Source organism: Elaeis guineensis, chromosome 9, assembly GCF_000442705.2.
Source record: "Elaeis guineensis isolate ETL-2024a chromosome 9, EG11, whole genome shotgun sequence".
NCBI classification, from domain to species: domain Eukaryota; kingdom Viridiplantae; phylum Streptophyta; class Magnoliopsida; order Arecales; family Arecaceae; genus Elaeis; species Elaeis guineensis.
Genome location: NC_026001.2, coordinates 89,272,339 through 89,416,517, shown reverse-complemented (window position 1 = coordinate 89,416,517; position 144,179 = coordinate 89,272,339). Strand labels below are relative to the sequence as shown.

Sequence of the window (144,179 nt, the reverse complement as noted above, 5' to 3'; positions counted from 1 at the left end):
TTCCTTGGAATATATGATGTTGGTGAAAGTCTCCCTCAGAAATCCCTTGGTAATTACCAAGGGATCGAAAAATTTCAGCGAGAGAATTTTTCTTAGTGAAATTGAAAGCCATTTGCCAAAAATCGATCATTTTTCAAGGGATTCACTAACCAAAATGCACTTAGAAATTTTTTGGTAATTGATAAGGGATTTATCGAGAGAATATCCCTTGCTAAAATTAACCAGCTGGATGATTTGTGAGAAACTTATTCCTTGCAGATCCCTTAGTGATAACTCTCGATAATCCCTTGATGATGGTTTAAAGTTTGTTAAAATGTCCATTGGTAATCCTTAGTAAAGTTTTCATTTAGCATTCTATTTTCTTTGCAAATCCCTTAGTAAACCTTTTTCTTGGAAGACTATTTTACAAATATATTAGTAGATCTGTATATATCCTAATTCTCAATATATCAACCATAACCCAATATTTTATAACACAAAATAACACATCAATACATTTAAGCAAACATATTTTTATAAAGCTTCCACAAAATATAAATTTAGTATCCATTAAGGTTTCAATCTATAAACAAACATAATATATCAAAATATTAAACAATTCAACTTGAATTAGTTTTCAGCATTAAATATAAGACTATATTTAATAAATTCATATTCAAGAATCCATCACATGGAGGATCGGTTGGAGGGATATCTAACTGGTTCTTTCTTGTGAAGATGACACTACTCAGATGATATAAAATTAAGACTAGAAATAAGAGATCGCAGCATCTCTATGTTGAGGGTTTATTAAAGCTGCTACAATATGCTCCTGTGTCATCTCCATAGCTTCTGGAGCAGCAGAATAGGCAGTAGATACACTCCCGGAAGGACCATCTGGTTGAGAAGTAGAGCATGATGTAGGAGTCCTTGCGAGTACGTTGGATGAATGTGCATTCGATCGAAATCCATACATCTTGTTCTTAGAAACATCTCTCGTAGCTTCTACTTATGCAATAGCATCAAATGAAGGCTGTAAATCAATCTCTGAGCCTTAATTTTCTGTAAGAGCAACCTTATATATCTCCTGCAACGATACATTATAAATATTTAGGTCTTTAAAAAAATTGAAAAAGCAAATATCTCTATTTTATGAATGATATACATAAAAATAAGACAAACAGAATAATAATAATTTATCTCTTAATGTAACATCATAACTCTACCAATTTAAATATCTAAAATCTATTAGATATTTCTTAAAAGTTCGACAGAGTTTATTTTAAAACCATGACTTTCAAAAATAACAAAACATAATCTGTTAATAATGCAAACCAACCATTCAATTTAATGCCCAATCATTCAATACTTATAGATATACTCATAGATATATATATGTCAATATATATTAATATATAGATATATTTAGATAAAAAATTGAGAACCTATGCTAATTTTTTTGGATTTTGCATCCACAAACTCTCCTGTCCTTTTTTCTTTGTGGGTGCGATAAAAAAGCATTACAACAGTAGGTTCTACACCATTCTCTTGCATCTGTAATAAGTTATTATATCACAAACATATGACTAAATATAAACATCAATAATAATAGAGAAATACTTAATAAAATACCATCTTCTCTTGTGCATCACAAAAAGAACGGAACCCCTGAATGCTTGCTAATCGATCTCTTCTTTTGGTTCATTCGATTTTTCTACCAGCTTTAGACTTTTGCAACTTATCTTAAGCCAATACCTCTGACACAACTCATCTATATCTCTTGCTTCATCCAACTTGGATGAACTTTGTCAATCGTATCTACAAGTGTGGCTCGTAGATTTGTCTCTTTTAACTTATCAACATATCTCTTTCGTGCCTCATTCATCATGCCAGTAAGTAGAAATCTATTGATACTCATCTAATATTTTCTAATATTATAATCTTTTGCTAGAGACCATCTGTATCTTGCCTACAAAATACATCAAAGATTTACATAGTGTTATTATAATAACTTACATGATGAACTAAGTAAAAATCTAATACAATACCTCAAATCTGCACAATAACTCATCCTTGGTTGTTTGCTCCACCATTCTCCATAAAGGCCAAGCTTCTTTAAAGCACTGCTTCAGCCAAACACTCATCTGACGTGATACCTCAGGCTCGACAAATCTACACATAAGCATCAACCAAGTTAATCGTACAATATAATAATAAAAATAAATATCAAATAAAAATATATAATTACAAAACTTACTTATTCATTTTCACTGTGATGGAAACTTTATCTGCTTCGATGGTTGGCTCAGGGGTCGGCTGGTTCGGACTTCTTGTACACATAAAATCAACCGAACCCACACTGTCAAGCACATAAGGTGAAGGATTGACAGAAGGCTCCTCTACGAGCAATGAGCCATGCCTTTCAAGAGGCAGAGGTGTGTCAAATAGCCTACGAATAGATCATTGTGGGTGTCTCCCACTATCTCCATCATGTTCATCTTGAAGCTGCTGTGGGAGGCATCTCTTTCTCCACCACCCCTTCGATCAAGTCTAGATGCTCCACTACATCACTACAAAAAAATAATCTTTTTGTGACAGAATTATTTACGATAAAATATTTTCATCGTCAATAATACTATTATGATGAAAAAAATATTCGTTGTAAATAATTTACTATTTACAATGAAAATAATTTTTCATCATAAATAATCACATATCAGCGATGAAAAAAAATTTATCTTAAATATTTATTATTTATGATGAATATTTTTATCATAAATAATGTATCATTTTTTTAATTTTAAAATTTTAAATATTAATAATAAAAATATTTTTATCATAAATAATTTAAGTATTTACGATGAAAATTTTTTTTCATCACCAATAAGTTTATTTGAAACACAAATATTATCATCACCAATATTTAAAAAAAATAAAAAAATTTAAAAATTATTGATTATTTACGATAAAAATTTTTCATCATAAATAATTAAATTTCATCATAAATACTATTTATTTATGATGAAACTATTTTCATCATCAATATTTAAAAAAATCAAAAATTTAAAAAAATTAAAAATTACTTATTATTTATGATAAAAAAATTTTATCATAAATAATTAAGTATTTTGATGAAAAAAATTTTCATCATCAATACCTAATTATTTATGACAAAAAAATTTTCGTCACAAATTTTAAAAAATTAAAAATTTAAAAAAATTAAAAGTTGTTTATTATTTGTGATGAAAATTTTTCATCATAAATAATTAAGTATTTATGATAAAAAAGTTTAATTGTAAATACTTAAGTCTTTTGAATGAAATGATCTATAAATTTATTTGTGACGTAAAATTTGCTGTTCATCGCTGTCACTGTTACTAGTGATATCAATGAATCTTTTTGATAGTATATCTGTCTTAAGCTGTATGAAAGGAGCCTCATTTCATGAAAAAACCATATAATTAAGTAGTGCATTCTAACATAGCTTCCACGATCTCGAAAGGTACCATAATTTTCGTATCGATTGACGCTCAAATGTATCTCTGTGGAGTTTCAATCATGAGAAAATAAACAATACGAGCACTCATCTTCCTAACAATGCAAAGCATAAATATGAGCTTGTACTTTATAACAAAGTTGCACTACTTACAGATATACTTTGATTCTGATTAATTATTTTTTTGATGCTCACATAATTTCTCTTGAATTTCTCAAGCTCAATCTTAATATATAATATACGAGCTTCTAGATCTCTAACTTTCTGTCCTATATCTTTAAATCTTAATCTTGATGAATTTCTCTTACGATCTCAGAATTATTGTGATATTTCATACTCCGACTTTCAGAATGAGAACTCCAAAAAGAAGATGAGCTCCTTGGGATCGAAGACCTCAAAACTATCGATCTCCTATAGTACCCATTCTATTGTGGAAGTCGAAGAGCTGTTTTTATAACAATTATTAGCGACGTAAATTAAATTTTTCATCATAATCATATTTTTTATATAATTTTTTTGAAAAAATTATTTTAAAAAAAATTATAAATTAATTAACTATTTATATAAATTTTTTTGATTAATAAAAAATAATTTTTTTGATAAAATTATTTTGAAAAATTTTTTTAGACCAAAAATCTTTTAGATTAAAGAAAATTAATTTTATTTTTCATGAATATTTTTTTAATATCATTTTTTTGTTAAATTTTTTGGATGAAAATTTTTTTGATGGAAAAAATCTAAAATTAATTTTTTTTATGAAATTATTATTGAAAAAAATTTTAGAATAAAAAATTTGAATTTTTTTTAATTATCAGTGATGTAAATCAAATTTTCATCACACAAAGTCTTTAATTTTTTTAAATTTTTTTAAGAAAATTTATTTGTGACATAAATTTATTTTTTATCGGCAACCATGTTTTAAAAATATTATTTTAATCAATTTTTATAAATAAAAAATTTGTTAGTCAAAAAAAAATTATTAATGATGAAAAAAATTTTCATCCATAAAATTATTTTAAAAATAATTTTTTTATTTTTTTGAAAAAAAATTATCAGAGAGAAAAATTCTTTTTGGGCAGTATTTATTAGCTACAAAAATCATATTTCTGTCGTTAATATCTTTATTAATGACGTATATTTTTATTTCCATCATCAATAATTTATTTCATGAATTTTTTGGACAAAATTTTTTTACAGAAAAAATTTTTTTAGTGAAAAATTTTTGGCGGGCCTTATTGATGACAAAAATTATTTTTTCATTGTGAATAAGCGTATTATCAATGAAAATTTTATCATTAATAGTTGTTCATTTATTACATGTCAAGTCGACGTCGCTTCCCTTCTCATGAAACCCTCCTCTCTCTCTCCCTCTCTGAGCTCTCCCACCTCTCTTCCCATCGGCGACCTGAGCTTCCACCGACTAGCTTCGCCATCGCTTTTGGGCTCCACCGTCGCTTCCACCGACCATAACGGATGACTCTTCCCCTTCAAGTACGATCTGCCATCGCTTTTCGCCCACCATCAGTCTTTTTTTTTGGTTGATCGGGCCACCGACGAGCGACATCCAATGCCTCCACCGGCACATGCTGGTGGCCGCCATAGTATGGAGCCGCTGGTGGGGGGAGGGGGGAGGGGGTGGGGAGGGGGTCCGTCGTGGGGATGGAGGGCCGTGGGGTGCAAAGGAGTGATGCTGATGGGGGTGGGGGGGAGCCGTGGGGTTCGTCGGGGCAGGGAGCAGTGAGGGGGGGGTGGTCACAGGGGTCCATCAGTGATGTTGGGTGAGAGCGCAAGAGCCGTGGGTTAGGGGGACGATGGCATCTCGGAGGAGGTTCGGGTGCTCTGGGGTTGGGGGGATGATGGCACGGAGGGTCGAGTGCCTGGAGGGTGAAGGGGGTTGCAGGGGGCTAGGGGGCCAGAGGGTGGAGGGGGTTTCGTGGGGTGGGGGTGGGTGGGGCGACATGAGGCCGAGGGTCGAGGTGAGGGGTGGCACAATGGAGGGCGAGGTCATGGGTGGCATGCTGGAGGGGGGTGGGTGTGGGTCAGCTGTCGATGGAGGAAGGTCGGCCGAGGTAGGGAGGGAGGAAGGAAAGGGAGAAACGAGGGGAAAAAAATGAAAAAAAATAATAAAATATTAATAAAATATTTTATTATTTGATTAATAATAAAATAATTTTTTTTGTTATAATTTAATGCATATTTTTTTTGCTTATTATAATTTAATGCATATTTTTTTTAATTTAATGTATATAAAATATTGTGATTATGATTTAATGTCTTAGCTAGGATTAGCTGAATCCTTTAGTGAATTTTTAATGCAAATGAACTATCCGATCCGGGATCTGGATCACGATCCGAATTGGATCGAGGTCAGAATTTGGGTCGAGATCCCGATTCGAGTTGGAATCTAGATCGAGATCTGATCAGGATTCGAGTTGGGATCCAAATCAGATCCGACTACATTTCTCTATTTTCATAAGAGATGCATGATAGTGATTTAATGTATACATTGATGTAACCTTAGACTTTCATTTAAGAGTTGATACAGGATCTCTAAAACAAACTTTGTGAATGGCTCTTTATTGCTACTTGAATTGATTTTGATGATTACAAATATTTGAGGGGGTTACTAATGATTTTGGCTTGAAAAAAGATTTATTATTTTTCAGAGACAAAATCATAATTTCATCAAGTCCTAACTCGAAAGGCTCAAGAGCAAGAACAGAAGATTTGTGATCTATTGAGGTAATTTCAAAATTTTTGGATGTGTATTTTGAAAAAAATTATGTTTATAAAATTGAGTCGAACCCATGAGTCGACTCATGTCAAAAGGGGCTAAACGGCATGCTGATTTTTGGCTGACACATCCAATTGAGTCGACCTCTATTGCTGTGTACACCAAAATTATAAAACAGTCATTTTCTGTTCTGTGCCACAGAAGTCGACCCCATGAGTCGACTCATGTGCATGAGTCGACCCTATGAGTCAACCCCTGTGACGGAAAAACTCCACAACGGCTAATTTTCAGCTCATTTTGGCTGTATTTAATACTCATTTAATGATTTTCAACAGTTCTAAATCTATCCAGATTACTCTCCACCATCATTTGAAGTTATAAAAGACACTTAAAGGAGGGAATAAAGAAGATTTTTCAAGCATTCATTTCAGCCCTAAGCAAAGAGCCCTCTTGAAGTTAAAGAAGCTTTCATTTCAAGTTCACCAACCCCTCAAGAGCTCATTCAAGTCTTCAACCACCTTGAGAGAAATCAGTAAAAGCTTTCTTCTTATTGTGTAAAGTACATTTAAAGTTTTATTTGCTCATTAAAGGAGCTAAATTTGTATTTTTGTGTGATTAACTTACATACTTGTTTTGTCTTGATCTTTAGTTTTGGAATGATTCTAAAACTTGAAAAGATTAGTCCGAACCTTGAATCGAATTATTTTGGATTGGCTTGTATCCAAAAATAAGTATTCTAGCTTGGGATAGCTAGAGTCGGAGGTACCGACGTTGTATTCTTGTTGAATATGGTTTAGTAGATTTGAATTCTCAAGTAGGAGCTTGGAGAGTGGATGTAGGTGCAAGGTTGGCATCAAACCACTATAAATCTTGTTTGTTTGTGTTGTGCTTACTTGCTCTCTTTCTAAATTTTTTATCTACTTACATTCTTGCATCTAATTTTTACACCTTGCTTAAATGACTCTCTACATATATCCTGCTCATTGTTATTTAATCCTCATAGTTCTAAATTAATGTTAAATTTTTTAAAAATTCAATTCACCCCTCCTTCTTGGGTTGCATAGCTGGGCAACAAGTGGTATCAGAGCTCGATGCTCTAGCCCTACTTTGATTTAACCATCAAAGAGCTAAAGATCTATGGTAACTCAAGTACACCCACTAAGATAATTGATGGTGTAGAATCAACCAAATTCGAAAGAGAATGGGATGAGGTTGACAAAAAAATGGCTCAACTTAATACTAAAGTCATAAATATTTTATATTGTGCTTTAGATGCTAATGAGTTTAATCGCATTTCAACATGCATGTCAGCTAAAGAAATATGGGATAGATTAGAAGTAACACATGAAGGCACTAATCAAGTTAAGGAATCAAAAATTAACATGCTTGTGCATAAATATGAACTCTTTAAAATGGAGCATGATGAATCAATAACTAAAATATTTACTCATTTTATGAATATTATTAATGATCTAAAATATCTTGGTAAGTCTTACTTTAACAGTGATCTTGTGAGAAAGATTCTTAGGTCTTTACTAAGGACGTGGGAGGCCAAAGTAATCGCAATCTAAGAAACTAAAGATCTAAATATTTTACCCTTGGAGGAGTTTTTAGGATCGTTAATGACACACGAGCTAAGCATGAAATAACATCAAGAAGAAGATGTCAAGAAGAAGAGGATAATTGCCCTCAAGTTCACTACTCAACTCGATGAGGAATCCGAAGAAATTGAAAATGAAGAGCAAGATGAAGAAATGACTTTCATTACTAGAAAGTTTAAAAAATTTTTGAAGAAAAGAAGACAAGGGATGAGGAAGAGGCCACCTATAAAAGAAGAACATAGCAAAGAGAAGGATAAGGAGCAGTCCTTTATTTATTACGAATGGAAGAAGTCAGGGTACTTCAGATCTGAATGTCCACAACTTAAGAAGGGCCCCAAGAAGTACAAGAAAAAGGCTATAATGGCTACTTGGAGTGATAGTGATGAGTCAAGCTCCAAAGAAGAAGATTCACATGAGCAAGCCAACTTGTACCTTATGGCACATGAAAATGAGATAAACGCTGAAACTCCTGATGACTTTACTTTCGAAGAATTTCAAGAAGCATTTTATAATCTAGTTGATGATCTAAAGAAGTTAGGGGTAAAGAACAAAGAATTAAAATCAAAGAATCAATCTTTAGTAAAAGAAAATGAAATAATTTTAAATAAAAAATTGGTCTTGACATAAGAAAATCTAAACTTGAAAAATAAAATTGCTAAGTTAAAACCTATGGTAGAAAAGTTCACTCTTAGTTCAACTAAACTTCAAATGATACTTGATAGTCAAAAGGCCATTTATGATAAAGCCGGTCTTGGCTACAACCCTTTAAAGAAACAAAAATTCTTAAAAAATATCTATGCGAACTCATTAAGTAACAAGTTTTCAAATACTACTTACTTTAAATGTAGTATAGTATGACACAAATCCTATACTTGTTTCTCTAACAAATCTAAAAATTCTAATGTGAAGAAAATATGGGTTTCAAAAGGAACCACTATAACAACCAAAAAGGACACAAAAAAGTTTGGGTACCTAAAGTGAAAACTTGATTTTTGCATGCAGGTGTATCTTGTATCCCAAGGAACAAATCAAAAATGGTATCTTGATAGTAGGTACTCAAGACACATGATCGGTGATGAATTCTAATTCATCACACTTGATGTAAAAGATGGAGGGATGGTCACCTTTGGAGACAATAGTCAAAAAAAAATCATCGGTATAGGTAATATTGGTATCACTCCCTCCAAGTATATTAAAAATATTTTGTTAGTAGATGGTTTGAAACATAATCTATTGAGCATTAGACAATTCTGTGACAAAGGGTACAAAGTTATTTTTGAATCTTCATTATGCATAGTAACTAGTTCCAATGAAGAAGGCATTAAATTTGTTAGGCATAGACATGGTAATATTTATATGGTAGATTTGAATGATCTTTTCAAAATAAACATGCAATGCCTAGTAGCCTTGAATGTCAAAATTAATGAGATTAGTTGGCTTTGGCACCGTAGGCTTGCACATATTAGCATGCATTCACTTTCAAAACTTATTAAAAGGAATTGGTTACTGGTTTACCTAAATTGAATTTTGAAAAGGATAGAATTTGTGATGCATGTTAACTAGGTAAACAAACAAAAGTATCATTCAAATCTAAAAACATTGTTTCAACTTCTAAGCCATTAGAATTATTGTACATGAATTTATTTGGACCCACTAGAACTACTAGTCTGGATGAAAAATGATATGATTTTATAATTATTGATGATTTTTCTCATTTTACATGGATTTTTTTTTGGCACATAAGGATAAAATTTTTCATGTATTCTCAAAATTTTATCGAAAAGTTACTAATGAAAAAGATTTTTCAATTCAACATATTCGAAGTGATCATGGAATTGAATTTAAAAATTAAGATTTTGAAAAATTTTATGATGAAAAAGGTATTGACCATAACTTTTTAGCACCTAGGACACCCCAACAAAATGGGATAGTAGAAAAAAAAATAGGATCCTTGAAGAAATGGCTCGTACCATGCTATGTGAAAGCAACCTTCCAAGGTACTTTTGGATAGAAGCAATTAACACGGCATGTTACATATTAAATCATACTTTAATTATACCAATACTAAAGAAAATACCTTATGAGCTTTGGAAAGGAAAAAAACTAAATATTGCATATTTACACGTTTTTGGTTGTCGATATTTTGTTTTGAACAACGGTAAAGAAAGATTAGAAAAATTTGATGCAAAATCCGATGAAGCTATTTTTCTTGGTTATTCTTCTTCTAGCAAAGTTTTTAGAATTTTTAACAAAAGAACTTTAGTAGTAGAGGAGTCAATACATATTATTTTTGATGAGACTAATGATCTTTCCTCAAAGAAAAATAAAAGTATTGATGATGCAGATTCTCTTATAGAAGGGATGAAGGAGCTCACCCTAAAAGACTCAACAATTCAAAATGATGAAGAACATGAAAATAAACAGGATGATGAAGGTGAAGAACAACAAGAACAATCTCAAGGTATAAATGATCTACCCAAAGAATGGAGGTATGATCATAATCACCCCAAAGAACTAATTATTGATGATCCTACACATGGAATAAGAACTCGTTCTTCACTTAGAGATGCATACAATCATTTTGCATTTGTTTCTCATCTTGAATCTAAAATCATAGATGAAGCTGAAAAAGATTATAATTGGATAAATGCAATGCAAAAAAAACTTAATCAATTTGAAAAAATAATGTATGGACTTTAGTATCAAGACTTAAAAATTATCCAGTAATTGGCACAAAATGGGTATATAGAAATAAACTAGATGAACATAGAAATATAATTAGGAATAAAGTAAGATTGGTTGCAAAGGATTATAATCAAGAAGAGAAAATTGATTTTGATGAGATCTTTGCACCTGTTGCTAGATTAGAAGCAATTAGGCTTTTACTTGTATATGCATGCTTTATAAATTTTAAATTATTCCAAATGGATGTCAAAAGTATTTTTCTAAATGGTTATATTGCTGAAGAAATTTTTGTAGAATAATCTTTCGATTTTGAAAATCATGCTTTTCTTAATCATATTTTTAAATTAAATAAAGCTCTATATGGTCTAAAGCAAGCACCTAGGACTTGGTATGAAAGGCTAAGTAAATTCTTGCTTGAAAATAATTTTTCAAGAGAAAATGTAGATACAACTCTTTTCATTAAAAAAAATCATGATGATATCTTAGTTATACAAATATACGTTAATGATATTATTTTTGGATCTACTAATGAAACTATTTGTCAAGATTTTGCCAAGCTCATGCAAGGAGAGTTCGAGATGAGCATAATGAGAAACTTACATTCTTCCTCGGACTTCAAATCAAACAAACAAAGAAAGATATCTCCATCATCCAAAGTAAGTATACAAGAGAACTACTCAAAAGATTTGAAATGGAGAGCTCCAAATCAATTGGTGCACCCATGAGCCCATCATGTAAGCTTAACAAAGATGAAGGAAGTAAAAATATAGACTCAAAATTTATAGAGGGATGATTGATTCTTTATTGTATTTAACTGCTAATAGACCAGATATTATGTTTAGTGTTTGTTTATGTATTCGCTTTCAATCAAATCCAAAATAATCATACTTAAATACAGTTAAAAAAATTCTTAAATATTTAAAAGGTACACAAACTCTAGGATTATGGTATTCTAAAGACTCATCAATTGACTTAATAGGATATTCAGATGCTGATTTTGCTGGATGTAAATTAGATAGAAAATGTACTAGTGAAACTTGCTAATTTCTTGAAGTTAATATCTTAGTTTAGCAAAAAGCAAAATTCGGTAGCACTATCTACGGTCGAGGTCGAATACATTACAGTTGGAAGTTGTTGTACTCAGATCTTGTAGATTAAGCAACAACTTGAGAACTTTGGCATCAAACTCAATAAAACTTCCATAAGATGTGATAACACTAGTGCTATTAATCTAACTAAAAATCTAATTCAGCACTCTAGATCAAAACATATTGAAATTAGATATCATTTCATAAGAGAACATGTCTAAAATAATAATATAATTCTTGATTATGTATGTACTGAAAAATAATTGGCTGACATCTTTATCAAGACCTTAAGTAAAGATAGATTTTGTGAAATTAAGAGAAAACTAAGAATCTTTGATCCATCAGCTTAAGTATCTCTCTGATTCTAAGTTTTTAATGTCAAAAATTTATTAAACCAAATTTGTTGAGCTCAATTCTCATCTCTCTTTTTTTTAAGAGCTCAAAAGCTCAAAACTATCCTTTACATGATCAATCTCTGGGTAAACACCCTTTTCTCAAAGTTTTAAATTTTTTCAAAATTTTTTCATCATTCTTTTGAATTTTTCTTTGTCATGAGTTGACCCTCAGGGTCGATCCTAGGATAAACTTATAATTTTTGATAAAATCCTTCGGGCGCTCTCTTTTTATTGGAAAATTTTTTGTTGAGCCGACTCTTATCCTTCTTCTTCTTTCTCCCACCGAACGAAAGCTCTCTCTCTCTTCTCTCTCAAACCGAAGGTTTCTCTCAAAATTCCTCTTCCCACCAATCTTCACCCTTCTAATCACCCATTAAGGAACCAACTTCCTCTCTTCTTTCTTTCTTATTTGGGCGATTCGAGCTTGTCCTAGATTCAACCCCTCTTCTCCAAACCGGTGATTTACCTCCCCAAAATCCTTACTTTTTTTTTTAAAATTCTTTCTTCTCTACCTCTCATTTAGTCTCCTAAGCTCCTTGCAAGTCTCTTTTATCCAAATGGCTCCCAAAATGAAGCTACCACAAAGAAGAAAATCTATTTGCAGGTTGGAAGAGAGTGTGCGCAGAAAAAAATAACAGCCGAGCCCTCTCCTACTCCAATTCCAGCTCTAGGTCCTGCTTCAGCTTCTACACAGTCTTCAATCAGTCCAAGCAAGGTACCTCTCTCTGATCGAAGAGTGGAACCTGAGAAGAATATAGATTTTAAGTTTTTTGAAAAAAAAAGGTTCTTTATTGGATCAAAGATTAAAAATCAAGGATGGAAGTTTTACTGTCTATTGAAAAAAAATATTATGTTGATTTGGTCAGAGAATTTTATTTGAACTTAAGTTATTTTAATGGAATAGTAAAGTCTACAGTGAAAGGTGTTGATATTATTCTTGACCCATTACATTTGGGATAAATCCTGCACTTGTCTTGTGAAGGCTATACTAATATGGAGCTCCCAATCAAAGAAGAAGGAATTAATATTATCTTAGGAAGAACTTTTACTGAAAGTTTAAATAGATTAGAAGCCAAGATATTTTCAGTGGAAATAAGGCTTTTGCATCACATGGTGACCAAGCTCTTTGTCCCTAGGAGTGGTAGACATGACCTCTTATCTGGTAGGGATATATGCATCATGTACCATGGGATCACCAAGACCCCTTGAACCTTCCTATTTTGATGATTGAGACCATGAGAGAGATCCTAAATAGGTCTAAGGCTCACTTGTCTTTTGGTATGGCACTCACCATGATCTTTAGGAGGTTCGGAGTCAGTTTTGAGGGGGAGACAGTTGTCAGATTATCTCATTCTGACACCATCAACCGCCACACACTACACCGCATGGATTTTGCAAAGACTGATGGCGGTTGGTCAAAGGGTGTTGAGGAGAGAGCAAAGGAGGAGAGACTGTCTTCACCTCCTCGTGATCACAGAGCATCTCCTGATATTCAGTTCGTATTTGATCATGAGGTTGGTCTCTCAGTGTCAGTGAGGAGGCATGCTTAGTTCTACAGTCAGAGGGCAGGGTACATCTTCGAAGTTTAGACTTGTAGATGATCAGATTGAGCTGATGTCCAGCGTGTTGCCTCATTTTATCTCAGCAGTTTGCCACCTCAGTCTTTGCTCAGAGGTGACATCTCAGGATGACTCAGACCAGACTTTGATCCTTCATATCTCTATTATTTTTTAGATGCTCACAGCTCAGTCGTATGACTTGAGGAGCTTGAGGGATATTTCTGAGACTGACAGATAGAGTTCTAGATTTACAGAGGCAAGTATTAGCCTTAGCCCATCCCCAGCCGTATGAGGACATCACAGAGGTCTCCAACCTGTCTGCAGAGGTGGCTAGACTTCGGAGAGTTTTGGAGGATGGATTTGACTTTTTGAGGAGAGGATCAGGGACTCCAGTGAGGCTGTCTCTACTCAGTTTGGTATCCTAATGTAGTCTGTGTCGAGAGCTTTGGATCTTCTGGACACCATCAGACTTTCTCTTCTAGCACAGTCCATATCTTTCCCGGCTCCAGGACCTTCTCGCCCCTCTACTCGTGCCGGTACTTCTACCCATGGCCGAGGCAAACGTGGTCGAGGTCAGGCCCATGGATTTGATCCTATATCTCCTCATCATATCTTGATTCTTCTGATTCTGATGCCTCCAGCTATGATATATATTAGATCTAGAATAGTTAGTCTTTTATGTCTAGGATCTATCTTATGGCCTTTGTATTTGTTGGCTGATTGACTCTTGGATAATTATTCTCCATGACTTTTGTATTTTGAGTTGACTCATATGTATTGGACACCTATGTATTCAGTCACATTTTGGATATATATATATATATATTTATATGCTTTAAATTTCAATGAATGTTTATGATTGGAATCAATTGAATTGTCTTAATTATGAGATATGAAAAATAACTCATATTTGTACTATGAAATATTATGAATAGCAATACCTTCTATATGAGCAAATTCATATGTCCTTTATGATTACTATAATGAGGGGAGTAGAGAAATAAACAATCAAAGAGGAAGAGTAAAGAAATAAAATATGATATCAAAAAGGGGAAGTAGAGAAAATATGTCCTTTATGTTATCTTTTTTTTTCTCTCTTCAAAATCCCTTAAGATCTTAATTAATGCTGTCAAAAAGGGGAGTAGAGAATCAAAAATCGAGATTGAGCAATAAGCAATAGATAAATAGAATCGAGAGCAATAAGCAAAATTGTCAAAGCAAATATGTCAAAGAACCAAAATTGTTAGTAATTTTCAATTTAATCTTCAAAGCAAATGATCTTATAAGCAAATTTCAAATTGATCTTCAAACTACTCATGATGTATTTATTCAAATAACTGGCTATGATGTTTAAGTGATGCATCTTCATAAATTTGAAATTTATATTTAATATTTTATATAATTATACTCTGCTTTTGCTCAAGTATTTTATCATCATCAAAAAGGAGAGATTGTTGCTCCTTGAATTGATCTTGATGATTACAAAGTATTTAGGGGGTTACTAATGATTTTGACTTGAAAAAAAATTTATTATTTTTCAGGAGTAAAATCATAATTTTACCAAGTCCTAACTCGAAAGCCTCAAGAGCAAGAATAGAAGATTTGTGATCTATTGGAGGCAATTTTAAAATTTTTGGATGTATATTTTGAAAAAAATTATGTTTATAAAATTGAGTCGACTCATGTCAAAAGGGCTGAATAGCACGTTAATTTTTTGGCTAGCACACCCAATTGAGTCGATCCCTGTGCATGAGTCGACCCTATGAGTCGACTTCTGTTGCTGTGTATGTCAAAATTATAGAACAGTTATTTTCTGTTCTGTGCCACAGAAGTCGACCCCATGAGTCGACTCATGTGCATGAGTCGACCATATGAGTCGACCCTTGAGATGAAAAAATTCCGCAACGGCTAGTTTTCAGCTTGTTTTGGCTATATTTAATGCTCATTTAATTATCTCCAATGGCTCTAAATCTACTCAGATTATTCTCCACCATCATTTGAAGTTATAAAAGGCACTTAAAGGAGGGAATAAAGAAAGTTTTCAAGCATTCATTTCAGTCCTAAGTAAAGAGCCCTCTTGAAGTTAAAGAAGCTTTCATTTCAAGTTCACCAACCCTCAAGAGCTTATTCAAGTCTTCAACCACCTTGAGAAAAATCAAAAAAGCTTCTTCTTATTGTGTAAAGTGCATTTAAATTTTATTTGCTCATTAAAGAAGCTAAATTTTATTTTCATGTGATTAACTTACATACTCTATTTTGTCTTGATCTTTAGTTTTGGAAGGGTTCCAAAATATGGAAAGATTGGTCCGAACCTTGAATCAGATTGTATTGGGTTGGTTTGTATCCGAAAAATAAGTGTTCTAGCTTGGAAGAGCTAGAGTCGAAGGTATCGACGTTGTATTCTTGTTGAATACGATTAAGTGGATTTGAATTCTCAAGTAGGAGCTTGGGGAGTGAATGTAAGTACAAGGTTAGCACCGAACCATTATAAATCTTGTTTGTTTGTGTTGTGCTTACTTGCTCTCTTTCTAAATTTTTTATTACTTGCATTCTTACATCTAATTTCTACACCTTGCTTAAATCACTGTCTACATATATCCTGCTCATTGTTATTTAATCCTCATAGTTCTAAATTAACGTTAAATTTTTTAAAAACCCAATTCACCCCCCCTTCGGTTGCATAGCTGGGCAACACTCTTGAATGTCCTTTTGGGTAGTTCAAAAATACATCAATTTTTTATTATTATCATGGTGTTCTTTATTTTATTGTAAAAAATTCCATCGCAGTTATCTCATTTGTTCTTCGGGTGCATATTAGATGCGGTTAAAATATGATCATCTATATCGAGGGGGGTTGGAGAGGGTGTTGCACCGCGGGGGGTGGGTGAGGGCGGCGGTGCTGCGGGAGTGGGGGTGTGGGGGCCGTGTCCGGGTGGCATGGGATGGGTGACGGCATCGCACCGCGGGAGCGGGGATCGTGGGGGCCTAGTCCGAGCGGTAGGGGGTGGATGACGGTGGTGGCACCAGGAGTGGGGGTCACAGGGGCCGAGTTCGAGCAACGTGGGGTGGGTGATGGTGGTGGCGCCACGGAGCATGGGTCCGGGGGCCGAGTCCGAGCAGCGCAGGGTGGGTGGCGGCACCGGCGCCATGGGAGCAGGGGTCGCAGCGGTCGAGTGCGGGCGGTGGGGGGTGGGTGATGGGCAAAGTCTAAAGTCTGAAGCCCGATTCGATGGCCTCGAGTCGCTCGATGGGCCTTTTGGCGGCCCAACCTACTTCCAACCCTATCTGCGGGATTGCCTTCACGGTGCTGCTTTTGGTGAATTTGAAAAATGAAAGAGAGGGAGCGGAGGATATTCGATGTGGGATTGGATTTCATGTTATTATTTTACATACTCAATTACTTATAATTTATTTTATATTTATTGCATAAATTTTTTAGTGTTACTGTTGAAATTTATAAATTTTTTATTGTTCGACTAGCACAATGCACATTGCTTTTGCTTATTATAATTTAATTATTTTATGTACTATTTTGTATGCTTTTGCTTATTATAATTAAATATAAAAATATTTTTTTTTAGAAAAAAATTATTAAAATTTTTGATGAAAAAATTTCAATGTAGAGTTACTCTTTTTTGATAAATTAGAAATTCATCTCTGAATGTATGTTCAGAGATGGTAGTTAAATTGTATTGAGCTGTAGATTTTCGTTCAAGAGTCAATCCTGATCAAGATCGACTCTTGGATATCTCATATTTAAATTTTAAAAAAAAATAATAATCTTATTATTATTAATAGTTGATATTTTATTTCATTATGTGGTAGTCAATAGTTATCTATCCATTATTCTTCAGGTATATGGTGGATAAGGTGCGTCGGCACTATATTCATATCGTATACTTAGAGAACCATGGAAAGATGCTGTCAAAATTTTTATAATAATAAAATAAAATATCGACTAATAATAATAATAAGATTATTATTTTTTTGAAAGGAATAGGAACACATCTGTTAGTAATGATTTGAAATGGATAGGATCATGCATTTTTACTTCATTAAATTGATAGAAAGAGATTTTCTATGTTACTGTTCAGTCTGTGTTCTTTAATGCGTGCTATTTTATATAAAATGATCTATGTCTGGATTCGGATCAGGTTTTGATCCAAATTCGAGTCAAGATTCAGTCCAAAATCCAAATTGAGATCCAATTCGGATGAATACCATTGAAAATTTTTTTATTGTTAATGATTTTGTGTTTATTATTTGATGGATATCAAAAAAAGTTGGATGGATGCCAGAGATATTTTTTTGCCTGAATATCAAAAATGTGTTCAAGATTTTATAGAGTTTGCACGGCATAAGGCTGACAGTGCTAGTCGGATTGTCCATACAAGAGATGTATCAATATAATATATCATCACATAACACTTGTTGAGGAGCATCTGCTACATTATGGTATGGATAAAAAGTATACTTGCTAGATATGACATGGAAGGGTGATCTGAATGAAGTTGTGCACGACGATGATAATACTGAAGATGATAGTGATGCTGCTGAACCTATCGAACATGATGGTATAGAAAACTATTGGATGATTTACATTAGGGTGTTTGTTCAAATGTACGCATGAGTACTAGTGCATCTGAAGGTAATTTTGATCATGAACACAATATCTGGCTTGAGATAGAAGAGACTTCTGAATAGTTTGCAAAGCTTGTAAGGGATGCATGAGAGTCACTCTATCCAAATTGTACAAAATTCTCCAAGTTAGAGTTTTTGATAAAATTGCTTCATATTAAAATCGTGAACCGATGGAGTCAGAAGTCATTTGATCAAAATTTAGCATTGATTAAAGCAGCTCTTCTTGATGGAGAGAGACTTTCAAATCATATTTTGAAGCAAAAATATACATGTGAAAATTGAGACTTAGCTATATTCCTATACATACCTGCAAAAATGACTGTATATTATTTTATAAGGATAATGAATAGGCAACTGAATGTCCGAAATATGGTGAGCTTAGGTATAAAACTGATAACAGAAAAGGAAAGATACCTCAAAAGGTTTTGAGATATTTTTCATTGATTTTAATACTTCAAAGGTTGTATATATCCACAAAGATGGCTGGAGAAATGAGATAGCATCATGAGCAGTGGATTTTGGAGGAGAATATATTTAGCCATCTGATGACTCCATAGTATGAAAAACTTGATGCAAAGCATCCGTACTTTGAGAGTGACCCGCGAATATCCAGCTTGGTCTAACGACAGATGGATTTAATCTCTTTGAAATTTGAGTACTTTTTATAGTATGTGCCTGTGATGCTAGTTGTATATAATGTTCACCTTGAAAGTACATGAAAGAACCATTTATTTTATGTCACTATTGATTTCAGATCCTAAAGATCAGATAATGAAATTGATGTATATCTATGACCGTTAATCGATGATATGAAGGAGCTATGAAAAAATAGAGTACAGACATATGATTCTGTGAGTCAAAAAAATTTTAAGTTGGATGCTTCGATTTTATGAACCATAAATAATCTTCCTGTATATGAAAACTTATCTAAGTAGAGTACCAAAAGATATCTGACATGTCCAATATGCAACAAGGATTGTCCTCCTTATATTTAAAGCATGGATGAAAAATATGCTTCATGGGTCATCGATGGTTTCTACCTAATAATCACTCTTGGAGGACCTGTTACAACCAATACTTTGATAGTAAGTTTGACCGACGTCAGTCACCTAAGGAGTTAAGTGGAACAAAAATTTTAGAACAACTTGAAGTCGTTGGAATGTCCAATTTGAGAAAAATCGGGTACTTGCAAGTAGAAGTGTACTGAAGCTGAGTTGAATGGACGAAGTGAAGTATTTTTTTCGAACTACTATATTGGAAGCAGCTACTACATCATAATCTAGATGTAATGCACATTAAGAAGAATATTTATGATAATATCATCGGTACAGTATTGAACATCTCAAAAAAAATAAAAGATAGTACAAAAGCTCATTTTGATTTGCAAGAAATAAAAATTCGATTGGAGTTGCATTTAGTTCGTTAAGGTGATAGATTTTTTATGCCACCTGCATGTTATTCACTATTTGACGAGGAAAAGAAGAGTTTCTATGGATGGTTCAAGATCGTAAAGTTTTTTATGCTTACGCTTCAAATGTATCGCAGTGTGTTGGCAACAACGATGTAATATCTCTGGCATGAAAAGTCATAACTTCCATATGATGATGCAACGCTTGCTTCCTGTGGTCATGCGTGGCTATTTGGATGGCTATTTGAGTTAGGAGTGCTCTTCCGAGAATTATGTTGTCAAAAATTAAAATTAACTTACTTGAAAATTTGAGAAGGATATCATGCTCATTCTTTGTAAGTTAAAAAAAAAATTCATCATTATTTTTTGATGTTATGGTGCACCTGGCTATTCATCTTTCAAAGGAAGCTTTTTTGGCCAGACCGTATATTATCGGTGGATGTATCCTATTGAAAGGTAAAAAAATTATATTACTTTATCATATCAATTATAAGATATAAATATATTTTTAAAATTTAAATTTATTTTTATTTATAGATTCTTGTGCACCTTAAAAATGTATGTATGCAATAAAGCATAGCTTGAAGGGTTTATAGCGGAAGCATACGTAGCTACGGAGTGTTTCACATTCTGCTCGATGTATCTTGACGATATTGAAACAAGATTCAATCATACAGATCATAACAAGACCATGAATAGAGTGACAATAAACTGACACTATTCATATTTAAAAAAAGGTTCGATCCATTGATGAAAAGAGATATGAATTTATGGACATGAATGAGCTATCCAAGACATACTTCTACGTTCTAAATAATTGTGAAAAATTGAAGATTTATTGAGTAAGTACCATCTTAGCATACTGTTTAATGTTCTAAGCAATTTTTTTATATTGATGTAAAATTAAAAATCATTACTTATTGAATGAGCATAAGAGTATACTATCCAGAGAGAATAATACGGATGTTGATGATCGACATAGAAGGAAATTTGCAAAATAGTTTGAAGACCTTGTAAGTTGCACTAGTAATACGTTATTTTTAATAATTATAAAAATAATTATTTGAACCAACATAATTTTTTATATTATGGTGTAGATGAAATATAAGTATTTCAATAAAGAAGAGGATATGACGATGAGTTGTACGATTTAGCATGTGGCTCCGATCGAAGAGTTAACCACTACGCATCCTATATCATTGGAGGAATGAGATTTCACACAAGAGAGCTTGAGATGCAACGTCGGACCCACAATAGTGAAATTGCTACGATAAGATATGAAGGAGAAGAAGAGATTGAATATTATAGTGTACTGATAGATATCATAGAACTGAAGTATGGATTCAGTAATTCTGTATTCTTGTTTCAGTATGAATGATGGGATATTAGCAATAAAAGGATCGATATTCATATCGATCCACACTTTATTAGTATAAATTTTGCACGAACATGGTACAGAATGAGCCGTATATATTAGCAACTCAAGGAAATAAGTAATATATTTGAAGGATCTAAAGTATCGAGGTAATTGGTATGTCATACAAAGAATAACACCGAGAGGTGTATATGACATACTAATCCGACTAGAGATGGATGAAAATTTAGATTTACATAAAGAGAAAGCTTTTCAAGAGGAAGAACAAATATTAACGAGCTTCTTGTTGATGAAGAACTTGTAATAGCTCCCTTGAATAGAACTAATCTGCCTTCCAACGAAGTTAAACTGATTTTATATTTAATCTTGATGAGTCAGAAGATGACGATCAGTTCATAAATGACGATGAGATAGAAGACGATACATTAGTCGATTATTATGATTCGGAAGAGGACCTACACATCGAGGAAGATACGAATATTGATGAGTAGATCTATATTCTTTGTTGAATCTTCTCTTGTAATAATGGTATGCGATATAATTTTATTCATTAGAATATAATTTATTTTTTTTATTATTATTTAATATTATATTTATTTATATATCAAAAATTACAGGTATGATACCAAGAGACAGACGACGACATTCGCATTCGCTGCCTACCCCTGAGGTTGAGGCACCTTCACCCATTTCCACTGCCGCACCAGCAGAGTCGCCAGAGGGTCCTGCACTGGAGGTCCCAGTGAGGCAGGTCCAAGTGAGATAGATCGAGTGGTATTATTATACTTTTTATATAATAAAATTTGATTTTTTTATTTGGATAGCTATCATACTAATGATTTATTTATTATTGTTTCAGGTCAGTCTCCACCGATGGTGATGCGAGGGGGGATCCATCGAAGAACTCGCTCTAGAGTATTGGAGATGCGAGACCTGGGACAGATCTCCGTATTGAGATACCATCCGACTACACCAGACCTATTAAGGATGGTGCGAGCCGTGGCAGACCGAGCTGGGCATCATATGCCAACTATACCCCCATGATGCTTTTCGATTGGCATCACGTTATACAGGCTCAGAGAGAGATTTTCTACATCTAATTACAGGTAAAATAATATAATATGAATATTTAATTAGCATGATATTCTTTTAATATTTGTTATTGATAGGGTACATTTGATATTGTTGATTTTGAGGAGGATCGCGTGTGGTGAGCTATGGACGCTCATTTATGCTTGTATTTCAAGGAGTATCACCACTGCATTCATCAGTACTGGTACCATGTGATGAAGGACCATGGGTGAAGCAGCACACAGCAACCATATGACAGTATCACTATGGATGATTGGACTCTCGTATGCCGGTATTACGAGGATCCGGCATATCAGGTTACACATCTAAATTTTTTTTTTAGAGTTTAATGATTGAATATTTATTCTTAAATTTAGTTTGTTTCCTGCTAATTTGACTGCTAACTATATAGAGACGATGTGCCCAGAACACCGTGAATTAGGGAGACAGATCATGTCGCATTGTGGGGGTTCGAGGTCGTTCACTCATCATATGAAGTAGATGGTAAGTAATTTTAATTAGCATATTTTAACTCTCTAACTATTTAAAATTTTTTTAGTTAATTATTTTAAATTATAAAGAGATGCAGAGAGTGGTGAGCTTCTTGGTAGGATCGATATCTACCAGCAGACCCACCAGCGATGGTCAGGGAGTGGACGACGAGGAGCCAGGAGCTTTTTGTAAGTTTTTCTAATTATTTTTTTCATTCACAGTTTAATTTTATACAAATTAAAATAGCTATAACTTTAATTTTCAAGATCGTATGATAGGCATCAGATCCCAGCCTACTCCTAGGGCTCGACCGCACCTATAGATGAGAGATCCGTGATCAAGTATTTGGTAGAGATCCTGTTATATTAGGAGTCTAGGGCATGGGATCAGTGCTCCCTCATCCTTACGCTCGTCTAGAGCTGACATCTATGCTGCCTGCGATGCTCAACTGGTAGAGATGCAGAGCTAGGCTACTAAGGATCAACAGCGAGCTGAGCAGCGAGTTGATGAGTTGGCTATATGCATCGACGAGTATCAGTTGCTCTAGACCCAGATGATGGAGCGAATGGCATAGATGGAGCGGATGATGCAGCTGATGAGTAGCAGCAGGTTGGTCTGAGCTCTTCCGAGCACTCTCCTTTTCAGTCCATTTTTCTTCTGTAGATGCCGATACTTGACAGTCTGTTTATATTACTTTTTATTTTTATTTCAGATCTCTTATAATTTTAATTTAATATAATAAAATGATAAAATTTATTTATAAGTTTATTGTGTAAATTTTTTATTTTAATTTTATAGATTATAAATAAAAATATTATAAATATAAATTAAAAATATATACTCATAAATTTTTTTTAAAAAAATTATGTGTAAATTTTTAGTGACAGAATTATTTTTGATAAAATTTTGATCACCAAAAAATCTATTAGAGATGAAAATAATTGATCATAAATAATTTTTTAATAAATTTAAAAATATTAAAATTTTATATCAAATTATTAGCAATAAAAATAGTTTCATCATAAATAATTACTAATTTAATAGTGATAAAAATTTTTGTTAGTAATTATCATATTTATGATGAAACTTTTATATTGCTAATATTTTTTTTATAAATCTAAATTTTATTAAATTTTAATTAAATTAATAGCAATGAAATTATTTTATCATAAATAATTTTTAAATTATTTTTTATTAGCGATGTAATAATTCATTGTAAATTTTTTTTTTTACGATGAAAATTTTTCATCGCAAATAGTTTATGAAAAAAAGTTTTTTTTAATGATAAAATTTTTTGATTGGTAATATCGATTATTGATGATGAAAATTTTTTTCATCATAAAAAATTATCAACGATACTATTATTTGCGAGAAAATATTAGCGACGATAATTTTATTGTTAATAACTATTATCGATAAAAATCTAGTATTGACGATGAATTTTTTACGTCGCTAATATTCTATTCTGTTGTAGTGCATGCCATTATCTCTATTTATCCATAAAAGTTACATGCATATATTACTGTTCATACATAAAAGTTACATGCATATATTACATATCATGAATTTAACTTAAGATCAAATATATTATTTACAATAATATAATACAAATCCATAATGTAGGTACAGATCAAACTCCACCATGGGTCATTATCCTTATACATAAAGGTTAGATGCATATATTACATATCATGAATCTAACTTAAGATCAAATATATTATTTATAATAATATAATACAAATCTATAATATAGGTATAGATCAAATAGTCAAAATAAATATTTGATAAATTATAATCAAAATTATCCAAAACATATATAATTGTAGATAATCCAATATGATAATACATTACACAGTAACTAAATTTAAATGTGAATAGCAACATTATACAAATCAATCATTATCGCTATCAGATAATTCAAACTTATTTTCTTCCTCATCAGAGTCATCATCATCTTCAAATTCTTCTTCCTCATCCTCTAGATCTTCTTCATCCTTCTCTTCTTCTTCCTCTGGCCTGTTCAATCATCACTTTTTCTAGTCTTTGTTGCAACTTACATATCTTATCATCATCAAGCATTTCATATTGAGAGAAATCAACTAGCAAATTCGGTGCATCAAGTTCTTCATTAGCCTGAACTACAGATAGGTTTGTGATATCATCGTCTTGATACACATCAATATCTGAAGATATATTGTCATCACCTGTATCTGCTGAAGGGATATGAAAGAAATTCCTAGCTTTAGTTTTACATACAGCCCATCAATCACGTGTCTCCCTACTATTGCATGGATAAGTAGTATAATATACTTGTTGCGCTTGTTGTGCTAATACAAAAGGCTCTTTGATATTCAATCGTGATCTGTGGTGTACATTCATGAGACCATGATCACGATGCACTCTTGTGCCTCTTTCAGTATCATACCAATCGCATCTAAATAACACAACTTTATTTCCAGCATCATAATAAGTTAACTCTAAAATCTCAATTAACATGCCATAATAATCATATTCAAAGTCATTGTAGCAGCTTCTTTTTATACACATGCTACTATTCATTGTTTGTTTATTGATGCCGTATTCAAGTGTGTGAAACTTGAAAGTATTGATAAAATATCCTTTGAAAGTTGTAACTCCAGGATTTGGGCCTTGTGCTATGTCCATGATACGCCGATCAATTCCATGCCTCTCACTCTTCACCTATTTTCAAGAAATAATTATCACAACTATCTAACTTAATGATCAATAATAAAGAAAATATATTAAATAGAGTATATTGTTGACTAACCAAATTTTTCAACCATCTTGCAAACTCCCACTCATGCAATCTCTCAACTTCTGCATCGATAAATATAAGGTGAACACATTCTGACATACGACTCATATCGACTGCACTTATGTTAGTCACACATAATTAATCCAAATAATTTAATATTTGATATATATTATCAATAAAAAAAATAAAATATTTACTCTATAAATGGTCCAAGCTCTTCACAGTTAAGCAACATATAAATGTGTATAGTATCATACTCCTTATCAGTCATTAACCTATAAGATGCAGTTGCTTCCATCGATCGTTCGGGATGCGAAAAGATAGAAAAATGACCTGAAGGCCCCATATCTCCCCCATCATTATTTTGTGGGACTCGAGTCAACCTTGTTTGTACCTCAGGCTCAAAATAATATGAGTAAAAAAAACTGATTTTCTCAATAACATAAGCCTCACATATAGAATCCTCGACAGAAGACTTATTTTGCACCATATGCTTCAAGTACAACATATACCTGAACAACATCAATTTCACTTATATAAGATATGAATTTAACAAACTATATACTAAATATAAAGAATGATATCTCTTAAATAAATACATCCATCTAAATTGATTTGGTCCTCCAACCTTTGCTTCATAAGCCAAGTGAACCGGTAAGTATTCCACAGAATAAAAGAAAGCAAGAGAAAAGATTTTTTCCAACTTACATAAAGTTTCAACAATATTTTTCTCTAAAATCTCTATATGCTTAATCTGAATGATACTGGAACATAGATCTCGAAAGAAATGGCATAGCTCGGTTATCGCATCCCACACTGGAGGTGGCATCATACCTTGAAAAGCAATAGGGAGCAATCTCTCCATAAGTATGTGACAATCATGACTCTTCAATCCGTAAACTTTACAATCTTCGACATTCACATATTGAGATATGTTTGAGACATAGCCATCAGGGAGCTTCAATTCCTTCAACCAGTTACAAATATCCTTTTCTGTTCAATGGTCAATGCATAAGAGACTTTAGGTTTGCAAAGCCTATCATTATATAACTTCAAGTGCAAATGAGGCCTATTGCAATATCTTTCCAAATCTTTCCTCATTTTTGTGTTATCTTTGATTTTGCTCTTAATGTCCATTACTGTGTTAAAGATATTCTCAAATATATTTTTCTCTATGTGCATGACATCAAGATTATGTCTAATTAGATTTGTGTGCCAATAAGGCAACTCTCAAAATATACTTCTTTTCATCCAATTATGTTCAACACCAAATTTAGATAGCTTTTCTTTGATATGCTGCATGCCAAATGTAATATCTGGAAGCATACGTACTCTATTCAATATTTTTTCATCAGATAATTGAGGAGGGGGCATATCTCTCTCAACTCGACCATGAGAAAAAGTATCCCATTATCTCCTGTATTAATGATCAAGGGGTAAAAACTAAAGGTGGCAGTCAAAAAATGATGCCTTGCCATCACTTTTTATGGTGAATACCTTAGTACGCTCCTTACAATAAGGACATGATAGTGTCCTATGTGTGCTCCATCCGGACAATATGTCATATGTAGGAAAGTCACTAATTGTCCATAGAAGTGCTACTTTCATCTGAAAATTCTGTCTTCTACTCACATCGTAAGTATTCACTCTCACTCTCCATAACTCCTTCAACTCCTCAATTAAAGGCCTTAGGAATACATCAATATTCTTACCTGGACTCTTCAGGCTCGATGTCACCATATTTAAAAATATATACTACCGCTTGAGGCACATCCATGGAGGTAAATTATATACCGTAATTAGAATAGGCCAACATGAATAAGGTGTTGATGAATATCCAAAAGATTGAACCCATCAGTACACAATCTCAAATGCACATTTCTCGGATCAGATGCAAAGTCAGGATAGATTTTATCAAAATACTTTCATGCCTCACTATCACATGGGTGTGTCATAAAAGCATTTGCATACTTATTTGAAGCATGCCAAGTCATATGCTGTGCAGTTTTTGATGACATAAATAACCTTTGAAGTCTATCAATTAGTGGGAGATATCATAGTACGTACTTTAAAAGAGATATTTTATGCCCTTCCACCATAATCATTTCTCTTAGGTTTCCATCAAGCATGACCACAAATACTATATTCTGTCTTTGTCTCATCTTCCAAATAATCCAACATACACATATTAAGACATACATCATCTTTTGATAGCCAAGGCCAAGCTTTTTCATCATTTTTTTTATTTCATAGAAATTATCTACTAGCTTTTCATCTTCTGGTAATAAATCTTTGACAATCGACAAGAGACGATCATAATAATTTTCACTCATATTAAATTCAGATTTACAATTTAAGAGTTGCGACACTGCAGATAGTTTGGTGTGCTTCTGACAATCCTCCCATAATGGCTCATCCACTGCTCTCATAAAGAATAAAATTTTTCAGCATATGTATTCGAGGATTCATGCACATCATAACCCTCCTCATTGATGATCTCCATGTTCGGTTGCAATTCTTGAAATTCTGGATCAAACCCTTCTACTGCCAACCTTCTGTATGGATTAATATCACCTTCTGAAGATTCTCTAATTTGACTATAAGTCTCACCGTGTGAAGTGCATACAGTGTAGTACTCATCAAAACCTTTATAGTAAAGATGCAAAACCACTTCATCTCCAACACAAAACTTTAAGTTACAATACTTTGAACATAGACACCTAATTTTATTTCCATCCACATTATTAGGTTGCAAAAATGCAAACTGAAGGAGTCTTTCAATCCCTTAAAGTCATCAGTGATATATCTATTTCTCAAGCGATTATACATCTAACTATGATCTCCTGATCTATTATATCTTTTTTATTATATAAAATCAATAAATAGTAATATTTTTATAAAATAATAAAATTTATTTATCAAATATTGTTAATATAGTTATTTTGAAATAATGATAAAAATGATAGCTATGAGTGACAATTATGTCAAATCAGATCATAAATAATATAAGTATCACTCAAATATAATTTTGGGGCCAAAAAAAAATCAAACTCAATATGACAGTCAAGATTTTAATGGTAAATAATATAAGTATTACTTAACGAACATGGTAGACCTTCTCTTTCTACTCTAACCTAAGTGACTTATGCTCTAATAATTCTCTCTGAATCTACAACCAACAGTTTAGAAAAGATAGTTGATTGGACTAAAATCTCCAAATGCAATGCACAATTATAGAATTTCAAGAACTACTAATAATTGGAACATGCTTGTATTAAAAAAATTAAGTAATTAGAGAATCATTAAATTCATTTTTTTTAGAATTACAAACAAAAACCTAGATGAAGATTTTTATAATAAGGATAGAAGCTAGAGCATATTTTGATAACCTAAAAGTATCACCATGTACATTCGTTAAAGCTTCCATGAGTGCATATTTTGATGTCTCAATCACACGCTAGATGGAAGTATTGAAAAGTCATGAGGCTAAGTGTTAGATCACTGATTCATACTGAAATTTTTGCTAGACCCACACTCAACAATAGTTACCATCGCAAAAAAATAATATTCCATAAGATAATCTGTAAATCATGCACCCAAACATCTACAAACTATATACATATTCAAACAACAAAAAAACCTGTTGTTGGATATGTTATAGGAATACATGCCAACTATGCATAAATTTCATGATATGTCAAATCATATGTGCATACATCTAGATTGTCCTATTTGGAAGTTAGAATGCCATTGATAATGCTCATACTATTTGTTTCATTGAAGCATTTTACCAGAATAGTGAAATCCACTTTTGACAAGAAGATCTTAAACATTTGATATTTACAAATATGTTATGTTAGAAGTAAATCTACTAAATCAAAGTTTCATAAGTATCTTCTGAAGAGATTGTAGATTCACATATCTTTCCACAATGCTAGCACTGAACATTGACCAGAAGTAGCTTAAATTAACCACTGCATTGGCCGCATGAGCAGATGTACACCACGTGTCAATCCAACCTCAGTTCTATATTCTAATACTTCCCCAACTACATTATCTTTGATGAAAAAAACCAACAAGAATACGAGTAAATTATGCCCACAATCTGAAGAATAAGCTTATAGAGATAACATTAAATAAAATCAAAACTCAAGCAATGTACATGGTGGCTGTAATTTAAGACCATTTTTTGAAATCATGACCCTGCTTCCATGAAATTTAATTGAAGACCATTTTAGGATAGAGCAGAATATCCACTATTCACCAAAAGCCAATAAGACTATACAGCATATTTTTTTATTTTTTTACATAAAAGAATTATAAAAATGAGAAATTATACCGCATAATGGTGACCGGGAAGACTAGAAGAAATTCAAAAAAAGTCATCAGGGAAAGCCTTAGGCTTAGAAAAAAAGAGAGAATTTCCAATCCCAATAGCAGGCGGGGAACCCCATAGGCAGGAAGGGGAATGAAAGCAGAGTGAAAGGCACCACATCGAGAGAGAGGGCAGTAGGTGGGTGGAAAGAGTGCAGGAGGAAGGCCAAAGTCCAACCTAAGCTTGAGGCAATCCATTTCTTTCAGAAAGCGTTAAGGGTAGATCTTTCGTAGCAGGATGAGTCCGTTCCGTTGTTTTCCAGTGGATCGGGGCTAGGCTATGGTGCTTCATGACATGTGAGGACGAAAGGGCGGAGATAGATAAGGAGAGAGGCAGCAACCAAGACGAAGACAAGGACAATGAAGCCGAAGCTAGGGCGAATGAAGCTAAGTCATCAAATCGATGGTCAGATGAAGCTAGGTCGAAAAAGCGACGGGCGAAGGCACGAAAGAAAAAAATGAGCCCAGAGGCCAAAGCCAGAGCTAACAAATGCACGAGAGACCAACTATAATGTGCTCAGAATCTAAAGCTTCGACAAAACCATTTTGAAGCTCCAAATGCGGGCTTGTAGAACGTTTTCACTTGTTGAGCGCGATGAGCAGAGAGGCCGAAAGGGTTGAACGGGATGAGGGCTTCTTTAGAAGGCAGCAACCAAGACTTGAAGCGAGGTTCTGAAAGACCTCAAACAAGACGGAAGCGAAGGACAATGAAGACAGCGATCGAAGTGATTCCAGCGTATGCTCGCCTCATACCAAGCACCACAGGGTTCAGCAAAAGTGATGCGCAAGAGTGAGACCGCCCCCGAAGAATGAAGAAGAGGAGACTCCTGATGATCCTAGTCAGGTTGGTTAAGTTGTTGGTTCAACTACCTCGGAACACCACCAAGCGGCTCCTCTTCGCCCTTGAAAGCAGCGCTTGAAAGGATGCTTTGCTCCCTGGATCAGTCAGTCCTTAAGTCAGTCAGTAAATAGTCATCCCGGTAGTGGAAGAGTCCGATTGCCTAGTAGCCCTAGTGGAAGTGCTTAATGCGAGTGTGATTCTAGCGTATGCTCAGTTCCGACACACTACTCTACTCGGAAGGGGCTTATCAATCACGTTGAGAGCATCTTTCCATGGTAGGGGCCGCGCAAGCGCCTCATGTCTATAAGAGCAAGCTTGCGACCCCTTTCAGTTATATCGACCTTTGACGATGGGGCTGCACCTTCGAGATGGAGAGAGTTAAAGACCCTGGAAACGGAACCCGTGGTCTCAAGTTCCCCGATAGCTTGCATCTGCTTCTTCCTCAACACAGCAGGTCTGGCCTCTGAACCGCCTTCATGGGTCACCAATTGTGAGGTGTGGATAGGCAGAGATGCATCAGACATCGGATCAGTGATAGTCGTAATCTGAACTTCATTGCTGTGAGCAACATGTTGTTGATCCGGATGGCCATCCTCCGATGAAGATTTTTCGAGCGGCATGTCAGCTGTTGTAATTGTCACAGCCTTGGGGGAGGCATGAACGATTGCAGTTGGAGTTGCTTCCTCTTCACGAACCATAATAGTTGTATCCTTATCTGCGCCCTTCTGAAAGATTTGAAGATGCTTAAGAGCAATTTCTCGACCCTCTTTTGCTGCTGCAGTATCTTTAAGAGCTTGATCGTCTCCTTGAAACAGATCAGAGCTCAGCCGAGCAACCGTATTGGATACAGGAATAACTTCTTGTATTTTGTTGGTCTATGTTGATAATATTATGAAACCAGAGATGTTGGGAATTTCATCTCTTAAGTCGCACCTTCAGAAACAGTTCAGAATGAAAGATCTTGGTGACTTGAGGTACTTTATCGGTATTGAGGTTTTAGACTTGAATAACTTCATTTTTCTGGAGGAGTCATCATTTTCTATCAGGAACCATGTCATTTCAACCCCAGTGTATTTCGGATGCTTGAAGGCCCCGCTGACCCGAAGTGATTTAGAAAAATTCTTCTTATTTATTCCTTTTCTACATGCGGAGGAAGAGGACATTAATTTGAAGAAAATAAAAACAGGTTTCCTCTACCCCTTTTTGCCTTTCAAAATAGATTAACTAATCTAAAGAAAAACTAAAAAGGAATTCCATTGAAATGTATTTTGATTGACCAATCAGAATTGCCTTCCAGGACCTATAACTGTCTCAAAGGGTCCAATATACATACATTATCGGACCTTTTGAGTAACGTCAAGAAGATCTTATGAGAATTTCATTTTTTTGAATAGAAGATGTAAAACAGATATTTGACACTCTACAGAAGTATTTCGCAATTGATTTATCTAAGAATAAGAATAAGTTTTCATTTGAAATCCATTGTAATTATTTCATCTTCTTTTTATAATAGAAAAAAAAATAGAAAGAAAAAGGAATCAAATTAGTTTTTCATCTTTGGCACGATCCGTATTTTCCCGAATGGATCATAATAAAATAAAATTCATGTCTCTAGGGAATAATCACTTCAAAGTAAATCTTCCCTAGATACCTATATCATGGTATTTAACAGTTGAATCAATTTGAAAAAGATCTAAAGTTAGGGATTTATCAATAGGTAATGTCTATCAAAACTCCATAAGAGCAACCGAATGCCAGCAAGGCATCACTAGAACAATTAGAAGATTCAGAAGTTCTAGAGTTAAACTGAAAAAGAAAATATATCGATAGCCTTTGGATATTTAGTGTATAAAAGCACTGTTCAAAGAACTACCGATAGCATGAGATATTCTTACAAGGAACTCCCTTATATAATTGCAAATGCTAGACACCAATGGCCAATTATAAAGAACAGTAATGAATGTCATCTTGCAATCAAGCATGCATTATATTAGAAAATGAACTATGGTAAATGTTGCAATCCCTAAAATTTACAGTAATGCCAAAATGCATTAACAAAAAAAATTATCCAAAATCAATCAAAACAATGTTTGTTACTTAGAGAAGAGAATTACAACTTTCAAATAGTTTTCCTACAATTATCCTGAAGTGAGGAATACAAGTTTAATGACATCCAGGCAAAATGACTGTTCTTGGTTGCTAGGTGTTCTAGGAAGCATATTAGTGCTCCTAAGATCGAAGCCCCTCCCATCTCTCTTAGGTGCTTCCTTTCCCACAGATCTTCGAAGAAGAAGAATGAAAGAAAAAAAAAGGATGGGAAAAGAAAAAAATGATCAATCCATATGGGAAAAGTTCTTACCTTTCGATTTTTGCCATTTGTCCTCTATTCTCCGCGATTTTTCCTCCGTTTTCCACTGATTTTCTTTCTGTTTACTTTGTTCAAGAGCCTCAACCGGTGGGAAGCTAGAAGCGGTTGGATAGGGAAGCTTAGATGCTAGGGCTTCTGCTTGGAGGAAGGGGAAAAGGTTCAATAGGTGGGAGGCTTTGAGTGGCTAAATAGCAAAGCTGAGACGTTAGCTAAAAAAAATTTATGCACCAGGTCCAAGTGAACTAGGCAAATCTCGAAGCACATGCACGCTGGACAGCATGCAATCGAGAATTGGTGAAATACAATGGGTAATGCGGCCTATTATCCATCGTGGAATTTGGTGCGGTCCGATTACACCCGTGCATCAATACGTAGATTGTTAGCTAGGACTTTCGCTTGAAAGAGATGGGAAAGGGTGCAATTTTTTTTAAAAAAATAGATGATGGGCATAATTTTATTTTCTTTACCGCATAATTTTAATAAGAATAATGATAATATGCCATTAATCAGATGGATCAATAAAACCATAACCAATTTTCATATTGAAAATGGACTTAAGCCCAAATCAAATCACTTCAAATATTATATTCAAAATTTTTTAAATCTTTATGAACAATATCAATTCAAAAGACAAATAAAATGCAATATTATAAATACCTTTGTTTTATATTATTCGTTCTTTTCAATAAAATCACAAGTTTATTTCTCTAGTTAGAGTCTAAAGTTCTTCCTTGATACCTTGAAGGATTTCATCTTGCATGAATCTTTGTTCATATTCACAAACACTGCATCAGTGTATCTCCTAATCTAAAAGAATCAGATGAAGTGATAAAAAGTAAAGTTTATGTAGAAGTTGAAATCTATCATCTGTATAATTTTAGCTTTTACGAGTTTATTTCTACTAATCATGTATATTTTAGGAAAGTGAGCTGTATTAAAATTAAAAAGATGGATTCGATCGAGCTTGAGTAATATCCTTATGAATATAATTGTGTAACTCAATTTTAAATGAACAATGACATTAATGAGGATATAAAAATTTTATTTTTGCCAATTCGTATATCTTTTTCTCTCTTCCTAATCGGATGATAGGATTTTTTTAGCAAAGCATTTATTTGATTTATATCCTTTAGAAATTATTATAATATAGATTCATATAATCATCCATTCGAGATCGGTACACAGTTCAACTCCTTTATGGATAGATGAATCTCGGATCTGTAGTGTAGGGACACTGGAGTGAAGGTATGGATGATTGTTAGAGAATAATTTATACTGAGCATAACCATCATGAAAATTACTTAGATGTCTACTCACTCATCAGTGGTTATCTCGATGCTGCAGTGATGTGAGTGATCCTTTGACCTATGGTGTCATCGACTATTCGCAGTGAGGCTACTGAGTTTGACTGTATATTCTCTTGATCCCTAGTCATTCAGATCCTTGTTGTATATGTTGGCTACAGTAGGTTCAGATTTGCTGTTCGGAGTAGGATGTACTTAGATAGAATCTATCAACCTTGATAGAAAAGGAGAAGTTCTATGCGATTTGTGAGACTGAGTTCAAAAAGTCTTTGACCAAAGTAAGTATGAATACTAAAAAAGAGTTTTCACGAGATTTATAAATAAACTCAAGTCGAGCCAATCTTATATATGACTGATGATGGGGTCTGATGAATTTTTCATGACCTCCGTCAAGTGGAGACTCACGATAGAAAGACTGAATCATACGATAACTGTACTTAGAGGTTCATACTTTTATTCTACTGAATTGCCACTACATACTGCTAGGTGTCACTGGTAATTATGGGACTCATCGGGCACCATCTTGATAATCAATAATCTTCGAAGGATAGAATTAAAATTATTTCAATTCATCAAAAGAGTTTCAATAATATTGTGATGGAGATCACAATATATCTGACTACCAGATAAAATAAAATTTATGGGATCACATATTAAGAAATTTAATCTTGAATTTATTAATTAAACTTATGAAGTTTTATTTGGGTTAGGATTTATTGAAATCCTATTGGGTTTAAAAGAATCTTGCTAGCATATGGTTAAACTCAATTCTTCTCTGGACTTTGATTGGATAAGTCTATAGCCTTGAACCTAACCTAAATCTATTTAGATTTAGCTAAATGTCTACTTGTGAGCCCAAGAGGATTGAATTAAGTTAATGAGTTGGCTAAATTATCCTCTCATTATCTCCTCGTTGTGTGTGAAATTATTGAAAAGAAGGAATGGCGCAATCCTCTCTTTTTGGCAGGACAAAGGGGCGCCAACACCTTGGATGGTGTGAGGATCAGAGAGAGGGGCCCACCCCCTTTTTTGGCTAGATGTGGAAGGGGAGAAAGAGGGGCCACACACTCTCACTTGCATGAAAAATCCTAGAAGGGGTGCCAAGGATTGGTGCCCCAACTATCTGCCTTCTTTTATGAGGGGCACCCAGTCTTCCTTATCTGACTGGGGCCCCCATCTACTTGTCAAAAGAGGAGATGGCCTTTTCAATTAGATTTGATTTTCTTGAAAAGAAAATTAGATTAAAAGATAAAAGATCGTATGAGATAAGATCTAATCTTTTTTTAGCCTGATTGGATATCGATTTGGAATCAAGAAAAGCCTATTTAAGGAGATGGTCTCCTAAGATTTGATTATTATCGAATTTTGAGAATTCAAAACTCCTCCTCTCTCTTCTCTATGCCTCATCCTCTCTCCCTCTTCTCTTTTTCATACCCAAGGATTAGGCATCCATCCTTCTACATGCCAAGAGTTGAGGAGGCTTTCTTTTACAATGAGAAATAAAGAGAAAAAGACTGTTGTTCAAGAGTTGAGTTCACAGTCAAGTTCAAAGAGTTAATCAAGATTCTAAAGGACTAAGATCCTACTTGGAGAAGAAGGATCTACCATGAGAAGAAGAATTCAAGATTGATCTCGGTAGATATCTGTAGAGGCCAGACACGTGTGCGACTCGAGGATCTTCGGATCTAAGATCATCGATAGTGGTGTATTTCAACCCGTGCAAAGGTATTGAGATTTGATCTCATCTTTATTTTTATTTTCAGATTATATGCATATCTTTATTCTTGGCTCGGGTAGGATTAGATATGATCTAATGCATATGGGGGTTAAAGGGTTTATCCAGTTCTTTTTCGCTACTATTCAAAAGTTTTTGAAATCTATGCATGCTTCCTATCCGATTTTCTAACAGTGGTATTAGAGTCACTAATTTTTAAACATATATAATCCAATTATTAGTCTTAGATTTGAAAATTTTATCGATTTAAAATTGATCTTGTGCTACTATAAGATTGTCCTGGTATAGGATTTATCCTCTATATTGAAAATATTATCCTAGTACAAGATTGATCAATTTTGAGAACTATTTTTAAAATAATTAAATCAATCTTTTATATCTAAAAATTGACGTATATGGTATGTCTTATTTTATATTTAGATCTGAAATTAGAATGATTAAATATTCGCATCGGACTGGTATAAGATTGTCCTGGTATAGGGTTTACCCCCTATATTGAAAATATTATCCTAATTTGATGCAAATTAATTTTTTTTGAAAAAATATTTTTAAAATATTTTAATAATTATTTTATATCTGATTTTACATATATTTGATATGTATAATTTTTATTTTAGATATGAAATTTAATGTATATGTGATATATGTTTATAGTTTAGATCTAAAACTATATATATGTGATATATGACATTAAGTTTAGATCTGAAACTATTTCAAGATCATAAGTCATTAATACATACAATAAAATATAATCTAAAAAATATTCTTAGAATCTAAAAATTATATTTTTGCATATGAATATGGGTTGAACAAATTAGATCCAGTGATCAAACTATAATTAGGGTCAATTGATTAGATCAGGCTAGAATCCATTGTCGATTTTGAACAGTTGATTGAACCTAATCAATAGATGATTAGGATTAGGTCAAAAGGGCTCAAAGTCGAGTTTAATTATAATTGATCGTATCGATTCATATTTTGATGTGAGTTGATTGACTCAAGATCTAATTTGGCTTAGTGGTTTGAATCCATTTCAATAGGTTAACCTGATCGATTCTAATCGACTATTTGGTGTCTAAGACAAGTATCTAGATGGTGGTTATTTAATTAATTTTACTGTTTGACCTGTCCAATTTGATTGGTGTCTAAGGAAAGCAATAGGGGGACCCCACTCATCTTAACTTATCTGGTTATTTTGAAAGATTCAGTTTCGCACTAAGTTGCTTGTTGACTCAAGTTCACCCATGCCGACGAGGCTGGTCAGACATGTGGATGTGCGGACCTAAACTTGATCAGTCAGATGTCATATCTATTGATTTAGAAGAGATTTATATCTAAATCTCCTTACTAAATATTAAGTCTAGAGGTCTTCCATCATTATAGAGATGCGGGTGCCTTCCTAGCATTGATCATTCTCGACTGGTTATAGTAGTTCGGTTGCATCGAGAAGTTACAACCACTCTATTGATATTTGATGCCCTGGGGTAGAGATAGGGTTGGCCCAATAACTGTTAGGTGAGGGTCTCAATGATAGCTTTGCTCCCATTGGTGAACAATGGATCTGACTTAATTAAAAAATATGTCAATAACTGTTAGGTGAGGCCACATGACTTAGAGACCAAGCCCACTGCATCTTGCTTAGTGAAGCAATGGATAAGGTGTTGTTCACTCATTGATTGTACTCATCAATAACTATTAGGTGAGGTATGTATAGATTAATGGACTGCAGTATCCACTTGAAACCAATCGCGTATATGTTTCTATTTCTCCACCCAATGTGGAAGATTCGAAGAAATAGTGAGAGTCTTGTTTATTTTTTAAAATCCTTAGAATAAATATTTTATAAGTATAAATATTTAATTAAAAATTATTCTCTCTATAGATAATTATATCGAGTGTCAACCCATTAGCTCGTATCTTTGATACCAATAGGTTGATCGATACAAACTACAAAGACTAGCTTCAAAATTTGAGAATCATTCTCAATTTCAAGAAACTTATCCATGTCCTTGATCAGGATGCACCTGTATTACCAGCTTGTCCATCTCCTAATCAACGAGCCATACTTGAGAAGTGGATAGATGAGGATAACAAAGTGAAGTGTTATATTTTATCATTCATATCTAATTATCTTCAGCGATAGCATAAAGACATGAGGACTGCGAAAGAGATGCTGACTCACCTGCAAGAGTTGTACGATGAGCAGAGTCGCACAGCTCATTTTGAGGTCTCCTGAAGACTATTCAGAGTGAAATGCATGATGGATAGTCGTCAATGATCATTGTTTGACAATGATCAAGGACATCAAGGAGCTTCAGAAGCTCGGGATGAATATGGACAAAAAATTACAAGTAGATTTGATCCTCCAATCTCTTTTTGATTCGTATGGACAGTTCATCATGAACTACTATATGAATAAAATTAATAGCACTTTGCCTGAATTACTGAACATGCTGGTAACAGCCGAGAGCATCTTGAAAAGTTCAAAAGATACAGTTCTGACTGTAGAGTGGACTTCCTCGAAGAGAGTCTTCTTTTAAGAAGAAGAAAAAGCATACAAAAAAGCATAAGAATGAGACCAAGCCCAAGAAACAGGTTTCAAAAAAGGCCGAGGATAAAAAAAAATATTTTCATTGCAATATCAAAGGCCACTGGAGAAGAAACTGTCCAGCCTACCTGGCAACTGTCAAGCATAGAAAGAAGGATGGACCTTCTGAAGGTATATCTGATTTACTCATTATAAAACTAATCTAACGGTTTCCTCTTCTTCTAGTTGGATTCTAAATTCTGGTTCAAGTGCTCATTTGTGCACTTCTATGCAGGGACTTGAAGAAGTAAGAGGGCTGAGGGAAGGCAAGATCACTTTCTAGATCGGCAATGGAGCAAGGGTTGCTGCTATGGCTGTCGGAACCTACCCTTTATGATTATCGATAGAAATTAATTTAATTTTAAAAGACTGCTATTATGTACTTATAGTCAGTAAGAATTTAATTTTATATCTGTGCTGGCATAGGATAACTATAATTTTCATTTCAATAAAGATATGTGTTCAATTTATTTTAAAATAAAATTATTACACATGCTTTTTTAATTGATGGTCTTTATCATTTGTATATGGATGCGAGTGTCAATATTAACGAGCAAATTGTGAATGCCATAGAGTCTAAAAGACTTAGAGATAGGATTAACCAAAAGTATTTGTGGCATCTTAGACTAGACCATATAGGAGAGGACAGACTCAACAAACTAGAGAAAGATGATCTTCTCGGACCATTGACTTTCGAGTCTTATCCGATTTATGAGGTCTGTCTTCAAGAAAAAATGGCCAAGCTACCTTTTGTGGGACAAGAGGAAAGGGCCACTGAGATACTAGCCCTAGTACACACTGACATGTATGTTCTATTCGATGTACAAGCCAGGGGTAGCTATATCTACTTCATAACTTTTATCGATGATTATTCACAGTATGGGTTTATATATTTGATGCATCGTAAGTCTGAAGCTTTTGAAAAATTTATAAAATTCAAACATGAAGTAGAAAAATAGATCAAAAAATCTATAAAGATTCTTCGATCAGATTGAGGAGGAAAATAGCTTAGTGAAAAATTTTGAAACTATCTCAAGAATATTAGCATAGTCTCACAGTGGATACTTTCAGGGATACCTCAGCTCAACAGGGTATCTGAAAGGAAAAATCGGATCTTATTAGATATAATCCGATTCATGATGAGCTTCATAGATCTTTTTGTCTTTCTCTGGGGACATATATTATTTTCTATAATTCATCTTTTGAATTGGATTTTCTTTAAATCTGTTCCTACCACTCCATACGAGTTATGGTATGGTAAGAAGCCAACTCTTGGGTACCTTAAGATTTGGAGATGTCTAGCCCATGTCAAGCGACAGCAGACAGACAAGTTAGAGGCCAAGTCCTTTAGAACTCGCTTTATAGGGTATCCTAAGAAAATTATGAGATACTACTTCTATCTTCTTGAGGATCAATGTGATTGTGAGTCGTCATGCCATCTTCTTAGAAAAGAAGTTTATCCAAGATAGAGACAGTGGGAAGAAGATTGAGCTCAAAAAAAAATCTCTGAAGAGCACCAAGTTCAAGAACCTGAACCCAATAGTGAGCCAGTAAATGTGGTACCTCCTCCACCTCGTAGATCAAGTAGGATCTTCCGTCCTCCTGAAAGATACTTAGGTATTCTTATAGAAGATCTATAGGAAGCATTCCTTGTGGGAGATAGGGACATTAAAAATGATCCCAAAATCTATGATGAGGCAATGTTAGATATTGACTCCAAAAAATAGATAAAAATGATAAAGTCAGAAATTGACTTCATGCATTCCAACTAGATTTGGTCATTAGTAGATCCATCTGAAGGTATTGTACCTATTGGGTGTAAATAGATTTATAAAAAAAATTAGATCAGATGGTAAGGTAAAGATCTATAAGGTAAGATGAGTTGCGAAAGGTTATAGTCAACATGAAGGCATTGACTGTCATGAAACTTTTTCGCTCGTGGCCATGCTAAAATCAATCCATACTCTGCTTGCAATTGCAGCTTTTATAATTATGAAATATGACAGATGGATATAAAAACTACCTTCCTAAATGAATATCTTGAAGAATGTTGGTGCAGAATTCCGTCGAAGTCGGAGAAGCTGGAGTTGAGATAACCATGGCCGCCGTCGAGACCTGCAAGGGAAGTCTAAACCAGAGTTAGGGGTGTTCCGGTAAGACCCTCCGACGCTCAAGTCAGTACTCTGCTTCAACAAAAATGGAGTGCTCGAGTGAAAATTTTAGCAGAGTTTCGAGATAGGGTTTAGAGATTAGAGAAAAATATATCTGGGAGTCCCTTTTTATAGATGGAGAGCGTAACTGATTGACAGCGACGTCTGTAACTGCCTGATAGTGGGCCGTTCAAAGCCACGCGGAGTTTGTTATGGAGAGTAGCGGCGTCAGGGGCCGTTCAGTGCCACATGGAGTTTGTTACGGAGAGTGGAGTGGTGTCCGTTGTCGTGACTTACCAGAGAGTGGTGGAGCCACACGAAATCCATCACAGAGAGTGGAGTAGGGTAGTGGCTATTGTCGTGACTTGCCAAAGAGTTCGGATCTGTCGGCTGAAGCTCGGTTGGGATGTCTGATGGAGCGAAATGACTCTCTATCTCGTCGATCTAGGAGAAGCTCGAATGTTTCTGAGGTTGTGAAGGGTCTACTGTTATTGGGTGCCTAGAGCACTGATGCTGCAGGCGGGAACCATCTGCTGTAGAAGCTCGGATGGAGACTTTCTGTTGGAAAAGTCCGATTTCATGAAGAATCTGGCAGAGGGTCGACCGGCGGTGGACTTCGGATGGCGTTGGGAAGGTTCGTCAGACATCGGAGGCGATCGATCATTGTAGAAATCCAGCTGCCAGATCCCGTCTGTTGTAGAAGCTCATCTGGAATCCATCCGCTATAGAAGTTCGGATGGAGTCCGATTCTTGCAGAAGGCTGAAAGGAGGCCGCTTATTGTAGAAGCTCGATCGAAGATCAGTTATCGTGGAAGCTCGGAGTAGTGACCTGGTCGGTGGAGCCTATCCCGTTGTAGAAGCTCGTCTGGGATCTGGAGTAGATATTCGAAGTAGACCGCCTGCAGTAGGAGTTCGGAGTAGACTGCTTGCTGTAGAAGTTCGACTCTCACAGGAGCTCGAGTGGAATCCGAAAGGCGATCGACCGTCATAGAAACTTGGATGGAGTCTGGTTACTGTAGAAATCTCGTTGTCGGAGAAGCTCGGATATTGACGAAGTTCGGAAGAAATTCGGAGTAGGGTCGTCCGTGGTCAGAAGAAGTCTGGAAGGGATTCGGAGAATAGTTGATCACTGTAGAAGGTCGGCTAATAGTGAAGCCCAGAGAGCCTTTGGAGTGGCCCGATAGGTGAATGGAGAAGCTCATTGTCAGAGAAGTTCGGATGGTCGAGGGAGTTCAGAAAGACGTCACACAAGGTCGGAAGCCGGTAAAGCCCTGGAAGGGTCGGCCTTTTGCAAAGTCGACTGGGGGTATTTTATACCCAACACCAGTCCCCCTACTTCTATTGGTAAAGTAAAATTCCTAAAAGGGGGAAGCGGGTTTAAATAGGCAATAGGGCCCGGAGCAGTAATGATTGCGGATCTCCTCTAGCCGACCTACACTCACCGCGTGTCCCACTTACCATGACAGGCTGCTGAAAATGACTGACAGCTGACAAAATCATTATTGCATCGTACCTAGAGCCACGCTCCAGCGAAAATTTCAAAAAAATCTTTTTGGATCGCCTTGATTTGAAAAGACTCCAGCACCAGTGCGCCAAATGCCAAAATATCTGGAAACCACCGAGTGCGAAAATCAACGGAGGCAATTTCGACTGTGAGAATTTCTCTGTACTTCCTTCATTCGGAACCCGAACTCGGAAGTAGGGGGACTGGTGTTGGGTATAAAATACCCCCATCCGAAGTTTGCAAAAGGCCGACCCTTCCAGGGCTTTACCGGCTTCCGATCTTATGTGACGTCTTTCTGAACTCCCTCGACCATCCGGACTTCTCCGATAATGAGCTTCTCCATTCACCTACCGGGCCGCTCCAAAGGCTCTCTGGGCTTCACTATCAGCCGACCTTCTACAGTGATCAACTATTGTCCGAATCCCTTCCAGACTTCTTCTGGCCACGGACGACCCTACTCCAAACTTCTTTCGAACTTCGTCAATATCCGAGCTTCTCCGACAACGAGATTTCTACAGTAATCAGACTCCATCCAAGTTTTTACGATGGTCGACCGCCTTCCAGATTCCATCCGAGCTCCTGCGAGAGCCGAACTTCTACAGCAAGCAGTCTACTCCGAACTCCTACTGCAGGCGGTCTACTTCGAATATCTACTCCGGATCCCAGACAAGCTTCTACAATGGGACAGGCTCCACCGGCCAGGTCACTACTCTGAGTTTCCACGACAACTGATCTTCGACCGAGCTTTTACAATAAAAGGCCTCCTTTCAGCCTTCTGCAAGAATCAAACTCCGTCCGAACTTCTATAGCGGATGGATTTTGGACGAGCTTCTACAACAGACGGGCTCCGACAGCTGAATTTCTACAATGGACGATCACCTTCGGTGTCTGACGAACCTCTCCAACGCTATCCGAAGTCCACCGCTGGCCGACCCTCTGTCAGATTCTTCATGAAATCAGACTTCCCCAACAGAAAGTCCCCATCCGAGCTTCTACAGCAGATGGTTCCCGCCTGCAGCATCAGTGCTCTAGGCACCCAACAATAGTAGACCCGTCACAACCTCGAAAACATTCGAGCTTCTCCTAGATCGACGAGATAGAGATCCATTCCACTCCATCAGACATCCCAGCCAAGCTTCAGCTGATAGATCCGAACTCTCTGTCAAGTCATGACAATGGCCACTACCCTACTCCACTCTCTGCAATGGATTTCATGTGGCTCCATCACTCTCTGGAAAGTCGCGACAACGGACACCACTCCACTCTCTATAACAAACTCTACATGGCCCTGAATAGCCCCTGACGCCACTACTCTCCATAACAAAATCCGCATGGCTCTGAACGGTCCACTACCAGGCGGTTACAGACGTCGCTGTCAATCAGTTACGCTCTCCGTCTATAAAAAGGGACCCCCATATATGTTTTTCTCTAAGCTCTAAACCCTATCTCGAAACTCTGCTAAAATTCTCACTCGAGCACTCCATTTCTGTTGAAGCAGAGTACTGACTTGAGCGTTGAAGGATCTTGCCGGAGCACCCCCAACTCTGGTTTAGACTTTCCTTGCAGGTCCCGGCGGCCGCCGCGATCATCTCAGCTCCAGCTTCTCCGACTTCGACGGAATTCTGCACCAACAGAATTGGTGCTAGAGGAAGGGGCTACTGTGTCTTCGCAGTACCCTTGTTCTTAAAAGAGTGCTCAACAGGACTGTCTCCGGTCATCTTCTTCGACATCCTCTTCTCCTTCTCCTTCTAGATCTCCACCTGATGCCTTCCCGAAAAGGCATCCACCAAGCGATCCACGACCTCCACGACCAGATCTCAGCGAGCTCCGCAAGCTCCAGCTTCGTCTCCAGTTTCTCAAGCTCCTCCTCCGGCAACGGCAGTCGGCATGGAGCACTTCGACCTGCTGGTTCAATAGGTCAGAGGCCTCACCGAAGCAGTGCAGGCCATGCAGCAGCAGCAGCAATAGCTGCAGGCATCAGTGCGGCTGGAAAGAGCATCATCGGAGTTTCAAAATCCGACAATAGGGCAGGCCACTTGGGCCAGTCACCTTGGCTACCCCGAAAAGGAGAAGCCAAGGGTGGAGAGCCCTCAGTCTGATCATGTTTCCACCCTCGAAGGATCCCTACCTCCATTCTGCCAGAAGACCCTCGAGACTCGCAATCGAGAGGACCTCCTGGATCAAAGACTCCAGGAGATAAACCGACGGATCGAAGAGCTCCGCCATGCTCCCCCTGCTTATGGTGAGGACATCTGTACTGACCCTCCTTTTTCTCAAATGATCATGCAGGAATCGATCCCGCCAAACTTCAAGCTCCCCCAATTTGAAAGCTATGACGGGACCTTGGATCCGGTTGACCACCTGGAGGCCTTTCGGACAATGATGCTGCTCCATGGCACGTCAGATGCCATCCTGTACCGGATTTTTCTATCTACCTTGAAGGGAGCAACAAGAAACTGATACTCGACACTGAAGTCGGGTACTATCTTCTCCTTTGATCAGATGAGCCACCAGTTTGTGGCTCATTTTGTTAGCAGCCGACATCCCCGGAGAGGTTCGGAGTCCCTTATCAACATCAAGCAGAAGGAGGGAGAATCCATCCGAACCTATGTCAATCGATTTAACGCCGCCGCATTGGAGGTCTGGAATTTGGACCAATTGGTTGCAATGGCCGCCCTAAAGAGCGGTCTTCAAAAGAATGATCTTCTGTTCTTCTTGGAAAAGAAGTATCCCAGGGAGTTCGCTGATTTGCTGGCTCGGACCGAAGGATATGTTCGAGCAGAGGAAGCCTTCAAGTTGAAGGATGAGGAGGCCGCGAAGGAGCGGCAGGCGGGTGGCTCCAACAAGCCCGCAGCTGAAAAAGGGCCAAGTGAAGTTCGGCCATGTTCTCGAACTCCTCCCAAACACAGGCATGTCCGGACTCCTCCCCGAGCTCGTATGCAGAAGAGCCCGAACCACAGAGTTCGACGGAGCTCTCCCCCAGGAAGATTCCACAGCTACGCCCCTCTCAATGCTCCAAAAGCCCAGGTACTGATGGAGGTCAGGGAGCAGCTGCCGAGGCCGGAAAGGATGCGCTCGCACTTCAAAAAATACAACCCAAACAAATTCTGCCTCTATCATCGTGACCACGGCCATGATATGGAGGAGTGTATTTAGCTCTGAGATGAAATCGAGAAGCTCATCAGGCGGGGTCGGCTCGATAGATTCATCCGACACCGGCCTGAAGGTAGGGAGGATCGATCGAGGGCCCTGCCACAACCGGAGCCACCAAGGAGGGAAGAACAGCCTGAAGATCGGCCTCCAATTGGGATCATCAACACCATCTCTGGAGGGCCCCGGAGGGGAACGGCCGGTGGATCGGCCAGACCGCTCAAGCGGCAAAGAACTGAAGGACCTATAACCTTTAATGAAGAAGATGCCCAAGATCCAATTCTCCCATAATGATGTGGTTGTAGTTTTTTCAAATATTACTGATTATGATGTACGCCACATTCTTGTTGATAGTGAAAGCTCGATCGATATTTTGTTTTACAATGCATTCTCAAAAATATCCATCCCTGATGGTCGGTTAGGACCGATTAGCTCCCCGTTTGTAGAGTTTACTGGCGATGCTGTGCCAGTGGAGGGAGTAATAACTTTAACTGTAGTTGCAGGTCGGTATCCGAAATAATCTAGAGTGCTAGTGAATTTCCTGGTAGTGAGGGCGCCGTTTGCCTACAACGCAATACTTGACCGACTTGGCCTCAACGCCCTCCGAGCTGTAGTATCGACCTACCATTTGAAATTAAAATTTCCTACTAGCCAGGGGTCGGAGAAGTCAGAGGAGATCAAGCCCTGGCAAGACATTGCTATAACATAGCCCTACAAAGAAATGGTCAGCCTGACCCCTGTCCGGTTGATGGATTGGACACCCGCGACGACCTGACTGAAGAACGAGGTGAGCCAATAGAAGATCTTGTCTCAATTCTTTTGAATGATGGGAATGAAGAACACGTGGTAAATATCGACTCCAACTTGGGGAAAGAGGTGCAGACACAGCTTATCAATTTTTTATAAAAGAATATGGATGTTTTCACTTGGGCTCCGACGAACATGCCAGGGATCGATGCTGAAGTTATGGAACACCGTCTAGCTATTGATCCCAAACACCGGCCGACGAAAAAAAAAGTTCAAAGTCATGCATCGAAAAGACAAATGGCAATAGCTGAGGAAGTTGATAAACTTCTGAAAGCCGGGTTCATCATAGAGGTCAACTATCCAAGCTGGGTTTCCAATGTGGTCCTGATTAAGAAGGCGAACGGTAAATGAAGGATGTGTATAGACTTCAAAAAGCTGAATAAAGCCTGCCCGAAGGACAGTTATCCTCTCTCCAAAATCGATCAATTAGTGGATGCAACCTCGGGCCATGAGCTTCTCACTTTCATGGATGCGTTCTCCGACTACAATCAAATCAGGATGGTGCTAGAGGACGAAGAAAAAACTTCTTTTATTACTAACCGTGGCCTTTATTGTTACAGAGTCATGCCTTTTGACCTCAAAAATGCAGGGGCGACATATCAACGGCTGGTAAACAAGATCTTTAAAGAGCAGATCAGCCGCAACATGGAGGTCTACATGGATGATATGCTCGTAAAAAGCAAATCCTCAATGAACCACTTTGCCGACCTTGAGGAGACCTTCAGCGCCCTCCGAAAATACAAGATGAAGTTGAACCCAGTCAAGTACACTTTTGGAATAACCTCAGAAAAATTTTTGGACTTTATGGTATCGGGGCACGGGATCGAAGCAAATCCAAAAAAGATTCATGCCATCCAGGAAATGACCGCCCCGAAGTCAATAAAGGAAGTTCAGTGCCTTACTGGAAGAGTAGCGGCTCTAGATCGCTTCGTCTCAAGATCGATCGAGCGGTGCCTACCTTTCTTTCAGACTCTCAAGCAGCCGAAGAACTTCTGTTGGACCACTGGATGTCAGCAAGCGTTCGAAGAACTGAAGAACTACCTCGGCTCATCTCCACTATTGGCAAAGCCCGAACCTGGAGAGGAGTTGTTCCTGTACCTGACGGTCTCTCCTGTGGCTCTCGTAGTAGTTCTGATTAAGGAAGAAGTAAAAATTCAACGGCCGATCTACTACATAAGCCGAGTATTGAGAGACGTCAAAACCAGATATACTAAGTTAGAGAAACTAACTTACGCCTTGTTGATTGCAGCTCGAAGGCTCTGACCTTACTTTCAAGGGCACACCATAACACTGCTCACCGACCAGCCGATCAAGGCGGTTCTGCATCGAGCGGATGCCTCTGGGAGGATAGCAAAATAGGCAGTCGAGCTCACGAAGTTCGACATCGACTATCGATCTCGACCGACGATAAAAACCCAGATATTAGTAGACTTCGTGGTGGAATGCACTATCCCGAAAGAGGCCGAACTTGGACGAGATGAAGCCGACAACCCAGGGCTCCAGCCGAACTCCCCTGAAGAAAGAACAGATCTCCCTGATGGTTTTTGGGCCCTCTATGTGGATGGTTCCTCCAACATGTCAGGCGCAGGTGCGGGCCTAATCTTGGTCAATCCAGATGGAATTATCGTGGAGTATGCACTGCGCTTCAAATTTTCTGCGATAAATAATAGAGCAGAATATGAAGCTCTGATTGCAGGACTAAGGATCGCCAAAGAGTTAGAAATAGATCGGCTTCAAGCCTACAGTGACTCTCAATTAGTAGTGGGATAGGTCAGCAGAAATTATGAAGCTCGGGAGGATAGTATGGTCAAGTATCTAGAAAAGGTAAAGGAGATCATCCCTGCCTTCGACAGCTTTGACATCAGGAAGATCCCGAGAGCAAAAAATATCAGGACCGACCTTCTCTCCAAGTTGGCTACACTGGCTCCGACTGAACTGCCTAAGGAAGTCTTCTTCGAAGTTCTAAAGCACCCAAGTACGGAAGAATCACAGCTTGTGATGGAGATCAGCCATGAATCCAGCTGGATCGACCCACTGGTTGCATACCTCAAGGACGGGGTTCTTCCTCCTAATGCAAAAGAAGCTCGGAAGCTTAGGAACCAGGCCTCCCGATATATCCTTTATGAAGGCAAGTTATACAAGAGGTCATACTCTTTGCCACTCCTGAAATGTCTCCGGCCTTCTGAAGCTGATTTCGCCTTGAGGGAGGTACACGAGGGAGTCTGTGGAAGTCACCTGGGGGCTAGATCTTTATCCCACAAACTGCTCTGACAAGGCTATTACTGGCCTACCATATACCACGACTCCATCGAATATGTCAGAAGGTGTGATCGGTGTCAGAGATATGCAAATATCCAAAGGTAACCTGCCTCCGAACTTACACCATTGAGCGCCCCATGGCCGTTTGCGCAAAGGGGGATGGATATCTTTGGACCTTTTTCCATGGCATTCGGGCAGCGAAAGTTCCTCCTGGTGGCAATAGACTATTTCACCAAGTGGGTCGAAGCTGAACCTTTGACAAAAATCACAGAAGCTAAAGTGCAGGACTTCATCTGGAAGTCAATTGTCTGTAGGTTTGGCTTACCCAGAACCCTCATTACTGATAATGGGTGGCAATTTGCTGGAGCAAGGTTTGTTGAATTTTATGAGGACCTAAATATCTCCCATAACTTCACTTCGGTAGCCCATCCGTAGGCAAACGGTGAGGTCGAGGTGACTAACAGGACTCTGTTGCAAGGAATCAAGATGAGACTTGAAAAAGCAAAGAAAACTTGGGCAGACGAGTTTTATCATGTGTTATGGGCATACCGAACTACTCAGAGATTGCCCACAGGAGAGACCCCCTTTGCCTTAGCCTTTGGGACAGAAGCCGTGATCTCAATTGAACTCAAGCTTCCGTCGGTGCGAGTCATGGCATTCGACGAGCAGCGCAACCCACAGGATCTCAAGGCCAACCTCGACTTGTTAGAAGAAAAGTGGGAGACAGCTCAAGTTCGGATGGCGGCTGACAAGCAAAAAGTAGCCCGCTACTACAATTCTCGGGTCAAAAGTAAAGCCTTCAGAGCGGGGGACCTGGTACTTCGACGAGCCGCTGTCTCACAACCTCAAAATCAAAAAAAACTTACCCCGAGCTGGGAAGGCCCGTATGAAGTCAAGGAGGTAGTCCAGACCGGAACATACTACCTAAAAGAGCTCGAAGGAGCAGATCTTCCGCGACCATGAAATTTGAAAAATCTGCAAATGTATTACCAATAGCTTTGCCTTAAATAAAAGTTTCATATTTGCATAGTTTTTCTTTTAGCATGAGCTTATAACAATAGGAAGTAACTCGCTCATACAATCGAAATTAAGCATGTTAGGAACAGGAGGAAAACCTCATCCTAACATGAGCAAGGCTGAAGGTCCGATTATTTAAAGACCGGATGGGGGGAGAGGCCCTTGCAACGATCCTTATGTGCCCCCACAGCCTTGTTAGGAACAGGAGGAGAATCTCATCCTAACATGAGCAAAGTCGAAGGCCTGATTACTTAAAGATTGGATGGAGGGAGAGGCCCTTGCAATGGCCCTTATGTGCCCCCACAGCCTTGTTAGGAACAAGAGAAGAACCTCATCCTAACATAAGTAAAGTCGAAGGTCCGGTTACTTAAAGATCGGATGGGGGAAGAGGTCCTTGCAACGGCCCTTATGTGCCCCCACAGTCTTGTTAGGAACAGGAGGAGAACCTCGTCCTAACATGAGCAAAGTCGAAGGTCCGGTTACTTAAAGATCGGATGGGGGGAGAGACCCTTGCAGCGGCCCTTATGTGCCCCCACCGTCTTGTTAGGAACAGGAGGAGAACCTCATCCTAACATGAGCAAAGTCGAAGGCCCAGTTACTTAAAGATCGGATGGAGGGAGAGGTCCTTGCAACAGTCTTTATGTGCCCCCACAGCCTTGTTAGGAACAGGAGGAGGACCTCATCCTAGCATGAGCTGAAATTGACCATGTCGGGGACAGAAGGAAAACCTCGTCCTAACACAAACAAAGATCCGATCGATCAGGACCGGATGAGGAGAAAAGCCTCCTCAGCGGCTCCTCTACATCCCCACAACCCCGCTAAGAGTAGAGGGAAAGCCCTCGCCTAAAGAAAAAATCCTCGCCCAAATAAAAAGAAAAAGGAAGATAAGAAGGGAAGATGATGAACTACACCAGTGATAAGTGAAAAACAAACTACGTCAAAGACACGAGGGACCTCGTCTCAACGAGGAAGGATATTCCTATCAAAAATCCTCAGTCGCTAAGAGGGAACTCAACACAGGCCGAGGGGAAATAGACAAAAGAAGTTCGGTAAATGACAACTCAATACAAGAATAGACAAGGTAATGAAAAATTTTCTTTTCATTTCATTAGTGAAGTGTACATTACAAAGCCTCGAAGGCCAAAAAAGAGAAACGATAAGAAAAGAAAAAGAATACGTGGAAAGATGAAAGATAAAAAAAAAAGGCTCTAAAGAAGCTCAGCTTCTTCCGACTTCGAGCTCTCGATTTTAGTCCTTATTAGGGATTGCTATAAGTTTTCGACTTCTTCCTCCAGTTTCATCTTTCTCAGCAGCATCTCTCGATACATCTGGTGGAACCATCGGCTTTCGCCCTCCGACTTCTGAAGCCTCTTCCTCAGGACCTCGGACTCCGCCTCGGTATCTCTGAACGCCTGCTGCTCGTGGACCAGCTGAATCTTCAGCCGCTGCAGTTCGACCTCCTCCCGCCTAAGGGCCGCAGACAGTTCTGCCATAGTCTCCCTCAAGGAGCGGAGCTCGTCAGAGCCTTGTGCAGAGGCAGGCTGGACTCTTTCAGACAACTGCCTCTGAAGGTGAGCAACTTCGTCGGTCACCGTTTGGAGCTTCCTTCGGTAGTCCTCTACCTGCCCGCACCAGCCGACCCGATAGGCGTTGTAGTTCGCCTCAGCATCCTGCAGCTACTTTTGAAGGTCAGAGAATTTGATCAACCAGTCTCGATCGCGTTCGACCTGAGTTGCGAGCCAGGATGAGCTCCCTTCCAACTGACCGATCTTTTCTCGTGCAGCTACCAGCTCAACTTCAAGAGAGCTGATCTTGGAAGCCTGAGTCCAAGATCGGTCGCTGGCGTATTTTCGAAGTTCCTCAAGCTCTGCCATGAAGTCGGCCTTCCTCCGGGTGTATTCCATGAAACCCTTCTTGTGGAGGTTTCGAAAGCGAGTAGCCTCCGCAGTGACCTCTGAATGGCTCTCCCTCAGCCGATGAAGTTCATCTTCCAGCTTCTTAGATTTCTTCATCAACTGACGAACTTTCTTTCTGAGGTCTCGAATCATCGACTTCAGAGAGATCCCCTATGGCAGGGGAAGAGCTTCGACAGGACACTGTCGTTGGGAGACAAGAGCGCCATAACTCAAATTAGTGCAAGAAGATAAAAGAGAAGGAAAAGAATGCAGAAGAAAAAAAAGAGGCTCTCTGTAAAGAAGAATCCGATTTCATTGATTAAATAAATTTTAAGTACAAGAGAATGAAGAAAAATCACCACAAAGAAAAAATATAAAATTAGAGGTTTCAGACCTCTAGGACAGAAGTGAAGGGGCTCGGCATCCCCGGAAGGTCGGTAGCGGTGGCCGCAGTGGTCGAAGAGATCTCGACTGGAGGAGGACCGGCAGCGGCTTTGGAAGGTCCGGCTTCATCGTCGAACGTCTCATCCAGGAAGCTGAGGTCCAGTTCGGAAAACTTTCCGGCCACCTTCTCTTGGCAGAGTTCGAAACCCTTGATGAAGGTGTCCTGACTGAACTAGACCTGTAGATCCTCCATCTCGGAGGAGGCCTTGAACTCCTCCACTGCTTGGGCTCCTGCCTCCGAGATCAGGGACAGGATCCGCACTTTCAGCTTGAAAACCTGCACCTTCAGTTCAGAGACCTCGGCCTCTGCCTTCTTCTTCTCCTCCTCCAAGGTGGTCCTCAGATCGGACGAGGTTTGTCCCTCCTTTTGCAGCACCTCCTGGAGACTTATGACCTCGACGATCTTCTCCTCGAGACGGGCGGCCTCAGCCAAGCAACCTTCCTCCGCCCGAGCTGCCTCCCTCTTGGCGATCTTCACCGCCTCGACGTTGGCGACAAGCTGGTGTCCAATCTGCAAGAGAGACCGGAGAGTCAATATAAAGGCTAAGCTTCTCCGACTTCGACAGAATTCTGCACCAACAAAGAAGATATCTATATGGAGTAGCCTTTGGATTTCACATCCAGTGATAGTAATCACAAAGTCTGCAAGCTACAAAGATTCATATATGGACTCAAACAAGCACCTCAGAATTGGAACACTCGCTTTAATGATGCAATCAAAATATTTGATTTCATCAAAAATGAAGAGAAGCCGTGTGTGTACAAAAAGGTCAGTGAGAGTGCTATTACATTCCTCATATTATACATGGATGACATCCTCCTTATTGAAAATAATATTCTCTTGCTGACATCGGTCAAAGTATGGTTGTCAAAAGAATTCGTTATGAAAGGCCTAAGAGAGGTTTCCTACATTCTTGGTATAAAGATCTATAGGGATAGATCTAAGAGAATGATAGGACTCTCATAGCGAATATACATAGAGAAAATGCTGAAGAGGTTCAGCATGAAAAACTTCAAGAGGAGACTTTTGCCCTTTACACATGGCATTCATCTCTCTAAGAAGATGTGTCCTGACACATCTGAGGAGATCCAGCACATGAGCAAGATCCCTTATGCTTCGGCAATAGGGAGCCTCATGTATACCATGTTGTGTACATGACCTGATATAACTCTTGCCGTGAGTGTCACAAGCAGATATCAGGCAAATTCAGCTGAAGAATACTGGATTACTATGGAAAATATCCTTAAGTATTTGAGAAGGACTAAGGATTTGTTATTATCTTTGATGGAGGATCGAAACTGAAAGTTGAGAGATACACCGATTCAAACTTCATGACTGATGTCGATGATAGAAAGTCTACATCAAGGTGTATCTTCTTGTGTAATGATGGTGCAATTAGCTGAAAGAGTTTCAAGTAGTCGATCATTGTAAATTTGACTATGGAAGATGAATAGATCTCCACCTCTGAAGCTACTAAGAAAGTCTTTTGATTTAATAAGTTTGTTGCGGAGCTGGGTGTGATACCATCAGATGCCATTGCACTGTACTGCAATAATAATAGTGCCATAACCCTTGCTAAAGAGCCCAGATCTCATCAGAAGTCCAAGTATATGGAGCAGCGGTTCCACATCATACGTGAATACCTCGAGAAGAAGTTCATTGAGATGCAGAGAGTCGACTCCGCACATAACGTGGCAAACTTGCTAATCAAGACTCTCAGCCAGCAGAAGATTAAAGCTCACCTTGAGAAGATGGATCTTAGGTATATGGCCAATTGACTTTAGGTCAAGTGGGAGTTTGTTAGATATGTATCCTAAAAGTCAATTTTTGACTAACACATTTTGTAATTTCAGGACTTAATCTTGTACTTGTAATATTCTTATTATCAATAAAGAATTTTTTATTTTAATCATATTTATGTGTCTATGATTTATCCTAAAAATTAATAAAGATGATTTTGTATATTCTTAAAGTGTTGAGAATTTGAGATATACATTATTAGTGGTTAGTTTTTAAATACTTCTGATCAAAAGTTCATCATGGAGGATAGTGATCAATCCATTCGGGATCAGTGCACAGTTCACCTTTTTTGTAGGTAGATGAGTCTCAGATCTGCAGTATAGGGACACTGGAGTGAAGGTACAGATGGTTGTTAGAGAATAACTTATACTAAGCGTAACCATTATAAAAAATTACTTGGATGTCTACTCACTCATCTGTGGTTATCTCGATGCTGTAGTGATGTGAGTGGTCCTTTAAACTGCAGTGTCATCGGCTATTCGCAGTAAGGCTACTAAGTTTGACTACACATTTTCTTGGTCCCTAGCCATTCAGGCCCTTACTGTGTATGTTGGCTACAATAGGTTCAGGTTTGCTGTTTGGAGTAGGATACATCCAGATGAAATCTATCGATCTTAATAGAAAAAGAGAAGTCGTATGCGATTTGCGAGACTGAGTTCAAAAAGTCTTTAGTCAAAATAAGTGTGAATACTAAAAAAGAGTTTTCACGGGATTCACAAATAAACTCGAGTCGAGCCAATCTTGCATATGATTGATGATGGGGTCTGATGAGTTTTTCATGACCTCTATCAAGTCGAAACTCACGATAGAAGGACTGAATCATACGATAACTGCACCTAGAGATTCACACTTTCATTCTACTGAGTTGCCACTACATATTGCTAGGTGTCACTGGTGGATTGTGGGACTCATCGAGTGTCGTCTTGATAATCGATAATCTTCGAATGATAGAATTGAAATTATTTCAATCCATCAAAAGAAGTTTCGATAATATTATGATGGAGATCATAATATATTTCACTACCAGATAAAATTGAATCTGTGGGGTCACACATTAAGAGATTTAATCTTGAATTTATCAATTGGATTTGTGAAGTTCTAATTAGATTAGAATTTATTAAAATTCTATTGGGTTTAAGAGAACTTTTCTAGCACATGATTAAATCTAATTCTTCTCTGGACTTTAATTGGATAAGTCCATAGCCTTGAACCTAATCTAAATTCATTTGGGTTTAGCTGGGTGCCTAATTGTGAGCCCAAAAGGATTAGATTAAGTCAATGAGTTGGCTAAATTATCTCCTCATTATTCCCTCGTTATGTGTGAAATTATTGGAAAGAAGGGACGACGCAATCCTCTTTTTTTGGTAGGACAAAGGGGCGCCAACCCCTTGGATGGTGTGAGGATCAGAGAGAGGGGCCCGCCCCCTCTTTTGGCTAGACATGGAAGGAGAGAGAGAGGGGCCACACTGATGCGATTGCAATGCTGTCGTTAGGACACCGTGATTATCAATCAAATTTCGACTTCTATAAAAATTAAAAAGATATAAAAAGTAGTGAGTCGGATCGAATCCACAGAGAAAGCAGGATTTTAATTTGAAATCTTTGATTTTACAAAAAAAATAAAAGTTTGGAGAAAGCAATTTAAGTCAGAAAATAAAAATTAAAAGTGTAAAAAATAAATCAGATACTAAGATCTACTAACTAGATCCTAGCATCTACTTGCAATAAAAATAAATAATAAAAATTTAAAAAGTATAAAAATAAATTGGTACTAAGATCTACTAATTAGATCCTAGTATTTACGTGCAAAAAAATAAAAGACAAAAATTTAAAGTACAGAAAAATAAATTTTACATTAATTAAAATTGAAATTCAAGTATAAAAAATTTAAAAGAAATAATAAAATAAAATAAAAATAAAACTGTAACAAGGATCTGAAGTTGATCAGCCAAGCCTCATCGAAAAGATGGTTGATGACCTCTCCATCTTCCGTCGTACTCCGTAGAGCGAACCGACTTTTCTCCTTCTTTTCTTTGGGTCCTTAAAGCTATTTTATTTTATTTTTATTTTTTTCTATACTTTCTACTCAATTTTTCTGCTCACAAAAGCTTATTCTCGGATCTCCTATTTATAGATAAATTTTTCATAATTTTTTTGGTAGGAAAATGAGTCCTAAAACTCTTAGAAATCGTATTAATCTTCTTAGGAATATTTCTGACCATCGGATCAGCTTCGGACCATCCAGATCTGCTAAAAAATCAGAGTTATAATTCTTATCAGGGTCGGATCAAATGTCAGCCGTCCGATCTGGGTTCTGATGAAGTTCTGACCGTCAGATTGTGCAAAAGAGTCCTTAACATAGTTGGGAGCGATAATAGCCGTTGGATCGCGTGATGGATTGCTTCTGGGCCATCGGATCGCACAAAAAAGAGTCCTATTCAAAGTCGGCAACGAGTCTGAACCATCGGATCTGGGTCTGATTGAATCTCAACCGTTGGATCGCACCCAGATCTTTCTCTCACTGTGAGCCGCGCCTGTGGACCGCGTAACTATTCCTGTGGACCGTGCCCTGGCTCTGTGGACCGACCGACCGATCCACCGTGCACCGGAGGTAATATTTTTTATTTTTTAAAGTATTTTACTCTATTTTTACTTCAATTTTTACCTGAAAAATTGAAATAAATATGCATTAAATTCTTCAAAAATTTTTCTTCATTTTGGTGCTTAAATTGCTCAATTAAATTAACATCTATTTTTTTATAAATATATCTAATTTTATATTTTTTTTAAAATTACTTATTTTTTTAAAAAAATTAATAAATTCATGAAATTAGGATTTTTAAGAAGATGTTAGCACCATAAATTATCAAAAATACCTCCAATAAATATAAAAATATACTACTTATCACACTCTCCAACTTAAACTTTGCTCGTCTTCGAGTAAAGAAAGAATTTAGAATTAAGTGTCGTTTAACTTAAAGTTTCGAATTTCATCAAACAATTTTTCAAAAAGGCCACTGATGTTCAGTAGAGTGTAAATGAGGTATGTCATTGGGATATTAATACTAGTCAATATGAGAGTTAAACTAAGAACACTAAAGCTTTTCTGAACTTTTTCAAATTATCCCTACCTTTATCTCCAAATTATTAACCTTCATATGGACAAGTATATTGTTACTTCTATCCTTCATTTATTGATTAATTTTTTTTTTAATATTGTACCGCTATTGAGTGTCTTAACCCCTTAAGCTTTCTGTTTGACCCATGTAGCGAGTTTTCAGTCAATGACTCCCAAACCAGATGGCTTTAGGGCACTAGATATAAAATACCCCTCGAACCTATTTGCTCGAATCAAACAGGCTACGAGTTAAAATTAGCTTTACAACAAAGCTTCTTTGCCCTTCATACTTTTTGATGCGAAACTCAATGCTTGCTTAGGTAAAGAGGCCCGGTTACTCAGCATGAAGTACTTGAAATTTTTTTTTTTAAATATATGAAGAAACATATAGTTACTCTACACAAATCTATAAAAAGTAAACTCTTCTTTGATGCTGGTAGAAAAATTTAGAAATACTCAAAGAAAACTATTTAAGTTCTAAACTTAACTTTTTATTGAGTTTTCTTAATATTTGATCCCTCAATATCTCACAAACTCTCTGATCTGTACATCAATTTTTTTTTTAAAAATGCTTGGTTTAACTCGATTCTTAAGTATAATCAAATGCTTAAATACTAAATACTAACTTACTTGAGGACTTAAAAAATTTTATTCTCTCCCCCAACTTAATCAACATTGTCCTCAATGGAGTAGGAAATATGAACAGTGCATGTAAAGAGAAAGAAAAAGAGAGATATCACCTGATCCATAAGTTTTTTTAAAACTAATTCTCCCCCCAACTTAGCCAAGATTATTTTCAGATCCCTACAAAAGACACAAAGCAAGACTCGATTATCCTAAACAAAATGCAAAAGAAAGCAAAGACAAAAGCAAAAATTGAAAACTTGAAAACTGAAAATTGGATAGCCTCCCAGGAAGCGCTAAGTTTACCGTCTTCAGCTAGACCATGCTGATTCTCTCACCTATCCCATGTCAAATATTAGATTGACAAATTTCAATGATTTTGGATTGCCAATCTCAGAAAGATGGTCTATAATAAATTTCAGTAGTTTGTTGCCAATCTTCAGAAAGTATTTCACATCTCTATTTTTAATTTTAGAAAGATAATTCACAAACCCATTCACAGACCCTTGTTTGTTGAGAATTTCTCTTATTTGTTCTTCTAAAATGCTCATGAATTAAATTTTTAGGTTAGAAGTTGAGTTGGATGCACGGGATGCTGGAAGGGTGTCACTTAATTTTAAACATACATATTCAGATGTGATCAAGGATAATTTTAATTCTGGAGGAGGTGATTTTAAAGTGAAACCGACTTCTAAGGCTAAAGAAAATAAAATTTTTGATGGATATATCTTGGGTAACTCATCCACTCTTTTCTCAGTATCACTTAGATCAATATCAGTACTGGGCTCAGGTTCTTCTATTGGACTAGTCTCAGTACTAATCTCCTCTTCTAAATTTTTTTTTGGCTAGCATCAGTACTAACCTCACTCACCTGGTCTTGGTATGGGTCCTTAAAAATTCTATCACTTTTAAGCTCAGAAATTACATTATCACTTTCAAATTGGAGATTCTTAGGTGGGACATTGGATTGATGACTTGGTCAGGTAGTTGGTGGATGGGTGGGTCATTTTCAAAATTCGGTATTGGTTCATTTGGTAATTGACCTAGTTCTCTCCTCATGGTAGATTCAGTTAATTGATCTATTTGTGCTTCTAGCCTAGCGAGAGATTGCTGTTGGATCATGATCAATTGTTGTAGTTGGTTTAATCTATCATCAGCTAGATTAGTCTGTTGAGGAGGTGGGTATGGTGGCTGATTTTGATATGGTGGCTGGATAGATTGACTGGGCTGACCTCTGTTGTAGGCATAATTTTGATATGGAGGCCTACTATGAAAATTTTGCACAGGAGAAAATTGGGTCTGAGCCTGAGTCTGTTAGGGTCTCCAAGAAAAATTAGGGTGGTTCCTCCAGTCTGAATTATATGTGTTAGAGAATGGATCATTGACAGGTTTGGAGCAACCTTGGACAGCTTGAACTTGTTCTTGAATGAGAGGTGAAAACTGTGCAGCCGTGGGACATTCGCTCACATGATGGGTCGGACTAGCACAGATAGAATAAATCTCCTGATAATTAGGTGGTGGCGTGTATTGTGCAGGAGATTGTTGACCTAATGCTAGGAACTGATCAAATTTCTGGACAAGAAGGTCGACTTTATCTAATCTTTGGGCTATTAGGTTCAGATCGATTTTAGGACTAGAGTCTGTTTGCTTGATCGCAAAAATTTCTGCCCGCTTTTGGTGAAGAATTGATCTTTCGTAGGAGGATAATGAAGCATGATTGATTGAATTTTTACTCAAAATTTCAAATAAAGTGTAAGCTTCATCCTCACTTTTACTCATGAATGCACCCCCACAAGATGCATCTACCATCTGTCTGTATTGGTCACCTAAATCCTCATAAAAAGCTTGAACAATTTGCCACTTAGATAGACCATGGTGTGGGCATTTTCTAAGACGTTCCTTAAGTCTCTCCCATGATTCATGAATTTGTTCTCCTGGAAGCTGAGCAAATCCAGTGATGCTCGCCTTATGGTGTTGGTTCGACCTATGGGATAGAATTTTTTAAGAAACTCATGCTGCATTTCAGCCCAAGTTTGGATTGGTCTCCCTATTGTGCCAAGCCAGTACTTGGCTTTGTCTTTAAGTGAGAAGAGGAATAAGGTCAATCTAAGTGCATCATCAGTAAAATTTTGAATTTTTACCATGGAATAAATTTTTAAGAACTCATCCAGATGCTTGTAAGGATCTTCATTAGTATTCTCATAGAAAGATGGAAGCATCTGGATTGTGGTTGACTTGATCTCATAGTGGCTTGCAGGGATATCAGGTAAGTGGATACAAGTCGATGGGTTATAAGTGGAAGGAATAAAATATTCCTTCATCTGCCTAGGTGGTTCTCTAGGATCTCCAGCCATCTGATTTTTAGGTTTAATATGAATCAACCGTTCAATCTCAGGATTGGGTTTAACTAGGTCAGGATAGAGAGATCTTCTACCTTGCATATACCAGTGCAAATCCTAATGTGATTCAAGTTTTTTTTTTTTACAGGAAAATAGAAAAAAGAGAGAAAAGAAAGAAAGAGCTCTAGACCTAGATATGTAAGGTGAGAAGAATTAGTTATGGTTAAGTGTTAATTGCAATCAAGTTAGCAAACAGTTAAACCTAGACATCTACGGGTTTCTTAGACCTAACAGTTCGATGTAGAGTGGCTTAGCTTAAATGCAAATTGGGTTTATTCTCACTTCCTTCAACTAGCCAGATAAGAGGTGGGATCGTGGGGGTCCCCCATTGCTTGCCTTAGACACCAATTGAATTGGCCAGGTAAGCTAACGGAACCAATTAAATAACCATGAGTCCACTTAGGCAGAGCCTTTGTAACCTCTAGCCTTAGACATCAGTTTCAGGGATGAGTTCGAACTTACTTTGCACTTGACTTCACCACAATACTCAAAACTGAACTCGATTAATACTAGGGGCCAATGTCTACTTGATTTTAGTTAGGCTAGGGTTAATGTGGAATGCTGGATGGTTGTTTTTGGGCCAAGAAAGGGTGATGAAATTCCTACCTTATCTTGTTATGGGTGTTGTCCTTAAATTGATTTGAGATGAATATGCACAATCAATTTCAAACAAGGAGTTCTATGCAACTAAATTAGATGCATGAAACTAATAAAACTTGAAAGCTTATCTTGTCTCCAGCGATCACCAAAAATAAATCTACAATGATGAATGCTCCTAAAATTAAGTTTCTACTCTTGTCATTAAATTTTTATTAGGTTTATGTGGATGAATTTTAAGTTAATTAAAAAAATAATAATTAATACTAAAAAAAATTAGTTAAAGCTAGGGTTAGGATTGATCTCACAAAGCAAAATTGAAAGCTTTCTATCTCTTTTTTAAATTTTTGAATTTTTTTCTGCACAAAGATAAAAAAATAGAAAAGTTAGTAAGTTAAATTTATAAGAAAATCAAAGAAATCAAACATTAAAATTGTTGTCTTCCACGGCAACGGTGCCAAAAATTGATGCGATCGCGATGCTGTCGTTAGGACACCGTGATTATCAATCAAATTTTGACTTCAATAAAAATTAAAAATATATAAAAAATAGTGAGTCAGATCGAATCCACAGAGAAAGTAGGATTTTGATTTGAAATCTTTGATTTTACAAAAAAAATAAAAATTTGGAGAAAGTAATTTAAGTCAGAAAATAAAAATTAAAAGTGTGAAAAATAAATTGGGTACTAAGATCTACTAACTAGATCTTAGCATCTACTTGCAATAAAAATAAATAATAAAAATTTAAAAAGTATAAAAATAAATTGATATTAAGATCTACTAATTAGATCCTAGCATCTACGTGCAAAAAAATAAAAGACAGAAATTTAAAGTGCAGAAAAATAAATTTTACATTAATTAAAATTGAAATTTAAGTACAAAGAATTTAAAAAAAATAATAAAATAAAATAAAAATAAAATTGTAACAAGGATCTGAAGTTGATCAGCCAAGCCTCGTCGGGAAGATGGTTGATGACCTCTCCATCTTCCATCGTACTCCGTAGAACGAACTGACTTTTCTCCTTCTTTTTCTTGGGTCCCTAAAGCTATTTTATTTTTTTTATTTTTTATACTTTCTACTCAATTTTTCTGCTTACAAAAGCTTATTCCCGAACCTCCTATTTATAGATAAATTTTTCAAAATTTTTTTGGTAGGAAAAGGAGTCCTAAAACCCTTAGAAATTGTATTAACATCCTTAGAAATATTCCTAGCCATCGGATCAGCTTTGGACCGTCCAGATCTGCTAAAAAATCAGAGTTATAATCCTTATCAGGGTCGGATCAAATGTTAGCCATCCGATCTGGGTTCTGATGAAGTTCTACCGTCGGATCATGCAAAAGAGTCTTTAACACAGTCGGGAGCGATAACAGTCGTTGGATCGCGTGATGGATTGCTTCTGGGCCGTCGGATCGCACAAAAGAGTCCTATTCAAAGTCGGCGATGAGTCTGAACCGTCGGATCTGGATCTGATTGAATCTCAGCTGTTGGATCGCACCCAGATCTTTCTCTCGCTGTGAGCCACGCCTGTGGACCGCGTAACTATTCCTGTGGACCACACCCTGGCTTTGTGGACCGACCGGTCCACCGTGCATTGAAGGTAATATTTTTTATTTTTTAAGATATTTTAGCTCCATTTTCACTCTGATTTTCACCTAAAAAATTAGAAAAAATATGCATTAAATTTTTCAAAAATTTTTCTTCATTTTGATGCTTAAATTGCTCAATTAAATTAACATCTATTTTTTATAAATATATCTAATTTCATATTTTTTTCAAAATCACTTATTTTTTAAGAAAATTTAATAAATTCATAAAATTAGAGTTTTTAAAAAGATGTTAGCACCATAAATTATCAAAAATACCTCTAATAGATATAAAAATATACTATTTATCACACACCCCCTTTCTTGTATGAAAAACCCTAGAAGGGGTGCCAAGGGTTGGTGCCCCAACTACCTGCCTTCTTTTATGAGGGGCACCCACTCAGTCTGTCTTATCTGATTGGGGCACCCCAGCTGCTTGTCAAAAGAAAAGATGGTCTTTTCAATTAGGTTTGATTTTTTTGGAAAGAAAATTAGATTAAAAGATAAGAGATCTTATGAGATAAGTCTAATTTTTTTAGCTTGATTGGATAACGATTTGGAATCAAGAAAGGTCTATTTAAGAAGATGGTCTCCTAAGGTTTGATTATTATTGAATTTTAAAAATTTAAAACTCTTTCTCTCTCTTCTGTATGCCTCATCCTCTCTTCTTCTTCTCTTTTCAACGTCCAAGGGTTGGGTGTCCATCCTTCTACATGCCAAGAGTTGAGGAGGCTTTCTTCTACAACGAGAAATGAAGAGAAAAAGGCTGTTATTCAAGAGTTGAGTTCACAATCAAGTTCAAAGAGTTGATCAAGATTCTAAAGGACTAAGATTCTATTTTGAGAAGAAAGATCTACTATGAGAAGAAGGATTCAAGATTGATCCCGATAGATACTTATAGAGACCGGACACGTGTGCGGCTCGAGGACCTTTGAATCTAAGATCATCGGTAGCAGTATATTTCAACCTGTGCAAAAGTATTAAAATTTGATTTCATCTTTATTTTTATTTTCAGATTATATGCATGTCTTTATTCCTGGGCTCGGGTAAGATTAGATATGATCTAATGCATGTGGGGATTAAAAGATTTATCCAGTTCTTTTTCGTTGCTATTCAAAAATTTTTGAAATCTATGTATGCTACCTATCCGATTTTCTAATAATCCCTTGGTGAAAAGCTAATTTCTGGTAGTATATATATATCTACATTAAAATGGAAGCATTAGCCTCCATTCGCCACATGTTCATTCTACTCGTGATTCCATCCGCCATGCATCCACTCCATCAATAGCATTTCTCTCTTTGTCCCTCTAACGAGAAGACTAAAAAAAACCATACTACTCGAAGATCCTACCCTCTGCTATGAATCGGACAGTGCTGACAACTCTAAAGACCTCCTCCACCTCCACATCGAGTGCCTAAAGGTGGTGGCGGGAGTGGTCGAGGGACTGGAGGTGGCTGACGACGTGATGGAGGGCCGATTGAGGGGCTCCAGGAGGTCAAGGAGAAAGATCAGACCTTTGGAAAGTGGAAGGGCGGGAGAAAAGGGCAATAAGTCATTTACCTCGATGGGGGGATGATGGGGGGAGTCGGAGGACATGGAGGTGTGTTAGGATTTGATGCCTCGAGATTCAGCCTACATTGAGCTCACAACGAGATTCGTGGTGAAAAATGAAGTCCAACGAGATCAAGATCACCCAAAACGGAGCTCGGATGGAGGAGATACGAGCTTTTGAAGTCGGCATGAGATTCGAGGCGGTGGAGGACCACCGGCGGCCGGCGGCAGCGGTGCAGCAGCAGGCGGCGGCAAGCGGGACGCGTGACCCAGGCCCGCACGGGACGTGTGACCCACGCGAGCGGGCGGCCCAGGCGGGCGCGCGGCCCAGGCGGACGCACGGCCCAGCCGGGCGCGTGCAGGCCCGCGCGCGGGAGCGGGCCGGCCCAGGCCCAGCGGCCTGCTGGCCCTTTGCACCGGTCCACCGTGGATCGAGCGGTCCACGGCTGGGCCTGTGGATCGCGTGGGCATTTCCCACACATTTTTTACGGTCCACGGTACTATTCTGTAGACCGGAGCATGATCTGAGGGCGTGGGTGGCTCCCGATCTTGATCCGACGGTCTAGAGGTTATCTGGCTTTGTTTAGGACTCCTAATTCATCTCTAATCAAGTTTTAAGCCCTTTAAATAGGGCTGATCGGTAACAGAGAGGGTGTGTGGTTCGGGTTTTCTCGCCGTACAGAGCCGTACGAACCCGAGAAGAGAGAGAGGCGAAAGCACTGAGAGAGAAGGAGCAGGAGGCTTCTGGACAGCGGTCGCCAGGTACTTCAGGGGTTCAGGGGGTCTTCCAAGAGAGAGAGAGCTTTTGTGAGGGAAACTTCTAGTGAGAGAGAATTGGGTGTACAAGGGTTGAGGGTGAGGTCTCCTCTTGTAAATTTTTTTTTTTCATAGTGAAGTTTGCATGCCCCGTGGAGGCGAGTCCTTTTGTGGCTGATCCACGTATTTTGATTATTTTTCTTTTTATTTTGTTTCTTCTTTCTTCCTGCTGCATCACGTGGTACTGAAAGGATCTTGGGAGGTGGTATCCTGACCAGACATCCACCCAACAAATGGTATCAGAGCAAGACGGTATAAGGATGCAGATTGCAGTGGTGGTGAGCAAGACTGAAGATGGAGAAGACAGGAACAATCAAGATGGAGATCAACAAGTTCGATGGTAAGAGCAATTTCTCTTTATGGCAGGCAAGGGTGAATGACGTGCTCATCCAATAGGGGTTGATCAAAGCTCTCTTGTGCGATGAGAAGCCGACCACCATGGAGGTGTGGGATTGGAAACGGCTACAGATGCAGGCGGTGAGTACCATCCGCATGTACCTGGCGGATGAGGTGGTGATCCATGTACTGAGTGAGATTTCTCCGATAGTGCTGTGGTCGAAGCTCGAGGAGTTGTACATGACGAAGTCTCTCACCAACACACTTTTTCTCTGGAGGCAGTTTTACCAACTGCGGATGACTGAGGGACAGAGCATGCAGAAGCATCTCAGCCACTTCCAGAAGATCCTCACCGACCTTCTCAGCATTGGCGAGAACGTTGAAGAGAAGATCAGGGTGCTGGTTTTGCTGACGTCGCTTTTCCCTTCGTACGAGTCTTTAGTGACTGCTCTTCTAGTGGGAAAGAGCACTATCAAGATGGACGAGGTCACCGCAGTGATACTCCAGAACGAGGTTCTCAGGAGGGAGAACCCAGCTTCAAGCTCAGGTGGCGGTAGCTCAGCTTTTGTGGCTTCTGGAGGAGCAGGAGGTGGTAGACGGAGCGACAGGAGATCGCAACGAGGGCGGTCTAAGTCCAGGAGGGATTTGAGCAAAATCAGGTGTTACCGGTGTGAGGAGTTGGGGCATCTAGCCATAGATTGCCCTCAACTCAAAAATCGGACGGTGGCTGCTGTAGCGACGGCCGACAGCGATTCAGATGGAGATGTCCTGAAAATATCTGACGAGGTATCTACTTCTTCCCAGTAGTGGATATTAGATTCTGCATGCCCCTATCATGTGTGTTGCAGAGAGGAGCAGTTTGACTCTCTGAAGAATAGTGAGGGCACTGTATATCTGTCGGATGGATCGAGCTGTGCGATCAGAGGTATTGGGACGGTCAGCTGGAAGACACATGACGGTGCAGTGAGGAGATTGGAGGAGGTCCGATACATATCCGATTTCAGACAGAATCTTATCCCACTTAACAGACTGGATTCGAGAGGCTACAGGACGGTAGCTGGTGGAGGAATCTTGAGGGTGTTACGCGGTGATAGGATTGTGCTAGAGGGAAAGAAGGGGAGCAGAGGACATTATTACCTGGTGGGGAGCCCAGTACGAGGTGGAGCTTCAGGAGCCAGGTGGAGCCCAGAGCGAGATGGAGCTCCAGGAGGCAGATCGGGCACGAGACAGGAGACTCGGGAGGACGAGAGGCGACGTCGCAAGGTGAGATTCCTATTATCGCAGGATGATGCCCCGAGCAGGTCTCAGGTCAGGAGGAGCACAGCATACGACGGAGATGGGATTGAGCAGCTTGGCTCGACTTCCATGTTTGCCCATCCATGATCAGCAGGCGATTGCCCCAGGGCATGGGGGCGAGGAGATCCAGAAGCTCTCAGAGTTTGGAGGAGGCCGAATATCGAGTCGAGGTGGAGATTGTTAGGATTAGACACCTCAAGATTTAGCCCACATTGAGCCCACAGCGAGGTTTGCGGTGAAAAATGGAGTCCAACGAGATCAAGATCATCCGAAACGGAGCTCGGATGGAGAAGATACGAACTTTTAAAGTCGACATGAGATTCGAGGCAGCGGAGGACCACCGACGGCCGGCGGTGGGCGGCAGCGGCGCAGCCGCAGGCGGCTGTGCGAGGGACGCGCGACCCATGCGGGCGGGCGGCCCAGGTGGGCGCACGGCCCAGTCGGGCGCGCGGCCCAGGAGCGCGCGGGGGCGGGCCGGCCCAGGCCCAGCGGCCTGCTGGCCCTTTGCACCGGTCCACCGTGGACCGGGCGGTCCACGGTTGGGCCTGTGGACCGCGTGGGCATTTTTCATGCATTTTTCACGGTCCACGGCACTATTTTATGGATCGGAGCGCGATCTGAGGGCGTGGGTGGCTCCCGATCTTGATCCGACGGTCCAGGGGTTATCTGGCTTTGTTTAGGACTCCTAATCCATCTCTAATCAAGTTTTAAGCCCTTTAAATAGGGGTGATCGGTAACAGAGAGGGTGTGTGGTTCGGGTTTTCTCGCCATACAGAGCCGTACGAACCCGAGAAGAGAGAGAGAGGCGAAAGCGCTGAGAGAGAAGGAGCAGGAGGCTTCTGGACAGCAGTCGCCAGGTACTTCAGAGGTTCAGGAGGTCTTCCAAGAGAGAGAGAGCTTTTGTGAGGAAAACTTCTAGTGAGAGATAATTGGGTGTACAAGGGTTGAGGGTGAGGTCTCCTCTTGTAAAATTTTCTTTTTCATAGTGAAGTTTGCATGCCCCATGGAGGCGAGCCCTTTTGTGGCTGATCCACGTATTTTGATTATTTTTCTTTTTATTTTGTTTCTTCTTTCTTCCTGCTGCATTGCATGGTACTGAAAGGATCTTGGGAGGTGGTATCCTGGCCAGACATCCACCCAACAAGGTGATGGCGGAGGGCAGCCACCAGCGGCGGTGGAGGAGAGGGGCGAGGGGAAGGAAAGGATTTACCGATATAAGGGGGAGGAGGTGGGGTTCTAAGAGAGTAGCGGAGAGGCAGGAAAGGAAAAGATGAGGCAGGGAGGGGCGGAGCGAGAGCAGCAGTGGTCGGAGACAGAGCAGTCATGATGGTAGGGATGGGTAGGGGGTGCATGCGAAGGTATTAAAAGGGTCATCGCCCACAGTCATCGTCGTCATCGTCGACGAAGGGAAAGACCACCGAGGGCATTGTGGATGCTCCCACCGCCCTCTGCCATAATAGGGCCTTGGAGCTAGCCACAGCTTTGGATGTTTCCATCAGTTCCACAAATCATTATGGATCACCATCTCTCTCCCTCCCCACTCCGCCTACGAGTCCCCCTTCCCCGGTGATGCCGCCACCGACGAGGGCCCCTCAAAGATCAGCCCTGGCCTACTGACGTCGGTATCGAGCTTCTTTGCCGAGGATCCGACTTGAAGTTTGAATCCTTCACTCAGCTACTCCAGGAGGCGATGAATTCCTCTGTCGGGGCACCGTTGTCCCAGTGGTTGGTTGGGGAGGAGGCGAAGAGGGAGTCGGGTGGTGAGGTGGAGAGAAGACAAGAGGGTAGGTTGGGACAGCAAACAAACATATTCATCTCGATCAATTCCCAAACTTCAAAAAAATTTACATATAGCAAAAAAAAAAATATCATAATTTTGATCTCCAACATGGAATCTAAAAAAAATTTTTCATTAACAGATATGGAAAGGAAGATTTTTTTCTCAAATTTCTATTTGTTATTTTCTTAATAATAAAAAATCTTTTTATCATTTAGAAGTGAAAATAAAATCTAGAGAAGGAAAAGAAGATGATGCAAAAAATAAAGGAGCTAAAGGAGGTGAAGAGGGATTCAGGTGGTGAGATAGAGAGAAGTTAAGAGAGTGGGTTGGGATGGTAGAACATGAAGATGACTCAGCTTCCTTCAATCTTTATCGTGCCTCCAACACTCAACCCCAGTAGATTGTTGGGTTGTCCCCACTATCCTATTGGATAATTATACCACATGTTTTTTTTTTTGTAAGGATAATAATATCATGTTTACTAAGAATAAGAATAGCATATATTTTTTATTTGAAATAAAATACTGTTTAAAAATATTATTTGATAATAAATAAAAATATAAATTTTATTATTTATTTTTTATTTAAGCGGGGAACAAGCTTGGGGCAAAAATTTACAATCTTTTGGATGAGGAAATGCTAAAAATTCTAACAGAAAATTACAATATATGACCAATCATATCAATTCTTAATCCACTGATTATGTATAGAATTTGGTAGTGGATGAGGCCAGCAGCCTTGTGGATGGACTGCTAGCCGATCATGTTCTTGGAGATGGCGTGGGCCTCAAGAGTGGAGTCAAAGTATAGACCGTGGATGTGCAAGTGAGTGTCGATACACTTGATTCAGATGAGGTCACGACTTTTCGAAAATATTTTGAGCTTTGTCATGGCAGCGAAAAGGGAAAGAGAGAGTAAGCTCAAGAGATAAAGAGCAAATAGATGGAAAACCTGGGTGAGGGCCTCAGTCTTGGATATCTCGAGGGAGAAGAGCCTGGAGCAAGAGATGGCGGTGAAGGGGGGTCTCTTGGCCAAAGAACTTGATGAAGCCCATGGCAATGGCGGTCTTGCTGGTGCTGAGCTGGCCGATGAGGAGTATAGTATGGCTGCAATCTTGCCCTTGCGGATGAGTTGGAGGATGTGGCCAGTAGTCTTACAGGCACACTGCTGGCCAACCATGCCCTTGGAGATGGTGCGGGCCTCCAGAGCGAAGTTAAGGCCCAAGATGTGGATATGTGAGTGGGCACCGATACACTCAATCCAAATGAGGTCCGACTCTCCAAGAGCCTCTCGAGCTCTGTTATGACAGCGAAAAAGAGAAGAGAGAGAGTTCTGAAGGCGAAGAGCAACGTAAAGAATAATGGATGCTAATACAAAAAAAGAAAAAAAAAGATGAGATTTTGGGAGGACTAGACGGCAAGAGGCTAATGAAAAACATTTAAATTTAGAAAAAAAATAAAATAGCTTATAATCCATACCGTATACAAAATATATTTTTTAATTAATTTAAATATTTTTTAAATATATATAAAATAGTTATTAATAAATTAATAAAATAAAATATTTTTTTAAAAAAAAATCACATGGTATGGGGTAATAAACTTGTTATGATAATATAGGAGCTTGCCACTTAATCATGTGTTTTTTTTTTTTTTATTTTATTTTTTTTTTTTTGTAGCATCATGCGGTCTTTTCTGACATAAGTATTCTGATGTTAAAAATATTTCTACTGAGTATGTCAATTTACAAAGAGAGGCAAAAAAGAACCTTTTCTCGAAGTGAAGTAAACGGAGTGTTCTGGTTGGCTCGACTTTTGGTAGATCGGCACCAAAATATATATATGGATCCATACTGGACCCACAAATCTATGTGTCCCGAATGGAGCAAGATTGCCTCTTGCATGGCTTCAGATTTGTCACAATTAGTGATGCCACTCATGGAAAGTTCAACACTTTGAACGGGAAACGGGGATTTACTTTATATATATATATATATATATATATATATATATTATATATATATATATATATATATATATATAATATATATATATATATATATATATATATATATATATATATATCAGGATTTATTAAACCAGTTTAGAATAAATACAATCATAAGAATCAAAAGGTAACATATCTAATAATTAAATATATAGAAAATATCCTATATGAACAGTGACATATGATGTCATCAAATCCGAACAGAGATTTGCTTTTAAATCATACCAAAACCATTTTGATCTCCTAAGTTATAAGATTAAATAATAATAGATTATTTACAATATAACAGTTATATGTTACATAGATAAATATTTGATAAACCACTTGGGGAATAATTTTAGTAGAACAGTCGATATGATGCCCTTCGATTGGTGTTGACATTAACAAAGTCTCCCAAGTAACAAACATAGACATAAGATTGAGCTGCAAATACTTTTTTTTTTTTTCTTAACTAGGATAATATCATGCTGATGCGGAATGAAAACGAAAAAATATATATATTAAATGGTTCACCCACTGGTGCTTATTCAAATCGGACTGGTTACCACCCATAATTAATTTTAAGCTGCAAAATTTGCCCCTCATTGCCAGTCTAAATACAAGACGGTAATCAAACAAAATTTCTCTCTCCCCGAAAATAAAATAAAATAAAGCCGGTCTCTTGACCTTGCCGCACATCCCGCCCCCACCACCGCCCCTCCATCCCTACCCGCCACGTCTCCGAACAACTGTCCACTCTTCCTCTGCTCTTAATACACGTGGCGACTCATTTTTCATGCAAACACATGCAGAACACCACCCGATCTGCCACAAAACCCCTTACCCTCACCACATATCTACACCACAACCATTCCGGTATTCTTGTAATTTCCTCGACTGTCGAGGCCATTCTCCCCAACCGCTTTAAACAAAACAAGCAACTCTCCTCCTGATCTTCTTCCTCCTTTCTCTCAGCCTCCAAGCGCCCATCTCCAGAATAGAACAAAGCAAAGCAACCATGTCCGGCCTCTCCCTCGCCGTGGCCCCACGCTCTGATCCCGATCAGACGGCCGAGAAGCCCCCATCAGACGCCCACCCAAGGCAACGTGAACATACGGTGATGGGCGGCGTGATGGGATCTCTTCGCATGATCGAGCTGCAGCTGGTGGCCTTCATCATGGTGTTCTCCGCCAGCGGGCTGGTCCCCGTCCTCGATCTTCTCTTCCCGCTCTTCGCCTCCGCCTACATCCTCGCCCTCTCCCGCCTCGCCTTCCCCGCCGTCAGCGGCGGCGGCGGCGGCGGCGGAGGGTCGCGGGAGCTCTTCAGTGGGTCCCGCAGCTTCCGGGCCTACGTGGTGTTGGGACTACCGTGGGGCTGTTCCTGCCGCTGGCGTACGTGCTGGGGGGGTTCGCACGTGGGGACGACCACGCCGTGCGGTCGGCCACCCCGCACCTCTTCTTGCTCTCGTGTCAGATACTCACGGAGAACGTCATCGGCGGCTTGTCGCTCTTCTCGCCGCCGGTGCGGGCGATGGTGCCGCTGCTGTACACTGTGCGGCGGATCTTCGTCATCGTCGATTGGATTTATGATGTCTGGTTTAATAAGACCCTCCCTGCTAATGCTTCCATCAAGGTGAGTGCCATGCACATACACGTACAGCTACAAACGCACGCACGCATATATATATATATATATATATATATATATATATATAATAACTTCGTGATCCATTGAGACAAGGAGCACCTTTATTTTTTAAAAAAAAAGGGTGAACGGTATAGAAACAAAAAATAGATATTACATCTGTAATGATGATGCAAGAATATGATCTATAGAATAGATAAATGCGCCGCTTTTTATTAGGACCTTGATCTCTAAAATCTTCCTCTTCTTTTGATGTGGAGTGTTTATATGTTAGATTAGTATTGAGGGACTGCTTAGTAGCTTATATTGCAACTAATAAGGTATATTCTGCTTGTCCACCAATTAGCTTTGTACGTAATTGCTATATATGTTATTTTATCAAGGAATTCAGTAATCAGATTTCAAAGTCAGTCACACGATGATAAATTCTGTTGGTCCCTTAATAAAACCTTTCGTGATCCCTAATTTGATGAACAAATTAAACTTGGATTATGATAATTACTATTGGACATTCATATGGTGCATAAAGACACAGCTGTGATATATCCAGGCATATCGCATTTGTGTGTATAAAGAGCAGTTAGATCATCACATTAGAGGATTATCAAAGTTACAACCAATGTGAAGCATAACGTGATTTCTTTGAAAGATGATTTCTTATAGATAATATTTAGATTGGAGGATCAACATGTTCTCCTCCTTTGTTTCTCACTCCCTTCAGTTTTACTCTGACCTGTGGGCACGATGTTTGCTCAAATTGACCACTTGAAACTGCATGGGCCATTGCCTGATGGAAATAGTAGAGATCTGAAACATTACAATATTCATGTGGTGTTACCACTACTTTTGTGTTCATGAATCATCAGCAATTCTGATTTGGTACAGGATGTTGCCTGGCTGTGGTTTGGTAAGACACTGGCCATTGCAAATTTTCTCTACTTCTCTGTCAACCTCTTCGGTTTCTTAATTCCAAGGTTCTTGCCAAGAGCCTTTGAGAGGTACTTCAAGGAGAAAGATGAGGTTTATTCCAAGATGGCCGAGGACAAGCCCACGAAAGATCCGGCAGCCCAACTGGAAGAATCCAAGGCTCCGGAGACTAAGAAAGCCGATTGAGATCAGGCTAGCCAGAAGGCTTATTAAACAATCAGCCTGGATCGACCTATAGTCGAGCTGTGATTAGGTGGTACCTTTGTTTTTGTACTCGTTTTTTTTTTTGTGTACATGGACGAAGACTGAGGTTGGTCTTGGTCTCAATCAAAAGATTTGGTACAAATTCATATAGAGACCTTGTTGAGCAAGACCAGGTTCCTTTTTATTTGGATTTCTTGGTGTTCTAGTAATAGATTAATGGTAATGGACATCATTGTGCTCAATTTTGATCCAGGCTAACTGAAATCTTTGTAAGCTCAAGTTGGGTTGCGTTTGGCGGAAAACTTTTTGATATTATGTGTTAGGAATACTTAGTCCGGTGTAGCACAAAGTTGTAGCAGCTTGGCCATGTTTTTCCATCATTGTGAGAGCATGATCCGAGGTTGCAAGTTTAAACCATATGATGGACATGAATTATAACAATCCTAAGGTAAAAACAGTTGTTTGAGAGGGATAAGGGTTGTGTTTTTGTCTGAAATAAAGAAGGATTTGATTCATGTTTTAGAAATATTTTACCATTCACCTTCTTGGATTCCTAATTCTAGGCTCTGTGTGCGTGTGTTTGTTTGTTTTTGGTGTGTGGTGTGTTATGCATGATGGTGTTAATTGAGAAAGCCAGAGCCTAAGCAGTATTATTCGCATAGTGATACATGCAAAAAGTGATAGAGCATACATCAGTGATGGTGGTAGGCTTTTTACCACGTGATTAAGCTGCAAGAGATGAATCTTTTTAACTCATATGCACTAATTGGGTAAAATCACCTTTCATTTCTTTGATATTTATGTCTTGACGATTGGCTTAATGTTGTTCTCTCAATTTGTAACCCCAAGAAACCAATGGTTATTACCTCCGTGGGCTCTCCTAAGGGCTTCCTTGAGTGAGACCCGGAGTTCACTGTCAGCTAGTAGCATAATTACTATATAGTCAATAACCCTCACAAACCACACAGAAATGTGGGTTGCCTATCCAAAAAGTGTTAAATAGGCAGCCCACAAGCCTAATGTCACATTGAAAGGGCTGAATTTTGGGTCAAGTATGTTGAAAATCTGGATTTCTCTTGGTCGGAATACACGTTATTTCCCACCATACTTCCTGCCTCACTTTTCAACATTGCATTTAATCATTGTTTAGGTGCCAACCTTCCAAGGTGCAAGAGCTTTTAGCTAATTTAGGATTTACTCGATACTTTTTTATTCCAATTTAAAATAGTGATACCACTCTATCATGCTCCAAATCAGTATCCAAATCGAATACATGATGGCCACAATCTTAGATAAATCCTAAAAAATATGCAAGGTCCAAAAATTATTTGCAATCTCAATATCCATGAATACTATCGATCTCAATTTATAATAAATTATTTCATGTTAATGAATATCAATTTTGTACAATTTACAAAACTCGATCATCCAACTATCACTGATGATGGTGCTTTATCTAATTAATTTTTTCAATCGTAATTCCAACCTTGTATTACCTTGACCAAATACAAGTACTATGCAACTCTGAAAAAAAAAAAGAGAAAGAAGAGAGGTAGTGAGCTTTATAGTCCCGTGACAATTTTCACACACTCACACCAACCTAATAATAATACAATTTGAAAATAACATATTGATAGTATCAAAAAATATCTATAATTGAGTGAGCGTCCTATCCGGTTCTTATGTGAACCGATTAGTCTAGCTCAAACATTTATTATCATTTACATTTTGATGAACCAAATAGAATGTTTATTTTAAATAGTCGACAATCCTGCCCCACCCAACATTGCAACCTGCTGGGGGCGCAAGAGCTTTTAGCTAATTTAGGATTTTTTTGGTACTTTTTTCTGTTCCAACTTGAAATAGAGTTAGCCGATTCAGATAGAATTCATCACAATGATGCCAATCATGACCAAGTCCCTATAATGAAGAAGAAGAGTTGCCTAAAGATCCAAGTTACAGATGAGCAGTTAAATAGCATTCAAAGTTCTGACCATATTTGCAACTTGACCATACTTTGTAATTGTCACTCAAGTCACATGAGCAATCACATTAGATGTGTTTATAGCCTAGTGAAAATGCAATGACCCTCTTGAGTTTTGTGTTGTTTGTTGAATGAGGGTCCTACTTGGTTATTATGTGAACTGATCGGTCTAGCTCAAACATCCATTGCCATTGTATTTTGCTTAGTGATTGGTAAGTGAACCAAATAGGCTGTTTGGTTTAAATAGTCGGCAATCCCACCTCAGCTTCCCACATTGCATCTAATCATTGTTTACTTGCCAACCTGCTAGGGGTGCAAGAACTTTTAGCTAATTTAGGATTTTCTCGATCCTTTTTCTACTCCAATTTGAAATAGAGTTAGCCCCTTCAGAGAGAATTCACCATATGATGGTAATCATGATTAAATCCCTAAAATAAGGAAGGAGAATTAACTTACCCAAACATCCAAGTTGCTTTAAGCAGCTAAACAGCATTCAAAGTTTTAACTATATTTGCAATTTGACCGTATTTTGTAATATTCACTCTAAGTTACATAAGCAATCACATTAAATGTCTTTATAGCCTAGTGAAAATGCTATGACTCCCGAGTTTTGTATTGTTTGTTGAGTGAGGGTCCTATCTGGTTCTTATGTGAATCAATCCGTCTAGCTCAAACATCCATTGCTGTTTACATTTTGGTCAATTATTGGCAAGTGAACAAATAGAATGTTTAGCTTAAATAGTTGGCAATTGTAACAAAACCTTTAGTTACTGAAGAGCTCTTGACCTCCAAAATTATTTACCCCTCCTTTCAGGCAAACGTTAACGTCCTACCATCAAATCCATGTGATGCACAGACATTGTAAAGATGGTGAGCCAAATGAGCATGCAAATCTTTAAGATAGGTTCTCATAGCAAAATTTGGCCTAGTCACCCTCATGGGTTGCAGACATCCTATACAACTTCCATTTGATGGAACCCCTTCCTTTATTTAGATTACCTAAGTTTCAAACTTGTGAGTAATGCCGACAGATGGTATGTTCTGTGACAACTTTATATTTGCAATGGAGCAAGTCATTTTATACTTTCGGTCAACTAAAATGTATGGACCACTGTTATAGTATCCCAATGTCACCCGAAGCCATTTTTTTTTTTTATGAAGGGACATGGTGGTCATTTTCTGCCCATTGGCAGAACAAGACCCACTCTGGAAATCATACAGGTATTATATTAAGAAAAATTATATCCGATATTATGTGATGGTTGATCATAGCTGCTCATTCTATAAAATGAAGCCTATAGAAACAAACGACTATGATTTGCAATGTGCACAACCATGCGGCATATCTAATGTAGAATATAATTTTTTATTTTATTAGATAGAGGTAGTTTAAAATGTTAGAATAATGGCAAAACATTGGCAGCAAGTTATTTTTGTAATGAAGCCTCTTAATTACTTCTCCAAGCTTATCCACTCCAAAGCAAACCGAAGCCCAAGCAGGAACAATATTGTAATCGTCATCATCACATGTAAGCTGGAGCAAGTGATTGTAGAACAAAGATATTGGATAATTATTTATTATATAAAAAGAATGATGGATATTGAGAAATATTGACTTGCTAAACAGAAGTTTTATTTTTTAAGTTCATGCAACAAAGATGGTGACAAGCGAACTAACGTAGCCAATTTCGTATTGACAAGTGAAGATTTTCTTTTTGGTAAAAACAAGTGAAGATTTAAACATAAGAAATTGGGAAACATGGTGTCTTGATCTAATAACATCATCAATGCCCACTATATTATACCAATAAGCATCCTATCATAGCAGTTGTTACTTCCATTTCTTAGTGAAATTTTGTTTTCAATCCATGCAGCCCGCACAATTAGAAATTCAAACATCAATTTCTTTGGTGCACATGAGATCGCAAAGTCTTAAAGTATTTGAAACCATAGATGCCGAAGCGACACAGCATGTATCTAATGTCATCGGTCAAGATGCAAGATGCACAAGTCACACTAAATAACTTTGCAGTATACTTTGAATCCAATGTTGAAAGATCAAGGGCCCCGATGAAATAAGAGGCCAATATCCTTGTCATTCCATATGAAATTAAAGTTGAATCATGACCTAAAGTAAGATACCCTTTCACGTCAAGGAATTGGAGAGAGATAACCTCTATGGTCTTCCATAGCATTTTATTTGACTAGCTTGCTTTTAATCAAAACACAAGAGACTCAATCACTATCAACATTTGAGATGTTACCTAAAAACGGTAGCATTGCACCAACACAGATGTAATGAAGCATAGCACTAACAAACTTTACAGTCCTCAAAGCAAAAGTGATAGGCATATTAATTCATAATTGAGCAGAAAGAGAATAAAAAGAAGGTGCCTAAAAGCATACTAGATTTTTTTTTTATTTTAAAAAGAAGAAAAGGTAAGGTCCAGCAGGCAATATGTGAGTCGATCGTTTCCTATCAAAATTTGCCGAAAGACAGAATCTAGCTCTTTTTTATGATACGTGGCCATCCTTCTTACAAAAAAAATAAAAAAGCCAAGACCCTTTATCTTCCAGCAGTACTGTGAGGTGAGCGTGCATCAGCAGATGGACGGCTCTGATGCATGGCAACCACAAGGACACAAAATGAAGGCAGAGAAAGCTGAGACAGCGGTCCTTATTTTGTACCCAATCTCAAATCAACCGTCCATCATGTCCTACGTCCACGTCACACAAAAGTCACAACCCCACGGCCTGACCACGTTACGGTTACCGACCCCACTGTCTCTATAAAAAAAAAAAAAAAGCTGCGCTGAAAGGATAGTGAGGTAACCATCACGTACGGTGACCAGACCCCACACAAGCTGCCCAAGTTTCTCGTTTCCCGAAACACGCCCCGCCATCTCACTTCGTCGAGACAAGATTTTTGCTCATTCTCAAATAGGGGTAAATTTGACATTCAACAAAAATTTTAAATAATCGCGTGAAAGGACCGCACCGCCTCTCTCCCAATCTTCCCTCCCCGCTAACCCTAGCATTTCTCCCATGCACATGTCCGCATATAATTTTGCTAAAAATTACAACCGTAAGTATATCCGTCGATGGATTAAGTCTGGATAGTACAGATTCATTCTGCATACGATTTTCTATGCGAGTAGTAGTAACATGAGCCAGGACAGCTGTCCGCACCGTGGCGGACGTACGGAAACCCGGTCGAAACCGGGAACAAGCGGTGACCCGAACGCGCGGACCGAGGCTACCTGAGAGAAAGGAACCTCCCAGCTCTTATAACTGGGACGCCCCTCCCTTTTTCGCTCCCTCTCCCTGTCTCTCTCTCACATCCGTGCGTTCCAAGCTAAAGCGATAAACCCAACCTCCCTTTCTTGTCTCTCTAACATTTGGGCGAAAATATTTCAAGAAAAAGGAGGGAAGAAAAGCGTGGAAAATATGAAGAATCTGTACCCTAAAGGGAAGGGGAAGATCCACCCATCGCCGGCATCGCCCTCCGCCTCCGCCGGCGGGGGGGCCAACGATGATGCGCTGGCGGTGCTGAAGATCCTGCCGGCGGCGATCCTGGCGCTGACGGCGGCGCTGGGGAACGAGGACAAGGAGGTGCTGACGTACCTGATCACACGGTCTTTGAATGGCGCGGGGATGGTAACGGCCACGGGGATCGGCGGTGGCGCCGGTGGCTGCGGGGAGGAGAGGCGGCGCTGCCGGCGGGTTGGGGGAGTCCACCGGCCGCTCTTCGACTGTGGGTGCTTCGACTGCTATAGCAGTTTCTGGTCCCGCTGGGACTGCTCTCCTGATCGCGAGCTCATACACCAGGCCATCGAGGCCTTCGAGGAGCACCTGGCCAACTCCGAGAGCAAAGGCGGCGGCGGCGGTGGCGGCGGAAGGGGGCGGCGGAGGGAGCGAAGAGCTTCGGATCTTTCGGAGAAGGGAAAGAAGAGCAAGGAAAAGGAAACGAGGAAGGTAGAACAGATCATCGATGAGAAGCTTCTGGAGGCTCCGGCTGTGAGATTCTCCGGCGAAGATAACGCGGTGGAGGTGGAGGCCACGGCAGGGGGAGGCGGCAACGAGAGGACGGAGGTAGAAGAGGAGGCAGTGGAGGACGTAAATGAGGAGGCGGCGGCAGCGGGGGCCGAGCGGCGGCGCGGGTGGCCGGACATGATGGGGTTGCTTAATTCACGTTTGTGGAACCTTTGGAGTCCGGGCGTCTGAGCGCCATTGGATATTGCACTCTGGCCCAAAAAAAAATCGAAAGAAAAAATAAAAAAACATATGGCGGTAGGTTTTATTTTCCACTGGAATATTATATATTTCTATGTTTCCTTTTTGGTCTTGTAAATTTCTCTCTCTCTAAATTTCCAGAACTTTTGGTAGTCTTGCCGGGTGATACATGGATATGTGCGACCTATTAGTTAATTAATTACATAATTAATGAGGTTAGATTAGTTTAGTGAGGACACGAGGTCAAAAATTATTGTTTCACTGGTTGCCTAAGATAAAGTACTCGCTAATTATTTCTATTTGCTTAGTGTTTTCATTAATTACACTGTTTTAATTGTATCTCCTATTAAAATGGAAGGATAGTTATTATGAGTTGTAGACTATTAGAGAAAAGGGAACATTAATTTGTTATTTGAACAAATATTTGAAGTGGGCTTTATACGTGATAGGAGTGGTGTTTGGTTGGAATTTGCCTGCTCCCTTAACTCGTGGCCAAGTGTGACGCAACCTAGAGCTGACACATTTTTGAAAGAGAGAAAAGGATTGCTTGGTCTTAATAAAATATGGGTTATGGTAGAAGATTTTAGGTTGTTAGGGGTTTTCCGGGAGCGCAGAAGAAGGTCTAAAAGTAGAGCCTAGGCCTTTAGGTAGGCAGAAAGTTTATTGGATTTTGTGCTAAGTGGTACGTTTTGCTGGACATTGATTTAATTATATTCACTAGCAATAATAAATATAGTTTTCACTACGGATTGTATGGATAGGGATGCAGGTTGTAGGTTGTACTTTCTTTGTCTTTGGCTACAACACACAAAAAAAAAAATGTTGGATTGCTTGCAAATGGCTTCTATTGTCTCCTATGTAATAGATAATCTAAGCATTGCTAACTTCTATTATTGTTATTTTCAAATGTTATGTTGCATCGATAATATAAAGAGAAGAACGTGCTTTCAGCTTGGTGGAAATTGACGTACTCGGATGTTGCTTTAAAAATGGGCATCAGTACTATTGATTTGGACTGGGTTAAGGAGCGTCGTTAAGTAGCGTCGTTTTAGCACGGGAGCAGCAGTCCTAATTGATGATGCTAGTAAGTGCCAACCTACCGAGCTATGAAAGCCATTAACACGTAATAATTTATTCTCCTGGGAGTTGAAGAAAAATGCTATCATTGATGGGGAGCTTTTGCAATTTCTGTCAATACTTACGGGATTTTATGGTTTCTTCTTGATGAAGCAATCATTAACTTGTTTCTTTCTATAATGTCCAAGGTGCAAATGAAATTTAGATTTACTTCGTGATAGATTTTATTTTGGTAATGGATATTATTACCATTATTGTGATGGAAACCCACATATTGAATGGACTTGCACATGGATGGAGGTTATATCCTTCCAAAGAAAAGAAGGATCGCCTTCTTGCAAGTCCGCCATTGGATCACCCAGATCTCAAAGCACTTGAATTTCTGTCAAGCGACCTATTGGCGAGCCAATGATGGATTCATCTACAAGAGGGTGAATCCTTGTATTGCAACCTATATCCTTGCAAATAATGGTCGTTACTTCTCGTGATATTTTGTAGCTACATCCGTGCTGCATATTTGGTAGCTAGCAGGATGCAAAAAATCTTGAAAAAGTAAGGATGCGTTTGGTTGCATTTTTTTGATTTTTAATTTTTAAAATATATTTTTTATTTTTTTAATTTTTATTATTGAATAAAAATAAAAAAATAAAAAATATATTTGATAATTATGTTGCTATAAAGTAAAGGTGGCAGGTGAAAAACTTGACGAGAGAGAAGAATTCAGAAAAGAAGAAAGGAGGGGGTGAGGAGGTGAAGAGCTCGAGAGAGAAATATTTGGGCTATTTACTTTTTGGTTTGTCGTTTTAGATGTGTAGAAGGAAAAAAATAGAAAATTAAATTTTAAAAAATAAAAAATTATTATTTTGTATATAAAATAATTATTTTAATTATTTTAATTTTAATTTTTTACTTTTCATGATGTTATCAAATATTATTTTTTGATTTTTATTTTTTAAAAATTTTAAAATAAAAAAATATTTTTTTATGATTAATCAAATGTACCTTAAATAAAATTTTCAAATATTTTGTATTAATTTATATAAATTAATAACATATGTTGATTTATAAATAACCGTAAACCTTTTTTTGTTTATCCAGCACATTTTTATTTTTTAAAAAAATTTATTTATCAGAACGTCCCACCTAATGTGGTGTACTCATGGAGGTTTTATGACAACCTCATGCTACATTCCATGCCCATGCTACATTCCATGCCCATTAGGCTGTTACCATCTCTCTAAACAGCACATTTTAAGAGCTCATGGAAAATGACAAAGTTCAGTTATTGATTGTAGAGTTAGCTCATCCTCCAGGTAGAATGGAGCTTGGCTAGACTAGGCTCTAGAAATCATTACAGCCAAAAAGTGAAACAAAACCTTAGGGGGAAGCAAGAGATTAGTAGATTTCTTTAGTTAAGCATCTCTTTTAATCCAAGCCCTGGGGTGTCTCCAAACGTTCATAGCTATTTCATATATGTTTTCTTTTATCTTAATCCTTAAAACCATATAAAGGCGGCTTAATATTTTAAGTTTTCAATTCCAAAAATAATCCCAATTTGATTATTCAGTTGTAATTAATTAGATTTCTCTCTTAAATAATTTTTTTTTTAAAAAAAAAGCTTAAAATGGAAGGGTCTTAATTAATTGGTCCCTTGCTCCTTTCTTTGCTCTTGGACTACTAATACGACTGGTGCCCTCACTTAATCACGCAACCATCACTTCCTTGTTCCCTCGTCTGTTCACCCCTACAACCCACCATCTACACGCTTACATTGCTCAACTCCTGGCCAATGGGAAGGCGGCAGCAAACTGATGCTGATGGTGATCTCCTGGCCGATGGGAAGGCAGCAGCAAACATTCCTAAATCCACCCAAGTGATCAAGCTTGTGGCTGGAAGAGAAGGAGATGGTGGCGTGCCAGAACGGGGAGTAGCAGAACCAACGGAACGGGCTCATGGGAGAGGGTTTTAGATCAGTTGGGGTGGTGCCCATGCAGGCGAGGCAATTGCGATAACGATAGAGGGCAAGGGCAGTGAATGGTTCTGCTACGGCCCCCATACGCAATTGGTTGCAGCTTTATTTCCTATTATATCCCCTAATAAGAGAGGGCTAGGATCATCTGATGGATTCTTCTAATATATATATATATATATATATATATATATATAAAAGCATGGTAGCGAAACCCTTTGTATCTTGATTGGCGCAAAGACGTAAGGATGCTAATTGACACCACCCAAGATGTATCTGATGGGGCGCATTGTATCCAACCTGTTTAGAGTTAGCCAAAACCTATGGTGGGTCCAAGGTGGATGAGGACATAACATGGTAATGCTCGTCCCAAACCCGACTCAATATATTTATCGGAATACCTTTTATGCAAGTCTTCAGTCCTTCTACTATTCCGATCATCCGAGTGACCCTATTAGGCCCGTACCCTTCCTCCCAATACCCTAGCCACTTGCATACCACCACACTCTCTTTTTCGCAAGCTCTCATGCCCACCTTGTTGAAGGGAGGACATGAGCCAAAGATAAGGAGGGTGAATCGCACGAGTTCCAATCCAAGCTAACCTTGTTGAGATCGAACCTTCCACGCACTTGCATGTGCCATAGGAAAAATCTTGGCCAGCATACATCCTATGGAAGGATTGTAAAGAATAATAGAGAGGGTGCATACCACGTGTGCGGAAAGTTTGGCAACCCCTAAACCACAGGCAAACATGATGATCGGCTAACTTAGCACACTTGATGGGTATGCTTTCTATAACCCATAAGTAAAAATGGCGTGCCAACCTCCAGAGTGGTGAGTTGATACTGGAGGCGATGTGCATATTTGTTCTAAGCAATTTTATATTTGTTCAAGAAAAGTCTGCATCCTTCGTGGTGTCTTTTATCTGCTTGAAATTTACAAAGACAGCATCCGGTTTTATTAAACTTGGCTAAGTTTATCTTTAAATCAAGTAATCTTATCATAAATATGGGGTTTTTGTTGAAAAAAGCTATATTTGCAATGGTCTTTTTACATTTAATGTTATTAATTCTACTTCTGCTATTGAAAAGTCTTGCTCATACTTCAAATATAGAATGTGTTGATTTGTAACATGAATATCCTAGTCATGTATGTGTTAATTCTCTTAGGACTCATTTGGTTGACAGGAATATATAGGGTGTAGGTGTGGTCAATAGAAAAATAAAAGAATTCTTCTTGGTTAAAGTTTTAAAAAAAGAGAATAGAAAAGTGGCATTCTAAGATAAACTTGTCATATTTCATAAGAAAAAGAAATTTCATGTGGGACATGGGTTTTTGACTTTCCTATGGAAAGGAATTTGAATTTAATTTTTAGTGTACTTAAAGTCATAAATACACTGGTCTTTTCCTTATTAAGGATATAATAAATATTTTACCTAGCTTTTCTACAAATATAGATACTTAACTAAATATAAGGCATTCTATAATATATCATTTTCCCATAATCAATGAACATGCCAAAATCATTTTCCCAAGCATTATGTTCCCAAGAATCAACTTCTCAGAAAAAATTCAAATGAGGAAATTTTATTCCCATGAACCAAACAAACCCTTAATGATATCTATGAAATTAATTCCTAAAATTTAATATTGACATATAGAGAAAGTGAGAGATTTCTGTACAAGCAAAATAAACATTTGAAATCTATAACCAGAGATTCTTCCTTGCTAGGATTTATTTAATCTAACATTTGCAAAATGAAAGATATACTAACTAGAGGTCTCAAAAGGTATTCCATTACTTTTATAGATGATAAGACCAAATATAGCCATGCCTACCTAACTAGGACTAAAGATCATGTCTTAGATAGGTCAAAGGCATACAAAGTTGGGATAGAAATCCATTTAGATTTCAAGATTAAGATCCTTAGGTTGGACCATCCTGAGGAACACCTTTAAAAGTGAATCTTTCCAAATTGAGGACCATGGTATAGTTTATAAGGTCACAACTCCTTATTCACCTCAATTTAATAGGGAAGCTGAAAGGAAAATAGAAGTATGACCTATCTGATCAATGTTAAGTTAGATAACTGGTGCTTACTAAATAACTTGGGTGGGGGGAGCGCTCCTTGCTGCATGCCATATCCTTTAAAAAATAAAAAGGATCCTATACGGCTATACTGATAAGAAGCTAACATAGCATATATTGAAGTGCGGAGGTACTAGCTAAGGTTAACAAAACCCAGATTAGAAAGAGAAATAAGTTATGGCTCAATATTATAGATGTGGATTTCCAAGTATGTTCCCGAAATAGCATGGTTTACTTAGCGAGCCGTCTACAAACGCCATTGTAGAATCCCATGATGTAATTTACTTTGAAAATACCTTTGCTTTTTAGCATATCTTATCCCTTAACCTATAGAGTACATAGACCGCCTCCTTTTTTCCGATTCCAAGATCTTATGCTACCATTCTTCCATCCCTCTCTCTCTCGTATGTTATAACACTTGTCCTAACCGTCATCCATCGCTTCTTGAGTGGTCCCAAAGAGTTCACGGGTAGTGGAAAGAAGCGAAAGGGACTGAGATCACAAAAAATTTGTGTCGGTTTATAAACGGTCACCCGGCATTATTACATTCGTAAGCATCTACGTGGTACCGAGATTTTGCACTCAAATCGAGTGGATATGGTTCCATTGCACGTCCCATGGCTCCCGAGGCATGTTGGTCTCAAGTTAGGATTATTTGGGTGTGATTGTTGTGTCCATCGGCATTTTCGAACAGCTACTTATTGCCTTCCATTCAATATGGGCTCCGGGCAAAGTTGTGGAGGCTCTCTGAAACCTATTTAATGTGGGACAACTCTAAAGAAGAGAGAAAAAAAAAATCAATCCTAATGATCAAGTCTCTTCTGTTCATCAACAACAAATCACGTCCAGTCAGGGATTCATTATTCTCAGGACAGACAGTATAGTTGCCTATACTCTGCTCAGGAGGTGTAATTGATTGATATGAGATTAAAGCGAGATCAATCTAAATGATACAGATGAATGCCATTCATCTATTGATTTTCTAGGTTGATATCCATGAACTACTTCAAAAGGACTCATGCCAATGGACCTATTAACAAAGCTATTATATGCAAATTTAGCTCGGGGCAGCAAAAGATCCCAGTTACCCATATGTTCCCCAATCAAGCAACGCAAAAGATTTTCAAGACTCCTATTAATCACTTCGATCTGACCGTCGATTTGTGGATGATAGGCAGAAGAAAATTTTAGTTTTGTGTCTAAAGGTGCCATAGGATTTTTCAAAAGTAGCTCATAAATCTAACATCCCATCATAAACAATGATTTTAGACAATCCATGTAATCTAACAATCTCATCAAAGTATATCCTTGCAACTTTCGACGCATCAGACGTTTTGCAATAGGGCAAGAAATTGGTCATTTTTTAAAATCTATCTACAACCACTAGAATAGAATCATGCTTCCTAGCTGTCCTAGGTAATCCCAAAATAAAATCTATACTAACATCTTACCAAGGACAGTCTGGTATAGGTAAGGGTGTATATAGGTCGGTGTTTTATTTTCTCTGCTTGGCCATGGCACATGTTCTATATTGGGCAAAATTCGGGCGACATCTTTTTTCAAGCTTGGCCAAAAGAACTGGGCTTCTACCAACTCTATAGTTTTATTCCTACCAAAGTATCCAGCTAATCCTCCAGCATGTAATTTTCAAACTAAAAAATCTCTTAAAGATGTACGGGGGATATACAACCTAGTTTCTCTAAATAGGTAACCATCCTAAAGGGTATATTCACTACATTCTCTAGATGGCCCCTTACGTAAAGCGGTAAGTATGTCACCAAAATCTGGATACTCCTCATAATTTTCTTTAACCTTATCAAAACCAACAACTTCTATACTAATGGTGGACAGCAAAGTATGACGATGACTCAGGGCATCAGCAGCATGATTTTCTACACCTGCACGGTGTTTCAAAATAAAAGTATAGGCTTGCAAAAACTCGACCCACCTACCATGTCTATGATTCAATTTCTTTTGAAAATTCAGAAATCTAAAGGCCTCATGATCAGAGTACAAAATAAATTCTTGCGGTAGTAGGTAGTGCCTCCAATATCTTAAAGTTTAGATTACTGCATAAAACTTCTTATCGTAGGTAGAATACTTAAGTTTAGAGTCGTTAAGTTTTTCGCTAAAGTATACTACCGGATGATCTTCTTGATTAAGGACACCATCAATCCCAACTCCTGACGCATCGCACGCTACTTCAAAAATCTTAGAAAAATCAGGGAGATATAAGATTGGGGCATGGGTCATCTTGTCCTTAATGTCTAGAAAGGCTCTACTGGCTGTCCTAGTCTATTCAAATTTTTTCTTTCTAATGCAGTCAGTGATGGGAGCGACTATGGTGCTAAACCCTTTTATGAACCTACGATAAAAGGTTGCTAATTCATAAAAACTCCGCACGTCATGCACACTCTTGGGCACCGACCACTCAACTATTGCTCTAATCTTTTCAGGATCAGCAGATACACCATTGGGGGTAACAACAAAACCTAAAAAGATAATATGGTCTGTCATGAAAGCACACTTCTTAGGATTAGCATACAAGCTTTCTGTTTTAAGAACTTGACACACTCTTTGGAGATGATCTAGATGGTCTTCCCTAGTTCGACTATAGATCAAAATATCATCAAAATATATGACTACAAATACTTCTATAAATGGTCGTAGTATTTGGGTCATCAATCTCATGAAGGTACTAGGGGCATTAGATAATCCAAATGGCATCACCATCCACTCATATAAAATATTTTTTGTCTTGAAAGTAGTTTTTCACTCATCTCCCTGTCTAATCCTTACTTGATGGTAACCACTCTTAAGATCAATCTTAGAAAAGATAGTGGATCCGGCCATCATATCTAACATGTCATCTAACCTAGGGATGGAAAAGCGATACTTAATGATGATCTTATTAATGGCACGGCTATATATGCACATCCTCCATATATCTTCCTTCTTTGGAGTCAGTAGTGCAGGAACCGCGCAAGGACTCAAACTCTCCATCACAAATTTTTTTTTTATCAGCTCTCCAACTTGCCTTTGTAGCTCGATATGCTCATTAGGGTTCAACCTATAGTGGAGCAAGTTGGGTAGGGTAGATCTAGGAACTAAATCAATAGCATGTTGAATATTTCTCATAAGCGATAAGTAATCTGGAGGATCCTCAGAAAAGACATCATGAAACTCACTAAGAAGACTAGCTACTTCTTTAAGATAATCCACCTTAGAATCCTCACGAACTTCTGTAGCAGCAAGCATCCAAACTGGTGATCCTTTACTCATGATCATCTCTAATTCTTTAGCACCTATCAGATGGAGGCTTTTCTTCTTGAGATTTTCTTTTGGTCCATCGCCTATCTTTCTATTAGTAGCCTTAGGTGGGGAAGGATTAATCGTGATCTTCTTACCTTGATGAGTAAAGCTACAGGAGTTGATTCGGCCATAGATCTTAACATCCTTGTCGAATAGCCAAGGCCGACCTAATATGATACTTCCAACTTTTATGGGTAAGACATCGCATCACACATGATCCTGGTAGGAATGAAGCTGGATGGGCACACGACATCTAAATTTGATGGGAATAGAGGAGAAATCAATCCAAGATATACGGTATGGACTGGGATGATCCACAAGAGTTAATCCTAATCGCTTAACCGTGTTGGTGGAGATGGCGTTGATACAGCTACCGCTATCAATGATCACCTTACAAATTTTATCGTCAAATTTTATAAAGGTATGGAAAATAGAGATCCTACACCAATCTTCACTTTCCTTAGTTTGTGCTAGGACATACTTAACGACTCCAAGCCTAAGGTCTGACTCGGGTGCGGCATAATCTAGGATGTCCTCAGTACTCTTAAATTGCTCGGCTAAATCTGGATTAACTTCATAAACTTTCTCCTCAATATTTTCTAGAGTTTCTCCTTTTAATTCTTCTATGAATAATGATCGGTTGGGACATTGTGCAACAAAGTAATCATAACTATGGCACTTGAAGCAATGGGATCAAGAACTACTTTCTTTTGATAATTCTCCTATAGCTCCCTTTTCATTATCTTCTTTTCTCCTAATAAGATTTGTAAGTGGAGGATTGTTACTAGGAGTTTGATTAATATTAGATCTCGATCCAGAAGGGGTTACTCAGCTGGATTTAGGATGACGGAGAGTCAAATATCTAGAAAATCTCTCAAAATCTAAGGCAAGTTGATAAGCTTGTTCCAACGTGGTTATCTCTCGCAGAAAGAGCTCACGCTGAATATCCTCTCGTAATCCAGCTCTAAATCTAGATAAGGTAACAACCCTATCTTCGGTTACTCCACATCTCATGAGGTATTCATCAAATCTCATGATATACTCGGTGACTGATCTATTCTCTTGAGTAAGCCTCTGCCATTGATCTAAAAGTCTTTGTTGGTAAGAGGTGGGGAGGTACTTCTCTCTGAGTTTTTTCTTTCATCTCATCCCAAGTTTCTATCGAATCTTATCTTCTCTGATTGAGAAGATGCTCAATATTTTTTCAATAAAGTCGGACTTGCCTAACCAATTTTATCTTAGCAAACCTAACTCTCCTTGCTTCAGATATTTCATACCATCCAAAATAGTGGTCCATATCTAATTCCCAATCTAAGTACTCTCTCGGATCTAGACAACCATCAAAACTTAAGACTTCGACCTTCACATTCCTAAGAATATGCTCATTTTGATCAAACTGGTTATGGTGCGGGCGTGCCCCTATAGGTCGATCAAGTTTTAGATTCCTACCTCTTTGTCCTATAGGTAGTCGGAGAGATTCAGGTTCAGGTTGTTTCTGTCTAGCTTCTTTTAATACCACTATTCTCTCATCCATGGCTTTCATAAAATCTTTTATGTCATCAAACTTTTCAGTCAGAGCATTAATGATGGCTGCTATATTGGGATCCATATTGGTGTTAGATGAAAAAGTAGGATGTTGGTACCAAGTACCTGATCTAGTGGTCATGCAACTCTAGGATACAAAAATAAGGTGTAATAAAAATTAAAATACTTGAAAGTAAAATACGAAATTTAGAGTGCAAAAATTTAACTTGTGAAAATTTAAATTGTTGAATTTAAACTAAAGTCCTAATCAACCGGCTCTGATACCAAATTGATGCGGGATAACCCTAAAGAAGAGAGAAAAAGAAAATCAATCATAATGATCAAGCTCTCTTCTGTTCATCAACAATAAATCACGTCCAACCAATGACTTATTATTCTCAAGACAAACAGTATAGTTGCCTATACTCTGCTCAGGAGGCATGATTGATTGATACGGGATTAAAGTGAGATCAATCTAAATGATACAGATGAATGTCATTCGAGAGATCAGTAAACAACTAGCAATAAAAAATTTCATAAACAAATAGCAGAAATTAAACATGCTCACGAGTAAATGCAAAAAAAGAAATATGAATGGAATGAGAGAAAATAAAACATTAAACCTGTGAGAAAAATCAAGAAGATGATAAGAATTCGGATCGTGGTAGTTAAGAAACTACTCTGATTAGGGCTCTTAATCTTTTAATCAAACAGATCCATCGATAAAGAACTAGATCTTTACCAACATCGAATTAAAAAAAAAAAAAGAGATCAACTGATAAGGAACGAAGGTCCTTGACTGTATATGATCTGTAGAATAAGAAATCACTCCTTCTCTCAGCATGATAGATAAAAATTTTAGAGGAGACAGATCTTCTCTTGACAGGATAGGCTTGCTGGGTAGATGGTGGAGTCGAATCAGAGTCACAGAAACACTGGATCTTAAGTAGAAGGAGTAGGATAGAAAGTGGGCCTCACACCCTCCCCTTATGGGGCGATTTTGGGTCTCACACCTTCTCCCTCTCGGAATGATTGACACAAGTATTTATAGAGTTTGTAAAATCATTCATTGTCCTCTTCATAAAAGATACAAAGATTTATATAGGACTCTAAGAGTCTTGTTTATTTAGGAATCTCTTATCTTTTACAAGAAAGAAATCAGCCCTTCACAAAAAATAAAGCATTATATGTGATAAATTAATCTACCATGAGAAAGAAATCAGCTTTCAACAAAATAAGTAAGTAGTCAAGAACTCTTAAGAAATTCTAGGAAAGAAATGAAACTCCATGTGGGTGCTTGATGCTTGACACAACTTGGCATGAGCACGGCACATGCTGGCATGCATATTTCTTCTCTTGGCATGTGGAGAGTGGTGGCTCCAAAGATGACGTAGACAAATCCAAGTATGGCCCTATGGATCCAAAGCTAAATACATTAAAAATTTATTAACTGAAAATAAATAACTGAAGTAGAATCAATCTAATGAGGCTTCTTCGATCCAAATTGAATTTAAATCATGTTGTCGATTTTTTATGGCTCTGGTGTCCGCACCACTATCTGGAGTTATTTTTTATAAAAAAATAAAAGTAATGACTGTTAAGACGATCGTAATTAAATGTTATAATAAAATGATAATATATATATATATTATATTATGATATAAAAGAGAGGACATTATTAGTCCCACATTGGTTATGAGTTAAAGAGAACTTTAACTTATATAAGAGGGAACCATCCTTCTCATGTGAGATGTCTATTGAGGGATAAAATCATGAGGCTTCACATATCGAACTATGAGCCCTTGACTGCAATAATGATGCACCAGAAAGAAAACCACCTTTGCAACTATAGAGCTCCTTCACTAAAGGACTGTGGTAAAAATAAAGAAGAAAATCTTTCTGACCATCCTTCCACGTGAGGCATCTTTTGAAGAACAAAACCTTAAGATTTATAGGCTAGAGTGAATAATATCTCACATGCCGAGCTTTGAGCCATTGACTGCAACATACTGAAAACAATAATAATATGTTATTATGCTTTCTTTTTCACAACACAAAGTAAAAGCTATACATATTGGTGTGAGAATTTGGTCTTCAGAAATATATTTATCTTTCATTTAGATTTTTAACAATGAATAATTTGGTTACGTAATTTTTTATTTTTATCATTAAAAATTTTTAATGACCAAGAATATTACGTTGCTAGATCGTTACTGAAGATAATAATTGAGGAGTTAAGCTATATATATATATATATATATATATATATATATATATATATATATATATATATATGAAAATGGATGCATCAGCCTTCGTCTGCTACATGTTTATTTTTTTCTAAAGTATTGTCTGCCATATGTCCTTTTTTTGGAGAAAATATTAAAAAAATCAATGAAAACATATAGAGATCTGTGGCAAAGGAGAGTGCATAGATCAGAGGGGCGTTTTAGGTTTCGGTTGGGGTTTTTTCTCGAGCATACAAATTTTTGTGTGAGTTGTGGCGGTGTGAGCAGTGAAGGGCTGAGGAGGTTGAGGGCAGAGGCATGGAAGGGGGCCTCATGGCGGCTGGCAAAGGTGGCGAGGAGGTGGAGGGTGGCAGGGAGGCTATCGGCGAGGAAGAAAGGAAAGCATGGAGATTGGCGGGGTTTTTTATGTTCCAATTGGGGTTGTTTCAAGCATACAGATTTTTGTGCGAGTTGTGGTGGTGTGAGCAGTAGAAAGCCATGGAGGTTGAGGGCAAGGGCATGGAGGAGGGCCTTATAGCGGCTAGCAAAGGCGGCGAGGAGGTAGAGGGCAGTGGGGAGGCCATTGACTGAGGGTGGTAGAGTGACGAAGCAGAGAAGAGCAAGGAAAGAGAGCATGGAGATTAGAGGGATTTCTTAGATTTCAATTGGGATTTTTCTCGAGCATATAGGTTTTTGTGTGAGTTGTAGCAGTGTGAGCGATAAAGGGCTGAGGAGGTTAAGGACAGAGGTGCGGAGGGGGGTCTCATGGTGGCTAACAAAGGTGCGAGGAGGTGGAGGGTTATGGGGAGGCCGTCTATAGGGGGGAGAGAGGAGGAGGTGGAGGAGGGCGAGGAAGAAATTGCATCTCGTACACAGCACGGGGTTGTAAGCTAGTAGTATATACACCTATGATGATTATTTTCAATTATTGTCACTAAAGACATATGCTTTAGTGGTGAACAATAAAATTATGATTAGTGTATTGATCAATATTAATTTTAGTGCTATAAATTATGTTGAGATTTGATATCTCGAGATTCGATCCATATTAAGCCCACAACGAGGACTAGGACAATGAACAAATTCTAACGAGCCTAAGAACAGTCCAAATGGAGTCCAAACGGTAAAGATACGTATGAAAAAAAGATGACATGATGCACGAGACAACGGTGGCCGGCGGTGGGCTGATGGAGGCCGAAGGTGGCACCATCGGGGCCAGCAAAGATGCTCGTGCATGCAAGTGCACACGGCCCAATGCATGGGTGGGCATGCGTGCGGACCGACCCAGCATGCATGGGTGACCCAGCGCCCCAGTGTCGTCCACCATGGATCGTGAGGTGCTGGGTAGTCCATGGGACCGGCGTAGACCGAACATACGGTCCACTCATGGTTCAAGGTTTTTTTTTGTGCAATTCGATGGTCTGGATCATAGTCGGTCATGATCGAATGGCTGGAACTCAATCTGGATGTGATCGAGAGTGATTAAAGGCTATTTTGCATGATCAAACAGTTCTGATATGAGCTGATCATAATTGGACAGTCACGGATGGTTCTAGGCTTGATTGGGACTCTATATTCCTACTAAAATAGTATTTTAAAGATTTTGAAGCCTATATAGCTCTGATTGATGAACCATTTATTTCATTGGAGAGCTGGTGACATTCTGAAGGTGTAGAAAGGCTTCAAAAGAAGTTTCAGAAAGTTTTTGTAGGGTTTTAGGACTTTTTATTGAGAAACTCTTATACAAGGGTTGAGTGGTGGTTCCTCTTGTATTGATTTTGTTTTATTCTCTCATACTGAAACTTGTGCATCCCGTGGAGGTAGACTTGAGGTCGATCCATGTATTTGTATTGTGTTTCTTATTTTGTTTCTTCTTTCTTCATGCTGCACCGTGTGGTACCGGATCCTGGCATAATAATTGGTATCAGAGCAAGGTGGTGTCAAAGTGTAGGTTGTAGCGGTGGTGATCGAGATAAAAGATAGAGAAGATAAACACAATCAAGATGGAGATCAACAGATTTAATAGAAAGAGTAATTTCTCTTTATGGCAAGCAAGAGTGAAAAACATGCTCATCCAGCAAGGGTTAATTGATGCTCTCTTGTATGAGGAGAAGCTGACTATCATGAAGGTACAAAATTGGAGGTGGCTCCAGGTGCAAATAGTGAGTACGATCTGCTTGTATCTAATGGATGAGGTGGTGATCCATGTGCTTGATGAGACTTCCTCAACGATACTGTGGTCGAAACTCAAAAAGTTGTACATGACGAAGTCTCTCACCAACACCCTCTTTCTCTAAAGATAGTTCTACCAACTGCAGATGACTGAGGGTCAGAGTATGCAGGAGCATCTTAGCTACTTTCAGAAGATCCTCACTAACCTCCTCAGTATTGACGAGAAAGTTGAAGAAAAGACTAGGGTGCTAGTCTTGCTAGTGTCGCTTTCTCCTTCGTGTGAGTCCTTGGTGATTGCTTTTCTAGTGGAGAAGAGCACCTTCAAGATAGATGAGGTTACCACGGTGATTCTTTAGAATAAAATTTTCAGGATGGAGAACTCAGCTTCGAACTCAGACGGCAGCTCAGCTTTGGTGGTTTCTGGAGGAGCAGGAGGTGGTAGACAGAGCGATAGAAGATCGCGATGAGGGCGGTCTAAGTCTAGGATGAGAGACTGGATCAAGATCAGATGTTATCAATGTGATGAGTTAGGATATCTAACCAGAGATTGTCCTCAACTCAAAGATTAGACGAGAGTTACTGCAGCAATGGTCAGTAGCGACTCAGAGGGTGATGCCCTAGAGATATCTGATGAGGTATCTACTTTTTTTTCAGTAGTATATTTTAGATTCTATATACACCTATCATGTATATTGCAGAGACACTACAATAAAATAGGATATTAGTGACGAAAAAAATTCATCGCTAATAGTTATTAGCAATAAAATTTTCATTGCTAATATTTGATCGCAAGTAATCACATCGTTGATAATATTTTATGATGAAAAAAAATTTTATCCTAAATAATTAATATTATCAATGAAAAATTTTTATCATTAAAAAAATTATTTTTCAAAAAATATTTACGATAAAAAAATTTAGTCGTAAAAAATATAATTTATGATGAAATTTTAATTATTTATGATGAAATTATTCATTGCTATTAATTTAATTAATAATTTTTATAAAAATTAAATTTAAAAAAGTATTAGCGATGTAAACTTTTCATAATAAATACCATAATTTTGACATAAATTTTTATCGATAATAAAAAAATAAATTAATAGCAATGAAAATATTTTTATCGCTATTAATTTAATTTTTTATCAAAATAAGATTTAAAAAATATTTAGCGATGCAAATTTTTCATCCCAAATAAAGTTATTTGTGATAAAAATATTTTTATTATTATAATTATAAAAATCAAATTTAAAAAATATTAGCGATGTAAGCTTTTCATTACAAATATAATATTTACAATAAAAATATTTTCATCACTATTAATTTAATTAAAAATTTTTATAAAAATCAAATTTAAATAATATTAGTGATGTAAATTTTACATTGCAAATATCTCAATTTTTATCGATAATAAGAATTATTTATGATGAAAGTATTTTTATCACTATTAATTTAATATAAATTATTAATATTTTTAAATTTATTAAAAAAATTATTTATTATCAATTTTTCATCGTTAATATATTTTTTGGTGATCAATATTTTGTTAGGAATAATTTCATCACTAATAATTTATAGATATTTTTTTAAAAATAATTTATGAATATATATATTTAATTTATATTTATAATATTTTTATAAATTAAAAATAAAAAATAAAATAAAAAATTTACATAATAAATATATAAATAAATTTTTTTATTATATTATATTAAATTAAATTATAAGAGATCTAAAATAAAAATAAAAAATTACACAAATAGACCGTCAAGTGTCGGTATCTGCAGAAGGAGAACGGGCTCGGGAAGGGAAGCACTCGGATGAGCTCGGATCGACCTACTGCTACCTCATCAGCTGTATCATCTGCTCTATCTGTACCATCCACTCCATCATCTGAATCTGGAGCTGCTGGTACTCATCGATGTGTGAAGTCAACTCATCAGCTTGTTGCTCAGTCTACCTCTGTACGTCCACCAGTCGAGTATCACAGGAAGCATGGATGTCAGTCCTAGATGAGCATGAAGATGAGAAAGCAGTGATCCCATACCCTAGACCCCTAACATAACAGGATCTCATATCAAGCACCTGATCACAGATCTCATCATCTGTGGGTGCGGTCAAGTCCTCAGGGGTAGACTGGGATCTGATGCCTATCATACGGTCTTAAAAATTAAAATTAAAATTATTTTAATTTTATACTAAAAATCAAACTATGAATAAAAAAATAATTAAAAATACTTACAAAGAGCTCATAGCTCTCCATCGTCCACTCTCCTGACCGTCGCTGGTGGGTCCGTTGGTAGATATCAATCCTACCAAGAAGCTCGCCACTCTCAACATCTCTCTATAATTTGAGAATAATTAATTAAAAAAATTTTAAATAGCTATAGAATTATATACTAATTAAAAATTACTTACCATTTGCTCCATGTGACGAGCGAACGATCTTGAACCCCCATAATGCAGTGTGGTCTGTCTAGTCCGATTCATGGTATTCTAGATACATCTTCTCTGTATAGTTAGCAGTCAAATTAGTAGAAAAAAAACTAAATTTAAGAATAAATAATTCAATCATTAAACTCTAAAAAAAGAAGTTTGGATGTATAACCTGATATACCGGATCCTCGTAATACCGACATATAACAGTCCCATCATCCATAGTGATGCTGTCATAGGGCTGCTGCCGCACTGCCTCCACCCCATGATCCTGCACCACATGGTACCAATGCTGATGGATGTGGTGGCAATACTCTTTAAAACGCAAAAATAAATGAGCATCCATAGCTCGCCGCACACGATCCTCCTCAAAAGCAATAATATCAAATATATCCTGTCAATAACTAATATTAGAAGAATACCATGCTAATTAAATATTTATAGTATAATTTATTTTACCTATAACTGAGTGTAGAAAATCTCTCTTTGAGCCAGTACAACATGATGCTAATCGAAAAGCGTCACGGGGGCATAGCTGCGGCATATGATGCCCAGCACAATCTGCCATGGCTCGCACCATCCTCTAATGGGTTTGGTGTAGCTGGATGGTATCTCAATATGGAGACGCTATCTCGGGTGCTTGCATCTCCAACGTTCTAGAGCGAGGTTCTTCGATGGACCTCTCCCTCGCCTCACTACTGATAGAGACTGACCTAAAACAACAATAAATAAATCATTAGTATCATAGCTATCCAAATAAAAAAATTAAATTTTATTATATAAAAAGTATAATAATATCACTCGGACCTACCTCACTCGAATCCATCTCACTGAGATCTGCGAATGCAGGATCCTTTGATGATGAAGCTGGTGCGATAGTGAAAATCGATGAAGGCGCCTCAGCTTCTGAGGTAGACAGCGAACATCGTCTGTCTCCTAAAGCCATACCTATCATTCTTGACATATAAATGAATATAACATTAAATAATAATAAAAACTATAAACAGTTGAGCATGTAATTAATATAAAATAAATTTATACAATAAATATAAAATAAACTATAAGCAGTTGAGCATGCAGAATATTATTAACATAAAATAATAACACGAAACCTAATCCCGAGGACTCGATGGTTTTTTATTTTTTTCTAAAATATTTTTTACCTAAAAATAATAAATATTTTTTTTAAATATTTTTTAACTAAAAATATTTTTTTCTAAATATTTTTTCTCCTAAATGAGCTCCGAACTCGGCCTCCCATGACCCCCGCTCCCACAGCGCCGGTGTCATCACACGCCCCGCACCGCCCGAACTTGGACCCCGCGACCCCCACTCCCACGACGCCGGCACCGTCACACATCACACATCGCCTGGACTCGACCCCCGCGATCCCCGCTCCTACGATGCCGGTATTGTCACACACCCCACGCCACCCAGACTCGACCCCCACTCCTGCGGTGCTGACGCCGTCACACACCCCGCGTTGCTCGGACTCGGCCCCTGCGACTCCTGCTCCTGCGGCACGACGCTGTCACACACCCCGTGCCGCTCGGACTCGATCCCTGTGATCCTCGCTCCCATGGCACCGATGCCGTCACATACCCCGTGCCACCCAAACTCAACCCCCGCGACCTCCGCTCCCACGGCACCGTTACACATCCCGCACCGCCCGGACTTGGCCCCCGCGACCTCCGCTCCTGCGATGCCGGCACCGTCACCCACCCCTTGCAAGCCACCCCCCACGATGTCGCCGCCATCTCCAACCCCCTCGACTCAGATCCCAACTCAAATCCTGATTAGATCCCGATTTGGATCTTAATCCGAATTGGGATCTCGATCCAGATCTCGACCTCGATCCAATTCAGATCGTAATCCAAATTTTATTTTTGTTAATCAAATAATTAAATATTTTTATTAATATTTTATTTTTTTATTTTTTTTTATTATTTTTTCTTTTCTTCCCCTCCTTTCTCTCTTCGCTTCCTCCCTTCCCACCATCACCCTCCCCTCCCCACCATCACCCACCCCTCCTCACCGTCACCTCCCCGACCGACCACCTCCTCGATCAACCCCCTTCTCATTGTTACCTCCCCGACCGACCCCCGTCGATGCTGTCACCTCCCCGATCGACCACTTCGTGGCCCATTTCGCCGCCACCGCCCCCTCCCTAGCCCCATCTCCCCCGACCACCGGCCGCCCCCTCCCCAGCCCCATCTCTGCCTGCCGACCCCCTCCCCGGCCCCATCTCCGTCACCATCGGCCGCCCCATCTTCGTCGCCGTCGGCCATCCCCTCCCCGACCCCATCTCACCCCCGTTTCGCCCCCAACCCACTCCCCACTGGCCGACCCCCTCCTCGGCCCTGTGGTGCCGTCGGCCGCCCACGCCCCCCACCCCACCCCCCCCGTCCCACAGACGGCTCCACCCCTCGATGGCCCAATCAACATAAAAAAAAATAGTTGGAACCTTACCTCCGACAGACGGTGGATGGCAGTGACGACGGTGGAGAGGGGCTTGCCAACAGGAAGATGGGGGACAGTACAGAGAGAGGAGAGCTCAGGGAGAGGGAAAGAGAGAGAGAGGGGGAGACGAAAAGAGGAGAAGAAAGAGGGGGGAAGGATTTCGCGTGAAGGGACATTGAGTTGATGTATATTAAATGTAAAATTATTAGCGATAAAAATTTTATCACTAATAATATTATTGACGATGAAAATTTAATTTTCGTTGCTAATAATTTTCACTAAAAATAAAAAATTTTCTCACTAAAAAAATTTTTATCTTAAAAAAATTATTTATGATGAAAAAATAAATTTCATCATTAATTACTTTATTAGCAACAAAAATAAAATTTACATCGCTAATAATTTTTGCCAAAATTTTTCCACAAAAAAAATTTTTCCTCTTAAAAAAATTATTTACGATGAAAAAAATTTCATCGTTAATTATATTATTAGCAACGAAAAATAAATTTTTATCGTGAATAATTTCTATCAAAAAAAATTTCTTCCTAAAAAATTTTTTCTCTAAAAAAATTATTTGCGATGAAAAAAAATTCATTGTCAATAAGCTTATTAGCAACGAAAATTTGATTTTCACTACCAATAATTTCCATAAAAAAGTTCCCACTCAAAAAAATTTTCTTAAAAAATTTTGCAAAAAAATTATTGACGATGAAAACTAAATTTTCATCGTTAATAATCTTATTAGCAATGTAAATATAGTTTTCATTAGAAATAATTTCTGTAAAAAAAATTCTTCAATAATAATTTCATAAAAAAATAATTTTAGATTTTTCTCATAAAAAAATTTTTCATCCAAAAAATTTAACAACAAAAAAATGATATTAAAAAATATTCATGATAAAAAATAAAATTAATTTTCTTTAATCTAAAAATTTTTTGGTCTAAAGAGCCTAGTTGATCTTTATATGGTTTTATTAGGGTTGATCAATTAAGTGGCCTGAAAATTAGTGATATTTTTCATATGATTAAGAACTGTGGTCGACACAAAGATTTGTCATCCGACAGAGTTTGATTTCTATCTTTACAGTTATGCTGGTATAAAGGTAATAACTTATTTGCATTTTTTCTTATTCTCTCATTATTTTGTTTTTCTAGGTTAGGAGGGGCTAATTCCCACCTTTTCTACCCTATAATGATGAGTGGCAACTGGTAAACTGGTTTTTACAGGTAATCTTCTTGGTTTTAAGTATTTGCATAATCTAGTTTTATTTAATTTTTAAAATAATTTTTATCAATTTATCTATATTTTATTTTCATTCAGGAGATCAGTAGACCAACACATTATCATGTACTGTTGGATGATAACCATTTGTTTTGCTAATACATTGCAGATCTTAAGTAACAATCTTTGTCACATGTGAGTTAAATTTTGATCGTATTCTTATGTTTTGACAGATATCTTGTTTGGATCAATTTTTAGGTGATCTATTGGCTTTAGTTTCTATATAGAGTCTGATCTTTTTGATAGGAGATCGATATCTATTGGTGGTTCTAGAGATCGGATTGCTGTGATGTATCATTTGCCACAGATTAAGGACAGCATTCCAGAAATTTAGTTTTTCTGTTAAAGATGTTATAAGATTTTATTGTCATAAAGGATTATTGGCCAAACTTTTTTGGGATGGTTTAGAAGTAAATGATATAATTTAGTCCATCGAACAGTTGATAAAGTTTTGTTCTTTATACAGTTAGAAGTTGACATTTTTTCTGAATCAAATTTTTTGCATTTAATTTTCTAAGGCAATTTGCCCATGGATCTCATAGATGGTTGATTCGGTTGTAGGTGAAGAATTTTGCTGTACATCCAACAAAGTCTGGATACTGGGAGAATGATTCTTTTTCAGTATTGAAAGTTAATTTTTTTTTATTTTTAATTTTTTTAATTATTAGTGATGAAACTATTACATCGTAAATAATGAAGTATTTATGATAAAAATTATTTTCTATCATAAATAGTCAATTATTTATAATATTTTTATCATTTCATCATAAATAATTAATATTTTTTATATTTTTAAAATTTTTTATTTTTTCATAATATTAATGATGAAAATATTTTTATTATAAATAATTGACTATTAACAATGAAAAATGAGTTTTCATCATAAACACTAAGTTATTTATGACGTAATATTTTCATCATAAATAATCTATAATTTTTATATTTTTAAATTTTTTATTTTTTTAAATATTGATGATAAAAATATTTTCATCATAAATAATTAACTATTTAGGATAAATTTTTTTTATTATAAATATTAAATTATTTATGATGAAATATTTTTATCATAAATAATCTATAATTTTTATATTTTTTATTTTTTTATTTTTTTTAAAATATTGATGATGAAAATATTTTTATCATAAATAATTGACTATGTATAATAAATTTTTTTTTATCATAAATAATAAATTATTTATGATGAAATATTTTTATCATAAATAATCTATCATTTTTATATTTTTTAAATTTTTTATTTTTTAAAATATTATCAATAAAAATATTTTCATCATAAATAATTAACTATTTATGATGAAAATTATTTTTCATCATAAATACTAAATTATTTATGATGAAATATTTTTATTGTAAATAATTTATAATTTTTATAATTTTTAAATTTTTTTTATTTTTTTTAAAATATTGATGATGATAATATTTTCATCATAAATCATTGACTATTTACGATGAAAATTATTTTTCATCACAAATACTAAATTATTTATGATGAATATTTTTCATCATAAATAAGTTAGTATTTATGATAAAAAATTATTTTCATCATAAATGCTCAATTATCTATGACATAATATTTTTATCATAAATAATATATAATTTTTATATTTTTTAAATTTTTTATTTTTTTTAAAATATTGGTGATCAAAATATTTTTATTATAAATAATTAACTATTTACAATGAAAATTATTTTTTATCATAAATAGTAAATTATTTATGATGAAATATTATCATCATAATTAATCTATAACTTTTATATTTTTTAAATTTTTTTTAAAATATTAGCGATAAAAATTTTTATCGTAAGTAATTTAATATTTACTATAAAAAATTATTTTCATTATAAATACTCAATTATTTATGACATAATATTTTTATCATAAATAATCTATAATTTTTATATTTTTAAATTTTTTATTTTTTTAAAATATTAACAATAAAAATTTTTATAATAAATAATTTACTATTTATGATGAAAAATTATTTTCATCGTAAATGTTCAATTATTTATGATGTAATATTTTCATCACAAATAATCTATAATTTTTAAATTTTTAATATTTCTCATTTTTTTTTCAAATATTAGCGATAAAAGTTTTTTATCGTAAATAATATATATTTGTGATGAAACATACTATTTATCATAAATATTCAATTATTTATGATGAAAAATTTTCATCATAAATAACCTGTAATGTTTAAATTTTTAAAATTTCTTATCTTTTTCAAATATTAGCGATAAAATATTTTCATTGGGAATAATATTATTTTCGATGAAAAATATTTTTCATCATAAATACTTAAATTATTTACGATAAAAATATTTTCATCATAAATATTTAAAAATTTAAATTTTAATAAATATTTTATTATTTACGATGAAAATATTCATTGCAAATAATAAGTATTTACGATGAACTTTTTTTCCATCGCTAATATCAATCTATTTGCAATGAGAAATTATTTTCATCATAAATATTTTATTATTTATGATGAATTTAATTTTTCATCGTCAATACTCTTATTATCGATGAAAATATTTTTGTCGTAAATAATTTCATCGTAAAACATTTTTTTTATGGTGAGAGGAGCAGTTTGACTCCTTAAAGAGCAGTGAGGGCACTGTTTATTTGCCGGATGGATCGAGCTGTGCGATCAGAGCCATTAGGACAGTCAGTTGGAGGACACATAATGGTACAGTGAGAAAATCGAGAGAGATCCGATACATATCCGATTTCAGACAGAATCTTATCTCACTGAGCAAACTAGATTCGAGAGGCTACAAGACGGTAGTTGATGAAAGAATCCTGAAGGTGTTGTACGGCGATAGGATTGTTCTGTAGTAGAAGAAGATGATGAGAGGACATTACTACCTAACAGGGAGACAAGTACGAGATGGAGCTTCAGGAGCCAGGAGGAGTCTAGAGCGAGGTGGAGCTCCAAGTGGAGGTGGATCGGGCACTAAACGGAAGACTCGAAAGGACGAGAGGCGACCTCGCAGAGTGAAATTTCTATTGCCATAAGAGACTTTTTCAATCAGATCTTTGGTCAGAGTGGACACAGTCCATGATGGAGGTGGGATCGAGCGGCTTAGTTTGACTTCCACATTTGCCCATCCATGAGATAATAGGCATGCCCCAGGACATGGGGGTGAGACGGATCACAGGCTCTCAGAGATAAATGAAGATCAAATATCGAGTCAAGATAGAGATTGTTGAGATTTGATACCTCAAGATTCGATCCATATTGAGCCTATAGCGAGGTCCAGAATGATAAACGGAGTCTAACAAGCCTAAGAACAACCCAAACGGAGTTTAAATGATGAAGATATGCATGAAAGAAGAACGGTACGATGCACAAGGTTGCGGCGGCCGTCGGCGGGCTGACAGAGGTCGGTAGTGGCACCGTCAGGCCCGACGGAGATGCACACACATGCAAGCATGCATGGCCCAGCTCACAGGTGGGTCCAATGCAGGCGCGTGTGTAGGCTGGCCCAACATGCTGGCGACCCAACACCCCTGTGCAGTCCACCATGGACCACAGGGTGCTGGGCGATCCATAGGACCGGCGTGGACCGAACAAATGGTCCACATGTGGTTCAGGATGTTTTTTGCGCAATCCGATGGTTCAGATCACAACCAATTGCGATCAAATGACTGGAACTCAATTCGAGCATGATCAAGAGTAATCAGAGGCTATTTTGCGTGAATCGAATAGCTCTAGTATGAGTAGATCACGATCAGACAGTCATGGATGGTTCTAGACTTGATTGGGACTCTATATTCTTACTGAAATAGTATTTTTGAGATTCCAAAGCCTATATAGCTCTGATTAACGAACTATTTGTTGCATTAAAGAGTTGGTGACGTCCTAGAGATGTAGAAAGACTTCATAAAAGATTTTAAAGAGCTTTTATGAGGATTTTGAGATTTTTTATTGAGAGACTCTTGTATAAGGATTGAGTGATGAATTTTTCTTGTATTTATTTTATTTTATTCCCTCATAGTGAAGCTTGCACGCCTCGTGAAGGCAAGCTTGAGGCCGATTCACATATTTGTATTGTGTTTCTTATTTTATTTTTTTTTTCTTTCTGCTGTGCCGTATGGTACCGAATCCTGACGCAACAAATTATGATAATATACTTTATCATTACTACAAAGTTTTAATGATCGATTTATCAGTTTGTTATCGAAAAATATATACATACAGTGATCATTTTAAAATATCATCACTAAAAACATAAGTTTTAGTGATAAATTATAAAATCATCATTCATGATTTAATGAATATTAATTTTGACATCAAAATTATAGTAATATAATATATCCTACTAAAAATACAAACATTTAATGACCACTATATAATTTTTTTATTAAAAATATATATCTATAGTGATCATTTTAAAATACCAACACTAAAGTATAAGTTTTAGAGATGAGTTATAAAATTGTCACCAGTGACTTGATCAAAAGTGATTTTGGCACCAAAACTAATTTTCCACCTTAAAAAAACTCTTTAATGGTAAATTTTGTGTGATAAAAATATAAAAGATAATCATAAAAGATATACATTTTGTGAGAATATCTTGTTTTGTTAATAAAGATATTGATAAAAATACTTTGTTGTGGCCACTTCTTATTTTTATCATTAAATATGGAGCTTTTGATGGCTAAACATATATTTCATTACAAAATATTCGTCACTAAAATTTTGAATTCTTGTGATTTAAGATATAATAGTAGTATATTTACCTCTAAAAACACACACACACACATATATATACATACATAATCCTCTATGGGAACATTTGAATTTCTCAAGACATCTTGTGTTTAATTATAAATTTTATTGTATGATATTATGCTCAAAAGTTTGGAAAGGGTTGAGATATGTTGCTGAGAAGAGTTCAAAATGTTTACAGATAGAAAGCAATTCAATTTCCAACTATATCTTTGATTTTGTCCACAACAGATCATTCCTAATACATATAAGATAATGTTTGACAAACTACCTTTTACCAAAGTGTCTCATGTGTTACAAGAGGGAAATCAAGTTGCTGACCCCCTCACAATGATTCAACTTCAAGAGCTGTTGGATCTTTTAGCCTCCATTAGGCCATCCAGGATTGCCCATACACCAGTGTGGAGGTTTACTCAGCGTGGGTCCTTTACGGTGGATTCCTTCTATAGGTTCATCAATAGTAATAATGAGGGCCTTATTTGCCTTTACTCCAAAGTCATTTGGAAAGCTCCAGTATCAGAGAAGGTTAGAATCTTTTTCTGGCTTACTTTGAAGAACAAACTATATGTAAGAGAAGTCCTTGCTAAGATAGGTTTGTTTGTGAGCTCAAGTTGCCCACTTTGTGGAAGTAATGTGCAGACTATTTCTCCCCTTTTCGTACGATGTCTTTTGCTAGAAGCATCTAGATCACAATTAAATCTTGTCTAAATCCCGGAGAAAAGGGATCAACTTTTGATGGCTTTTTGTCGGAACATATAGATTCAAAGAAAAGGGAGATCTCACTTCGGCACTGTTGTACTATCTTCTCAGTTGTTCCAAATATCCTCCACATCTTTGATGGAGTATCTATGCTCGGAGAGAGAAATTGAAGACTGTAGTAAAATTTGGAGTAGTTTTTCTTTCAGGTTTCTCCCAAGAAGTTATAGCCACATTGTATTTTTTTTGCTTGATTAGCACCTATGTATGCTCTTTTCTTTTCTTATCTCTAATACTTGTACATTCTTTTGTTAATTCATTTGATTGGAGGAAGTGTCTGACTTCTTCCATTTTCCTTTTTTTTTTTCTAGAAAAAAAAAGTTGCAGACCACATGACCAAGATCACATGCTAATTCATCAGCAAATGTTATGGACCCTCCATCATCGCATGTGTAGGAAATAATTTGCAGGCTGATTATATATGCAGCATCATTTGATGACAAACTATGCAAAGAAAGTTGCCCCGTAAGATTCAAATCTCAAGCAAAAGATTTTTAAAATTATTGTGACTGCACTATCATTACATTTGAGGAGCAGTTTCAAGGGAATGCAATTGTAAACGAAGGATACAAAACACTAGCACTATCTAAACCCAAGTATCATGACACCATATTGAAGGTACAAGTATTTACACCCTCTACACATGCCACATGAATGGATTCATATAAAATTACAAATTACACCAATACGCTAAATTTTCTAAAAGAGTTTCATTCTCATCAATACATTAAATGAATGCAGAACACCTGCGCTAATAAAACTGAAGCTGTAAGACATCATATTAAGACCGCCAACTTTAGGATTTGGCTCAAATATCAACTTGAATCGCTGTAAGACATCATATTAAGACCGCCAACTTTAGGATTTGGCTCAAATATCAACTTGAATCATTTTGGATCTACTTAGTCATTCTCAGAACAAAACCAGCCCAATCCAAGTATGAATTGGGCTGTTTACTTATCTTAAATGCTAAACCATGCTTACATCACAACTCCTACCAATTTTCGCGTGGCCCGCAGCCATGCCTAGCATCATTTATCATTATTAGATGCTATCAATAAAACCCAGCTTAAGAAATTTTATAGAATCATTTTGGAAATTATGACACAATGAGTTTGACTAACAATACATTATCTCCATATTTTGTTAATTCATATTTCATAGCAAGAAGCCGTAAAGAGAGAGAAGAAAAAAAAAAAGAAAATTGTGGGTTTGGGCCATATATTATTCAAACAACATAATAAATTGAAAAATCATACCATAATTTGGAAGTCTTATTTGATGATTGATCACCAAATCTTACATTAACTTTTTTTTTAAATCTATTGTTAAAATCTTTAATAACCATAAAATATATGACTAATAAAATCTTATATTTCAATGAAAATGAATAAACACCAATAAGATTTTAATACTCAATTATTCTCTTACATTGAAGAGACTTTTATTATTGGTTACGTAATGGTTACATAATTTTGCCATAATTTTGACAATAATTAGAAGCACAGTTGATTGTGAATTGCTCCATTGCTATTAGAACAAACTCTTAGACATAAACAGCATGACTCTTGGAATGCCTTGGAGATTTTATATGTGAAAGTTATAATTATCACTTTTTGCTGTATTTTTGAAGGATAATTTTTTCTTGAATGCATGTGAAAAGCTTAGAAGTAAGACAAGCAAGAAAAGTAAAGAGAGGACTAAAAGATGAAAAATACCTTAATTTTTAGCACTCTCAACTATAATATATTTTTTTAGAAGCAAAAAATCTTCAATATTTGATTTTTTGATTATTTTCATTAAGATTTCATCATATACTCAGTATTCCTCCATCATCTCAAACGATGCAAGTTAAACAAACTAAATATAATTCCTCAAAGCTTTTCAAAGAAGCCATTTTTTATTATTTTTTTCATCCTTAATTCTTACTTTAACTTCCATTATTTTATATGGATTGAAATTTCCCACCTTAACTCATGATATTTTTGTGATACTTCATTTATTCACACTTCATTGCACTAAAACCCATCCACTTCTTGTGTTAAGATATTTTAATTTTTAAGATAATAACCAAAATGATGGTATAAATATCTTTCATTCCTATTTGTAATTTGGTCTTCCTCCAATCACATTACACTCATGTGTTTGTATGCCCACACATAGGATCCTTTTATCTTAGCCCTCGCTCTATTTGTTGGAAATTCTTATAAGGTGGGCTTCATTGATTATAAATTGATTTTTTATTCTGATTTATCATGAAAATACGGATTAAGTTGTTGTTTGAATGAATGGTTAAGAAATCCAATGATTATCTGTGATTATATTATTTTATATCCTACTGTCTTAATCATATGGTATAGTGGATATTGGTGTAGACCTGATTCAATTAATGGACTTTATGATGAGTGGACCCATTAGCATTACTAACTGGGCTAGATCTCTACTCTATTCCGATATATATTTGCTTGTAGAGAAATCCTAAGATATTAAATTCTCTGCGTTCTTAAGAAAAATCTATTCCATTAAGAAGACAGGCATAAGGTGGAGATGGAGAGGAAGATCTATGCCATATGGTTATTTTCTTCTTCTGCAAGATGCTAGTATAGTAATCACTGATGGCTACCTAAGGATTTCAAGATAAGATTTACTGATTATTATTATTATTCTTTTAGGATCTATTGTTGAATAATTTATTTTTATATTCTAATCTTCTGCATGAGATCTATGAAAAAATTTTTGTAGAAGGTTAGAATCAAATAAGGAATCAAAGTTTCTTTATAGTGAGAAGAATTAAAGTTTTGGGATACAATATATTAAAAAAAAATTGAGGGATGGTGGTTCCCATCATCGTGCCATCTTCCCCTCTTATGTTGGTGACCGATGGCCATCTGCAAGAGGTCGATGGTGATCCTAGCGAGCGGAGTCACCAGATGCAGGATGCTTCCCATTGGATTTCACTCAAATAAAAAAAAAGGGAAAGGGCCAGTGGTTCTTCCTATCGTGCCCTCCTCTTCTTTCCACGGCTAATGGTGCCTTGCCATTTGGCAAAGTGATAACCGGAGACCCACTGATAGTGTTCGACAAACGGCGACTGGGATGAGGTGGCGATCGAGGGCCATTAATTTTCATATGAATCAATAGATCCAAACACACAAAAAAAAAGAAAATCGAAAGGAGCAACAGTTCCGACCGCTGTGCTCTCCTTCTTCCCTACTATGGGGACATCCGACCAAGTGGCGGTGGCCCCCACAGACAGTAGTGCCAGGCGTCAAGCCCTCCTTTCTTCCCATCAAAGATAAAAAAAGATTTTGAAGCACCAACTTTTGTCCCCACCGGTGGTGGGTGTCAAAAACAAACCATCAATCGATGGAGGTGGCCAGCAGCCTATCTATTCAGGCTTTCCGCTAGTCACCAAACCCGGTTAAGGAGAAGGGGAGGGCCGGCTCAAGGGCACCCCTTCCACTATGCAATCCCAAGAGAGAAAAAGGAGCTTTAACAAATTCAAGTTTTAGATTTTCATCCAAAATCTGATCCGATTAGCTGTTTTTATTGATTTTATAGACTTTTTGCATCTTAGACCTACAGAATACATTTGATTTTAATTCTATAATTATTACATAATTATATTTTGATCCATACAATGTAGTTTAATTGCATAAAGACCCTTAAATATGTCATTACAAATTTTGTACTCTTACATTTGGTTTGAATAATGATATATTTTTGTATTGATCTCTGATTAAGAGAGTTGTAGATTTCAATGGGTGGTGACCACCGAAGTGACCCATTTATTGAGATTTTCAGAATTTCTCTGTTTGATATTTAAGGGGATTAGACATATTAAATTTTAATTGATTGCTTGATAATGGTATATTAAGATGAATAAATGCATTTATGGGCATGGTTAGTTGATCCACGATTTAAAGGGTTGTAGATTTCAATGGATGATGACCACCAAAGTGGTTCATTTGTTGAAATTTGCAGGATCCCTCCATTTGATATTTCACAAGATTAAATATGCTAATTTTTAATTTACTTACCATTGGTGCATTAAATAAAATAAATGGATTTATGGGTATGACGGATTGATCCCTAATTGAAGGCCTGTGGATTTCATTGATGGTGACCATCAAAGTGACCCATTCACTGACATTTGCAAGATCTTCTATACGATGTTTTAGAAGAATTGAGAAGTATTACAAAATTATTGCATAAAATCATCTCTCCAAAAAGAGCTTATTGTGTGTTATAATTTTGAAGTAGAATATTTTGTGATTAGTGAGCTTGCATGGTCTAGGGATTCATTCTATCAAAGTAGATGGACCTCGAAAGCTGATGATACCTTGCTAAGTTGATTCTACTGATTGCTGGAGAGATACCTTATGTGGGTCATTTTCTTTCCAAAAAAAGTTTGTGGCATTACACCAAAGGCTCTTATTAAAATAATGCTTATAAAGTTTTTCAAGTACATATCTTATCAATATTTGTCCATTGATTAACTGTATAAAAGTTATTTAACAATTAGCACCTTTGTATTCAATAACATTACATACTGGAAAGAGATACCTTTTGAAAATCACTTTCTTTCTAAAGAAAGTTTGTGGTATTGCACCAAGGGCTCTCATTAAAATGTTGCTTATAAAGTTTCTCAAGCATAAATATTGCACATATTTGCCTGTTGATTAACTGTATAAAGATTGCTTAATAGTTAGCATTGTATTTTGAGTAATATTAATACTCCCATTAAGACTCTGGAGTAAACTATAAAATATGCAAACATGAAATTGAGCTACCACTATATTAGATGGAATTTGGAGATTGCATTGAGTGATGATTTTCCATCTCAGATCATTAGTGAGAGTATTATAAAATACAAACTATCTATAAAAGGTGATAAATAGTGAATCATCTTAATTTATGAATCATGAAGAAGTCCATTTCTGATATCATTATGAATGTTATATTTAAGAATGGTGACTATAATTAATTCTTTAACCTCATTAGTACGAGGTATGTAGAATCTGATAGGATAGAGCCTAGATAGCTAATGTATAAATTAATCAATACAGGGTATAATGGCATGATGGTGTTAGGGCTTATATTATGAAACTAGAGAGTGTTGCACCTAAGCTTAATAGGTTGAGATCTCTATTTCTAATACTTCTCTTACTTATTAAGATCTTAATTCTTTCTGCATGTAATTTGGTCAGCTAAAAATTATATATAATATACAGAGGGATAAATGGAATGTGAACAAATTTATTTCTATTTTTGTTCAAGGGTTTTTATATTCTAGGAAAAAGGATGAGAGTGCTAATATTATGTATTGGTTACACCCTAAGGGTTCCATACAAAATAAGAAAAGGATTATGGTTCTAAAAGGGATAGTTGCTTAATACATGATGCCCGTAACTCCTGAGCAAAATGGTATAACTAAAAGACGTAATTGCACTTATAAAATATGATTAGAAGTATGATGAATGGATACAATTTATCAGGATATCTCTAGGTGAGGCCCTAAAGACCATCATTCATACCTTGAATAAAATTCTCAGTAAGGTAGTTTCCAAGACACTTTTTTTGAGTAGTCAGTTGATAAGAAGCCCACTACTAATCTTTTTCATGTCTGGGGCTGTCCTATAAATGTTAAGATATATAAATTCAATAATGAAAGTTTGAACTAGAACTACTTGTTGTTATTTAATTAGTTGTTTAGATAATACTCAAGGATAAGGATTCTACTGTCCTGACAAGAGGTATAAAGATTATCGAGTCTAATCATGCAAGATTTTGAGTCTAATGTAGATGATTACAAATGCTCTTATACTGGAGATATGACATTAAAAATAAATAAAGGTCATTGTTCTTATTCTAGTTATTTAAGAAAATATCATATTTCATCTTAGAAGGATAGTGGGAGAGCAACATCAATATATGAATCAATTATAGCACCTCCTTAGCTAATTAATGAAGTACCAATAAAGAAATTACATAAATAAAAAGGAAAACTTGTCATTCCTAGTAACTATTTGGTTTATTTAGTCGAGAATGACTATGGCATTGGGTATGAAGTTAATTCAATCTCACATGATCAGACTATTGCATATTCTTAGTCAGCTAAATAGCTTGAAGCTATGTATGATGTAATATAATCTTTGGTTAAAATAAAGTATGGGATCTAATGGCATTATCTGAAGGGTCTAAGCCTATAAGTTTTAAGTGGGCATTTAAAATTAAGAATGACTCTAAAGGTAATATTAAATACTTCAATATCAGATTGGTTGCATAATGGTACATAAAAGAGGCATAAAGTACAAAAAGACTTTTTCTTCAGTCTCTTGTAAGGATTCTTGAAGTACTAATCAGGGCATTGGTAACTCATTTTGACCTAGAGCTTCATCGAAAGAATTTTACATAAATCAATCATAAAGTTTTATTGAGAGTGAAAAGAACATATAATATACAGGCCTAAGGGATACGTCTATGATCTTCAGTAGTCATCGAAAAATAATATATTAAATTGATGGCATTTAGCATTTTTTGGAATTTATAGATAATAATATAGATCAATATATGAATCTTAAGATCAGTGAGAGTAAATTTCTTTTCTTTATCTAATATATGGATGCTATTTTGTTTGCCAATAGTGACTCTATTGTAGTATGAGACCAAATTTTGCTATCTAAAATTTTGATATGAAAGATCTGAGAGAAGCTTTATTTATACTCGATATTCAGATTCACAAAAATAATCTATAATATATTAGGGTAGTCTTAGAGAGGTCATATTGATTGTATACTGAATGATTTTAGGATGCATAATTACAAATTTGAAGATATACATGTGGTCAAGGGAGATAAATTCAGTGGAAACTAGTGTTCTAAGAATAATATAGAAAAGAATCCATAAAAAATGTATCTTATTTAACTACTATGTGTAGTCTGATGTATGTTAAGATTTACGCCAGATCGGATATAGCGTATATGTAAATGTACTTTATAGATATACATAACAAATCCAAACATGGAGCATTTCAAACATAGCTAAAAGATTACAAGGTATTTATAAAAAATCATAACAAAATATATGCTAACTTTTGAAAGTTTGATCATCTTGAAGTAATTGGGTATTATGATTCTGAATTTTACTAATTGCGTGGATGATATGAAATCCAATTTCACTATATTTCAATGATGGTTGGAGGAGCTATTTTTTAAAAGATTCAAAACAAACTCTTATAGTATCTTTTGCTAGGCTGACAGAGTTTGTGGTATATTAGGAGTTGCAACTCATACTGTTTGGTTGAGAAACTTCATCTCAAGGGTTATAATTACTGATTCTGTTAGATGTATACCCTAAAAGTCAATCGGACTGACATATTAATTTTTTCTAGAATATAATTTCATACTTGATGTAATTATTTAGAGTAGTTAGTTACTATTCATGTAGTGTATGTTGTTAGAAAATGGATAGGTTGCATGTAAGTATTTCAAAATGATTTTGAAAGACAGCAAAAACAGATCTAGATTAAACCCTTTAATCCAACATGTAATAGATCAAATCTATAATTTACATGTATTCAGATCTATAACATGCATATAATCTGAAAATAAAAATAGATATTTGAGATCAAATCTCAATACCTTGCACAGGTCGATATACACCGCAGCTGATGATTCATGGATCTGAATGATTCCTTTAGCTGCGCATGTGCCTGGCCTCTCCGAAGTGATCTCTCCGAAGTGATAGTTTTCTTGCATAGATCTTCTCTTTGATGGCTGATTGACTTCTTCAAATCGCATAGATGCTCTAGAAATTAAGAAGAACTGGAGGAAGAATAGAAAGGAAGGAGGCTAGGTGTCAAGAAAATAATTTTCTCTTCTTTTTTCATATTTAAGGCATCCAACTTTTAGACCCTATTTATAAAGGGGCATGGAGATTAGGGTTAGGAGGAGGCACCACATTTTCTTACATGTCACAAAACATAGGGCGTCCAAAAAATTATTTGCCTAGAAAAGGTGTGGCATGAGAAAGAAATCATATCTGATTCTTTCTCATGCCCATTTCTTTCTGAATGCACAAAAGAATGAGTTGGCACCTCATTACTTTTCATAATCTCTTGATTTGTTTTGATCTTATCCTCTGGTTAATTTAAATCAAATTCAAATTTGTTAAGAGATAAGGATGATAACTCATCACATAAGATACCGTCCAACTTTTTGTGCCCCCCTCTTTCATGCAAGAATTCCTCATGCCAAACACTTTTGCATAAGATGTTTTAGCATGGAAACTAGGGCGTGCACAAGGATAATGGAAACTAGGGTGTGTGCAAGGATAAGATGTTTTGCAAGAATTCCAGTTTGATTCAATCCAAATCTGATTTGATGGTACCCAAAGAGAGAAGAAAATCTAATCTAATTAGGAATTCAATCTTCTTAATAAATTTCTAATATAATTAGGAGTTAATTGAACTCAAGTTCTGATCAAATCAGAAATTAGTCTTCCTTGCATTCAGGCTAGATCCAATCAAACTGAATCCAATTCAATTAGACTTGATCCGAACCTCATTGCTCAATCAAATTGAGTTAATTAGCAATCTAATTACTAATTAATTCTCCTATAATTCACTAACACTGAGCGAATTACTTAATTATAACTTTTGCTTAAGGTCAATCATCAATCACATTAATGATTTTACCCTTCAACGATTCATAATCGTTAATCATCCATCTAATCGGATAAGAATCTCTTTTATGTGTGATCCCATAGGTTTCACTCTGTTTAGTAGTGAGATATATTGTGATCCCTATCATAATATCATCCAAACTTCTTTCGATGGATTAGAATAATTCTAACTCTATCTTTCGAGGATCATCAATCATCAAAATGATGCTCGATGAATCTCACAATCCACTAGAGACATCTAGTAATATGTAGTGACAACCAGTAGAATGAAAGTATTGAACTTCTAGGTATAGTTACCATATGATTCAGTCCTCCTATCGTGAGTCTCGATTTGACAGAGGTCATAGAAAACTCATCAAATCCCATCATCTGTCATATGTTAAATTGATTTAACTCGAGTTCATTCATAAATTCTATAAAAACTCTTTTCCAGTATTCATACTTACTTTGATCAAAATTTTCTAAACTTAGTCTCACGAATCGCATAGGACTTCTTCTTTTCTATCAAGATTGATAGATTCTATTTAGGTACATCCTACTTCAAACAGAGAATCTGAACCTACTATAGCCAACATACACAGTAAGGATCCGAATGGCTAGGGACCAAGTAAACATGCAATTAAACTACAGTAGACTCATTGTGAATAGCCAATACATCATAGGTCAAAGGACTACTCACACCACTACAGCATCGAAAAGATCACTAACGAGTGAGTAGCATCCAAATGGTTTCTCATGTTAGTCACGTTCAGTGTAAGTATTCTCTAATAATCACCTGCACTATCATCCCAGTATCCCTATACTACAGATTCAAAACTCATCTGTCCGAAAGAAAGATGATCTGTGCATCGATCTAACTGGATCGATCACTATCCTCCATGATGAATCTCTAATCGAAAGTATTTAGAAATTAACTAATAATGTATGTTTCAAATTTTCAATATCTTGAGAATATATAAAATCATCTGTTAATCTTTAGGATAAATCATGGACACATAAAATATGATTGAAAATAAAATTATCTTTTATTAATAATAAATATTTTATAAGTATAAATATATATCTTAGAATTACAAAATGTGTCAGCCAATAATTGACTTTTAGGGTACATCTAACAAACTCTCACTTAACCTAAAATCCATTGACCATATACCCAAAATCCATCTTCTCAAGATGAGCTTTGGTCTTCTACTGATTGAGAGACTTGGTTAGTGGGTCCACCACATACTGTATGGAGTGAAATCTCTGCACCTTGACGAACTTTTTTCGAGGTATTTGCATATGATGTGGAACCACTACTCTATATGCTTGGCCTTTTGGTAAGACTTAGACTCTTTAGTGAGGCTATGGCACTGATGTTGTCGCAGTATAGTACTTGGTATTTGATGGTATCACATCCAGATCCGCAACGAACTTCTTGAACTAGAATGTTTCTTAGCAGCTTCAAAGATGGCGATGTACTCGACTTTCATGATTGAATCTGCAATAACTGACTGCTTGAAACTCTTTCAGCTAACTGATCTTCTATTACACAGAAAAATATACCCCGATATAGATCTTCTATCATCGACATCAGATATAAAGTCTGAATCGATGTATCCTTCTACTTTCAGCTTCGATCCTCCACCAAAGACTAAAAATAAATTCTTAATCCTTTTCAAGTACTTAAGAATGTTCTTCACAGTAATTTAGTACTCTTCATTTGGACTCGACTAATATCTACTTGTGACACTCACGGTAAGGACTATATCAGGTCATGTATGCAGCATGACATACATGAGGCTCCTTATTGTCGAAGCATAAATGATCTTGCTCATGCATTAAATTTTCTCAAGTATGTCAAGACACATATTTTTGGAGAGATGAATGCCATGCCTAAAAAGCAAGAGACCCTCTTGGAGTTTTTCATATTGAATTTCTTTAGCACCTCCTCTATGTATATTCATTGCGAGAGTCCTATCATTCTCTTAAATCTATCCTTATAGACTTTCATATCAAGAATATAGGAAGCTTCTCCTAAGTTTTTTATAGAGAATTTCTTTGACAACCATCCTTTGATCGATGTCAGCATGAAAATATCATTTTCAATCAGGAAGATATCATCCACATACAATATGAGAAATGTGACAGCGCTCCCACTGGCCTTTTTGTATATATATAGATCCATCATATTTTTGATGAAATTAAAATTTTGATCATATCATTAAAATGAGTATTCTAACTCCGAGACATTTACTTGAGTCCATATATAGAAGCACCTTGCAGACCTTGTGATCACTATTACTAGATGTGAAATTCATAGGCTATTCTCTATAGATATTTTCTTCAAGATATCCATTTGGAAAGACAGTTTTCACATCCATCTGTCAGATTTCAAAATCATGATAAGCCACAACTGCAAGCAGAGTCTAAATAGATTTCAGCATGATCACAAGTGAAAAGATTTTCTGATGGTCAATGCCTTCATGTTGACTATAATCTTTCCTACCATTTTTGCCTTATATGTTTCTATCTTACCATCTGTTGGTGCAAAAATCCGCTTGCGTCGGAGAAGCTGGAGTCGAGGGAGTCGCGGTCGCCGTCGGGACCTGCAAAGAAAGTCTAAATCGGAGGTGGGGTTGCTCCGACAAGACCCTCCGACGCTTAAGTCAGTTCTCTGCCTCAACAAGAATGGAGTGCTCGAACGGAGAATTTAGCAGAGTTTTGAGGTAAAGAGTTAGAGCTCATAGAATAAAGTATCTGGGGTTTCCCTTTTATAGACGAAGAGGGCAACAGATTGATAGCGACGCCTGTAACCATCTCGTAGTGGGCCGCCCAGAGTCAGGAGGAATTTATTACGGAGGGTAGTAGAGTGGGTCGTGGCTATTGCTGTGGCTTGCCACGTGGAATCAGTTACGGGAAGTGGAGCAACGTCCGCTGTCGTGACTCGTCAGGGAATGGTGGAATCGCACGGGATCCGCCACAGAGAATGGAGCAGAATCGTGATCGTTAATACGGCCTGTCAGGGAGTAATGGAGCTGTGTAGGGTTCGCCGCAGGGAGTGGAGCAGTATTGTCCGTTACTGTGGCCTGCCGGGAGGTCCAGTCTGGTCGACCAAAGTTCGGTTAAAGTCGGTAGCGAGGTCCAGTACCCGTAGGAGTTTGGGCGAGGTCTTCCCGCAGTCGGAATAGAAGACGGAGTCTGACTTCCGTAGGAGTCCGGACGAAGTCTACTTGCGGTTGTTGGAGTCGAGGATGAAGCCCGACTCCCGTAGGAGTCCGAGTGGAGTCTTCCTGCAATTAAAGTCACAGGTGAAGTCCGGCTCCCATAGGAGTCCGGACGAAGCTTACCGGTAGTCGAAGTTGGCGACGGAGCCCGGCTCCCGTAGGAGTCCGGACGGAGTCCTCCTGCAATCAAAGTCAGGTGCAGAGTCCGGCTCCCGTAGGAGTCCGGACGAAGCTTACCAGTAGTTGAAATCAGGTGCGGAGTCCGGCTCCCGTAGAAGTCCGGACGAAGCTTACCGGTAGTTGAAGTTGGTGACGGAGCCCGGCTCCCGTAGGAGTCCGGGCGGAGTCCTCCTGCAATCAAAGTCAGGCACGGAGTCCGGCTCCCGTAGGAGTCCGGACGAAGCTTACCGGTAGTTGAAGTTGGTGACGGAGCCCGGCTCCCGTAGGAGTCCAGGCGGAGTCCTCCTGCAATCAAAGTCAGGCATGGAGTCCGGCTCCCGTAGGAGTCCGGATGAAGCTTACCGGTAGTTGAAGTTGTCGGCGGAGTCGGCTCCCGTAGGAGTTCGGGCGGAGTCTATTTGCGATTGAAGTTATCGACGGAGTCCGGCTCCCGTAGGAGTCCAGACGAAGTCTGTCTGCAGCCGTTGGAGTCGAGGCCGAAGCCCGGCTCTCGTAGGAGTCCGGGCAGAGTCTTCCTGCAATTAAAGTCAAAGGCGAAGTCCGGCTCCCGTAGGAGTCCGGACAAGGCTTACCGGCAGTTGATGTTGAGGACGGAGTCTACTTGCGGTTGAAGTTGTCAGTGGAGTCCGACTCCCGTAGGAGTCCGGACGAAGTCTGTCTGCAGCCGTTGGAGTCGAGGACGAAGCCCGGCTCCCGTAGGAGTCCGAGCGAAGTCTTCCTGCAATTAAAGTCAAAGACGAAGTCCGGCTCCCGTAGGAGTCCGGACAAGGCTTACCGGTAATTGATGTTGAGGACGGAGCCTCGCGAGGGTCGACCCTGCCAAGAACTTCGATCGAGAAAATTTTATGCCCAACACCAGTCCCCCTACTTTCGAGTTCGAATTTCGAATGAAGGGAGTACGGAGAAGTCGTCGTGGTTGAAGTTCTTCCCCTGACGTCCGGGCGCAACCGTCCTTGGATATGTAGGCATTTAATGCGCGTATGCCAGAGTTTTTTTCCTGATTATGGCGATCCGAAGAGTCTTTTCGGAACTCCCACTGAGACGTGACCCCAAGCATCGTGCCATGAAAATTTGTGAACAGTCAATCCTCGATAGCGGCGAGTGGGATACGCGGGACACGTGGTAAGTACTGGCTGGTCTAGGGACACCCGCCACCATAATCACGCTAAGATCCGCTGCCTATTTAAACCCCCTACCCTTCCTTTGGGGCTTCATTCTGCCAAAAGGACGGCACCTTTCTTTCGTCTGAGGGCCTAGCTACTCAGCCACTTCCTTGGTGCCCCTGCCAACTCCGAGCGTCCTCACGTCGGTCCCTGCCATCTTCAGCCCCCCTATTCCTCTCCAAGGGGTTTCCCCGTCGTGTCCTCCACCCCGGAGGCCATCCTCAAGGGGATGCCAAGGGCTTGGAGGAAGAATTTCTTCGACAATAGGAGTTTAATAATGGGAGCCGTCGGTAAAGGCATTCTGCCCGAGAATTTTGGAGTAGCAAGATGGGGTGATACCGGTCAAGAGGGCAGAGCTGTCGTCACAAGCTGTGGCGGGATCCTTGATGTCGTCGGGGTCGAGGGACCAGAAGCGATCGACGTCGACGGTGGGGCAGTGAAACTTGTTGCGGGGACGGTGGAAGTAGCGCATGCCGACCTTGCCAGAGCATTTTGGACGGTGGCTGTCACGGAGCATTCGGTGATGAGCATATCTCTGGTGCCACCGCTGCCCCCGGGGTGACTCCGGTTCTTCTTGAAACAGGTCTTCGTCGCCGCTGCCGTTGCCCCTACCGCCCCCGGGAATCTATCCCATCCTTTTCCCCCTAAGGTTGGGACTTCGTAGGTGGAGCGAAACAAGGCGGGGCGAAAGCCGATGGGCCCATCACACGCACTGGACAATGCGGCTGGGAAGGACAGAAATGGGAAGAGAAGTTTGCAGCTTGAAGCGGCCTCCGGTGTATCCTTTCCAAACCGTGTTCGCGAGACTTGCAATGATGTATATTTTTTCCTGGCCCACCGGGTCTTGTAACGTACATCTTGTTAGTTGAAAAATGAAAAGGAGATTTTGTTACCTCATCCGCATCTTGCATCGAATAGTTGTCTGTCGAACTTCTTTATTCTTCTCTCTTCTCTCTTCCTCCTTTTTTTTTTCTTTTTTTCTTTTTTTTTTTACATCGTCCTAAGGTCACCGGTGGCCCCTTTTATTCATGTTGGATTGTCATTTGTCGAGCTCCTTTTCGATTTTTACGCTGTTCGGAGGTATCCGATTGCCATTGCACCAACCCATCTTTTCCGTCAATGGCCGCAGGCTCGCCCGAGGCCATTCGGGCTTGGGGTCCCTCTTAGGGCTTGAGTTCGGGGGTTCGAGCTTCTGTCACCCTGAGTAAGTTGTCCTATTTTGCATCGAAAGCTTCTTTGGAAGCTGGGACTCCCGACGGGAGCCCCAATCCTTGCTGTGACAAGGTTTTCTGCACCTTAGCCGCAGTTTGTTTTTCCAATCGTCGCTGTTGTGGTCCATTGCCTTCCTTTTTCCTTTTCGCTTGGAGTTTTTCTCCGCTGAAGTTGAGGCAAAGTTCGGCTCCCGTGGGAGTCTGGACGAAGAACACTAGCTGTTGAAGTTGGTGACGAAGTCCGGCTCCCGTAGGAGTCCGGGCGGAGAGTCCCTCTTGAAGTTGGAGTTATGGGCGGAGCCCGGCTCCCGTAGGAGTTCGGGCGGAGTCCTCTCGGAGTTGACGTGGCAGACGAGCCCGACTCCCGTAGGAGTCCGGACGGAGTCTCCAGCCATTAAAGTTAGGTGCGAAGTCCGGCTCCCATAGGAGTCCGGACGGATCTTACCGACGGTTGAAGTTGGTGATGGAGCCCGGCTCCCGTAGGAGTCCGGGCGGAGTCCCCCTTGAGGTTGGAGTCGTGGGTGGAGCTCGGCTCCCGTAGGAGTCCGGGCCTTCGGCTTTGCTCGAGCTAGGGCGAGGTTCTCCTTCTGTTCTTAGCAGGGCTGTGGGGGCGTATATGGGCGTTGCAGGGCCTCTCCCCCCATCCGGTCTAGATGGAACCGGGCCTTCGACTTTGCTCAAGTTAGGCAAGGTTCTCCTCCTGTCCCTAACAGGGCTGTGGGGGCGCATACGGGCGTTGCAGGGCCTCTCCCCCCATCCGGTCTAAATGAAATCGGGCCTTCGACTTTGCTCAAGTTAGGCGAGGTTCTCCTCCTGTCCCTAACAGGGCTGTGGGGGCGCATATGGGCGTTGCAGGGCCTCTCCCCCCATCCGGTCTAAATGAAATCGGGCCTTCGACTTTGCTCAAGTTAGGGCGAGGTTCTCCTCCTGTCCCTAACAGGGCTGTGGGGGCGCATATGGGCGTTGCAGGGCCTCTCCCCCCATCCGGTCTAAATGGAACCGGGCCTTCGACTTTGCTCAAGTTAGGACGAGGTTCTCCTCCTGTCCCTAACAGGGCTATGGGGGCGCATATGGGCATTGCAGGGCCTCTCCCCCCATCCGGTCTAAATAGAACCGGGCCTTCGACTTTGTCAGGACGACGTTTCCCCTTCGTTTCTGACACAATTTGTGCGAATTGTTCAAAGACATACAGGTATGCAACTTTCAATTAAAATGAAGTTATTGGTAGTACACCCATAAGTTTTTCGAGCTCCACGATCGCGGGAGGTCGGCTCCTCTGAGTTCCTTAAGATAATAAGTTCCTGGTCGGACTACTTCTTTGACTTCATACGACCCTTCCTAGTTTGGGGCGAGTTTCCCCCGGTCCTGAGGTTGCGAGACAGCAGCTCGTCGAAGCACTAGATCTCCTGCTTTAAAGGCTTTGTTCTTGACCCGGACGTTGTAATATCGAGCAACTTTCTGTCTGTAGGCTGTCATTCGAACCTGAGCAATCTCCCGTCTTTCTTCCAGCAGGTCGAGGTTGGCTCTGAGACTTTGTGAATTTTGATGTTCGTCGAATGCCACGACTCGTGCCGATGGGAGTTTAAGCTCGATTGGGATGACGGCTTCCGTACCGAAGGCTAAAGCAAAGGGGGTCTCCCCCGTAGGTAACCTCTAGGTAGTTTGATACGCCCATAGCACATGATAAAGCTCGTCTGCCCAAGTTCTCTTTGCTTTTTCAAGCCTTGTCTTAATCCCCTGCAAAAGGGTTCTGTTAGTTACCTCAGCTTCGCCGTTCGCCTGGGGATGGGCTACTGATGTGAAGTTGTGGGAGATGTTTAGATCTTCACAGAATTCGATGAATTTTGCTCCCGCAAATTACCGTCCATTATCAGTGATTAGGGTTCTGGGCAGACCGAACCTGCACACGATCGACTTCCAGACGAAATCTTGCACTTTTGCTTCTGTGATTTTCGCTAGGGGTTCGGCTTCAACCCATTTGGTGAAGTAGTCGATCGCTACAAGGAGAAATTTTCTTTGTCCAGACGCCATGGGAAAGGGGCCAAGGATATCCATCCCCCATTGTGCAAAAGGCCATGGGGCACTCAAGGGTGTGAGCTCGGTGGCGGGCTGTCTCTGGACGTTGGCGTATCTCTGGCATCGATCACACTTTTTGACATATTCAATCGAATCATGATGCATCGTTGGCCAGTAATATCCTTGGCGGAGCAACTTGTGGGATAAAGATCTAGCCCCCAAATGGTTTTCGCAAATTCCTTCATGTACTTCCCACAAGGTGTAGTCAGCTTCCAAGGGCCGAGACATTTTAAGAGGGGTAAAGAGTATGATCTCTTGTACAATTTGCTCTCATAAAGGAGGTATCTGGAGGCTTGATTTCAGAGCTTCCGAGCTTCTTTCGCATCCTGGGGGAGGACTCCATCTCTGAGATAGATTATCAGTGGGTCGATCCAGCTAGGTTCGTGGTCAATCTCCATCACGGGCCGCGACTCTTCTGTACTCGGGTGCTTCAGAACTTCAAAGAGAACGCCTTTGGGCAACTCGGCCGGAGCCAACGTTGCCAGCTTAAAGAGAATGTCAGCTCTGGTATTCTCCAACCTTGGAATCTGCCTAATGTTGAAGCTGCTAAAGGCGGGGGTAAGCTCCTTTACTTTCTCAAGGTATTTGGCCATACTGTCCTCCCGCGCTTCATAATTCCACTGACTTGTCCCACCACCAGTTGGGAGTCGCTGTGTACCCGGAGTTGACCTATTTCCAGCTCTTTGGCGATCCTTAGTCCTGCGATCAGAGCTTCATATTTTGCTCCATTGTTTGTTGCGGGGAACTCGAAACGCAGAGCGTACTCCACGATGACTCCCTCTGGACTAACTAAGATCAGGCCTGCACCTGCGCCCGACATGTTGGAAGATCCATCCACATAGAGGGCCCAAAAGTGATTAGCGGGATCAGCCTCTTCTTCGGGGGAGTTCGGTTGGGACTTCAGGTCGTCGCCTTTGCTTTGTTCAAGTTAGCCTCCTCTGGGATGGTACACTCACTATAAATCTGCCAGTATTTGGGCCTTCACTACTGGCCTGGGTCGATAATTGATGTCGAATTCCGTGAGCTCGATCGCCCATTTCGCCATCCTCCCGGAGGTATCTGCCCGGTGCAGGACCGCCTTGATTGGTTGGTCGGTGAGTAGTGTCACGGTGTGCCCTTGAAAGTAGGGTCGGAGCCTCCGAGTTGCAATCAACAAGGCGTAAGTCAGTTTTTCTAATTTGATGTACCTGGTCTCGGCATCCCTCAGTGCGCGACTAACGTAGTAGACTGGTCGCTGGACTTTTGCTTCTTCTTTGACAAGGACGGTCGCGAGGGCCATGGGAGAGACCGCTAGGTACAAAAATAGTTCCTCCTCAGGTTCAGGCTTTGCCAACAGCGGGGGTGAGCCAAGGTAGCTTCTTAACTCTTCGAACGCCTGTTGGCACTCAGAGGTCTAATAGAAGTTCTTCGGTTGCTTGAGGGTTTGAAAGAAGGGCAAGCACCGTTCGGCCGACCTTGCGACGAAGCGATTAAGGGCCGCTATCCTCCCCGTGAGGCGCTGAACCTCTTTGACCGATTTTGGGGCGGCCATCTCCTGGATGGCGCGAATTTTCTCTGGATTGGCCTCGATTCCACGCCCTGATACCATGAAGCCCAAAAATTTTTCTGAGATTACTCCGAAAACACATTTAGTGGGGTTCAGCTTCATTCTATATTTTCGGAGAGCGTCGAAGGTCTCCTCGAGGTCGGCGACATGATTTCTGGAAGACTTGCTTTTTACGAGCATATCGTCTACGTAGACCTCCATGTTACGACCGATCTGCTCCTTGAAGATTTTGTTCACCAACCGTTGATAGGTTGCACCCGCATTCTTGAGGCCGAAAGGCATGACCCTGTAACAGTAAAGGCCACGATTAGTGATGAAAGCTGTCTTTTCTTCATCTTCCGGTGCCATTCTAATTTGATTATAACCGGAGAACACATCCATGAAAGTGAGGAGCTCATGGTCAGAGGTCACGTCCACCAGTTGGTCGATTCTGGGAAGGGGGTAGCTGTCCTTTGGACAAGCCTTATTCAGCTTTTTGAAGTCTATGCACATCCTCCACTTGGCGTTTGCTTTTTTGACCAGGACAACATTGGAAATCCAATCAGGATAATTGACTTCCTTAATGAATCTGGCCTTGAGGAGCTTATCCACTTCCTCGGCTATCGCCTTCTGCCTCTCCGGGGCATGACTCCGGATTCTTTCTTTCGTTGGTCGATGCTTTGGATCGATGGCCAGATGATGCTCCATGACTTCCGTGTCAATCTCCGACATGTCTGCTGGAACCCAAGCGAAAACGTCGGTATTTCTTCGCAGAAAATCAATGAGACGCGTCCGCACCTCCTTCCCCAGGTTGGAGCCGATTAGCGCTACATGCTCTGCGTTCCCATCATTCAAAGGGATCGGTGCCAGATCTTCGATTGGGGCGCCCCTCTCTTCGGTGAGGTCATCACGAGCATCTAGTCCATCGACGGGACAGGGGTCAGATTGATCGCTTCTTTGCAAGGCGATGTTGTAGCAGTGTCTGGCCAGGGCTTGGTCTCTCCGGACCTCTCCGATCCCCTGGTTGGTGGGGAACTTCAACTTCAAATGGTAGGTTGATACGATAGCTCGGAGAGCATTAAGGCCAGGTCGGCCGAGGATTGCATTGTAGGCGGATAGCACCTTCACCACCAAGAAATTCACCAGAGCCCTGGATTGCTTTGGATATTGACCCACGGTCATGGTCAAAGTTATCATCCCTTCCGTCGGAACGGCGTCGTCGGTAAACCCTACTAAGGGGGAGCTAATCGGCCTCAGATGACCGTTAAGAATGGACATCCTTGAAAAGGCATCGTAGAACAAGATGTCGGCCGAACTTTCGTTGTCGACGAGAATGCGACGGACGTCGTAATTTGCTATATTCAAGGAAACTACGACTGCATCGTTATGAGAGAATTGGACTCCCTGGGTGTCTTCTTCGGTAAAGGTTATGGGTTCTTCAGCCTTTTGCCGCTTGGGGGATACAGCCGGTATGTTGGTTGTTTCCCGCTGGGATCCCCCCGAGATGGTGTTGACGGAATTCGTCAGAGGCCGATCGTCCGACCACCCCATGCCGGCGACCATAGCCGGAGGATGCGGGGCCTGGGAAACCAGGGGCGAGACCGGGGTCCGAGATATGGCTGCGGAGGCCGTGGGTAATTGTGTGAATGTCTCACGAGAAGGCATCAAGTGAGGATCCAGTGGGGGAAAGGAAGAGTGGGTGCCGGATAAGATGGCCGGGGGCGGATCCGTTAAGCGCTTCTTTAAGAACAAGGGTACTGCGGAGGTTCGTGCCCTTCCTCTAGCACCAATCTTGTTGGTGCAAAAATTCACTTGCACCGAAGAAGCTGGAGTCAAGGGAGTCGCGGTCGCCGCCGGGACCTGCAAAGGAAGTCTAAACCAGAGGTGGGGTTGCTCCGGAAAGACCCTCCGACGCTCAAGTCAGTTCTCTGCCTCAACAAGAATGGAGTGCTCGAATGGAGAATTTAGCAGAGTTTTGAGGTAAAGAGTTAGAGCTCATAGAATAACGTATCTGAGGTTTCCCTTTTATAGACGAAGAGGGCAACAGATTGATAGCGACGCCTGTAACCGTCTCATAGTGGGCCGCCCAGAGTCAGGAGGAATTTATTGCGGAGGGTAGTAGAGTGGGTCGTGGCTATTGCCGTGGCTCGCCACGTGGAATCAGTTATGGGGAGTGGAGCGGCGTCCGCTGTCGTGACTCATCAGGGAATGATGGAATCGCACGGGATCCGGCACAGGGAGTGGAGCAGAATCGTGGCCGTTAATACGGCCTATCAGGGAGTAATGGAGCTGCGTAGGATTCGCCGCAGGGAGTGGAGCAGTGTTGTCCGTTACTGTGGCCTGCCGGGAGGTCCAGTCTGGTCGACCAAAGTTTGGTTAAAGTCGGTAGCGAGGTCCAGTACCTGTAGGAGTTTGGGTGAGGTCTTCCCGCAGTCGGAATAGAAGACGGAGTCTGACTTCCGTAGGAGTCCGGACGAAGTCTACTTGCGGTTGTTGGAGTCGAGGACGAAGCCCGGCTCCCGTAGGAGTCCGGGCGGAGTCTTCTTGCAATTAAAGTCATAGGCGAAGTCCGGCTCCCATAGGAGTCCGGACGAAGCTTATCGGTAGTCGAAGTTGGCGACGGAGTCCGGCTCCCGTAGGAGTCCGAGCAGAGTCCTCCTGCAATCAAAGTCAGATGCGGAGTCCGGCTCCCGTAGGAGTCCGGACGAAGCTTACCGGTAGTTGAAATCAGGTGCGGAGTCCGGCTCCCGTAGGAGTCCGGACGAAGCTTACCGGTAGTTGAAGTTGGTGACAGAGCCCAGCTCCCGTAGGAGTCCGAGCGGAGTCCTCCTGCAATCAAAGTCAGGCATGGAGTCCGGCTCCCGTAGGAGTCCGGACTAAGCTTACCAGTAGTTAAAGTTGGTGATGGAGCCTGGCTCCCGTAGGAGTCCGGGCGGAGTCCTCCTGCAATCAAAGTCAGGCACGGAGTCCGGCTCCCGTAAGAGTCCGGACGAAGCTTACCGGTAGTTGAAGTTGTCGACGGAGTCCGGCTCCCGTAGGAGTTCGGGCGGAGTCTACTTGCGGTTGAAGTTGTCGGCGGAGTCCGGCTCCCGTAGGAGTCCGGACGAAGTCTGTCTGCAGTCGTTGGAGTCGAAGCCGAAGCCCGGCTCCCGTATGAGTTCGGGCGGAGTGTTCCTGCAATTAAAGTCAAAGGCGAAGTCCGGCTCCCGTAGGAGTCCGGACAAGGCTTACCGGCAGTTGATGTTGAGGACGGAGTCTACTTGCGGTTGAAGTTGTCGGCGGAGTCCGGCTCCCGTAGGAGTCCGGACGAAGTCTGTCTGCAGCCGTTGGAGTCGAGGATGAAGCCCGGCTCCCGTAGGAGTCCGGGTGGAGTCTTCCTGCAATTAAAGTCAAAGGTGAAGTCCGGCTCCCGTAGGAGTCCGGACAAGGCTTACCGACAGTTGATGTTGAGGACGGAGCCTCGCGAGAGTCGACCCTGCCAAGAACTTCGACCGAGGAAATTTTATGCCCAACACCATCCAAACTAATTTTTCTTTTATAAATCCATTTACACTCAATAAGTATAATACCTTCAGATGGATCTATTACGGTCCAAACCTGATTAGAATGTATGAAGCAATTTCTGACTTCATCACTTTCTTTCATTTATTGGAGTTTACATCTAACATCGCCTCATCATGGGTCATGGGATCATTCCTAATATCCCTATCTTCCATAAGGAATGCTTTCTTTAGATCTTCTGTAAGAATAGCTAAGTACCTTTAGGAGGACGAAAGATCGTACTTGATCTATGAGATAGAGGAGGTACTACATCTACTGGCTCACTGATGGGTTCAAGCTCTTAGACTCGATGCTCTTTAGAGACCTTCTCTTTGAGCTTAATCTTCCTCCCACTGCCTCCATCTTGGATAAACTCCTTTTTCAAGAAGATGGCATGATAACTTACAATCACATTATGATCCTCAGAAAGATAGAAAAAGTATCCCATGGATTCCTTAGGATATCCTATAAATTAAGTCCTAAATAACCTAGCCTCTAACTTGTCCACCTGCTGTCACTTGACATGGATCGAATATCTCCAAAACTTAAGATAACCAAGAGTTGACTTCTTATCATGTCATAACTCGTATGGCATGGTAGAAACAGATTTAGAAAAAATTCTATTCAAAAGATGAATAACAGAAAGTAATGCATGTCTCAAAAAAAATAGAAAGATCTGTAAAGCTCATCATGGTCCGAACCATATCTAATAGGATTTAATTTCTCTTTTGGATATCTCGTTGAGTTGAGACATCTCTGAAGGTATCTATTGTGAGACTATACCATTATCTTTGAAATAGATCCAAAATTCTCCACTAACTCCTCTATCTAATCGAAGAAACTTTATGAATTTTTTGATCTGCTTCTCCACTTTATGTCTGAACTTTTTGAACTTTTCAAAGGCCTCAGACTTGTGTTGCATCAAGTACACAAAACCATACTATGAGAAATTATTGATAAAAGTTATAAAGTAGAGATAGCTACCTCTGATCTGTATATCGAATGGACCACACACATCAGTATGTATCAGGGCTAATATCTTAGTGGTCCTTTCTCCGTGTCCCACAAAGGCTAGCTTAGTCATCTTTTCTTGAAGATGAAACTCACAAGCGAATAAGACTGAAAAGTCAATGGCCCGAGAAGGCCATCTTTCTCCAGTTTGTTAAGTCTGTATTCTCTGATATGGCCTATCCTAAGGTGCCACAGATATTTTTGACTAATCTTATCTCTAAGTCTCTTAGATCCTACAGCATTTACAACTTGCTTGTTAATATTAAAACTTGCATTCACATACAAATGATAAAGACTGTCAAGTAAAAAAGCACATGCAACAATTTTATTTTCAAAATAAATTATGCACATATCTTTATTGAAATTAAAATTATAATTATCCTGTGCCAGCACAGATATAAAAATTAAATTTCTACTGGCTATAGGCATAAAATAATAATCTTTCAAAATTAAACTAATTTCTAACGATAATCATAAAGGATAGATTCTGATGGCCACGGTAGTAACTCTTGCTCTATTACTGACTCGGAGAGTGATTTTATCTTTTCTCAATCCTCTAGCTTCTTTCCGACCTTGCATAGAAGTGTACAAGTGAACACTTGAATCAGAATCTAGAATTCAACTAGAAGAAGAAACCATTAGATTAGTTTCAATTATGAGCAAATCAGACATACCTTTAAAAGATGCATCCTTCTTACTATTCTTTACACTTGTCAGATATGCAGGATAGTTCCTTCTCCAGCGGCCTTCGATATTACAAAGAAAATATTTTTCCTTGTCGCTAGTCTTCTTTGGAACCTCCTTCTTCGGTCTGCTCTAGGTTTTTTGCTTTTTCACAGGTTTCTTCTTTTTTTCAAAAAAGATTTTTTCTTTAAGAAAGCCCGCTCCACAGTAAGAACTGAGTCCCTTGAACCTTTCAAAGTACCTTTAGCTGTCACCAATATATTCAACAATTTGGACAAGATGGTATCAATCTTATTCATATGGTAGTTCATGATGAACCATCCAAATGAATCAAAAAGGGATTATAGGATCAGATCTACCTATAATTCCTTGTCCATCATCATCCCAAGCTTCTGAAGCTCTTCAATGTCCTTCATCATTATCAAACAATAATCACTAATGGACTGTCCACCATGCATCTTTACATTGAAAAGTCTCCATGAGATCTCAAAGTAAGCCGTGCGACTATGCTCACTATACAACTCTTGTAAGTGAGTCAGCATGTTCCTAGCAATCCTCATATCTTCATACTGATGCTGAAGATAATTGGATATGAATGTAAAACTGTAGCACCTAGCCCTATTATCTTCGTCCATCTACTTTTCAGGTGCGGCTCGTTAATCAGGGGATGGACGAGCTGGTAATACAGGCATATCCTAGTCAAGGATATGGTTCAATTTTTTGAAACTAAGAATGATTTTCAAATTTTGGAGCCAATCTTTATAATTTATCCTGATCAACCTATTGGTGTCAAGGATTCAGGCTAAAGGGTTGAAACTCGACATAGTAATCTGCAGAAAGAATAGTTTTTAATTAGATATTTATACTTGTTAAATATTTATTTTAAAAACTTTAAAAATAAATAAGGTGCTCATTATTTTCTCGAATCTTTCACACTCTTTGGGTGGAGAAACAAAAATCTATATGCGATCGGCTTCAAGTGGATACTGCAGTCCCACTAATCTATACACACCTCTCTTAACAATTATTGACATATTTTTTAATTAAGTCGGATCCATCATTTATCAGTGGATGCAAAGTCATCATTGAATCCCTCACCTAAAAGCTATTGGGTCTAACTCTATTTTTATCCCGGGACATCCAATGCTAATAGAGTGGTTGTACTTTTTCGATGTCAACCAAATCACTATAACCAGCCAAGAATGATCAACATCAGGAAGGCTCCTGCATCTCTACAATGGTGGAAGACCGCTAGATTTAATATTTAGTGAGAAGATTTAGGTTCAGATCTCATTTAAATCAGCACATCAAATATCGACTGAACAAATTTAGATCAGCACAATCTCATGTCTGACTAACCTATTCGGTATAGGTGAACATGAATGACCAAGCAACCTTATTTAATCCTTAATCAATCAAATTGATCAGATAAGTGAGATCGATGAGAGGATACGCTGATGCTTGCCTTAGACACCATCAAAATGGTTAAGCAAGCATGCTCCCAATTTAAAACTACCGATCGAATTATCAACTTATCTTAAACACCAATTGATCAATTAGAATCGAACAAGTTAGCCTAGTGACTTAAGCTCAGACCATCAAGCCAAATTCGATCTTGAGTCAATCAATTTATATCAAAATATGAATCAATACGACCACTATAACTAAACTCGACTTTGAGCCCTTTTGATCTAATCCTAATCGATTATTGATTAAGTTCGATCAACTACTCAAAATCAACAAAGGATTCTAATATCTAAACATATATCATATACAATTTCTATTCGCGGTTCTTCTTCATGAGAGACATCACAATTGACATCCCTATACGTTATAAGAGAACCCATCGATTAGACAAGAGAGAAACTTTAATCCCTACTTTTTCTTATAACCAGACGGCCATAGTGATTATCCCAATCCGAGTACTGGGCTACTAGGAGATCTAATCTAACATATCAAATGTGTATAGATTAAATTTAGATCTATAAACAAATATTGAGATCTATGCATATCAAAAAAAAATCAGTAGCTTGATACCACTGTTAGAAAATGGATAGATTGCATGTAAGTATTTCAAAATGATTTTGAAAGGCAACAGAAACAGATCTAAGTTAAATCTTTTAACCCAACATACAATAGATCAAATCTATCATCTGTCCATGCCTAGATATATAACATGCATATAATTTGAAAATAAAAATAGATATTTGAGATCAGATCTTAATACCTTGTGCAGGTCGATATACACTGTAACTGATGATCTATTGATCTAAATGGTTTCTTTAGCTGCACATGTGCCCGACCTCCACAGGTATCCACACGAAGACTTATTCCAATCAGAGGTAGAGTGATCTCCCTGAGGCACTAATTTTCTTCCAGAGATCTCCTCTTTGATGTCTGATCTAACTTCTTCTTCAAATCTTATAGGCACTCTAGAGATTAAGAAGAACTGGAAGAAGAATAGAGGGGAAGGAGGCTGGCCGTCAAGAAAATAATTTTCTCTTCTTTTCTCATATTCAAGGCGTCCAACTTTTGGACCCTATTTATAAGGGGGCATAGAGATTAGGGTTAGGAGGAGGCACCACATTTTTTTACATACCACAAAATATGGAGCATCCAAAAATATCACCAAGAAGAGGCGTAGCATGAGAAAGAAATCAGATCTGATTCTTTCTCATGCCCACTTCTTTTTTAACACACAAAAGAATGAGTTGGCACCTCATTACTTTTCATAATCCCTTGATTTGTTTCCATCTTATCCTCTTGTTAATTTGAATCAAATTCAAATTTGTTAAGAGATAAGGATGATGACTCATCACATAAAATATTGTCCATCTTTCTGCACCCTCCTCTTTCACACAAGAATTCCTCATGCCAAATACTTTTGCGTGAGATGTTTTAGCATGGACACTAGGGCATACACAAGGGAGAGAGAGTCTCAGGGATTTGGGATTGGGTCCTCCAATTTGGTTCAATCCAAATCTGATTTGGTTAGACCCAAAGAGAGGAGAGAACCTAATCTAATTAGAAATCCAATCTTCTTAATAAATTTCTAATCTAATTAGAAATTAATTGAATTTAAATCCTGATCAAATCAAAAATTAGTCTCCCTTGTATCCAGGCTTGATTCAATCAAATTCAATCCAAGTCAAATAGAATCCAATTCAATTAGGCTTTATCCGAACGTCATTACTCAATCAAATTGAGTCAATTAGTAATCTAATTACTAATTAATCATCCTATAATTTACTAATACTTAATGAATTACTTAATTATAATTTTTACTTAAAGTCAATCATCAATCACATTGACAATTTTATCCTTCAATGATTCATAATCATTAATCATCCATCTGATTTGACAAAAAAAAAATTTGTGTGTAACCCCATAGATTTCACACTGTCTGATAGTGAAATATATTGTGATCCCTATCACAATATTATCGAAACTTCTTTCAATAAATTGAAATAATTCTAACTCTATCTTTCGAGGATCATCGATCATCAAGATGACGTTCGATGAGTCTCACAATGCATCAATGACACCTAACAGTATATAGTGACAATCCAGCAGAATGAAAGTATTGAACCTCTAAGTGTAGTTACCGTATGATTCAGTCCTTCTATCATAAGTTCTGACCTGATGGAGATCATGGAGAACTCATCAAATTCCATCATCATTTATATACTAGATTGACTCAACTCGAATTTATTCGTGAATTTCATGAAAACTCTTTTTCAATATTCATACTTATTTTGGATAAAGACTTCCTGAACTCGATCTCACAAATCACATAGAATTTTTTTTTTTCTATTAAGATCGATAGATTCCATCTAGGTGAATCTAAATCCACTATAGCCAACATACACAATAAAGATCTGAATGGCTAGCGACCAAATGAATGTATAGTTAAACTAGAGTGGGAACGAGTTGTGATAGAATACGTCTTGTTTATCTCAACGAAATGGGAGGGATATCCATCCCAATGCCAAAAATATTTACCATGTTCAGTAGTTTCTCGATGGCTTCTCTTGCATTGCCAGGAATGAGTGGTTTTGTTGCGGAATCAGTAGTATTTTTTGGAATAATTACTAGTCCAAAATATCTTTTAATACAAAAATACTAATTACTTTTGTAATGGCAATTGGAGTGATATTAACTCCTATTTATTTATTATCTATGTCACGTCAGATGTTCTATGGATACAAACTATTCAATGTTCCACACTCTAATTTTTTTGATTCTGGACCACGAGAACTATTTGTTTCAATTTGTATCTTTCTACCCATAATAGGGATTGGTATTTATCCTGATTTCGTTCTCTCGTTATCAGTTGACAGGGTAGTCTCATTACGAATAGCCAATGCACTGTAGATCAAAAGATCATTTACACTATTGCAGTATCGAGAAGATCACTGATAAGTGAGTAGACATTCAAGTGATTTCTCATATTGATTATACTCAATGCAAGTTGTTCTCTAATAAGTACCTGCACTCTCATTCAAGTGTCTCCATACTGTAAACTCGAGACTCATCTATTCGGAAGAGAAATGATCTGTACACCGATCTAACTAGATCAATCATTATCCTCCATAATGATCCTTCGATCTAGAATATTTAAAAATTAATCAATAATATATATCTCAAATTTTCAACAACTTGAGAATATACAAAATCATCTATTAATCCCTAAGACAAATTATGGATACATAAAATATGATTGAAAATAAAAATTATCCTTTATTAATAATAAATATTTTATAAATAAAAATATATATCCTAGAATTATAAAATATGTTAGCCAATAATTGACTTCTAGAATGCACATCTAGTATATGTGTCCATGAATCATCCAAGAAGTTAATAAGATGATGACACATATTTTTAAGAGTTAAAAATTTGATGTATGTGTCATTGATGATTAATTTTTAAATTACTCCCAATCGATGGATCATCATGGAGATGGTGATTGATCAGGTTAGATTAGTGCATGAATCACTTCTTTTTGGATAGATGAGTCTCGAGTCTGCAGTATGAGGACACTAGAATGAGAGTGCAGGTATTTGTTAGAGAACAAAAGTACTGAACATGATCAATATGAGAAGTCACTTGGATGTCTACTCACTCGTTAGTATCATTTTCGATACTATAGTAGTGTAAATGATTCTTTGACCTGCGGTGCTTGACTGTTCATAATGAGGTTGTTGTAGTTTAACTATACCATAACTCGATCTTCTAACCATATAGAGCCTTAAGATGTATGTTGACTATAGTATATTCATTATAAAAATAAGATATATACCTAAATGAGATTTATCGATCTTAGTAGAAAAGAAGAAGTCCTATATGATTTAGGAGACTGAGTTCAGAAGATCTTGACCAGGACAGAGTGAATGATAGAAAAGTATTTTCATATATTTTATATAAAAATTTAGTCAAATAAATTTTAGATATGATAGACGATGGAGTTTGACAAATTTTTCATAGCCTCCATTTTATCGAGACTCACGATAGAAGAACTGAATCATACGATAACTATATTTAGAGATTCATTCCTTCTATTCTACTGAATTATCACTACATGCTGCTAAATATTACTGATGGATTATAGGACCAACAAGAATTATTTTGATGGTCAATAATTCTCAGTTGGTAAGTTAGAATTATTTCAATCTATTAAAAAAAATTTAATGATATTTTGATGGAGATCACAATATATCTTACTACTAAATAAAATAAAATCTATAGAGTCACACATAAAAGAGATCCTGACTGATCGAAATATTGAATTACGATTTTGAATCACAAAAGGATCCAATTGTCAACATGATTGATGAATGGATTAATATGTAAAAGTTACATAAAAAATTTGCTAAGAGTTAGTAAGTTATAGGAGAACTTAGTTGTAATTATTGTTAATTATTTGATTTGATCAAATATGGATTGAATTAAATCAGATCTAATCTAATTGAATTTGGTTATTTAATTTTCTAATCTAAATAGGATTTAGACTTAATTCTTAATTGGATTTGACTCAATCTAGATTCGAATTGGACTCGAATCGAATTGGAATTAAGTTAGGATTCCAGAATCCCATTAGACTATGACTCTTTTCCCTTATCCACGCCCCAAAAGAGATCACGCCTAATACTCTCATGCCAAAAGGTTTTTGTGTGAGAAAGTGGGGCACAAAAAGGATGGTGCTAAAAGGGTGTACGTAGCCACTAAGAGTCTTTCTCTTGATAGACTCTTAACAAACTCCACCTAAATCCTAATCCTTAGTTTAAAAAGGAGATAAGGGGGTGCCTCTAGAGATCTCAAGGTGTATTATGGAGCAGTGTGGCATGTAAAAAAGAGAGAAAAAGGAGGATGGCATGCAGTGGTTTTGAAAGGAGCACAAAAGAAAGAGAAAGGAAAGGGGTGCTCCATGTGATGGATGCCTCACCCTTTCCTTCTTCCTACATCTATGAGATAGACGTGATTCTTCTCCCTTCCTCTTTTCTTATGTTCATAAGATGGACGGCTTTCTCTCTTTCTTGGTCCAAGAGTTGGACGCCTTATCTTTCTCTTTTTTTTCATATTCAGTCTAAGAGTTGGATAGAAAGAAAAGAAAAGAGATTTGATCTCGTCTTTTCAAGATCTTCTTCTTTCTCTTAAGAAGAGAGAGAAAAAAAATCAAATCAGATCTAAATTTCTTGATCCTTCTATGAATCTCTTTGATTCTCTTGAGAAGAGAATCAAAAGAGATAAAAGATTCGATAATCTAAAAAATGATCTCTGCAAGAAAGCTCGTATCTCAATGAGATCGAGATCTTCTGATCAGATCAGCCTCGTGTAGATACCTTTAGAGGTCAAATACTTGTACGATTTTAAAAAAATTTGAAGACATCCATAGATCATCGGATAATGGATTCGACAAATCTTGAAGATATCTACAGATCATCGGATCACGGTGAAGATCTACCTACGTAAAGATAAAAATTTAATTTTTATTTCTGTATAAATATTAATCTTGTACATATGATGATGCCTAGTTTTATATTGAGATATGATCTCTATGCATACTTGATTAAATTAGATCTAATTAGAGATTTATTTTAATATTATTCTGAGATAAGGTTGTTCTAGTATAACGTTGATACACTATGTTACATGATTGTCCTAGAACGATATTAAAAAATTTTAAAAATTTTTTTTAGCTGCATGTTTTAAAAATTTTAATTTTTGCATGCATACCAGATCGTTATATGGTAGCATTTCTTAAAAGTGGCATCAGAGCTATTTCATATTTGCAAGATTAAGATCTAGATTTTCGATCTAAAAATTATTTTTAAATATAAAATTATATGGAAAGAAGATGGAGTTCAAGATCTGAAAATCTATTTTCATATCTAAAAATCTGAATGATTGAAATTCATGTGATGGATTTCATGATCTGAAAATCTATTTTTAAACTTGAAAGTCAAATTATTTTATATTCATGCATTATTTTCAAGATCTAAAAAATTATTTTAAGATCTAAAAATCTAATTTCTTATGTTCATGCATCCAAAAATTTAGTATTTAATTTTTATAGGATGTGAATCTTGTTAGATCTGAATTTTATCCTTGTTATATATTCATGCATGAGATAATATTCATAGATAGAGATTCATCTTCATGTGATCTGTGATGATATGGATATTTTTAAGTTAAAATAATTTAACTGAACATAAGATAAGATTTTATAAATCAATCTAAGATCATCTTGATATAAAGTTGCCATGACATAACGAGGGTCAATATGGTATGGTTGTCCTAAGATGAAAAGAGATTGATATATAAAACATCATAAGAAATTAGGATGAACATAAGGACTATATGATAGTCATACATATGTTTTTCATGGATACATGTAGTAATCTCAATGAATCATTGCAAATTTTTGGAGTAGGATTATATCATGAATACACTTTTAATGGTTGCAATTTCTCAGTTTGTAGTTAAAAATCAAAAGCCAAGCTCAATTTGGAACCAAAAGTCAAGCTCAATTTGGAATAGATTGATCTATTGATGTCTAAGGTAAGTACTTTGAAAGGTGGTTACTTAATTAAGACTGTTGCATTAGCAGCAGGAGCCTCCCATTGATCATCATTTATCTGATTAATTTTGTTGACCAAATTTTGATTTAGGATGCTTAGTATTGAGTTCACCATAATTGTATTGCACCATGAGTTTGATCTCAATGAGTCAAGATGCGATTTCACTAGTTGATCTAATATAATTATAGATTTATATACGATGTAAATAAATAATTAAAATCTAAGAAGATCTAAATTAAATCTTCTCATAAATATTAAGTCGAACGATCTTCCACAGTTGTAGATGTATGAACCCTTCCAGATGTTGATTGTTCTTGACTGGATAAGTGGTTCAGTTGCATCAGAAAAGATGTAAACTGTTAGATGAGAGACCCAATGACGGCTTTACACCTACTGGTGAATGGTGTCTGAATTAACTAAGGAATGAGATCAATAACTATTAGATAAGGCTTCAAAAATTAAAGATCGATGACTATTGCAATTTGCTTTAGAATTATTAGATAAAAATTATCCACTCATTGATTGACATATCGTCAATAACTATTAAGTGAGATGGGACATCAATTGGTGGGACCATAGTACCCACTTGAAACTCTGTTTGCAAAGGGTTCCCATCTCTCTATTCGAGAAGTGTAAGAGATTCAAAAAAATAGTAAGAGATATATTTATTTTAAAAGATCCTAAAATAAATATTAAAATCAAGTACAAATATCTAACTAAAATCTCTATTCTCTAATAGAATAAAATATCAGCTTCAAATCTTTTAGCTCACATATTAGAAACCAATTGACTAACCAAACAAGTTATAAAGACTAGCTCAAAAATCTAAAATAATTTTAGATTTCGAAAGGTTAAGCTTATATTTATGTCCAGGATATCTCTATGTTATTAAATCATCTGATAATTGATCAAAGAGCAATTAGTTTATGATCATTATTTGATAATGATTAAAAATTTGGATGAGCTTAAGAAGCTCGACCATGCATAAGAAATTATGAATGGATTTGATCTTACAATCTCTTACTCGTTCATATAGATAGTTTAAAGCAAACTACCGTATGAATTAGATCGATTGTACATTGGTTAAATTATTGAGCATGTTGGTGACTACCGACAGGACCTTGAAGAGTTCAAGAGACAGGGTTCTCGCTGTGGAGTTTATTTTTATTTCTAAGAAAAGATCCACTTGAAAGAAAAAGAAGTCTGTGAAGAAAAATAGGTCCGAGAGCAAGCTAAAGAAGGAAGCTCCTAGATAGACTGCTAATGTTGACAGCCATTAAAAGGAGCTGTCCTACATACCTAAAAAGCCTAAAGAAAAGAAAAGAGACATGCTTTCAGAAGATATGTTGGGTCTGCTCAATATTGATATCTGAGTGGATAGTGAGTGCTGTAGGATCTAAAAGATTCAGAGATGAGATGAACCCGAAGTATATGTAGCACCTTAGGTTTGGTCATATTAGAGAGGATTGAATAAATAAATTGAAATGATATGAGCTTTTAGGCTCATCGACTCTCGAGTCATTTTCAGTTTGTAAATTTTTTCTTCAAAGATAAATGGTCAAGTTATCCTTTGTAGAATATAAGGTAAGGATCATGGAGATACTTGACCTGATGCATATTGATGTATGTAGCCCATTTAATGTGCAAGTCAGAGGTGGTTGTTTTTACTTCATTACTATTTATTGATGACTTTTCATGGTATGATTACATGTGTGAGACATAAATCTAGATCTTGAAAAGTTTAAAGAATTCAAATACGAGGTAAAGAAGCAAGCTAGAATATTTTTAAGGTTCTTCCATGAAATCGAAGAGGTGTATATCTTAGCGAGAGTTTCTAACCCGTCTCAAGAAAAATTGCATAGTTTCACAATAGACTCTTCTTGGTGCACCTTAATTCAACGGGGTGTCGGAAAGGAAGAAAAGGATTCTATTTGATATGGTTCACTCCATGATAAATATTACTAATCTTTCTTTATTTCTTTAGGGATAAGCTTTACTACTGAATAATTTTTTTCTAAGTCTATTCTTATCATGCTGTATGAGATGTGGCATTATGAGGATGTCCGACCCATGTCAAATAACAACAGACAGATAAGTTAGAGGTTAGATCTATGAGAGTTCGTTTCTAAGATATGCTAAAGAGTGTAAGAGATATTACTTTTACTTTTCAAAGGATCACAATGTAATTGTGATTTGACATGCTATGTTCTTAGAGAAATAGTTTATCCAAGATGAAAATAGTGAAAGAAAAATTGAGCTCAAAAAAAAATCTTAAAAGAATAATGAGTTATAGAACCTATAGGATCTATTTGTAATTGAGTCAGTATATGTAGTACCTTCTCCACCTCGTAGGTCGAGCAGAGCCGGCCCTGACATTTTTTAAACTTGGGGCAAAACAAAAAAAATGGAGCCTTTTCTATTAAAAATTAATATACTTTAAACATTAATTATCATTGAAAAATTAATCTACATGCAATAATTTTCTATAGATATATTCGTTAAGCAATGTGTAAAACCCATCATTAACTTATTTAATTATTTTTTTTATTATAATATTATAGAAAACCATCCTTGCATCCCATTGGAATATTAATGCAGGGTCTGGGCCTGGGGCGGTCACCCAGTTCGACCTGCCCCAGGGCCGGCCTTGAGGTCGAGTAGAATCTCTTATCCTATTGAAAGATACTTAGATATTCTAATAGAGGATATAGAGAAAATATTTCTCATGAAAAATAGAAAACATAGAGATGATCCCAAAACTACTATAAGTCGATGTTAGACATTAATTTTGAGAAGTAGTTGAATGCAACAAAATCAAAATTTTACTCGATGCATTCTAACCAAGTCTGATCTTTAATAGATCCACCAGTAGGTATAGTACCTATTGGATTCAAATAGATCTACAAAAGAAAGAGATATAAAGGTAGAGACCTTTAAAGCAAGCATCTCAGAATAGGGATACTCAATGTGATTAAATGGTTTGATCTCATCAAGAACAAGGAGAAAATATGTATTTATAAGAAGATCAGTAGAAATATTGTTACATTCCTCGTATTGTACATGGATTTCATCTTTCTGATGAGAAATTTTATTTTTATACTAATTTTGATTAGAATATGGTTGTTTAAAGAAATTCTCCATAAGAGATCTTTGAAAAATATCTTATATAAGTCTATGAGATACATATAGACTAATGAGATAGATCTAATAGAATGTTAGTTTCACAGAATGTGTATATAAAGGAGGTTCTGAAGAAGTTCAACATGAAAAATCCTAAAAAAAGTTTTCTATCCCTTGGGCATGGGATTAATCTCTCCAAGAAGATATGTGGGACACATCTGTAGAGATGCAATACACGAGCTAGATCTCTTATGCTTCAGCTAGTGGGAGCCTCATGTATGCTATACTATATACATGACCTGATATATCTTTGTTGTGAGTGTTATGAGCAAATATCAGTTAAATCCAAACTGAGAGTACTGGATAACTGTAAAAATATTTCTAAGTGCTTGAGAAGCACTGAGAGTATATTTATGATCTTTGCGAAAAATCAATGTTGAGGGTAGAAGGATATATTGAATTAGATTTTATCTCTGATATTGATGGTAGAGAGTCTACATCAAGAAATATATTTTCTTATGCAATATAGATTCAATAAATTAGAAGAGTTTCAAATAATCGATCATTACAGATTTATAGAAGTCATGTATGTCGCTGCTTATGAGGTAAGTAGGGAAGTCTTTTGATTACAAAAGATTTGTTGCAGCATTAGATGTAATGTCATTAGATGGCACAATACTGTACTATGATAATAGAGGCACCATTACTTTAGCTAAGGAGCCTAGGCCTCACTAGAATTTCTAGCTCATAAGAGCGATAATTATTCATGATCATTTTTAGAAGTAAGACTTCAAGAATCTGAGTAGACCCTATAAAATGTGGCGGACCTACATATTAAACCATCTTACTAGCAAAGGACCAACTCACATCTTGAGAAGATAGGGCTTAGGTCTATAGTAGATTGGCTTTGGTGTAAGTCAGAGATTGTTGGTGTATGCTTTAAAAGTCAATCGGACTACACATTAATTCTTTCTAAAATATAATTTTATAATTGATCTAATTATTTAGGATAGTTAATTACCATTTATATAGTGTATGTATCCATGAATCGTCTAGAAAGTAATAAGATGATGACACATATTCTCAAGAGTTAAAAATTTAAGGTATATATCATTGATGGCTAATTTTCAAATTACTCTCGATCGATGGATTATCACAGAGATGGTGATCGATCTGATTAAATTGGTACACAGATCATTTTTTTTTAGATAGATAAGTCTCGAATCTACAGTGTGGAGACATTGAAGCGAGAGTGTAAGAATTTGTTAGAGAATAAAGGTATCGAATGTGACTAACATAAGAAGTTACTTAAATGTCTACTCATTTATCAGTGACGTTCTCGATACTGTAGTAGTGTGAATAGTTCTTTGACTTATGGTGCATCGACTATTCATAATGAGATTGCTGTAGTTTGACTACACCATAATTCGATCTCCTAGCCATATAAATTTTTGAGGTGTATGTAGGTTATAGTAGATTTATTGTAAGAATAAGATATGCACCTAGTTAGGATCTATCGATCTTAGTAGAAAAGGAGAAGTCCTATGTGATTTAGGAGATTGAGTTCAGAAAATCTTGATCAGGATAGAGTGAATAATAAAAAGATATTTGCATAGTTTTATATAAGAACTCAAGTCAAATAAATCTTACATATAATAAATGATGGTGTTTGATGAGTTTTTCATAATCTTCATCTTGTCGGAATTCACGATAGAAGAACTGAATTATACGATAACTACACATAGAGATTCATTTATTCCATTCTATTGGATTGCCACTATATGCTGCTAGACATTACTAGTGGATTGCAGGACCAATAAAAATTATTTTGATGGTTAATAATTCTTAGTTGATGAGTTAGAATTGTTCTAATCTATTGAAAAAATTTTAATGATATTTTGATAAAGATCAAAATATATCTCACTATCAGACATAATAGAACTTATGAAGTCATACACAAAAGAGATCCTGACTGATTGAAATGTTGAATTATGATTTTGAATCACAAAAAGATCTAATTATCAATATAATGATTGATGAATGGACTAATATGTAAAAGTTACATAAAAAACTTGCTAAGAGTTAGTAAGTTATAAGAAGACTTAATTGTAATTATTGCTAGTTATTTGATTTGATCAAATATGAGTCAAATTAAATCAGATCTAATCTGATTAGATTTGATTTTTTTGGTTTTCTAGTCCAAATAGAATTGGGACTTAATTCTTAATTGGGTTTGACTCAATTTAGATTCGAATTGGATTCGAATCGGATTGAAATTAAGTTAGGATTCTAGAGTCTCATTAGACTAGGGCTCTCTTCTCTTATCCATGCCCCAAAGGAGATCATGCCTAATACTCTCACACCAAAAGATTTTTGTGTGAGAAAGTCAGGCGCAAAAAGGATGGCACTAAAAGGGTGTGGGCAGCCACTAAGAGTCCTTCTCTTGATGGGCTCTTAACAAACTCCACCTAAACCCTTATCCTTGGTTTAAAAAGGGGATAAGGGGGCACCTCTAGAGATCTCATAGTGAATTATGGAGCAATGTGGAGTGAAGAAAAGAGAGAAAATAGAGGATGGTGTGCGGTGATTTTGAAAGGCGCATAAAAGAAAGAGAAAGGGAAGGGGCACTCCATGTGATGGATGCCTCACACTTCTTCTTACATCCATGAGATGGATGTGATTTTTCTCTCTTCCTCTCTTCTTACGTCCATGAGAGGGATGGTTTTCTCTCTTTCTTGGTCCAAGAGTTGGATGCCTTATCTTTCTCCTTCTCTTCCATATTCAGTCCAAAAGTTAGACGGAAAGAAAAGAAAAGAGATTTTATCTCTTATTTTTTCAAGATCTTCATATTTTCTCTTAAGAAGAGAAAGGAAACAAAAATCATATAAGATCTGATTTCTTGATCATCCTACAAATCTCTTTGATTTTTTTAGGAAGAGAATCAAAAAGCAAAAGATTCGATAATCCAAGGAGTGATCTCTATGAGAAAGCTAGCACCCTGATGAGATTGGAATCTCTTGATTAGACCAGTCTTTCAAAGGATCTTAAAGATATCCACGGATTATCAGATTGTGACTTCAATAAACCATAAAGATATCCATGGATCATTGAATCACGATAAAGATCTACCCATGCAAAAGTAAAAATCAAATTTTTATTTTGCTTGAATCTTAATCTTGTATATTGATGATACCTGAGTTAATATTGAGATATGATCTCTATGCATGCTAGATTAGATTAGATCTAATCCATGATTTAATTTTAAATATCGTTCTGATATAAGGTTGTCCTGATATAATGTTGAAAGTTATGTTGCATGGTTGTCCTAGAACGATGTTGAAAAATTTTTAAAATTTTTTTTCATTGCATATTTTAAAAATTTTAAAATTTCTATATGCATATCGGATCATCATGTGATAGCATTTCTAACAGATTCTATCTTGAAATCACTTTAGATTTATTGTTATAATAGTACGGTTGTATTCTTTTCAAAAAATAATAAAATTTTCAGCATCCCTATTTATAGAGATGGCAGTCAGAGATTTGATTAAAGGGAGACATTGTAGTTGAACACATAAAGATTGATGCAATACTGACAAACCCATAAATGAAAGGACTTAGATTCACTATATTTAATAAACATGTGAAAAGTATGGGTTTATTGAAATCTTTTGATATATTTGGTTAGTGGAAGCATTATGTTTATTGAACATCATATGGACGTCAAAAAGCTTTTATTTTTATTATTTTTATAATAAAATATTTTATTTACATTTGTGCATATATGGTTGATTGTAAATGCTGTTTAAATGACAGTCTTAAGTATAAAATATTGCTTGAGCATAAATATATTGTTTATATGAAAGTCTTAAGCATAAAGATATTGTTTGAATTGAAGTCTTAAGCATAAAGATGCAGCTTAAGCATAAAAATATTGCTAATGTTATAATTGATATCATGATTCGCCTTGAAACATAAAGGACTTATCTTGAGACATATGATGAAATTATAATATAAGCTTAAAATTATTGTAGCTTTCGTTGGAAAGCATAAAGATGTTTCATTTGAAACCATAAAGTAGATTGAAGATGAACTTTATATATTTTGATCACATGGGCGCAAAGTTCACACTGCACGCACTATATCACTGGAATCCATGTCGATAAGATTACTAATATTTGTAACCATAGAGGAGTATAATATCAATAAATGGTATGAAGACTGCTATGATTCAGTGTTAGTGATTTTAGCAGATCGGATTTTTGACTAAAGATATTTTTCATTTAGGACATTTGCATATATGGCCACATAAGGTGCACTTAGCTCGGAAGTTATTTTTGAACTACATATATATAATAAATATATATTCTTGAATATAAAAAAAAATCTTAATCAATGTTGCCCAAGAGGAAGAATGTTGAAAATTCTCATAAGGTGGGCTTTCATTGATTATGGACTGATTTCTAATTCTAATTTATTACGAAAATATGGGCTAAGTTGTTGCTTGAATGAATGGTTAAGGAACCCAATGATTATCTGTGATCATATTATTTTGGATCCTGTTATTTTTGTCATGTGGTATAGCAGATATTGGTGTAGGTCTGATTCAGTTAATAGGCTCTGTGATGGGTGGACCCATTAGTATTACTAACTAGACTAGATCCCCACTCCACTCTTATATATATTTGATTGTAGAAAAATCCTAGGGTATTAAGCCCTCTGTGTTTCTAAGGAAAATCAATCCCCTTAAGAAGACAAGCATAAGGTGGAGATGGAGAAGAAGATCTATACCGTATGGTTGTTTTTTTTCTTCTACAGAATGCTGGTATAGCGATCGCTAATGACTGTCCGAGGATTTCAAAATATGATTCATTGATTATAATTATTCCTCCTTTGAGATCTATTGTTCAATAATTTATTTTTGTATTCTAATCTTTAGCTTGAGATCCATGAAAAAATTTTCTTCCATAAATTTTCAATACTATTTACATACAAAAAGGGTAAAAATAAAAATTTTCTG

The 144,179-nt window shown here is 37.7% G+C and overlaps 2 protein-coding genes, 1 non-coding gene and 1 pseudogene across 3 annotated transcripts; 3 read left to right on the top strand and 1 right to left on the bottom strand.

Annotated features, from left to right (window-relative positions):
• Positions 1–25,493: 25,493 nt before the first annotated feature.
• LOC140851508 (uncharacterized) lies at positions 25,494–68,817 on the bottom strand (annotated as a pseudogene).
• Positions 59,146–59,253, top strand: LOC140851839 (small nucleolar RNA R71). Its single transcript, XR_012134596.1, has one exon. It is a non-coding gene; the product is annotated as a small nucleolar RNA R71 (small nucleolar RNA).
• Positions 68,818–70,561: 1,744 nt separating the features above from the next.
• Positions 70,562–72,640, top strand: LOC105035304 (uncharacterized). Its single transcript, XM_010910826.4, is given in 3 exon segments — positions 70,562–70,978; positions 70,981–71,255; positions 72,153–72,640. Coding segments are annotated over 3 exon segments (840 nt in total). The 5' UTR covers positions 70,562–70,641; the 3' UTR covers positions 72,381–72,640.
• A 4,871-nt stretch (positions 72,641–77,511) lies between these two features.
• Positions 77,512–78,783, top strand: LOC105035303 (uncharacterized). The gene has a single exon (XM_010910825.4). It carries the CDS (start codon positions 77,830–77,832, stop codon positions 78,604–78,606), a length of 777 nt encoding a protein of 258 aa, XP_010909127.1. The 5' UTR covers positions 77,512–77,829; the 3' UTR covers positions 78,607–78,783.
• Positions 78,784–144,179: the final 65,396 nt, after the last annotated feature.

Bases quoted from the DNA above. Each gene is read 5' to 3' on its own strand.
- LOC105035303 (XM_010910825.4), top strand. From the start codon at position 77,830: ATGAAGAATCTGTACCCTAAAGGGAAGGGGAAGATCCACCCATCGCCG.